General features: G+C 34.1%; 3 protein-coding genes across 5 annotated transcripts; 2 read left to right on the top strand and 1 right to left on the bottom strand.

Annotated features, from left to right (window-relative positions):
* The first annotated feature begins 16,494 nt into the window (after positions 1 to 16,494).
* Positions 16,495 to 37,170, top strand: LOC100935369 (cytochrome b-c1 complex subunit 2, mitochondrial). Its single transcript, XM_003761458.4, has 14 exons — positions 16,495 to 16,664; positions 19,946 to 20,029; positions 20,129 to 20,278; positions 22,526 to 22,590; positions 22,721 to 22,777; positions 22,895 to 23,019; positions 24,648 to 24,745; positions 28,535 to 28,592; positions 28,847 to 28,942; positions 30,344 to 30,543; positions 32,085 to 32,165; positions 33,604 to 33,680; positions 35,617 to 35,770; positions 36,899 to 37,170. Exons 1-14 carry the CDS (start codon positions 16,632 to 16,634, stop codon positions 36,986 to 36,988), a joined length of 1,368 nt encoding a protein of 455 aa, XP_003761506.1. The 5' UTR covers positions 16,495 to 16,631; the 3' UTR covers positions 36,989 to 37,170.
* A 986-nt stretch (positions 37,171 to 38,156) lies between these two features.
* PDZD9 (PDZ domain containing 9) lies at positions 38,157 to 52,607 on the bottom strand. 2 transcript variants are annotated; one of them, XM_023497427.2, is made up of 4 exons: positions 52,334 to 52,607; positions 50,695 to 50,871; positions 40,917 to 41,112; positions 38,157 to 39,268 (listed from the first exon to the last, which is right to left on the bottom strand). In XM_023497427.2, the coding sequence occupies exons 1-4, from the start codon at positions 52,401 to 52,403 to the stop codon at positions 38,866 to 38,868; spliced, it is 846 nt and encodes a 281-aa protein (XP_023353195.1). In that variant the 5' UTR covers positions 52,404 to 52,607; the 3' UTR covers positions 38,157 to 38,865. The 2 variants fall into 2 exon arrangements, with proteins under 2 accessions (XP_023353195.1, XP_031797968.1); XM_031942108.1 differs by having other exon boundaries at positions 40,917 to 41,025; positions 52,334 to 52,604.
* A 17,230-nt stretch (positions 52,608 to 69,837) lies between these two features.
* MOSMO (modulator of smoothened) lies at positions 69,838 to 138,843 on the top strand. Of its 2 annotated transcripts, XM_031942075.1 has the most exons (4): positions 69,838 to 69,956; positions 101,006 to 101,128; positions 134,858 to 135,070; positions 136,510 to 138,843. In XM_031942075.1, the coding sequence occupies exons 1-4, from the start codon at positions 69,851 to 69,853 to the stop codon at positions 136,692 to 136,694; spliced, it is 627 nt and encodes a 208-aa protein (XP_031797935.1). In that variant the 5' UTR covers positions 69,838 to 69,850; the 3' UTR covers positions 136,695 to 138,843. The 2 variants fall into 2 exon arrangements, with proteins under 2 accessions (XP_031797935.1, XP_031797940.1); XM_031942080.1 differs by lacking the exon at positions 101,006 to 101,128.
* Positions 138,844 to 144,179: the final 5,336 nt, after the last annotated feature.

Genomic DNA, 144,179 nt, shown 5'->3' with positions numbered 1-144,179 from the left:
AGTTATGAAAATTAAATTGGAAAAATAAAACTGAAATTAGAAAACTGAAACCTATAAGGATATCAAAGAATAATCAAGGGTGGAATTTATCTTCTCCCAAAAGAATGTAAGCTCCTTGAGAGCAAGGACTGACTTATGTAATCAGGGGTGCTGGCCTGAGATTTAAAAAGAATTGTGCTCTTTTGTCCTTAGTCCTCCTCTGTTAGCCTTCCTCTCTCCTCCCTGCCCCATCCCCACCCCCAGTTCTAGAATGGAAGCTTCTTTGAGGCAGGGACTAGCTATGTAATGAAGGGTGGAGATTCAGGTCCTATAACTTTGGTAACATCTAATTAATGAGGAATCTGGAGAGGGACTTTTGCTAAAGGATAGGAAATAAAATTCTGCCTTTGGAGTTCCAAAGGTATGTCTACTCACCTAGGCACCCATTCTTGCAGTGTATTTATGGGTCAGCCCACCCCAAGTATTTATGTAAAATAAATCTTTCCTGTATTCACCAGAGGAGTTCTTGGTAAAATATTTTGTTTGTTACATGTGCAAAATTAATTGAGGCATTTAACGAAAGATTCAAGAACACGAAAAGTAAATAAATGGAGTTGAATATCTTTGCTACAATGTGGAACCAGCTGATGTGTTTTATAACCTACAATATGAAATCATTCAGCACAAAGAGACGATGAGCTGAAAGCTAGGTACAACAACCTTGTTGCTAAGTTCGATTAACATTACAATGCTTGTAATGCTTGAGTTTGATAAACATTATATAAGCAGCGATGAATTTCCCTCTTTGAAGAGACATGCATTGAAAAATATATCTGTGTTCTGAACAACCGACTAAGGTGAGCAGTTCTTTTCAAAACGTTACCATTGCAAAACTTTTGCATTCCAGACTGATTGACACAAACATAGAAAAGCAGTTGTGAGTAGTAACATCATCAATACCAGTTAACAACACACGCCTCATCAAAGAGAAGCAGTACCAACCATCACGTAGGGATGTTAATTAAATGTTTGGCAAAATATAGTAAATTGATAACTTTGTGTAGCCCACAAATGATGTTATAAATTTCCAAATGACCCTTAGCAGGAAAAAGGTTCCTCACTCCTGTAATAGTAGAAACCGCCTTGAAGTTTTGGTTGCATGGGGAATACAGAGAAGAAAGAGAGAAACCAGATAATTATAGGGACAGTAAACTAGGGGGGAGGCAGGGAAGGATTTAGAGTAAACAGAGAATAGAGAAGGAAGAAATTGAGAGGAATTCTTTTTAGTATGCAATACAAAAAAAAAAAAAAAGGAATTTTAAAAATTAATGAACAGCACTAATTGAAGTAAAGGAGAGGAAGTGGAAATCTACTTGACTGAGAAAAAAGATGAAAGAATTCTATAACTAAATAAAAGCAGAGAAAACAACTGATAAGCAAAATCTCAAAGGAAAAGAAGTAACAAATCAGAGGAAGCAATCAGGGATAAAGAGATGAGAACCTGAAGAAACAAAATCACCTTTAAAAAGAAAAAAAAAAGAGGGAAAATAGACTAAGTAAAATAAATAAATAAAAGAACATAATGGGAATTGATAAAAATTGATTCCTGTGGCAAGCAGGCAAAAGGCTCTGAGAGAGATCAGTTTAGCTCCATGATCCCACCCTTTGAGGAGGTGGTCTAGTGTAAAATCCAAGTTATATCAAACTCCTGAGACCCATCCCCTGTAGAAATCCCAGTCATGCCCTTGAGGTTAAATTTTCTCTATAAAATTTATTTATGGGCCATCCCATGGCTGCTGCCCTCCTTTGGGTCAGCCCACCACTCTGCCTTGTGGCATCTTTGCCTTTTCCCCATACCCCTAACTACACTATGCTTTCCAACCTCATTTCTCCTCTTTACATCTAACTCTTTTAGGGTGCTAAGTCCCTTTCAGGATTTAGCCTGCAAGAAACTATATGATCACAACTACATAACACTTTCCACACAAAAAAAGTCGGATCTAATCAATTAGAAAAATATCAAGGGCTCTTGGGCAGGCCAAGCAAATATAATAAAAATGTCATTGCTACCTAAATTTATCTACTTATTTAGTGCCATATCAAACTCCCAAACAAAAGGTCAAGAATTTCAAGGGAATTAATGAAAAAAAATGCAAATGAAGCTATGCCAGACCTAAAACTATATTATAAAGCAGAGGTCATCAAAACCATTTGGTACTGGCTAAGAAATACAGTAGTCATTCAGTAGAATAAATTAGTTCACAGGACAAAATTGTCAATGACTATAGTAATCTAGTGTTTGACAAACGCAAAGATCTCAGCTTTTGGGATAAAAATTCAGTATTTAATAAAAACTGCTGGGAAAATTAGAAACTAGTATGCCAGAAACTAGGCATTGACAATAATAAACCTAACACCATATACCAAGATAAGGTTGAAATGGATTCATGATTTAAATATAAAGAGTGACATTATAAGCAAATTAGAAGAACATACTTTACCTCTCAGATCTGTGAAGAAGGAATTTGTGACCAAAGAAGAACTAGAGCTCATAGATAATTTTGATTATATTAAGTTAAAAAAGATTTTGTACAAACAAAACTAATACAGACAAGATTAGAAGGGAAGCAATAAATTGTGAAAACATTTTCACATTCAAGAGTTCTTATTCTTATTCAAGAGCCTTACTTCTAAATATTTAGAGAATTGATTCAAATTTATAAGAATTCATGCCATTCTCCAACTGATAAATGGTCAAAGGATATGAACAGACAATTTTCAGATGAAGAAATTGAAACCATTTCTAGTCATATGAAAAAGTGATTTAGAAATCACTATTGATCAAAGAAATATAAATTAAGAAAACTCTGAGGTACCACCACACACCTCTCAGATTGGCTAAGATGACAGGAAAAGATAATGACAAATGTTGGAGGGGATGTGGGGAAACTGGGACACTAATACACTGTTGGTGGAATTGTGTACTGATCCAACTATTCTGGAGAACAATTTGGAATTATGCTCAAAAAAATCATCAAACTGTGCATACCCTTTGATCCAGCAGTGTTTCTATTGGGCTTATATTTGTGCCTTATTCCAAATTCTCCCTCCCAGGTAATTATACCTACTTAAGTCTGTGCATAAGTTTGCAAGAATCTAAGATGTGCTTTCCTGTGCACTTACACTTGCTTAGTCTGTGCATAGTATACAGGAATTTATGTCATTCTGACCTGGCACTGTACTCTTATAAAAATCTGCCCACTGGTGGGGGGAAGCCAGGAAGTTTTGGGAACAGATATGATTGAAGCTGTTGGGAATGGAATTGCAGGAGTGATACATCAGACTGGTTAGGAGGAGAGAGTTTGAGAATGCTAAAATTTCTCCTTGATCCCATTATTCACATAGTCCCTTCAAACACTGATTAATTTATTTACTTTTTGTTTTCATTTTTATTTCCTTAGCAACTTTATGGTTAGAAAGCATATATGAGTAGGGTTAATAGTAATAAAGTACGCTCTTACATTCATTCTGGATCTTCAAGTGAAAACACCGGTGTCTGTTTTTCTTTCTTTCTCTCATTTTTTCATGGTCTCTATGAGAACCAGTGCTGTGGGTCTGTTACTGGCATCCCACAGTCTGGGCATTTCACAGACTGAGCATCCCACAGACTTATATTCCAAAGAGATCTTTAAGGAGGGAAAGAGACCCACATGTGCAAAAATGTTTGTAATAGCCCTCTTTGTAGTGGCAAGAAACTAGAAACTGAGTGGATGCCCATCAGTTGGAGATGAATAAGTTATGGTATAAGAATGTTATGGAATGTTATTGTTCTATGAGAAACAACCAACAGGATGATTTCAGAGAGGCTTGGAGAGACTTACATGAATTAATGCTGAGTGAAATGAGCAGAACCAGGAGATCATTGTATACAGCAACAAGATTATACAACGATCAATTCTGATGGACGTGGATCTTCTCAACAATGAGATGATTCAGACCAGTTCCAAATATCTTATGATGATGAGAGCCATCTACACCCAGAGAAGACTGTGGGAACTGAATGTGTATCACAACATAGCATTTTCACATTTTTTATTGTTTGCTTGCATTTTATTTTCTTTCTCATTTTTTTTTCCTTTTTGATCTGATTTTTCTTGTGCAACAAGATAATTGTATAAATATGTATGCATATATTGAATTTAATATACATATATTTTACCATGTTTAATATATATTGAATTACTTTCCATCTAGGAAAGGAGGGAGGGGAAATTGGAATACAAGGTTTTGCAATGGTCAATGTGAAAAATTATCCTTATATATGTTTTGAAAATAAAAAACTTCAATAATTAAAAAAAAAAAAGGATGCCAGCTAAGGGCATACCCCAACCTCTTAGGGTGCTTCCTTTCTACTAGATAATTGTGAGTTTCACTAAGAAACTTTTCTTTCATATGCTCTCCCAACTCTATTTCATATTTACCCTTCCCAAAGTCTATTGTATCCCTTCATTTTGTCTGTAACCTATTCCTCTAAATAAATCTACCTTTTGCCAAAGAGAATGGTTATTGTGAATTCTTCACATGACTGAACTCCAACTTTTTATGCCTGCCACCATTTGGTGACAACTCCCACACCATAGATCACTTCAAAAACATACATACCCAAAATAAAACTGGGAGAGGATGAGAAAAGAATTTACTATATAACAAGAAAATTAAAAAAAAACAAAACAGATAGTAAATCCAACCAATTGTATCCAATCTAATTACTACTTGGATAGTAAATCTGACAAGTTGTAACCAACCTTGACTGTAAATCTAACCAAAATAAACCTTGAAGGGAGGGGTAAAGAATGAATTACCAATATGAAGTTTGCTCCCTTGAAACACTGGGTGCGTCTCATCTATGAGTATACCACCTTCTCATGAGAATTCCTGAACAAAAGATTCTTCTCTCACTCTAATGAGCACTGGTTGTAACACTACTCCTGAAACAGCTTACAACTGGGGAAGCATCAGGCAGTGGGCAGGGACCCATCCTGAGCTTATCCCCAATCCTGCTGAGTTCCACAGAGTTCTTTGATAACAGTTCTAATGCCTAAACTAGGGAAAGAAAACACAGAAAAAACTAAGCCAATATATATTGGCCAACTGGTCAAACAGGTCAATATTGTTAATAAACACTGACTCACCAATTTGGAACTGTGCCCAAAGGACTATCAAACTGTGCATACCCTTTGATCCAGCAGTGTTTCTACTGGGCTTATATCCCAAAGAGATTTTAAAGAAGGGAGAGGGACCTGTATATACAAGAATGTTTGTGGCAGCCCTCTTTGTAGTAGCCAGAAACTGGAAACTGAACGGATGTCCATCAGTTGGAGAATGGCTGAGTAAATTGTGGTATATAAATGTTATGGGATATTATTGTTCTGTAATAAATGACCAGAAGGATGATTTCAGGGAGGCCTTGAGATTCTTAGATGAACTGATGCTGAGTGAAATGAGCAGAACAGGAGATCAATGAACATATGATGATCAAATCTGATGGATGTGGCTCTTCTCAACAGCAAGGTGATTCAGGTCAGTTTCAATGATCTTGTGATGGAGAGAACCATTTACACCCAGAGAGAGGACTGAAAACTGAGTGTGGATCACAACATAGTATTTTCACTTCTTCTGTTGTTATTTGCTTGAATTTTATTTTCTCTCTCATTTTTTTTCCTTTTTGATCTGATTTTTCTTGTGCAGCAAGGTAATTGTATAAATATATATGCTTATATTGGATTTACATATATTTTTACCACATTTAATATATATTGGATTATTTGTCATCTTGGGTAGGAGGTTGGGGGAAGTGGGGAAATTGGAACACAAGATTTTGCAAGGTCAATGTTGAAAAATTATCCTTGCATATGTTTTGAAAATAAAAAGCTTCAGTTAAAAAAAAAAGAAAAAGTAAACTGACTCACAATTTTAAGCAAAATTCTATCAAACTATTATTGATTTATCTAAGAAGTCAATCATTATGACCAATTAGGATTTATACTGGGAAGATAAGGATGATTCAACATTAGGGAAAAAATCAACATAATCACATTAAAGACAAAAATTTCTAAAACTACAGGATCATCTCAACAGATAAAGAAAAAGTCTTTGACAAAATAAAACAATCTTTTATGTTAAAAACTCTACAAAGTATAGGCATAAAGGAGACATTTTTTAATAGCATAAAAAGCATCTATTTAAAATTAAAAGCAAATGTCATATGCAATGAGGATATAATGAAACCTTTTCCAATATGCACATTATTGACACAAAAATTCCCAAATCTCCCCACTGTTATATGATACAGTTCTGGAGATATTAGCAATGGCAATAAGACAGGAAAAAGAAATCAAAGATAGGTAAAGAAAAGATAAAGTATCCCTGTTAGTTGATGTTATGATGATCTTGGAAGCTTGTAGAGAACCAGCAAAGATACTAGTTGAGACAATAGCGTCAATAAAATTGCAGGACCCCCCAAAATTCTTCAAATCAACAGAAGCCATAATAGAAAGGAAAATCTCATTCCAAATAACAACAAAATGTATAAAATATCTGGGAATTGACCCACAAAAGAGTATAGAAGACGTATGTAAATTAAATTACAAAGTATTCCTTAAAGAAAAAAAATTTTAAATAGGTAGAGGAATATTCAGTGCTTATGGCTAAGCTGTGTCAGTATAACAAAACTGACAATATTAAATAATTTATATTTCAATGCCATACCAAATTACCAAGGAGTTATTTAATAGAAGTTGATAAAATGATGCCAACATTAATGTAAAAAAACAAAGGGCTCAAATATCAAGGGAAATGATGAAAAGAAGTATCAACAAAAAGGAAATGGCACTTCCAGGCCTCAATCTCTATTATAAAGCTAGTCACCAAAATCACCTGGTATTGGTTTAAAAATAAAAAATAAATCACTGGAATAGACTAGAAAAGGGAGAATGTTTCTCAATAGAACTCAATAACTCAGTGTATTTTATAAAGAACAAAAAAAAAAAATTATCTGAGTCAGTCCTTATTTGATTTTTTAAAAACTTCCAAGAAAATTAGAAAGCATTCTGGAATAAATTAGATTTAAGCCAAAACTTTACATCATTTCCCACAATACATTCTTTTTTGTCCAGGTCAGATAGCTAATAAATGTCAAATATCTGAGGACAACTTTGAAGTCAGATCCTCCTGACTCCAGGGTCTATCCTCCAGCCACTGAATCACCTAGCTGCCTCAAATATATCCTTTGTAGACACATGATCTTCACATTAAAAATCATACTATTTCTTCATTTTTTCTCAATAGTATTTTATTTTTCCAAATACATGAAAAGATAGTTTTTAACATTCATTTCTGTAAGAAGATTTTGTGTTCCAAATTTTTTCTCCTTCTCTCTCCCATCATTACCTTTCCCAAGACAGCAAGCAATTTGATAAAGGTTAAACATGTACTATCCTTTTAAACATTTCCATATTTATCATGGTGTACAAGAAAAATCAAACCAAAAGGGGGGAAAAAAGGTGAAAATGTTATGTTTTGATCCACATTCAGTCTCCATAATTTTCTCTCTGGATACAGATGACATTTTCCATCCCAAGTGTATTGGAATTGTCCTGGATCACTGCTTTGCTGAGAAAAGCTAAATCTATCATAGTTGATCATCACATAATCTTGCTGTTACTATGTGCAATGTTCTCTTTACTTCATTTAACATGAGTTCATGTAAGTTTTTCCAGGTAAAAATCATACTATTAAAAAAAAATTGTGAGGGCAAGCTAGATGGTGCAGTGTATAGAGCATGGATAGTCAAGTCAGGAGGACCTGAGTTTAAATCTGGTCTCAGATACTTAACACTTCCTAGCTCTGTGACCCTGGGCAAGTCACTTAACCCCAATTGCCTCAGGAAAAAAAATTGGAGAGAAACAGATCATATGCCTCTCATACCTCTGATTACAGAGATGTATTTTTATCAAACAAGAGATAAAAGTAATTACAAAAAAAATAGATCTTGATAAAGGCTTGATTTCTAAAATATATAGAGAATTGACTCAAATTTATAATAGTTCAAGACATTCTCCAATTAATAAATGGCCAAAGGATATGAACAGGCAATTTTCAGATGAAGAAATTGAAACTATTTGTAGCCACATGAAAGGGTGTTCCAAATCACTATTGATCAGAGAAATGCAAATTAAGACAACTCTGAGATACCACTACACACCTGTCAGATTGGCTAAGATGACAGGAAAAGATAATGATAAATGTTGGAGGGGATGTGGGAAAACTGGGACGCTGATACATTATTGGTGGAATTGTGAATACATCCAGCCATTCTGGAGAGCAATTTGGAACTATGCTCAAAAAGTTATCATACTGTGCATACCCTTTGATCCAGCAGTGTTACTACTGGGCTTGTATCCCTAAGAAATCTTAAAGAAGGGAAAGGGACCTGTATGTGCAAGAATGTTTGTGGCAGCCCTCTTTGTAGTGGCCAGAAACTGGAAACTGAGTGGATGCCCATCAATTGGAGAATGGCTGAATAAATTGTGGTATATGAATGTTATGGAATATTATTGTTCTGTAAGAAATGACCGGCAGGATGAACACAGAGAGGCCTAGAGAGACTTACATGAACTGATGCTGAGTGAAAGAGCAGGACCAAGAGATCATTATACAAGATAACAGCAAGACTATATAACGATCACTTCTGATGGGCATGGCTCTCTTCAACAATGAGATGATTCAAACCAGCTCCATTTGTGCAGTGATGAAGTGAGCCATCTACACCCAGAGAGAGAACAGTGGGAACAATGTAGAATACAACATAGCATTCTCACTCTCTGTTATTACTTGCTTGCATTTTGCTTTCTCAGTTTTTCTTTTCCTTCCTTCTTGATCTGATTTTTCTTGTGAAGCAAGATAATTGTATAAATATGTATACATAATATTGGATTTAACATGTATTTCAACATATTTAACAAGTATTGGACTATCAGTCAGCTAGGGGAGGGAGTGGAAAGAAGGAGGGAAAAATTTGGAACAAAAGGTTATGCAAAAGTAATGTTGGAAAAATTACCCGTGCACATGCTTTGTAAATTTAAAAAAAATCTTTTAAATATTGTTTAAAAGTTAAGAAATTAAAATAAAATAAAATAGATCTTTGGCCATATGAAACTGAAAAACTTCTACCTAGATAATATAAATGATATTTATAGGATAGGATAAAAAGAAAAGTGATTGAATGGTGGAGGTGAGAGGAACATTTTGAATTAAATTTCTCAAAAAAAAAAATTGGTATAAAAGAAATATAAAAAATAACTAAATATAAAACTAATAGCTATTCCCCAGTAGATATATGATTAAAGAATATAAATAAACAGTTCTTAAAAGTAGTGTAAAGTATTCACAACCACATAAAAGAATACTCCAGATTACTAATAATAAAAAATGAAATGCAAATCAAACCTTAAAGTTTCACTTCACACCCTGAAAGTTGGCAAAAACCACTCAAAAAAAAAAAAATGGCATGACAGGTTGGAGGAGTTGTGGAATGATAAACACATTAATATATTATTGATTGAGCTGTGATACTGTACAACCATTTTGAAAAGCAATTTGGAATTATCCAAATAAAGTGACTAAAATATCCGTACTCTTTGAACCAGAGATTCAGTTTACTAGGGTTATACTCCAAAGAAGCCATTAATAAAAGAAAGTCCTCATCTATACCAAAATACCTGTAGCCACACTTTTTATCGTAGCTAAAAATTGAGGATGGGGAGAGTAAATGCCCAACTAGGGAATGGTTAAATAAATTGTAGTACACAAAATTAATAGAATATTACTCTGTATAAGAAATAATGAATGTAAAAAAAAAAGAAAAAGAAATAATGAATGTGATGAATACGGAGAAGAATGAAAGGATCTATGTGATCCTTTGCATCAGCAAAATGAAAGAAAAAGAGCCAAGAAAACAACATACCAAAAAGTCAAAAGTGAATTAAAAAAATTATATAGAATAGTATGAAGAGATATGTAAGGATACCTCCAATCCATTCTTTATGGAAATAGGAGTATACAAGGTAACAAATTGCACATATTTTCATACTTTTTCAATATATTGTTCAGGGGTGCTGAAATTTTTTTGTCTCTATGTTAGGAGGGGTAAGGGAAGGAATATTTGGATTGACTATGGCAATGTTAGAAACAGAAGCTATTAATAAAAACTTATTTTTAAAAATAAAGGGCTAGAATAGAATTTAGTAAGCATCAAGTCAATCTAAAAAAAACATGATTTGTAATCATGTTTATCAGACAAACCAAAAATAAAAATTTCACAACACAGAGATTAAAAAAAGGAAACTATATTATAGGAGAAGGAATTATAGGCAATATACCAGTATTAATATTAGGCTTATATGCTCCCACTGCCTTAGCATCTAAATTCAAAATAAAAAATATCTTAATTACAAGAAGATATAGACGATGATACAATAGTAGATAGGATATGTTAATATCCTTCTCAGTTTTCTTAACAATTAGTTCTCAAATAATGAATGTATCAAATAACAAATCATAGAAACAATAACTGTATAAAAGAAAATGATAGAGATGAAATAACATGCCAATTTTTCAGGGAGAAAATTATATCACTAAAAACATACGGTAACAAATAGAAAGATAGCATTAGTGAACTGAATATACATTATTTAAAAATTAGAAAATGCATAAAATAATTATGGAAGAGAAGACATTAAATTTTTTTTTAGTTTTGTCTTTATATTATTTTTTTTAATTATAGCTTTTTATATACAAAACATATGCATAGGTAATTTTTCAGTATTGACCTTTGCAAAAACTTCTGTTTCAACTTTTCCCCTTCTTCCCTCCACTCCCTCCCCTAGATGGCAGGTAGTCCCATACATGTTAAATATGCTAAATACAATATATGTATACATATTTATACAGTTATCTTGCTGCACAGGAAAGATTGGATTTAGAAAGAAGGTAAATAGCAGCAGCATGATTTTGGAAAGACCAGGAGAGATTTATGTGAACTGATGCTGAGTGAGATGAGCAGGACCAGGAGATCATTATATACTTCAACAACAATACTATATGATAATCAATTCTGATGGATATGGCCATCTCCAGCAAGGAGATGAATCAAATTAGTTCCAATAGAGCAATAATGAACTGAACCAGCTACACCAAGGGAAAGAACTCTGGATGATGACTAAAAACCATTACATAGAATTCCCAATCCCTCTATTTTTGTCTGCCTGCATTTTTTATTTCTTTCACAGGCTAATAGTACAATATTTCAGAGTCTGATTCTTTTTGTACAGCAAAATAACTGTTAGGACATGTATACTTATATTGTATTTAATTTATTCTTTAACATATTTAACATGTATTGGTCAACGTGCCATCTGGGGGAGGGGATGGGGGGGAGGAGGGGAAATATTGTAACAAAAGGTTTGGCAATTGTCAATGATGTAAAATTACCCATGCATATAACTTGCAAATAAAAAGCTATTTAAAAAAAAAAAAGAAAGAAAGAAGGTAAAAATAACCTGAGAAGAAAAACCAAAAATGCAAGCAAACAATAACAGAAAGAGTGGAAATGTTATGTTGTGGTCTATACTTATTTCCCAGTTTTCTTTCTCTGGGTGTTCCAATTGGAACTGATTTGGATCCTCTTATTGTTGAAGAGAGCCACATCCATTAGATTTGATCATCATATGCTAAGTGAAATGAGCAGAACCAGGAGATCATTATATATGTCAACAATAATACTGTATGAAGATGTATTCTGATGGAAGTGGATTTCTTTGACAAAGAGACCTAATTCAGTTTCAATTGATCAATGATGGACAGAAGCAGCTACACCCAAAGAAAGAACACTGGGAAATGAATGTAAACTGTTTGCATTTTTGTTTTTCTTCCTGGGTTATTTTTACCTTCTGAATCCAATTCTCCCTGTGCAACAAGAGAACTGTTTGGTTCTGCACACATATATTGTATCTAGGATATACTGCGACATATTTAACATATATAGAACTGCTTGCCATCTAGGGGAGGGGGTGGAGGGAGAGAGGAGAAAAATTGGAACAGAAGTAAGTGCAAGGGATAATGTTGTAAAAAATTACCCTGGCATGGGTTCTGTCAATAAAAAGTTATTATAATAAATTTTTAAAAAAGATTTGATCATCATATAGTATTGTTGTTGAAGTGTATAATGATTTCCTAGTTCTGTTCATTTCACTTAGCAATAGTTCGTGTATGGAAAACATTAAAGTTAAGGTAGAAATAGATAAATTGTAAATGAAAAGAACTTTATAAATACTAAAAGTTGATTCTTTGAAAAGACATCAAAATAGATAAACCTTTAGCAAACCTGATTAAAAAGAAGAGGGCAGACAATCAAATCAACAATAGGAAATGAAAAAGGTAAAATCACAACAGAATCAGGAAAAATAAAAACCTATGGTGTATAATTTTAGACTAACAAAACCATAACATTATCTCATTAACATTATTATTAAAAGATGTAGAAAAAGCCTTTGAATAAGATTAATACTCACTTATACTAATTAACAAAAACTTTACAAACCATAAGCAGACTTTTTAATATGCAAAGAACATTTAAAACCTATAGCAAAAATATATATACAATGAAAATACATTAGAAATTTTCCCAGTAAATATAGGAGTAAAGCAATAATGTTCACTCACCCCTCTAATAGTTTATATAATTCTAAAAATTCTAACAAAATCAGTAATATAGAAAAAGAAATTAAAGGCATAAAGATAAACAAAAAGGATATAAAACTATCTCTATGGAGACATGATGATTTACTTAAGAAATCCTAGGGAATTAGCAAAGATACTAATTGATACAATATAAATCCATAAAAATCAATAGCATTTCTACATGTTGATAGCAAAATCTAAAAAGAAGGAAAACGCTGTTCAGAATAACTACAGTATATAAACTATTTGGAAATCAATCTATGAAAATATACAAAATATTTGTATAAATTCAATTACGAAGTGCTCTTTAAAAAAATAAAGAACAATTTAGTTAGCTGGAAGAATATTTAGCAATTATTGGCCATGCTAATATGATAAAAATGACAATGCTACCAAAGTTATTTTTATAGCTATCTTAAACTATCAAAGAAATATTTTGTGGACTAAATGGATAAAATAATAACAAAATCCATTTAGAGGAACAAATTAACTAGAAGATAAAAATAATGAAAAGTGGTTGGGACAGAAGGAGAATAACACTTTCAGACTTCAAACTCTATTATAGTGCAGTAGAAACCACAATGATAATAATAATACAATAGCCACCAAATCATTTAGTACTCCTGAGAGAGATATGGACACACAGAGAGATAGAGACAGACAGAAAGAGAGAGCCAGAGAAAGAGAAACAGAGCAGAGACTTGATCAAAGGAATAGAATAGAAAAGGAAGAACCAAAAGAAATGGAATTCAATAGTCCAATAACAGTTCAATAAAACAGAAAACATAAATTCCTTAGGAAATAACTCCATACTTGATAAAAAGATTCTGAGAAAATGGGAAAGCAGTCTGGCAGAAATTAGGCTGAGACCAACATCACATAATATATTCCACAAAAAATTCAAAATGGAAATGGTTCTTTAATATTAAAGATCATATCAACAAAAATAAGAGAATTTTTTATGCCTTTTCTAGTTTTGGGTAAGAGATATGTCCTCAAAGAAATAAGTCATTGAGGCAAATATGCAAGATAAAAGATATTTTTTGAATACATGAAACTAAAAAGTTCTGTACAAACAATATTAATGAATCTAGGTTAAGATGTTTAAGTCTTAGACTAGGGGGGTGGGAGGGGAGGAATCCTTGTTTCAAATTTCAAAAATAAGGTTTGGTAGCCAAAACATAAAAACAAGTAATAGATTATTGTGGTCTGTGCTGTCTGTCTTAGTTGTATATGTATGTATATAAATTGTGCTATATCTTTTGACCTAACAATTCCTATATTGTTGTGCTATAAAATTGTGCATATCTTTTGACCTAACAATTCTACTAGTAAACATGAATCCCAAAAAAGATTTTTTTTAAAAAAGAGAAAAAGACCTATATGTATAAAAATAGTTATAACAGCTCTTTTCCCAAGGCAAAAATTGGAAATTGAGGAGATATCCATCAACTGGGGAATGACTGAATATTTTTTGGTATGCAATTGTGATGAAATATTGTTCTATAAGAAATGATGAGCAGGATGCTCTCTGAAAAACCTAGTAAGTCCTCCATGAATTCATGCAAAATGAAATGTACTGTCTACAAAGTAATAGCAATGTGGTGGGATGATCAGCTATGAAAGAGTACAATGATCCAAGACTACTCTGAAGGACTTGTGACAAAAAAATGTTATTCAAACCCAGAGAAAAAAATTGATTGTGTCTGAATACAGATTGAAACATAATTTTTTTTTTTTTTACTTTTTTTTCTTGAGGGGTTTTTTAGGGGAGAGAGGGAGAGATCTATGTTTTCTTTCACAATATGACTTTGATGGAAATCTTTTGCATAACTTCATACATGCCTTCTTAGTAGGAGTTGAGGAAAGGAGAATATCTGGAACTCAAAGTCTTAAAAACAAATGTGAAAAATGTTTTACATGTAACTGGGGGAAATAAAATATTAAATAAAAAACAGTTCTCAAAAAAGAATTGCAAGTTATTAATAACCATATGAAAGAATACTCCCCATCACCAATAATAAGAGAAATTAAAATATCATAACAGCTTTAACTTTTTACATCCCATGTAGCACATTAGCAAAGATGTCAAAAGATGATAATAGTCAATGTTTGAAGGAGCATGAGAATATTGACATATCAGTGAATTGTTGGTAGAGTTGTGATATAGATAGAAAGATAGATGGATATATATCTAAATATATATACATACATACATGAAGTTATGCAAAATGAATTTTTGAATTAGCTGAGTTCAAAAAATTAATAAAGGAAAATATATTCTTTAATCTGTACTGAGTCCATCAGTTTTCTAGGAAGTGAATAGCATTTTACTTCATTCGGAATTGTGGCAGATCATGGGACCAGGAATCAGTTATTAAGTCTTTCACAATTTATTATAGTATTATTGTGTCTGCTTACTTCATTTTGCACCATTTTATATAAATTGTCCCCTTTATCATTTCTTATAGTATAATAGTATTCCATCATATTCATACATATTAACTTGTTCAGCCTTTCCCTAGTTGATGGAAATCCATGTTTCTAAGTCTTTGCCACCACAAAAAGTCCTGCTATAAATATTTTTGTATACATGAATTGGATCCTTTTTCTTTGATTTTCTTGGGCTAAAGATCTAGTGGTGGTATTGCTGGGTCAAAGGATATACATACATACATATATGTATGTATGTATATGTGTGTGTATATATATGTGTATATATATATATATCCCTTTGATTGTAGTTCCAAATTGTTATTCAGAATAGTTGAACTCAGCTCCAACTCACAATTATTGTGTTTATTTTCCCACAATCCTTCCAACATTTGTCCCTTTCCTTTTCTGTCAATCAATGTGATAAGTATGAGGTGGTATCTCAGAGTTGTTTCAATTGTAGTTCTCTAATTATTAGTGTTCTAGAGCATTTTTATATTGTTATTGATAACTTTGATTTCTTTCTTTGAAAACTGCCTGTTCCTATCCCTTGACCGTTTATCAACTGGGAAATAGCTTTTATTCTTGTAAATTTGGCTCAATTCTCCATATATTTGAAAAATGACATTTTTTTTAATCAGAGAAACTCGCTGCAAAAATTTTTCCCTCCGTTTCCTATTTTTATTCTAATTTTGATTATTAAAGCACTTAAGGCTCTTCATAACCTGAACCCTTTCCACTTTTCCAGTTTTCCAACATTTGATTCCCCTCTAGATCTTCAATCCAAGTACACAGGCCTCCGTTACAATTCTTGAAAAGAGCGTCCACCTTCTATTTCTGCATCTGAAAGAACTCTCTTTCTTTTCTTCTGCCTTTTAGCTTCACTGGCTTCTACAGAATTTATACGTAAAAAGGCATTACGCAAGTTAAATTTAATCACATGCTTCCTCTCCTTCGCCTTGGAGATCATCCCACCCTCAATTAGTTACGTTAAAGTGGGCGGGGACTACGAGGGTGTGGCCCAGAGACTAAGGACCTGATTGGTGCTTGTGGCAAGAAAAGTCCAAAATGACCGTGGGGGAGGTCAGTAATACTGGTTGGCGCTTTTTCCATTCGAGAAGAGATAGGGAAATTGTCACTCTAGCTGAATGAACTTGGGGAAACAGGAAAGTGTTTTTTAATGAAAGATTTGAAATTTAGCGGCAGAGGCACCAAGGGATCAACATAAAAAAACAAAAGTCTCCCTCTGCCACATAGAGCGTGACTAAACCCCTCTTCCTCCCCCTTCCGGGGCTAAAAGCAGCCGAGAGCGCTCCGCGAAGAGAGGCTTCCCGCGAGGCATCCTGGGAAACCAAGGTCCTCCGCCACCATCTTGCTTTCTCTGAGCCCGGTCAGTACGGGGTCACCAGTGAGTCGGGGCCATGAAGCTGCTAACGGGCGCCGGATCCCTGTCGGTAAGCACGAAACCGGCTTGGCGGAGAGGATTACGGGCCTGTGGGGGAGGGGAATCGGTGGAGTCGCCTGGTCGGAGGCCTCTGCCCCGCTCCCTGTCTCTCCCCTTGTCCTTCAGTGAATCTTGCGGAAGGAGCGCGCAGCCTGGGCCGGGGGCCGGAACGACTTGGAGGAGCGGGGGGCGGGAACGACGGCGCTGCCCGCAGCGCGCTGGACAGAGTACGAGTTCCTTTCCTGACGGGCCGGGGGGGGGGGGGGGGGCCTGTGAAGGTCAAAGCTGTGACTCCCGGCTGGAACTCCGCTGCGGGGAGGGCGGGGCGAACCCCTGAAGGTGAAGGCCGGGCCTTGGAGGACACAGCCCCCTTAGGATGGAGTGTGGGCTTTGCACTTCCTCCTCTGCCCCCCCCCCCACCCCCCAACAGGATTGTCGGTTTTCCTTAAGGTTCAGAGTTCAGAGACTATGTCCGGATATAAAGTGTCCCTGGGTCCTCGGGCTGAGATTAAGTGCTTTGCCAAACCGCAACTTGCGGAGGCAATTTTGGAGTTAAATGACTTGGCCAGGGTCACACAGCTAGGACATGTTACATGTCTGAGGTCACATGTGAACTCGGGTCCTCCTGACTTAGGCCTGGGAGCTGCCCCCGTGGAAGCTTGTTTTTATAGGTAACTCCAATGATTGGAGAAATAAAGTGGCTTACATCTGAGGAAGAAGTAAAATTATGAATAGATAGAGAGTGGAGGGGGTCGGTGAAGGGGGACTACTGCAGAATATACCTCCTGGAAAGCTTGTGTGTCATCGGTGTGCGTAGCACTGCCCAGGCTTAGGTGAGCTACCCCAAAGAGATTTTGTGGGAAGAGGTGGGTAACTTGCAATCTGCATTTTGGCATCAAAGCTCCAAATATTGGAACTAAGCAAACAAACGAACAGGAAGTACATTTCTTGACACACAAAATGATAAGCATACAGATATAGCAATAGATAAGATTTTACTAAATATCCATTTGAGATAGGATTCCCTAGATGCTTATAAAATATTAGAACCATTTTTTAAATGGTTCCACCTTCAAAGATTCTTTTCTAATAGTACAGTCATATCTTTCATTTTCTTCGATTCAAAATTTCACATTCAGAAATTTCTCTCAATTTCCCATTCCTTCAAATCTATTAATGTCCCCTCAGCCTTAAATATTGACACCCTTCTATATTTTCCCCGTCCACCATCCTTTGGACACCTTTTACCTCTTCTACCTAACCTGGAACTTTAGATAACTTATTTCAATGATATTTTCTTTCTTTCTTTCTCCCCCCTCTCCCCCACTGAGGTAATTGGGGTTAAGTGACTTGCTCAGGGTCACACAGCCAGGAAGTGTTGTGTCTGAGGCCATATTTGAACTCAAGTCCTCCCGACTTCAGGGCTGGTGCTCTATCCACTATATCAACTAGCTGCCCCTTTTCAATGACATTTTCACTCAGAACTTAGCATCCCTAAGATACTTGACTTTATGCTGTACTTCTCTTTGCTCTCTGAAGGGAATTTCCATCATATACTTTCCCTGAAGCCCAAGTTGTGGAGGATTTCTGATAAAAGTAATAAAACCAGGAGCAGCTAGGTGGCTAAGTGGATAGAGCACCAGCCCTGAAGTCATGAGGACCTGAGTTCATATCTAGTCTCTGACACTTAGCACTTCCTGGCTGTGTGACCCTGGGCAAGTCACTTAACCCCAATTGCCTCAGCAAAAAAGAAAAAAAAAAAGTAATAAAACCATGCAGATTATTTCTAGTACAAATGAGTGCTATTTAAATGACATGTCTTCAGTGGAAAGAGTATTGGACTGGGAATCAGAATATTTAGTTTCCTCTTCAGGTTTTGTAGTTAACTTTGGTTTCGGCTGATCACTTCACCTCTTTGGGCCTTGGTTTGGTTGTCCAAAATGAGAGAACTGGAAAAGGACTCTTTAAGGTTCTTTCTGTGAAAAATATTTTTGTATGAATTTATCTTAAATTTTGTGGGCCTTTATGTTAGGGCCCACATTTTAGATCCTTTTACCCATCATTTATTCTCCATTAACAAATTTTGGCCAACCAAATAAAAATGTAACTGAAAAATGTTTAACAAAAATAAATTTGCTGTACTCTCTAGGTAATGTTAATCTGTGATTTTCTAAGTCAATATATTTTCTATAAGGATCCTTTGCTGTTTTTAGTTTTACACTCTTGCTTTAATGCATTCTCCAGATGAGTGCTGTTTTAAAAAATAAAAAACTTTTTCCATTATCCTTAAGTCCGCTTTACTTTCATAGAATGACTTTTTTGGGGTAGTTAGATATAGTCATATTTTAGACTTAAATCTTAGTCTTAAGAGATCTTAGACATCATCTAGCTTTGTGTCCTCATATTACAAATAAAGAAGTGAGAGACTGAGAGTTTGAAATGACTTGCCCAAAATCAAAGAGGAAATTGGTGATGAAGCCAATTTGACACAAGCCAATAAAAACATCTTTCTCTTGGGTTAGGATGATGACATTCAAATGACATTAATGTATATAAAACATTTTCTAAGCTTCAAAGCTCTAGAAATAACTAGTTAGTACTGTTATCCCAGTTATATTGTTCCTCCCTCTTGAGATATGAAATACCATTTACATCTCTGGTTCTTACATGTTGAATAATGTGAATGAATGAATGAGGCATTTATTAAGCACTGTACTAAGTAAGTGGGGACACAAATACAAAGTAAAACAATCCCAGTTCTCAGTGAACTCACATTTGAATGGAGGGAAACAGTGCATTTCAATTGCAAGTCTGGAATGGCAAGGTGCCATTATCCTTAGGTTGCAGAAAAGCAGATGATTAATCACTCCTCTCATGTCCTCTCCACTGATAAACACATTATGAGTTTTTGATACTGAACCATTTGACAGTTATCTAGTTCTTTGGTAGCAAGAACTTTCTTTTTTGGGTTTTCAGTAGCTACAGCTCTAGCACCTATAGGTTGCTGGCATACATTTCCATAGGATTTACTTCCCAAAATGATTGAGGGAATGGCAATAGTGGCAGATTTGGCAATAATTTAAGGACATACCCTGAGCTTTGTGAGCCATGGGATGATTTTTATGATCTGACATCTATATAAGTTCCCACATGTATTTCATTCTTGTGACCATTTGTAATTTTGATTTAACATCTTTATAAATCATAGTACTCGTGAATACAACCTAGGTCTTATGATGTTATAGAAACTACTATTCATGTGGGGAATATTTTTAAATCTTTTGTCTTTAGAGACGATTTTATTCACTCAAAGTTGCCCCAAGAATTAAATCTTCTGCAAAAGCTCCTGTACAACTCCATCCTGAGGAACTTGAAGTAAGTCTAACCAAATCTCTCACATGTTTTAAAAGAAAAGTTTTCATTACTTAGTTATAAGAAGACATTAATAACATCTCAGTTTTGTTTTGACTATAGGTAACAAAGTTACCAAATGGCTTAGTGATTGCCTCTATGGAAAACTATGCTCCAGCTTCAAGAATTGGTTTGTACATTAAAGCTGGTAGTAGATATGAAGATTCTACCAATTTTGGAGCCTCCCATTTACTCCGTCTTGCATCCAATTTGGTAAAGATCTTTTCTTTCAGTCTTACTTATTAGATTACACAAATATTTGCAAATATCCATATTTTCTAATTCTGTATTCTTGGCATTTTTATAGCAAAGTAATTTAAATATTCATGGACAAAAATAAAACTTAAATTTGAAGTAGTGGTGAATAGCTATTAAAAGAACATGTTTTTATATAGTTTAGTTTAGTAAGATGCATTAGGACTTTACACTAAAATTACAACTTTATTACAATTGTTACAGTTTGCAATTACAAATTATAATTAAATTTCACAAGTATAGATTAATTTTTATGTTTCAAAACAAAATTAACTTAATTATCTGCAAATTTTAAACTTAAGCAAACCATTTAGGTATATTAACACATTATGAAAAAAATCTAGTCCTGAAAAGAACTAAATATATCTAACCTTTAAAAAAAATCCTCAATCTTAGGTATAGTACACAAAATTTAGCATTAGGGTAAAGTCTATTCTAGATGAAAACAATGCTACATAAATTATCTAATGCCTGAATGTGACAAAACCAGAGAAATACATGAAAATGTTTTCTTTATTTTGAAATATGTTAGCCTGGATTATTAAAGAAAAATACAAGAAGCAGTGCAATTCATAGTACAGTAAGATTTTGGTCACTAAGGTAATTTATTAGTAAAGTAGCTTGTATCTTTCAAGGTAAGATTCTTCAACACAGTTTGAAGATTATCTTTGTTGGATTCACTCTGCTTACCTTGTTAACAATTTAACTGTTGAACTGCTGTTTTTGTTTTCTTCTGTAATATTCCCTAATAAATGCTCTTTCTTGGTTTCCCTGACCAGAGGAGCTAAAAGTAACCCTTCCTTCAAAATTTGGCCTGTTCAAAGAATAGGAATGTGGTATATTATTGCCTTGGACTCTTATTTGATTCCTTTCTTCAAGCTCAGCACTGTCTTTAGCAGCTCCCCTAAATACATTAAGAAAAGCTTGTTCTATTTTGAAATATAATTTAGATATTTTTTGCTTAGTTAAAACGAAAGAAGAAATACTTTAGAGCTTTTCTTCTTTGAAATTATTGGTTTGAATCAAATTATAACCACTTGGTGGCTTTTCAGAGAGAGTACCCAGCTCAACTTTTTCATAATGATACATGAGGTCAGCCCAAGTTGTTAAGTTTCTTGATATTTTCATGTTATGTGATTTTTTTTTTTTTTTTTTTTTTTTTTTTTTTTTTTTTTTTTTGTTTTTTTTTTTTTTTTTTTTTTGCCCAGAAGCATGGCCTCTTTTTATATGGTGAATTAGCACTTGATTACAGAATCAATTTTAATTGATTTAATTTACTTTTTCAAAACATCAGGTACCATTCATACCTGCCATATCTTACAAATGAGCCACTAAATAGTAACTTTATTTTTATAAATGATGTGTTTTTAATTTGGTCTTAGTCTTTACCATTTTTACTTCTCTGTTGCTAAATTTTTCTTTGACATTTAGTTTTTGTTAAACCCTGACCATTTTGGAACTGCTCCAATAAAATAAAATCTCAGAAAATGGTTAAAATGAGATAGAATTATAATCCCTCCTACCCACATTTTAGTAGTTTGTGATGCTTAAAAGATATAATAAATTTGAATTTTACAATGCATTAGAAAAAGTATTAGCTTTGAAATTTGAGGGCTCAAGTTCAAATTTCACCTTTACTATTTACCATCTATGTTTAACACAAGACAGGACTCTTAACCAATATGAACCCCATTATTCTCCTCTAAAATAAAATAGCTGTATTAAATAATCTCTGAGATCACTACAGTGTAAATGAAGGATCCTGTGATTCTGTAGGACAATTGTTGATTGCCCTTTGGAGTTGTTTTCATTTATTTCATTGTAATTAAGTTGTGTAAGTTGTTCTTTGGGTTATACTTTGTTCACTCTGCTTTACTTCATACGGGTGTTCCCATATAGCTTGGGATTCTTAAACTTATCATTCTTTCTAAGTCAATATTTCTTTATACTCACATGCCACAATTCATTAAACCATTTTTCCCAATTATTTATTTCTAACTTTCTTAAGAGTTCATTTTAGTTTTTGAGCTTGCTAACAGCCTTAGCTATATTTTAATTTGGATATTTGTTGCTATTCTAGTATCACTTTTGGTAAATTTGGTATTTCAAAATTATTGACAAAGATTTTTTCTCTCTCTCTCTCTCTCTCTCTCTCTCTTTTTTTTTTTTTTTTTTTTTTTTTTTTTTTTTTTTTTTTTGGTAAAGACTACCAAAGGAGCTTCTTCTTTTAAGATAACCCGAGGGACTGAAGCCGTTGGTGGTAAATTAAGGTATGTTAAGTAAAATGCATAGTTACTCATTGAAATTAAATAATTTTGGTTCCACAAGGTGGCCATATTACAGGGAAATTAATTTATTTTACTAATTCAAATCTCTGTCCTTAATGTATTTCTTCTTCAGTGTGACTAGTACAAGGGAAAACATGGCATATGCTGCAGAATGCCTCCGGGATGATGTGTAAGTATTAGATCATTTTATTTGCATCTAAAGTTGTGGCCCTTTTTGCAAGCTAGGCGTATTGGCATTGTCTTTTTTGGAATTATTGGCTCTAAATTTTGCCTCTCTCTTTCACAGTGATATTCTAATGGAGTTCCTGCTCAATGTCACCACAGCACCAGAATTTCGACGCTGGGAAGTAGCAGATCTTCAGTCACAACTAAAGATTGATAAAGCAGTTGCTTTTCAAAACCCCCAGATAGGTAAAGCATCTTGATAATTACATTTTATTGATGGTGCTGTTGAAGCTTAAAGATATTCTGACGGCTACTTAGGCCAAGCCTCTTGGGGTATCTCTCTATATGGTGGCTGGACCATAGGACCGGGAGGGGACCATGACAAGTACCCAAGATAAAAGCACACTTTTATCACTCTGACCTGACATAATCAGATTAGCCAACTGATTTACACTAACCAAATTGCACCAGAAACTGATTAAGAAACAGTGCCAACTTAATATTTACAGTAGAAAAGTAGAACTATTAGAGAATATATTCTGAAGTCGGTGGTAGCTAACATGTCTGATAGTCATTGACAGGCATTTTTTGCCAGTTGGAATATTTACTTATAAGCCAAACGAATGTTACATTGATGAATAAGATTTCATAGGCACCAAACCTTGTTTATGGTGTGCCCACTACATGTTCCTCTTGCTCTCAGTTCTTTCAGAGACTGTCAGTTATTTCTTTGGATTAATTTAAGTCATTCCCTATTTTATAAACACAGCGTCATTAGGAAATGAAAAAATTTCACAATAAACTCATCAAGGTTGGTGTGGAGGTTTTCCTGGGAAGCATTTTCCTTAGTCTCGGTTGAAATAAATAATTACTCCAATATCGCAGCCAGCTGGTAAAAATGCAAACATTTATTTCTCCTTCCAAATTTAGCCCGGTTAGTTGAGGCCTATCTCTCTGCCTGGCTCCAAGAGATCTTGGAGCTTTGTCCTTGGCTTCTGCCTCTGCTTTCTTCAGCCTCCAGTCAGCTCCGACTCAAGGCTTCTCAATCTCCAGTCTGTCCCAAGCTCCAAGAGCTCCCTCTATTTATGTGATCTCCCAAAGGTTAACTCCACCTTCTGGAGGGAGAGGGATTCTGGGTTATCTCCCAGAGTGCTCTCTGGTTCTAAGGGAGGTGTGAATTCAAATCTCATACTAGCCCTGAACTCTCCCAAAGGTGTGAACTCCATTGAGTTCTTAGATACTTATGAGCTCTCTAAAGGTGTGAACACAAGCATTGTTCAATCAGTTCCACTTAGTACCTAGTTTGAGTTCTGGCCCAAAACTCTTTCTAAGATTAAATTAACTCCAATGTCTTAACACTTTGTAAAGATTCCAACAGGTTGGCGTTGTTCTTTTTGCAGTGAATTAGTGATGGCAGTATTTTATGATGAAAGAATTAGAATTTAATGACAGTGATAAAACAGATGTAAAAGACATAAATAAAATATTCAATTCTTAAATAAATGGTTAGGCAGAGTCACAATTAGAAAGTCACAGAACTAGGGTCAGAATCAGATCTCTTGATTACTAGAAAGGGGTGGTCTTTCTAGTGTTGCAGTTCTAGAAACTATGATGGTAGTAAGTACAATACCAATATGCTGGAGAAGTTAGGTACTCTTGAAATATAAACTCCTAATAAGTGTGACATGTTTTCCAAAAAATTTTCTTAGCCGCAAGTAGAATTTTATATTTGCCAACAGGCATCTATACATTTCAAGATTTAATATCTAAGCAGAGTAGAAAATCAGAAGGCTAAATACTTCCTCATTTTTCTCACTTATTTACTATATTTTAATCTGCATTTTAGTGAATGTTTTTCCCCTTTCTCTTTGTAGGTGTGATTGAAAATCTGCATGCTGCAGCTTATCGAAATGCTCTTTCTAATTCCTTGTATTGTCCTGATTATAAGATTGGGAAAATTACTCCAGAAGAGGTACTGATGTAATATTTTATAATTATTATTGTTTTGATACTAAATATGGTATTTATCTTTTTCTGGTTTTAGAAAATTTTTCAAAATTAAGTTCTTAAACAAAGGCTTATGTAGAAAACCTATTTGGACTTTTATTTTTAAATTATATGCCCTAATGGCACTTCACTAGGAAATTGTTATACTTTAGAACTTATTACTATTCCTAGTTAGAGGAGTTAAATATTACAACGCTGTCTTCTCTGATGCTTCTTCCTAGACTTGTCATTTGGCAGGAGATAGATGGAAATTTTACAGAATCTCAAAAGTTGGAAGGGACTTCCATGGGCCATCTAGTCCAAACATTATCTTGTGAACAAGAATCTTTAAAACATCTAATAATTGGTTATTCATAGCTTGAAAACTGATACTGAGAAAATGTCAGGTCTAGTGAGTGGTACATGCCTGTGGTCCTTGTTGCCAAGGAGGCAGAGTCCAGCAGGTTGTTTATACTTAGGTGATCTGAACTTCAGTAGAACGAATGATGAGGTGTCTTCAATTTCAATACCAGTATAGAGAGTTAGGGGGAGAGAGGACCTGCCTCCAAATGCATGAACTGGCCCCATTTCAAAGCTTCTACCTCAATAATTAATGGGATTGTGCCTATTTCTAGACTGGAAAAGAAATGCTTCTAAGTTTTTAAAAAAGAGAGAGATAGCTGCTCTCTTCCAAACCAGCTCATTTCACATTTGGATAAATCATAATTTAAGAAGTCTTTAAGTTAGAGGCAGCATATTATGAAGTAGTCTGGGAACTGGCATGGATGCTGAAGCCTTAACAATATAATCCAGAAGATGAAGGCAGAGTCCAAATTATCAATGGGGAGAAGTTTGAAATAATATATTTTGGTATGTTGTACTCAAAGACTCTTAAGCTCACTTTAAGATCTTACCCTCTGCTAACATAGTTTTCCAGACCTGCAAAAGAAAGTATTAACATACAAATAATGGCTTTAAAATTTAGTTAACTAGAAATTAAATATTTATCCTTATTTCAGTCAACTAAAGAAAACAGGCCACATTTTTCCCTTTTGCTTACATTGGTTCAGGAAGTCCCATATTATTTGACAAGTAAGAGCTTGCTTTTGTAAGGTATTGTGCTTTGAAAAGGTCAAAAATAAAATTGGAAACCAGACCTTCCTTAAGAAATTTTCTAATTTTTTTTTTAACTGAGGCAATTGGGGTTAAGTGACTTGCCCAGGGTCACACAGCTAGTAAGTATTAAAGTGTCTGAGATTTGAATTCGGGTCCTCCTGACTTCAGGGTTGGTGCTCTATCCACTGTGCCACCTAGCTGCCCCAAGGAACTTATCTTCTAAGGGAGTAAACAACCTGTATATACAAAGTAAACGCAAGATAGTAGAAGGCAAAATTTTAGCACCTAGGAGAACAGTGAAAGACAAAAGGAGATGTTTAAAATGAGTCTTGAAGTAAGCCAGAAATTCTGACAAAGGTAGAAAGAGAAAGTGTGGGAAATGCCAGTACAAAGGCAATTTATTGAATAGAGAAAGTGACGTGATCAGCATGCACTGGAAGCTATGTGGAGAACAATTGGAGTTGGGAGAGACTTGGCACAGGGGGACAGTTTCATTAGTTGGGGTGAGATAATGAGGCCTGAAAGGCTGTCTGAGTGGAAAGAAGATCTAGATCAGAAATGCTATAAAAAAAGAAATAACAAGATTTTGCAACTGATCATGTATCTTGGGTAAGTGAAAATACAAAATTGAGTTCATACTTCCTAGAATGTAGATCTACATAGCTAAAAGGATGGTGAAGACTTCAGCAATAATAGGGAAGTTTGGATAATTATGGGTTTGTGAAATGAGCAGAGATAATGAGTTTTGTTTGGGATCCCAGTGAGACATTCAGTTCAAAATGTCTACTGGCCAGTCAAAATGCTGAATTGTAACTGAGGAGAGAAATGAGAGCTGTAAACTCTCTCTGTGTGTCGTCTCTATAGAGAAGACATTTGAACCTATGGGAGCCAATGAGATCACCAAGTGAGAGACTAGAGAGAAGGGAACAGGTTCCAGGGCAGGACCTTTGGTACTTAGAGTTAATGGGCATGACATAGACGTGGTCCTATAAAGAAGATGACAGGAAAAACAAAAAAGTAGACCATTGAAGCCCCAGGGACTAGAGAAAGAGGGGGTCACAGCTTGGATAAGTCAATAAGGATGAAGATTCCATTGCCTTTGAGTCGTTCTTCACATTTTTGATCCCTAAGACACAAGTATTATTTTCTGATGAGGGTAAGAAGGGAGGAGAAATGCTAACAATTGAGGGAGGTTAAGATAACAAATACTCCTACCAAATTGATTAAGAATACAATTACCACTTACTTTCTGTTCCCTAAAATATTGAAGAATGATTTACACATATATTATCTTTGACTTTTTTAAAAATGAGAAGATGGGCTTTTAAAAATGGTTTTTCCTTAAGAACATATCTTAATAGTCACATAATCCACAGAGCACATGTAAAAAATTGTCTTTAATCCTCAATAACACTGTGTTATTCTCTTCGAAGTTATAATATAGTTTTTGCTCTTTAAGGATGATTCTATTTTTAGACTATAAAAATCTGGAGGCAGACTTGCACAGTGGGTAGAAAGCTGGGATTTAGTCAAGAAGTCTTGGGGTTAAGTCTAACTTTTAACACTGACTTGTCACTTAACTTCCCAGTGCTCCACACAAGTATATATTGCAGAGCTAACACTATGATTGTAGAGAAATTGTATGACTTTTAGCTGTGTAAGTTGAAGTATGTTATTGAAAAAAGTCTCAGTATTTTGTAGTAATCTACTTTGTAACATAGATGCCAAATTGGGAGATATATAGAAGGAATTCTCAGAGGAGAAAGATTATTGAAGGTTCATATTAGGGAAGGCTTCAACTAAGAGGAAGCTTTCCAACCTTCCTTCCAAGCCATCCAAATGTATCAGAAAGAGAAAAACTAGTGGAATGTGTTTTGGAAGTTGATTTCAATACCACTTAAACAGAGACGATCTGTTAAATACCATTACAATAATATATCTGTTTAATGGTAATATTTCCGTTTGCCTAATCAGTGACCCAATTCTTTCAAACATAATGTGAATAAAATTTCAGTGCTTTTTAAGAAAAGTACCTAGTAGATTTGTAAAATGAGGGATTTGGACTAGATGATTTAAGATTTCTTCTAAAAGTCAGTTCTGCCATAATTCACCATATGTATTCCCATTCATGGTAAAAGATGGAGATTGAATTTGTAGATACAGACCAACCCACTTACTCCTACTTCATCAAAAGATATACAGTAAATACAGTAACACCACATTTGAGGTGTTAAATATGGTGTACACATAAAAATCCACATGTGAAACGGTAGCAAAACACAATTTTGTAGAGAATGTTTGCAAAATGTTTAGCACAATATTGTCCTGGTATGTAGCAGACTCTTATAAATCCTTATTCCCTTTCTTTTCCCCTTTTCTAGGATAAAACAGCATGACCTAAGAGTAGTAGTAGATTTTTGAAGTTTTGTGTATTTTGTGTATTCCTTTGGGACTTGGTTCATTTGGGTGCATTTTTCTATTTTGACTTTCTCACAGACAAAATCAAGCATAAGCAAACTCGAAATTTGCATTATGCTAAAATATTCATTGCATCTGAGCAAATTTGTATATTTAAAACTAGCATTAAAGCAGAATTAGCGCTATTTTTTGTTTCTAGTAATGTTAAAATAACCTAATTTATGTGTTGTTACTTTTTCAGCTTCACTACTATATACAGAACAATTTTACAAGTGCAAGAATGGCTCTGGTTGGACTTGGTAAGTTTTGGTTTAGCTGTCTTTGATTGCTTATCAATTTACATAAACCATAGTTGAGTATAGTCTGGGATTTAATTTGAATAATAGGTTACAGGTAAATGGTAGACCTTTAGTTTGTGGCCTCGTACAGTGATTACCTTTTGTTTAGTTTCTAATGACATTTTTTAAGTCAGAATCTGATGTTTAACTATATCAAAAGCTTATTTGGATTTCATTTTATAAGCTCCAGTTTTGTCTTGTATCTGTTACTGCAGGTATAAACCATAGCGTCCTGAAGCAAGTTGCTGAGCAGTTTCTGAACATGAGAGGTGGGCTTGGTATGTCTGGTTTAAAGGCCCGCTACCGTGGAGGTAGGTGATTTGTTTTTATTGAGGACATAAAATTGATCTCTTCTCATTCATGCACAGTCAGAGGAGAGAAGAGGGTTTATTTGAAAGATGACAAAAATGAAATGGATAGGCCTTGGCCAAAGCATGGAGGAAGGGTTGGGTCAGGGTAAGGAATCCTGGGTTACAAGCCTGAGAGAGTAGGAAGATAGTATTGCCCTCTGAAGGGGGATAAAGATTTAGGAGGATGCATAACTCTGTTTTGGACATATTACTTTAAGATGTCAATTAGACATCCATTTCAAGTTGTTTGAAAGATATTTGGATGTGTGAGATTGGAGGTCAGCAGTTTCAGGCAGGAAAGGTAGACTGGAGAATCATCAGTGTAGAGAAGGTTAAATTAAATAAGAGCTGATGAGATCACCAAGTAGCATTAGAGAGAAGAGGCAGGCCCCAGGACAGAACTCTGAGGGACACAGTCATTAAAGACTGATCTGGATGATTCAGCAAAGGAGAGGGGAAATGAGCAATCATATAGGTAGGGTGAGAACCATGAGAGTGGTATCCAAAAACTTCTTGAAAACAGTATCAAAAGGGAATGATTGACAATGTCAAAGGCCAAGAAGAATGAGGATTGAGAAAAGGCCATTGGATTTATGCATTAGCAGATCATTAGTAACGTTTCAAGTTTGAAGAGTGTTTTAGTGTAATGATAAGGTCGAGTGACAGTTACAGATGAAGGGAGTGGAGGCAGTTTTCAGAGATGGTTTTGTCAAAGAATAGTTTTTTCAAAAAAGTAACTACAGAAAACAGGATCAAATGTTTTTTGTTTTGTTTTCAAGGTAGAGGAGATGTGGGCATGCTTGTAAGCAGTAGGAAATGATACAACAGACAGTGAAAATAAGTGGAAAATACAGAGAGATCAATCTCTTGGAGGATATAGGATGGAATGAGATCCTTTGGACAAATAAAGGTTTAGCCTTGCCAAGAAGTAAAGCCTGTTCATGTGTTACTACAGGGATGAAGGAGAGAGGCATAAGGCATGTAAGTGATAGGTGAAGAAGAGGGAATCTCTGTAATTTTACTTATTACCCTCTTCCCTTCCCCCTCCCCCCCCCCTTTTTAAATACCAACTTCATCTTTAAAATAAGACCTATAATATCTTCAGATCGATACTTGGGAGTAATGATTGGGTTAGCTGTTTTGGAAGGGGGGAATTTGCCCCTATATTTGTCTCCAGTGGTCCAAATTGACATATAATTGGACAATACTGCAAGATGTTGTAGGTAAGGAGAAAGACCAATTAATTTTCTTAGTTTTCATTTGTTATTTGTGTGTAGCAGTGACTTAAGGGCAAAATTTGGATATAGTGAGAATTTAAAAACAAAAACAAAACTTAACCTTTTGTTTTCCCTCCAACCCCAGGTGAAATTCGAGAGGAAAATGGTGATAGTCTTGTCCATGCTGCCATTGTAGCTGAAGGGGCTACATTAGAAAGTGCGGAGAAAAATGCATTTAGCATCCTTCAGCATGTCCTTGGTGCAGGGCCTCGTGTTAAGAGGGGCAGCAATGTCAGCAGCCATCTACATCAGGCTGTAGCCAAGGAGACAAACCAGCCATTTGATGTTAGTATAAATATTCATTATCCTTATTTTATTTTCAAAGATTCAGTATTAAAATGTTGTAAGAAAAAGCTTGAAAAATTAAGATTTAAGACATCTTAGAGAATTTAAAAACTGACGAAATAATTATGCTTAATCTGATAATCCCCCCTCCTTTCATTTCTGATATAAAATCTGTTCCAGATACTCTAATGCAAAAGAAACAAAGAATACTTAGAACTGTCAGAATACAAACTGAATGCTAACCATTCACTTTTTAGATTTATCTTCCCTCTTGGGCTTCCCGCCCCCATCCCCCCCAATGACACTGCTTTGGATGGGGAATGTGTGGTTGCACGTATTGTTGATGTAGTTCACATTAGCTTTAAAGGTTGGGAGAAAACACTACCAAATGCTCTTTTTTCATTTCTTGATATTTGTCCTTTTTGTGTTAATGAAAAGTTATCGGCACCTAAATTCTGGTTCCCACACTTTTGTCTTATATATAAATGTTGTTTTTTCATAAGTGTATGTGTAAGTAGATAGGAACCCATATAGATGGTTGAAGGATCTGAGTAGGCTATTCTTAAAGGAAGAATGGTAGTAATCTGTTAACTTAATGTTTCAAATGATTAATAAGAGAAATTCAATTAAAACAACTCTGTAGTTTCAATTAATACCCATTAAACTAAGAAAGATAACAGAAAAGGAAATAACAGTTCTTGGAAGGTTGTAGAAGTGTACAGGCACACTCAGGCTCTGTTGATAAAACTTCTGGGAAAAAAATCCAACAGTTCTTGAAAGCAATCCTGCAAAATCATTAAATTCTGAATACCCTGTGATCTGGCACTCCTTTACTAGACTTATATTCTGAAGAGATCAATAAAGAAAAGATCCATGCATACAAAAATATAGCATCACTTTTTATGGTGCCAAAAAAGTAAAAACAGAGTAATTGCCTATTATCTGAGGCATGGCTGAAGAAATTACAGTATGTGAACTAATACAATATTATTATGTCATCAGAAATAATGAAAGAGGAAAACATTCAGAAACTTTGAAGGTTCTATTATGAACTGCTGAAGAATGAAGTAAGCATAATCAGAACAGTTTATATGACTACAACAATGTGACTTAAGACTGATAAAAACTTTAAACTTAAGACAAGACTAAAAGATGAATGCAATGATCAATCATCACTACAAGAGTATTATTGAATTATACTTCCCATCTTTTCAAAGAATTAATACAGAATGAGACATCCAATGGGTAGATTTGTCTTTCATGATTATATTTGTTTTAGACAAGGACAAGGGGAAGGAAAGAGGGTTAATGAAGGAAAAAAAATAATCAAAAAGAAGCTCAGAAGGGAACATAGTATTGGGACTACATGTGAAATTAAAAATACTTTTTGAAAAATTGTATTATCTCACTATGTAGGAGATGAAATGTTTTGCTTATAAAAGAAGACACTAGGCTTTGGCTGTCATTAGGAAGAATAGCTCTTCCCCATATTCTATTTTGATCTGTATCACTGTGTTTAGTACATCTGATTTGTTTTTTAGGTTTCAGCCTTTAATGCAAATTACTCTGATTCTGGACTTTTTGGAATTTATACTATATCTCAGGCTGACGTTGCTGCAGATGTAAGTTACCCACCCCCACCCTGAATTATTTTTAATTAAAATAAATGTTTGAATACTGTAGTTAATCACATTTAAATTTTGCAGATTGAATGATTATGATAATAGCAGCTAGCATTTATAGAGTACTTTTAAAGTTTGCAAAGAACTTTACATTTGTTAATTTGATGCCCACCCTGTGAAGTGGGTGCTATTATCATTTTAAGGAGAAAACAGCTGAGAAAAGTTTTCTTATGATTATACAGCTGGTATTGTCTGAGGCAGGATTTTAATTCCATCTTCTTGACTCCAGCCAAGTCCAGCATTTTATCCATTTCCCCACCTAATTGCCTGGTCAAGAAAAGGGTAATCTTCCTTTATCAACCATATAAGTAATTGCTTTAAAAAAAAAAAAGAAAAAGAAAAAAAAAAGATTTAACATCCTGTGGTACATTATGAGACCACCTTCCATGTGGACACTGAAAGAAAAATTTAGAGGGTTGAAGAAAAGATAACCTGCTATATTAATCTACCAACTATAATCTTTGAAATCACATTGTTCCATTTTATGAGTGGAATATGTGAGAATGTCAGATATCTTGCTGAAATCAAAATAGATTATATTTGTAAAATTCCCCATATCTACCAGCAACCTAGTGACCCTATAAAAATTAAATCAATAAAAACTGAATAAAGGTCTATACAAAATTAGATTCAAGCTCTGAGAAGCTAGTATTTAATTTTTACAATGACTTTATGGTGTCAGTACTAAGTATTTTTCATGGAGTCTATATCCAAACATTTCTTACAATGGGACCTTGGAGTCCCAACAAGATTAAATTTTTTAGACAGCCCCAATTGCTAAAAAGCTCAGAAATCACTTCCACCATTTCTTTTTTTATGCCATGTCTATATCTCCGACATGACACCTTTGAAAGCAATTTATTATAATAATTTGGGGTCTTTTCTCCTATTGTTGAATCTCTAATTGCTTCAGCCATTCTTGTTGATTTCCAAACCTTTTCACTGCCTCCATCCCTTTATTGTACTTTAATTTATCATTTGCTTACCTCAAAATGTGTTTAGAACTGAGCACAAAGATTTGATCCAAATAAGATAAAGTTGAGTGAGACTTTGTGTCCCTTGCCTTAAATCATTGAATGAGACATAAAAGGAACAGTTAAACACAGAAGAAAAATCCGGAGCATTATGATATACCTGAAGCCAACCCCTTATTCTTTCCTCCATTATGTGTCCTTGCTGTTTTCTAAGATTCTCCTATGACAGGAGAAAGCCAGTGTATTAAGATATGAAGACTATAGCATGGTCCAGTGGAAGGTTTGAAGCTAGTTTAAAGTATAATTTTCTGGCCAAAGTTACATGGTCATCTAGAAGTCCAATACAGTTGAACTTTGACAAAATGGTACTGAAAGTTTCTGATTAAATTTACTTTTTTGTGTAGGTTATCAAGGCTGCTTACAGTCAGGTAAAAGCAATAGCTCAGGGCAACCTTCCTGAAGCAGATATCACAGCAGCTAAGTAAGTATATAAGTAAGTCTTAATGCTTTTGCTCTCTAGATGAGGAAAACCTTTGCTTCATAAAATATGCCAGTTGTGTTTAAGGAATCAATTCAGTCTTTTCCTTCCTTTTCCAAACAATTGACTCTCTTGCATATGTTGTTTCTTTTCCCAGTTTTTCTTCTTCCTCTCATATATGATTTTTAAAGGCCTTTATTAGCGCTTCCAAGAAGGCTCTTTGAACTTGAGACATTCATTTCACCCTTCAAGATTTTATATGTGGGCATTTTGTCCTCTTCAGACTTGATATTTTGGTCTTCCCTGTCACTCTGGTAGCTTTCTGTGGTTAAACTCTTTCCTGTTTCTTATTTTTTCTTTCTTTCTTCTAAAGTTGATCCCTGCTCCTGGCTATAGGGGGCTCTGTCCCAAGTTTCTTGTGCAGTTTTGAGCCTTGGCTTTGAGCAAAGGACCCCTTGTGTTTAGTATCTTTGCTCTCAGCGGGGAGGTAGTTGACCTAATTCTATCTGTTGTTACCCGGTTTCCTGAGCATTCAATTTGCCTTCTGTGCTGGGAGGTTCTGTTACTGAGCCAGAATCAAGGTTGCTGATCTCCCGTGATTAAGACCCAGTGAAAGCATTGGCTTCCCAGACACTTTCTGAGCTGGATTGAGTACCCATTTCATCTTAGTAAGACTGACCTTTCTTGAAGTCCTTCCAATCTTGAGCTAGAGAATAGTTTTATTCCATCTCTGTCTAGGCTTTCATTCTAGACTGTTCAGAGGCTTGATTTTATGTTGGTTTTTGAGGGAAACTGGGAAAGCTAGAGCCGCTTCCTGGCTTTACTCTTGTCACCTTGGTTCTGCCTGTTTGTTTTTTTCAAAATAATTTTAGTGTTGTACAACCCTTTATAAGTTATGGCAGAACACAAAAAACTCGTAACCAGTTTTGAAACATGGTCATTTTTCAAAATATTTGAATGCATTTTGATATGTTTAAGTCTTCCTGTAGCAAGTAAAACAATAAATGTAATCATTACTTTGGGGGGAGGGGAGAATTACATAACTTTTTAGTAAGATTACTATAAGTAAAATTGCATTTTAACTGTTTTGAGAGAACTACATCTAGTACATGTTATATATTCTATTAGTGGTGATGAGAAGTTAGATACTAGGAAATTGTCTGCCAATTCTTTCCTTGATGTATGAGGTGTAGTGCCCTGGGTTGGTACCTGAAATAGTATGTGTCCAAACATTAAGACCTTTTTCAACTGCATCTTAGACCTCCAGATTCTTCACCCTTCTAATTTCCTACTTGACTTAATATAACTGGTACATTCGAGACATTTTATGCTCTGGCCCTCAATTGAACATATATCCAATATGCAGTTACAGTAACAACTTAAAAAAGGTCAAATGTTGAACTAAAGAAATATTTTGTGTTTATTTCATTATTAGTGTTCTGTGAATCATAAATGTTGTAACTAGAGACTTTTTGATCCCGCTGCCTCACTCTGAAAAAACCACCAATACATTGGGTGCCATCTGTTAGAACAAAAAAAAAAAAAAATCATAAAATCTTAAGGACCTCCATTTGTATTCATCCATATCTGAAGTAGAATTTTTACAACCTACTTGACAGTTACACCTGACCTTTACTCTTGAAAACTTCCACTGGGGGGATAAAAGGGGGAACCACAAAAAAATAGAGTTTTATATGCAGTTTAAAAGTTGTAAATGGGTCTAGGCAAATGTCATAGAATAGTTTTTGTGATGTTAGTAAACTACTAGATTTTGTGTACAGTAGTTTTCAAAAATTAATAAGTCATAGTGGTCCTTTTTTAAGATTTTGAAGGCCTTATGCATACATACAATTACAGGAGTATTTTGCAATAAACTTTAATGTTTATGTGTTGAAAATTTGTAACTTAAATATTTCATAATGAACATTTTCTTGCCCAGAAACAAACTAAAAGCTGAATATTTGATGTCAATCGAGTCTTCAGAGGGATATCTGGATGAAATTGGGTCCCAGGCTCTGATAACTGGTTCATATGTCACACCATCAAGTGTCCTCCAAACAATTGACTCTGTGGCTACTGCTGATGTTGTAGCAGTAAGTAAAATAAATCACTTTATTATGCTAGAAGCATTCATGATTTTACACACAAGTATGGTTTACCTTTCTCACACATATATACTTTACTGGTATATTTTCAGCTAACCTCATTTACATATTGCACCTATAGCTTTCTTGTTAAATAGTTGCTCGTACAACCAATATTAAGAGTTTGGATGTCTTTTGATCTAATCATCTATATTCAGACTATAGTGGGGGCAGAGTATAAAACCTAAATTTGATTCACTTTAAAATCTTGAACACATTAGCATGCTCACAGATACTCTTGTGTATGACTCAATTTTAGGGATTTGCTATTTACATTCTCTGTTCCATATTGTATCTCTTCTCCTGACATAGTTGTTAAGAAAAAGAATAACCCCACAGGTACTGTCACCACCTTTTTTCCTCAAAACCCAGTTTTACTTAGTAATTTCTTTGCAATACAAGAGTAGGTCTATACCTTATAAATATATATATTTCCCTAAAATACCAAATTCCTTTGCTTCTAAAAATGGCATTTAAATATTTGTCCATTTTCATGGTACTTAAATGAAATAATTTCATTTATTTCCAAGTGGAATACAACCCTAAATGCGCACATTACTTGACAAAAATATCCTATGTTTCTCTCACTCCTACACACAAGGTAGGTGGCACAGTGCCGAGTCTGGATTCAGGAAGACAAGTTCAAATTTAGCCTTAAGACAACTTGATAGCTGTTCTTATCCTCATTTTTTTTTTTTTTTTTTTTAATCTTTACCATATAATAATGACATTTGTAAAGCACTTAGCACAGTGCTTGGCAATAGCAGGGGCTATATAAATTTTAGCTGTTGTATATTATAGTAGTAGTGGCATGATTGTTTTCTATATCCTTCTTAACAGAGTTCAAGTGCCAGTTATCTAGGTTTTGTTTTTTGTTTGTTTCTGAGGCAATTGGGGTTACGTGACTTGCCTAGGGTTCCCAATCCTTAAAGCCCATTGTTATAAGGTTGTTACAGAGAAAAGTGATGATCTGCATTGAAGCTCTCTACACTAATAAAATTTCATTTCCACTCTTAGAGCAACATAATATGTTTCAAATAATGATGTATGTTTTATTATTCCTGTCAACTTTTTCAGGCTGCAAAGAAATTTGTTTCTGGCAAGAAGTCAATGGCAGCAAGTGGAAATCTAGTCAATACACCCTTCCTTGATGAGTTAGAAAAATGAAGCACCTATATGGAAGAAAACAAAAAACTTTCTCAACAAAACCCAAGCAGGATAGCATTTGGTGAATGAAATTCTATCAGGACTTACTAACACTATTCATCTTTTTATTTATAAATGGTAAAACAAATACAGACGAATTCCACCTGGTCTAATGTAAAGTCAATAAAACATTTTATTTAAAATGCTTTTGTTAATTTTTTCCTAAATTTTTCTTAGTCTGTTATAAATATTTTTAAAATATCTATTTTAGCGTATGTTAAAGATGGGGTAACCTGGGAGGGATAGTTATTTTTTTTCTTGTAAATAATTTTTCATAAAGATCACTCAGGTTTCAGACTATTAGATGTTTTCATAGAAACAAAAATAGATCAGTGGAACAGTTTATTAGATAAGCAGAAAACAGGGACAAAATTTTTTTTTTTTAAAAGGCAGTACTCTTCTTAAATTCATTGTGAACCCAAGAATATAAATTACTGTTGAAAGGACTGCTAAGAAAACTAGAAAGCAATATGAAAGGAATTAAGATAGGTTACCCCATAAAAAGGTTTGAGACCTTGGGGATCAGGGGAGGGTATCTTTAAAATCAAAACAAAGATGAAATAAATCAAAAGCAAATCTGACTACATAATATTTTGAATTTTTTACATAAAATCAATCCAAAATACAGAAATTACACAAATAAAATGACCCAAGCTTATGAAGTTTTCCCCCAAAAGTACAAACCATAAATTACAATATTCGAAATAAGAAAAGTATGTTAAAAATTGTTTCTCTTCATACTATACAGACTGGCAAAGGTGAAAAGATTGATAATAAAATAGGTACAATCTTATAACACTTGAAGCTGTGAAGTGACTAGGTTGGTAAGAAGTACTATTCCCCAAAACCTAAGGATTATGAGAACAAAAGATCTTTTGCGGTATCAAAGAACTGGAAACAAACTTAGTGTTACAGAATGGCTAAAAAACTGGAATACAAATGTGCAGTAAAAAAGTGAGAAAATCAAATAAAATGTATATGTGTGTGTGTGTGTGTAAAGAAAAAGTAAAACCAACAAAATTTTACTAAAAAAGTGAAGCTTCCAGAAATAAGAAATGAAAGCCCTATTACTTGGCTCAGAATATTTAATTTGTTGTCAGATATGATCACTATCTTTTTTCAAAATAAATGTAGAGAAGGGGTGGAAAATAATTGAAAACTTTAGGTAGGGCTAACAGGATAGTTGATTTAGTATTTCAGAACTGTTATTAGATCAATGATTTTTAAGCAATTTATACAAATAGTTACCACATAAAATTAAGTGACTGGATTTCTCCTTTCATAGTAGGTATATTTGCATAAATTTAATATAATCCTGTTTTCTCTAAGCAATTCAGGTTATTGATTCACCTTCAATTTTCCCTTCACTGGGGCTCTCCTCTGAAGTTGTAATCTATAAACCAATACTTAAATACAGTAGATCACATAATCTGAGAAGCCCTTTAAAAGTATTAACTTTCTAATTAAATGATCATCTATATTTTTGTATATACTGACTTGAATCAAAATCTATTCCTTTTACCTTAAGGGAAGATCAATATTATGACTTCTTCATAGTTGATTCTGCCCATCTCACGGAATCATATGCATTCTCTCCAGAAAGGAGTCAAAGTACATAGGGTGTTCTGGATTTTAATGCTCTTCTGGGAATGGAGTTACAAAGCTAGTTATGGTTATATTTTGACATTACCTAAAAAAGATTAAGGCTTCTGGATTACAACTACTTCTATACATTCAATTGGGAAGAATGCATCCTTTTGTAAAATATGAGTGCTAAAATTAAATAGCATGTCAAAGGCGTGGAAAATTAAACTTTCAATCTAGAATTAGGTCAGTTCCTATGCTGTAAAATGTTGGTCCTTTTCCTGTTGAGCATAGGCACAGTCTTCAAGCCAAAATGCATCTGATGTAGAAGAGGAAGAAGAAGAAATGTCACTATCTTGTTTTACCATTGTCCAATATGGGGAAGGTGCTCTAAAGTCTTTTGGAACATCCGCCTTCTTCTCATCCAAATCCTTATGAATCATAACATCACATCCAATGTCTTCTCCTACAGTAAACATATGGTTCTTTTTTTTATATCCATGCCATTCAGTAGAGATTGATGAGAGCTTCTTTATAGGATGACGGCGAAATGATTGTGGTGATCTATAGTACTTAAATCGTTTATCTAAGTCTACATCTTCATCATCTTCACTACTCGAGAAAGATGTATCTTTTTCTTCATATTTCCTTGATGTGCTAAAATAGAATAAGTAATGAAATGGATTGTATGATTTATGAATTGTTTTATAATCTGCACTAATCTCCCTTTAAAATTTTTAAAATAATCTTTGATCTTTTCCATTTCTAGACTTTCCTTTAAAATACTTTGCACTATTAATAAAAACTATGTTAAAATCAAACCCAGGTTATTGCTGAGTAATAATAGGAATTATTATACTTTATTGTTTTTTACTGCATCCAGTTTAGTTTCTACAAGACTGAAGTCCACAACAGCTTACACATTTCTCACTTCCTCTAACTTGTATAGACACTAAGTAAAGGTGAAATATCACAAAGCAACTATGTACTAGGGATTCAAATAAAGTGGTTATAAGCACTTTCAAAATGCAAGAGAATTCTATTTATAGTAATGATAGAATGTCATTTTTCCTTTTCACATCCACTACTTTATGGAATTAAGATTCAGTCTTGTGTTTCTAATACATTGCTTCATGCTTTTCCCACTTTCCACTAAGGGTCCTCTTGCAGTTCACTTAATTATCTCAATTTTTTTTTCCTAATGACCTTCAACAACTTTTCTGTAGTTTGTCTTTATTGGTTTTCCCTTCATTTGAAGGATAGTTTTATGCTGTCTGTCACCTCATTGACATTTGTACCTCCCAATGCATACACACACACTCCCCTTCTCTCTCACACACACAGCCTGTAATTGATTACCCATCTTTAACTACATATAGTTCTGCTACAACTCACATGGATAAACATATATTTGTGAAAAATAAACTCCAGTGTGTTGTGTTTCCAAACTATAATACAATATGCTGCCATGCTGACATTTCATGAAATTACTATGATCACTAATCAGATCATTGCCAACTTGATTTTTTATTCTGCTTGATAAATTTACCAGCTTTCAACTATGCAAATGGAACAAAATTGTTCTTACTTATAGCTGTCTTTCTGACAGCTGAGTTTAAATCAATAACCCACCTTATAGAAAACTCGAAGGATTTTAGAACCTACAATTGTTCCACTCATCCTATCCTCTCCAGTCAAATGTTCAAATGATTACAAGGGGCTAAATTAATGACCATTTCTCATTAATAAAATGTGCACTTGTTTAGCCTTATTACACAAACAGCATCACATAAGGAAAGCACACTGTCCTTGGAAATCAAGAGACCTGAGTCCACATCTCAACTCCAAAACCCTCAATGTGGACTACAGGCTCTTAACCTTTCTGACCCTTGGTTCCCTTCCCTGTAAAAAGAAGGAGATATAGTCTGTCAAATAGATAGGAAAAGAGTTCCATAAGTTTTAAAGCACTATGGAGTTGTGCCTGACTGCCACATTTAACAGTAACAAAGTAGGCAGAACTAGAGAAAATTAGAAAAAAAGAGTCTTTGATTAGTGAAATTAGGGAAGTACTTGAATCTGTTGTGAGGAAAATACATTTTCCAATATGTAATCTTTCATACCAGAATAATTTTAGAAATGTGTCTCAAAACTTAATCCTAATTATCAACAATATCCTTTCTACTCATCTGATCCACTCTAGTTTTAAATATGGATCATATTTTATCTACATAAATATTTTTCACCATATGATAAATTTATACCAAAAAAGAAAAGCTTAAAAAAAAAAAAAAAAAACCCTACTTACTTAGCTATTACTATGGCAGGCTTAGTCTCAGGGATTAAGTCATCTATATTTTGCCATTCTGGTGGTATATCAATAAAATCTCGGTAAACTCTAATTTGGAGTATTGCACCTATGGGGATATGATGCAAAAGCTGTAAAAATTCCCGAAGTGTATATCCTAATACATTTGAATGGCCAATCGAAATCAAAACATCACCTGGGGAAAAAAAAGGTGGAAAAAATTAACAATTTAGTTAATAGTTAAAACATTCTAAATCATTTTGGAATCCTACCATTACCTCTGGTTATTACCCTGTATCTTTCCTCCATTTCATAGCCAAAATCCTAGAAATTGCTGTAACTCTTAATCGTCTCCACTTCTCATATCATTTTTAAACCCTTAGCAATGTGGCTTCTGACCTTTGTTACTTAACTGAAATCACTTTTAAAGTTATTAATAATCCTTTCAAATACATTTTTAATTCTTAACTTAAGTAAAATGGACATTTCCATATACACAATAGTGCAGGAAACGAGGATTGTATATGAAGTTGCAAATATTTCATGTAAAGCTTTTCTTTTAAAATATATAATAAATTCAACACGTAACTTTCAAAGCTGTTTTGCTTATCTATAATTCTTTCTTGACTTTATACTATCCTGCGCATTTTAAAAATGTTTCAATGACCTTTTCTTCTGTCAGTCAGTCTCTCTTGTCTCTCAGGAGGAAATTGTCTAGGCCCTCTCTCCTCATCCCAGTCTACCCCAGCTAGGGAAAAAAGAAAAAGAAAAAGAAAACCCTTGCAACATGCAGTCGAGCAAAAACAAATTTTCCCACCAACTTTGGTCATATTAGAAAATGTATTTTTTTATGCTGATTGAGTTCATCATCACTCTCTCAAGATGTGGATAGCATTTCATAATTGATCCACTGTAATATTGGTTGGATTCTAATTCTTAAGCCTTTTAGAAATGTTTGTCTTTACAATGTTGTCACTGTTCAGTTTACATCAATTCATATATGTCTTCCTATATTTCTCTGAGAATGTTCCCTTTTTCATGTCTTATGACATAATAATATTACTTGCAGAATTAAGTGATGGATTTTTTTTTCTTAATCCTCGTTCTTTTAAACCTCTCTATAGCATCTGACATTACTGACCAGCCTCTTTTCAATTTTCAAGGCACTGCTTCTCTTGGTTCTCCTATCTGTTCTTTTTTTTAGTTTTCTTTGTAGGATTTTCACATCCCACCCTCCACACCTAATGCTCTGTCCTGGGCCTCTTCTCTCTATTTTTTCTCTCCAGTCACTCCAATCGCTCTAATCCGTCTAACTCTACAGCATAAGTCAGACCATGTCACAATCTTTTTAAAAACTCCAGTGATTCCCTATTGTCTCTAAGATCAAAGAAAAACCCTTCTTTTGGCACTTAGGGAAACACAACCTGTTTCTAAGCTATCTTTCCTGGCTTATTATGTTAATTCTTTTCGTGTGTAATAAGGAATAGTCTATCTGACTTTCTTGCTCTTCCTAATAACATCCCAGCTCCTGTGTTTCCATGACATTGTTGAAAATGCTTCTTCTATGTCTGGGATGTACTCCCTCTTCACTTCTGATTCTTAGAATCATTCAAATCTTAGCTCAAGTGCCACTTCATCCATGAGACTTTTCCTGATCCTTCAGCTTCTGGTACTTCCACATCAAAATAATGCTGTATATATTTTGTAAATAATTATAAATGTGTGTGTATTCTTATTTCTGATAGTAGTAAGCTCCTTACAGGACTTTAATTTTGTCTTTGCATCTCTAGTGCCTAGTATATGCTCAGCATATAGTAAAGTGTTTAACAAATGTATGTTGATTTGTTGATTTACTTGTATAAGAAAAGCATTCATTACATTAAACCAAGACCAATCTTAAAATATTTCAAAATCGTAAGTATTATTAAGTGTTCAGAAGTATATGTTAGTGACATACTTGAAATGCTTCCTAGGTCACAGATGTATGGAAGGTAAATGTATTCCAGTACTCTTAATTAATAATCAGAACTCTTAAAATTAAATTAAATTTTTTCAAACTAAATATTTAGACTCCTAAGTATGATCCATTTACATGAAACCATAACTTAACTATGGTTAAATATGACATATTTGCTATCAATTATACCATTTTCTGATTATATCATTTTTGTACAGTCAGAAGTAATCTTGTGGAATTTGTTTTGTTTGACTTTGCATATCTGTTATAAGGTTTTGTTTTGTTTTTCCCCCAATGGAAGGGATGGAAAGAACAGAAAATGGATTTTTGTTAATTGAGACTAAACTGTATTAAAAATTAGAAGTTAATCTTTTTCTGAAATCCCACAGCTCTTTGTAACTAGTAAACCCTAAGAAAGAGGAGAAAAAAAAGCACTAGATATGGAATCAAAACCTAATTTGAAATCATGTTTTACCTCTTACCTTGGGTAAAATAATTTGACTTCTGTGACTCAGTTTATTCCTCTGTAAAATTGTACAGTGCTGACTATAGTTACTCAGGTGATCTTTAAAATCCTAAGATCTACAGTACTTTGTAGAAGATGTATATCATATATAATATATAATAATTTTCTGTTAAATAAATTAATGTCCTTGTAAAAATATTAAATAATTCTCTTATTATAAGACAGTGAAAGAATAAGCAAGGTGATTTTTAATAATAACTCACATTTATATAATATTTTACCATTTATAGAGCAATTTTTGCAATAACCCCAAAGTACAAAAATAGCATGAATCATGCAAACAGAAATAAAAAACACACATATCCTACTTCTGAAAAGAACAGATTCGCCTCTGTCCCAAGATGATTTTATAACTTTATGAGGTAACTCTATAACAGATAATAAATCAGTAGATCTAAAATATCTTAAATACTTTTTTCTTAGGAAGACAACTGAAGACTAATATTACAAAGGAAAGATTGGTAAGAATCATCTAAATTTATGTTAAGATGTTGAATCCAAACTTATTCTAAAAAGACAATCAAGAAAAATCTTCATACTCTATCCCTATCTCAGATACTCCCAGTGCTCTAAGGAGTAAATACTTAGAAAGATGGAGTTAAATACAAGCCCAAAACACATTCAATACATTAATGGTGAAAAGATATAAACAAAACAATTCTCAAAAGAACTTCAAACTCTGAATAATCATAAAAAAGGCTGTTCCAAACCATTAAAAATAACAGAAATTCAGATTAAAATAATTCTGGTTTCACATGATACTAAGCAAATTGGCAAAAATGAAAAATGATAGCAATAGTTGGATTCCTCTAAGGGCTATAGGAAAATGAGCACACTAATATAAAATTGTTACTGGAGCTATGAATTTGAACAATCATTTTGTAAAGTAATTTGGAATTAGCTAAAAAAAATTGAGTAAAATGTCCATAACATCTGATCCAGAAATGTCCCTTTTAAGTATATATTCTTCAAAGAATCCATAAGCAGGAAGAAAGTTTTCATTTATTATGACAATATTCATAGCAACACTTTTTGTGAATTCAAAGAACTCAAAACAAAGTGAATGCCTGTCAACTAAAAGAAGCTTAACTATGGTTGCAGGAATATAAATAAATATTATTATGCCATGAGAAACAACAAATGTGAGGACTTCAGAGAAACTTATGTGATAGGGAATACAATGAACAGAATCAGGAAAGCAATATACGTAACTACAGCAATGTAAAGAACAATAAAACAACTGCAATAATGTAAACAGAAAGAAAAAAATCTATAAATTACAAATCCAAAGATTTGCTCTACTCTACAGAATAGATGAGAAATATCCTTGTTGTGGCCAAAGAATATTGCACTCAGGGGGACAGCTAGGCAGTGCAGTGGATAGAGCACCAATCCTGAAGTCAGGAGGACCTGTGTTCAAATGAGATCTGATACTTAATGCTTCCTAGCTGTGTGACCCTGGGCAAGTCACTTAACCCTAATTGCCTCAGCAAAAAAAAAATATTGCACCTGTTGTCAGATGTGGCTAATCAATATGTTGGTTTAGCTAAACTGTTGGAAGATAAGGGAATTTAAATCTTTGTTACAACTTTGTTAAAACTTGCTGGTGATATGGGAATAGCAAGGTACATTCAGAAATCTGTAATGTAAACATGTGTGTGTGTGTGTGTGTGTGTGTGTGTGTGTGTGTACACATACACATAGATAGATAGATTTTTTTGGGTGGGGGTGAAACAATTGGGATTAAGTGACTTGCCCAGGGTCACACAGCTAGAAAATGTTAAGTGTCTAAGGTGAGATTTGAACTCAGGTCCTCTTGACCTGAAAAACTGTGTAAACACAATTTTTAAAAATTAAGTGAAAAGGAAAAAAAAGATGAAACCTTCCATTTTAGACCTACAAGTGGTTTGGATGATATTCAGAATTATATAAGGGCTACACTAAACTATCTTGAGGTTGTATTTTCTAAGATATTCAGCTACCAAAAGCCTGACTCAGTTAAAAGGTAACATATACTATTAATTCCTGGTAGTATAATTTAGTGAGAAGAGTTAATGATTTATTTATCAAATGTTAAATAGGAAATTTATAACTGAAAGTCATGTCCAGGATACTGTTTGTAAAAATTGAAACGTTATTTAGTAGAAGTAGAAAAAAGAAAATAAACAATTTAATTCCCTGGATTACTGAATATGAATTTATGTGGTATACAGATGTAATTAAGATAGAAGAAAACGCTGAATACTGCCCTTCATAAACACAGATTTAATATTCAGCATACAATTTTTCTGTTTTAATGAACTATAGGACCCAATTATAACAACCATCTTATAGAAAGCCCTATCATTACCAAAGGGCATAGATTTTATTTTTACTCTGTATAGTAGCACAGGACTGCATCTGGGGAACTGCATATTCCTTTCAATGCCAAGCTTTCCTGAAAGAAAATCTCAGTCTTTTTTTTTTTTTAAAGTACGAGTGATGTGGTATATTACAATATGGTATCATTTGATAACACAATCTCAGAGGAATCAAAATTGTGGGACACTTAGAAGCAATGAAGAGAACCATGATGGACAAAAATGAGCATCAATAAACAAAACAACAAACAAGGGATCGAATATACAAAAGATATCATCCAAGAGATGTCTGACACTTACAAGATAATGAGTCCCCAACAAACATTAGGAACGTCCTTGAGGTATTTATAGGATGAAATGGCCAAGAATTGGCAAGAGTGCCATTACAAAGAGGAGATAACAGATCCAACCAAACAAAAGAGCAGCAGCTGGCAAGGAACTTACATTCTTCAGGGCATTTTAATTGATTAAAACTTCTGTTAGAGTTTATTATTAAAGCTCAACAGTACGTGACAAGTTCTAAAAATGAATAATAATAATTAACAGGAATTTCTTGCAGTAAATTAATCCAGATTAACAGTAATTAATCAGAACCAATGACAATAAGCCATAACTATAAAAAATTAGATGCTCAGAAATAAGAAACAAGTTTCTGATGCTAAGAAATGATAGATTTTGAGGGCTTTGGGGCTTTAGACCAAAAGCTACCAGACATAAAATCTGGAAACTCAACAACAGTTTTTGAGAACCAAAATACTATGCCAGGTGCTGAGATCTTGGAGCTATTTATTGGCACTGAGAATTTATTGATCCTGGGAAGAATAAAACAAAGATACACTTCAAAACCTACTGGCTGAAAGTAATATACCTGGTTTATCATAAAGAGGTTTGGGCCACTGAACTTCTTTTTTCAAGGATAACTTTAAACTGTGAAATCACTGACTGAAATTGGATTGATACTATCAGTTTTGTTCTTAGTTTCCATTTTACATTAACAAATACATAGCTTTCTAGGCCTAGACAATTAGGTTGTGGAGGGTGCCTTCTGAAAGCTTTTGTTTTGCCATATGGTCAAGAGCAAGAAATCAAGTTCTGACTAGGGTTATCGTTAGCTATATAGCAGGGGTGGCATATTTCTAATTTTTACCTGAAACTTTTTAAAGCACACTAAACTGGGAAGATGGACATAGTTATAGGCTAGCAATCTCTTCTACTTTGGAAATAAATGCAGGTATCAAAGCACACTTCTGCTGTTTCTGACTGTGAAAGCACTGAGGCTGACCAGTGACAGTTGTTCTTCCCTGTGCAGAAGCTCCAGGTTTGCAAGCTACTTTTCTACACCCTCCTGTACCTTTTAGAACAGAAGCCTCTCCATAATTATAGAGCACAGCATATCTGCTCATTTGCTGCACTTGGCAACACACTTTTTACTTCCTAATTGCATCCAGTTCAACTGTCAATTAAATTTTCTCTACATTCCCTCAGGAAATGAACTGAGATTTATCCTAAGGAATACTATGGGGTTTTTTTTTGCATAATTGATTCTACTTTTCTACCAGACTGCTGTGCAGAATTCTGTGAACACATTTGTGAAAAGGGCTGTATTGTTTTGTAAGTTTGAATTACATAAATAACTTCTTTGTAGTGATCTCTAAGTAGAAACTGACATTCCATATCTATTTCTTTTGCTGCTTACTAAAACAGGTCTCATTTTTCTAAACATCAATTAATTATTCCCAAAAGCAAAGATTAGGAATGAGAAAACAACTTGAAGAATTAAATAAAATAGAATTTGTCATCAAAAACAAACAAACAAAAAAACAAATACATAGCCCCATACCATCCTATGTGGATACTCAATGTCAACACCAAGATTTTCAGACTAAAAATGCACAAGAGGCCTGCAGACTACCACAGAGAATTAGATCCAGCAATCTAGTTTGAACATATAGCCCAAAGCTCAGTTCTCTTTTTCTTTAATAAATCCAATTGCAGATTACCTTAATAAAGTAAGCTGGGTTTATTTACAAAATTATCAATTCTGTATTTAATTCACTTAGCCTCTTATTTTTATAGAAAAACTTGCTTACAACAATATATATGTCTAGGGAAAGATCCTATTACACATGAACTAAGAAACTGGGTCTTTTTTACTTCATTCACCAATATCACTCAACATTTTATCTGTTTCTAATTCTTTTACTCTTCTCAAGTCACCACTTATAGTATGATACTCTTCTGCTAAAGAATCTAAAATCGTTCCCCATTTCTTAGAAGACAAAGTCTTAACTCATAATAATAATAATAATAATTTCTATAATTCAATTGCAGTCTATTTCATTCAGGTCAATCACCCTCCTAACAGAAGAAATATAACACACACACACACACACACACACACACACACACAATTTTTTTGCAACATGGATCCTTAGGGCAGTTTGGTAAAGTACATAGACTCCTTGGAAGAATAGTTTTAAATGCATAAAAATACAAAAAATTATAAAGGAAACCAAAAACGCTGAAACATGTTGTCAAAAATTTTTGAAACGATTATTTTATTCCTGTTTTAAATAATCATTTATTAGAGAGATCCAGGTTTTTCCCCCTCTATTTCTTCATTCAAATTTCCTTTCAAGGAAATCTCTGACCTTGCCTAAAAACTGACTACATCTTTTCTAGGTGGAGCCATTGTCTCACCCCAATAGAAAAATCTGACAAAGAAAATCTAATCTGTATAAAATCCAGTTAATTGTGTTCTAGTCAGAGATGTCCCCATGAACATCACCCAGCTCTTTTTTAGAATAGGTCCACCACATATTATAGTATTCATTCTTCTCAATAATTCTTAACCAATCAGAGTTGCGTGCCAGGAGTTAGGAACACCCACTCTTCTAAGCAACATGATTCATCTTTGGTAATTCAGAATGGGACTGACCCCTTTTATTAATTTTCCACTAACAATAATTAATAAAAATTATTAATTACACAAAACTATGTCTCTCAAATTTTGTATATGTTACATTGCTAAGACTTGATTGTAACTACATTTCTTAAATCCATTTTTTCTATTCAAACTACAACCACTGCACTTTTAGATTCCTTTCAGTGGCCAACTGCAACAGACTCCTATTTATCTCCCTGAATTTAACCTCTCTCTTCTTTAATATCTTTCCCACACAGTTGCTAAATTGATAATCCTAAGGCAAAGATCCAACCATGTCATTTTTCAGAATGAGTCCCTAATGACTCCAGAATAATACTCCAGCTAATCAATTTTTTCAAATTATACATTATTTTAGATAAATATGCTAGTTGTTACCTGTAAATAACATTCCCTGTCTTGTCTCTTTGCTTTTGCACAAGTTGAGTCCATGATAAATGTTCTTCCTAATCTCAACTTCTTGGAAATCTTGCCCTTCAAGGCTCAACTCACATGTTTAACCAATAAAAGTCTTTTTCTGATTTCACTCAGTTTTTAATGTTCTCCCAAAATGTTTATTTTGTATACAAATAGTCTTTAGTTATCTATGTGTAAGTTAAATTCCCCAGTAGAATGTAAGATCCTCAAAGATAAAAGCTGTCTCATTTTTGTCTTTGTGCTTATAGCATCTAATTTGTTGGCAAATGATTTTCTAATTTCTTTTCTAATCTCTGATTGCTCATCACCAATTGCCTTCTGGAAATGTCAAAGTGGATGTCATCTTAAACTTAACATGTCAAAAAAACAAATTTATCTTTCTCCATAACCCAACTTCTTCATTTTTGTTGAGGGTGGTAATATCCTTCCAGTCACCTAGACTCAAAAAAACTAAGAGTATATACTCATCTTCTCACTCTCTCACAGCTGATGAAATCTATTGTCTATATCACATCTTTATGTCCCCCTCTCAACATACGTAGCCACTACCCTGTAGTTCAGACTCATCACTTCATCCCTGGATTATTGCAATAGTTTTCTAATTGATTTCCTTGCCTCAAGTCTCTCCCCATTTTAATCCAACCAGCACTCAAAGTGAAGGATGCCAAAATAATTTTCCTAAAGCACAAAGTTGGCCACATAGCACCCACACAAAACCATACTCGGTAAACTCTAGTGGCTCCTTATTGCCATTAGGATCAAATATAAATTCCTCTGGCCTTTAAAGCTCATAATACATGCCATATGTACCCTGACCCTTTCTACTTTTCATCCCTTCATACATTCTGTGACATAACACCCCCCCATAATAACCAGCACAGCATTCCCACCTTCCACCCCCAACACTAGAATTCTATAACCTCTTTAAGCTATCTTTACTTCCTTCAAACCTTAGCTGAAATCTTCCACAGGAGTTTTTCCCAATCCTGGGCCACTACCACTTTCCCCTCTAAAACTGCTTCTCATCTATTCTGTATATACTTAACTATTTACAAGTAGTCCCCTTATTCTGTATTGCCAGTGCTTAACATACTGTCACATAGTAAGCCCTCAGTATAAATATCTTTGCATTGAATAATTGCTCACTTATATCAATTATTAGTCAAAACTTGATTATCTGCAATTTGGGATTTGATAATTTACCGTTCTGTATTAGTTCTAATTACTGTAGCTGTATAAATGTTGTCTCTTTAATAAGATTTTAATTTCTTTAAAGGCAGAGGCAGTCTTACATTCCATTACTAGCTTCCACAATAGGCCTCCAATAAATACTTGCTGAATTTAATTCAAAATATTTCCTTCATTTTCTAAAGAGAAAACTTTTACTGGCATAGAATCAGACCAATCAGGAAAAAGAACAATTAGTCAACTGAGAAGACTTTCACTTATTAAAATGAACACACAACAGCTAGCATTTGGAATGGAATAAATGTAAATTCTAAATGGATTAAATAAATTAATCTACATAAATTAATCTAGATTAATCCATAAACTCTAGGTATCCAATTGATCACCTGGCTTTAATCTTCCATCCTTGGCAGCAGTTCCTTTCTCCACAAGGTTGGCTATCTGGAGGTAGGGCCCATGTTGGAAAATAATTAATCCTAGTCCTTGAGCTCTCATTTTAAGAGAAGTCTTGATGGTTGTGCTCAAAGTGTGTTGTGAAGGGTTTATCAGAGGTGGAAACACCCCTTTAAACAAAAAGAAAGATAGTATTAATCTAATATTTATTTTCTACAGAAATAAATTTAATAATATCATTTTGAGAATTAAAGAATTTTTTTTTAATTATTCAATCCATTAAGTACTTTCCCAGGGAAATGTTTTTTGACAGTAATTGTTTTTAGGTCATGAGGTCATGGGGTAATTCTCTTTCCAGTATTTCACAAATAATTTTTTTTAAAGAAAATTTATATAAATTGCTATTTTTAGACCCTTCTCTAATTCAAAATATCTTATTTTGGAAGTCAAAAAATAGACGTTTTAGTTTCTCCAGCTCCACCTCCTTTAAATTCCATTAGGGCTTTGCCAGTCTAGCAACCTTTCCCATAAAGTTGGAGAAAGAGAGTTGGTCCAAGATTAATATATTTATACCCCTTCATCTATCTAATTTTACTTTCATCATCAAAGCTTTGTGAGTGCCTCAGTTACTTGCTGTCTAGAAAGAGGAAGAAAAATTTGGAACACAAAATTTTGTAAGGCCTAATATTGAAAACTATCTTTGCATGTATTTTGAAAAATAAAAATCTGTGTGTTTTTTTTTTTTTTTCTTTAAATAAGTGCCTTAGTCTCTGGGAGAAAATACTTACGTCTAATCAGCAATTCACCATGTTCTTTCCCAGAAATCTCTGAGAAAACAGTGGTCACCAAAGAGGGCAAAGGAATTTCCATAAAATTCAAGAAATCAGGACGATGAAAATCCATTATTTAATATTTTATGAGTGATATGAGTTATGATTTAATATTTTATAAGTGAAAAAAATATTAAATTATATATGATAAATCATAATGTATAACTCTCATATACACATACAAGAGCTCATACAGGGGTCACAAACCACGGTTTAAGAAGCTGGGTTCTAACCTATCATTTCCAATAAGGTCCCTTTTATTGCTAATGCCGTCTCTAATGAGACCTCTATTTATCTAATACATATTCTATACATAAGTTATTTGCCTCTTGTCGCCTCCATTGAAATGTGAGCTCCTGCCCGTCAGGACAGGAATTGTTTCCTCTTTATAACCAGTACTTAATACAGTGCCTGGCATATAGTAACGGCATAATCAACGTTTGTTTAAACAAACTTCTTCTTTTTTTTTAAACAAACGGTGCAAATAAGTGACTGTTCCAAGGCCACGAAGCCGGTTAATGGCAGAGGACTCACTCAAGACACTTGAGCTGGTTACCTTGGCTCGAAGCTCGCAGAGAGCATTAGCCGGGCATTTCTGTATTGGCATCCCTTTGTGTGCCCTCCCCCCACAGGGGGGAGTTAGGAGGGAGCTGGGGTCAAATACGGTCTCTGAGACAGCTCCGTCACCCCTGGGCAAGTCGCTCAGCGGCTGAGCTTCACAGACCCCTTATCCATAACCCTTATCGAGGGCTGCCCCCGAGAGCTGCCAGCGGGGATTCAAGGCTTCCAGCACCTGCCTTACCAGCGGACGCTATGTTGTCTTCCTCCAACGCTCTGCGCCGGAGGTCCACATCCCCTGGCGGGGGGTCCATGGCTGGCGGAGTGGGAGGAGGAAGAACGGGGAAGGCGGAGACCAGACGACTTACGAGCGCCACCCCCACAACAGAGGCAATTCCCTCGGAGGCGGTCCCACCCCCACCGCTCCCCCGAGGGAGACAAGGCGCACCTCCACCTCCCACCCAGTTTCGAACGCCAAAGGATCTCTAGTTCCAGAAGATCATGGAGCGTGCGTCAACGAGGCGGGCGCTGAGGGATCCAGCCCGCCGGGCCAAGCCGGGTCGCCAGGGGGAGCTGCGCACCCGCATTGACGTTCTCTAAATGCCGGCGAAGACAGCGTACACAGCCTGGGGAGCGTACTGGGGAATTTGCTTGAGGAGTGGGAAGGAAGTTTGTGAAGGAAGTACAAGATAAGGATATAAAGGGGTTAGTTTAGAGGAGAAGGGATGGTAAGTAAGATACCCTAACCTGAATATTTAAATCTATTTTGCCCTTCCACTGTAAGTACTTGTGGGGCAGGGATCATATTTTTGCTTTTCTTTGTATGCCCAGGGCTTAGCACAGCGCCTTATACATAGCAAACAATAAACGCTCGCTGTTGTTTTAGAAAAGAATTGGATGTGAAGGCTTTTGTTGGGGAAATGATGCATCAGTTTGGAACTATGCTCAAAAAGTTATCAAACTGTGCATACCCTTTGATCCAGCAGTGTTACTACTGGGCTTATATCCCAAAGAAATTAAAGAAGGGAAAGGGACTGTATGTGCACGAATGTTTGTGGCAGCCCTTTTTGTAGTGGCTAAAAACTGGAAACTGAATGGATGCCCATCAGTTGGAGAATGGCTGAATAAATTGTGGTATATGAATGTTATGGAATATTATTGTTCTATAAGAAATGACCAACAGGATGAATACAGAGAGGCTTGGAGAGACTTACATGAACTGATGCTGAGTGAAACGAGCAGGACCAGGAGATCATTATATACTTCAACAATGATACTGTATGATGACCAGTTCTGATGGACCAGGCCATCCTCAGCAATGAGATCAACCAAATCATTTCCAATGGAGCAGTAATGAACTGAACCAGCTACGCCCAGAGAAAGAACTCTGGGTGATGACTAAAAACCATTACATTGAATTCCCAATCCCTATATTTATGCACACATGCATTTTTGATTTCCTTTACAAGCTAATTGTACAATATTTCAGAGTCTGGTTCTTTTTGTACAGCAAAATAACTGTTTGGGCATGTAAAAAAAAAAAAAAGGAAATGATGCATCTCTGAGAATGAAGCAAAATAAATGGGCTTCATTTAATTACAATAATCAATTACATATCAATAATCAATAACAATAAATCAATTATAATAATTATTATTAGGGAGAAATAATATTCTGATTAGACATAAAGTACTCCTCTTCACACTGCAGTAGTCCCCTGAGGAAAGCTGTCAAATCTTCCATCTGCTTAAGTAAGGTTTATTGATTATTATTTATTATTATTTGGTCTTGCCAAAAGATGACTACTGGATTTCCTCTATACATAGAAATCCCTCAATAAAGGATTTCAGAAACTGAGCAAGTTTTTCTACCAAAAGTCATTTTATTGATCTCACCACTTAAATTAATTCTTTAAACTTCAAAACTATTCCTCAAGTAATGATGTACTTCTTTAAAGATAAGAACTACAATATAAAATATGCATTAATTTTAGGATTGTCACTTAAAAACTTCACTCCTCCACTGAGCTTTTTCTCTAATCTAAAAGTAATAAAGGTAAGCACTACTTCAACAAAGAAGAGTTTTATTGGAATAAGTTTAAATTTTCCAAATCTCAGAAACAGAAGTCTTAGATCTGTATTATCAACACACAAGAAACAAAATATGAAAATGAGTATTCTCTAGCCAAATACAAAAAGTGAACCAAAAAGTATTAAGGAAAGGAAATATGATTTTTAAAAATGTTAATAATCATCATTTTTAATAACCAAAAGCCAATCAGCTTAAGTATAATAGAATTCTACCTCCACTTCCCACGTGATTCCAGTTTTTTGTTTGTAATATTAACATTTTGAAATACCACCTAGGTTCTCATTGTAGAACCAATTAAATTTCAATAAACTATCTACTATTAAATGTTCATTAAAATATTTATTTTTCTATATGTTCTATTTAAAATGTTAATCTCTTGGTTTGATTACATCTTGAAATCTCTTTAAATCAATCCATGTGTTAATACAATATGATTTCTGCAGTCAACTCTGAACTCCCAAAGATGTTACTTCATTTTCCTTTCTATGCAAAACAATAAACATACCTTGGAGGGATGAATTTCCTGTATCTCTTCAGCAGTAAGAAGACAAAAAGAACAAATAGAAAATTGCAGGATATTAACAGAGAAGAATCTATCTATAGATTAGGGAAAAGTTCATAACCAAACAAGAGATAGAGAGGTTCACAGGTGGAAAAATGAATGAGAATGATTATATAAACTTTAATACAAGTTTTTGCACAAACAAAAATAATGCACCCAAAAAGCTATTTCCTTTTTTTTGTTTTACATTAGAAATGGAATAACTTTATTGTCACAACCATCCTATCAATCTTACATTAAAATAATGATTAATTTAAATCTCCCTTTTCTTCACAGACTTACTCTACAAAATGACTTACTGTCATTTTGCTACCATTAAATCATCCTCATAATCTTCCAAAGATAATTTCTTTTCTTTTCTTTTTTTCAAGTAAGATATTTATTTATTTTTAAAACTCAAAAAGATATTTCTTAATTGGTAAATGATCAAGCATACTGTTTTCAGAGAAAAGAATCCAAGTTACCATTGGCCTTATTTTTTAAATGCTTTAAGTCACTAATAGAGAAATTCAAATTAAAACAACTCTGAGATAAAACCTTCCACTTGTCAGGTTAGCTAACGTGACAAAAAAAGAAAAATGACAAATGCTGGGGCAGCTGAAAAAAAGGGGCCCACAAATGCACTCCCAGTGGAACTGTGAAGTAATCCAACCATTTTGGAAAGCAATTTGGAACTATGTCTCAAAAGCTATTAAAATTATTAGATTGTGCATATCTTTTGCACAATACTATTACTCAGTCTATACACCAAAGAGATCAAAGAAAAGAAAAAGACTCATATGTACAACAATTTTTATAGCAGCTCTTTTTTTGTGGTGACAAACAATTGAAAATTGAAGGGATGACTATTAACTGGGATGACTGAACAAGTCTATGAATAGATATAATACTACTGTGCAATAAGAAATGAAGGCTGGTTTCAAAAAAAAAAAAACCTGGAAAGATTTGTATGAACTGATCCAAGGTGAAATGAGCAGAACCAGAACAATTTCTTTAAAGATAGCAATATTTTAAATAATTTAAATAATCAGCTTTGAAAGATTTAGTCACTCTGATCAACACAGTGACCAACTACAGTTCCTAAGGGCTCATGATGAAGCACATTATCTACTTCCACATAAAAAAGTGGTGCACTTGGAGTCCAAATTGAAGCATATTTTTTCTCTTTCCTTTTTTTCCTCCCAACATAGCTAATGTAAGAGTTTGTTTTGTATACATATTTGTAATAGTTGTTTTTTTTTTCTTAATGGTTGAAGTGTAGGAAAGAGAATTAGCAACTGAAAGTAAAATTGAAACTTACAAAAGATAGCAGATAGCTGTTCAGTCATTTCTCAGTCATGTCCACCTTTTTTTGATCCCATTTGGGGTTTTCTTGGCAAAGACAGTAAGTAGAGTAGTTTGCCATTTCTTTTTCCAGCTCATTTTTCAGATGAGGAAACTGAGACAAACAGGATTGTGTGATTTGCCCAGGGTTAGGGTTATATAAAGTGTCTGAAGCTAGATTTGAATTCAAGAAGATAAGTTTTCCTGTCCTCTGACCCAGCACTCTATGTACTTCGACACCTATAACAATTTACTAGAAAGTTACTAGAAACACTGAGGAGTAATTTGCTCTTTATCACATTGCTAGTATGAAACTGCTAGTTTCACAATCAGAACTTGTACCCAAGTTTTTTTTTTTACTACAAAATTTACTATCTGCTACCCCAAAATATCTCCATTTCTTTTATTATTTTTATTACTTTAAAATTAAGGCCAAAAATATCCTTCCTTTTTTGGCGCTTCACCCTGATTTCTCCAATATAGTCAAGAGGTGGACTCTGCTGGCTTTGTTTACTGCTGAGACCTCTGATACTTCCTCTCCTAAACTTGCCAGTTTTCCATGGGCATCCCAACCAAAGTGCTCTTGTCTAAAATCAGGAATACACAAAAGAAACAGATACCATGTGCTCGTAGACATATATTGCTCAAGTGAAGAAATAAACAGCTGCCTTTCCCTTAACATGTAGTACTACAAGGAAAGAAACTCAGAAATGGGTAGTTCTAACCTTCTGTATGCAAACTCAGTTCTGTTTAGAAACTAAGAGTCATCAGTTTTTGTGATTTCTTAGTCAATTAGAATACTTTTCATCATCACCTAGACTAGGCCTTCAGTCATGTATAGCTGGAAAAAAAATCTGCCAAATTTCCACTTGTTGGATTGGAACCAAATAGGGAATATCTGCAAATGCTCTATAAAACCCACCAGAAAGGGCAAATCCAATCATGCTCTATTCCTGTACCTTACTGGGTTGTTACAAGGAGCAAAAGAAATGATAAAAGGTGTCCAAGAAATCTTAATGTAGTTTGCTTTAAAACTATATTAAGACTTTTGTGATACATGTATGTGCTAAATGCTTAATAAGCCTTAAAGAGATATATAAATGTTAGTTATGATTATTATTTCCTATAACTTCCACCAAAGTAATTACATAATTAAAGCAGCAGAGACATACTTCATGAAAAGTAGGGGGAAAAGAACTAGCATTTAGTAAGCATCTATTATGTACCAAGCACTATACTATGCAATTTACAAATACTATTTCATTTGATTCTCAGGACAACTGTATGAGTTAAGTGCTATCATTATTCCCCTTCCCTCTTTATTAAATTGAGACTGAAGTAGACAAGAGGTTAAATGAATTGTCAAGGACCATCCAACCAGGAAAGTCAGGTTTGAATTCAGGTCTTCCTGACTCCTGGTCCAGTTCTTTAGCTATTTCCCACACCACCTTTTAAAGTCACATTCATTTGTGAGGGTGGCAAAAAGAAATTGATGAATGGATGAACAAATTATGGTGTATGAAAACAATGGCATATCATTGCTTCAGAAGAAATGACAAAAGAGATAGTGTCATAAGAACTTAGAAAGGTTTGTGTAATAAAGGATCTCCTACAAAAAGTTGGATCTAAGACTGTGGGAACTGAATGTGGATCACAACTCTTTGTTGTTTGCTTGTATTTTGTTTTCTTTCTCATTTTTTTCCTTCTTGATCTGATTTTTCTTGTGCAGCATGATAACTATGGAAATATATATAGAAGAATTGTACATGTTTAACATATATTGAATTACTTGCTGTCTAGGAAAGGGGGTGGAGAGAAGGGAAGAAAAAAATTTTAAAGGAAAAAATTATGAAGGTTTTGCAAGGGTGAATGTTGAAAATTATCCATGCATATGTTTTGAAAATAAAAAGCTTTAATAAAAAAATAATGAAAGGCAGGAGAAGATGATGGGAGAGAATGAGATGGATAAATAGCATAATAGAAGTAAGATGAACTTGGAATGGCTTTGGGAAAGAGTGATGGATAGAAGGCCTTGGCATGCTAGTCCATGGGGATATGAAGAATCAGATTGAATGACCCTCTGGACCTCAATTCCCTATTTGTGCAGCCAGATAAGGTTTAGCTGACCAGGGTATGTGATTACCTGAATATAAATAAACATACCAACCCTTATCTATTGGCTCTTTTCCTTGTTAGTCTCTTGTCTACAAAATCTAAGGTATATAAGGTATAGATATTTCATAAAGTCTCTCTAGTAAGCTCACCCTCACATCAGTCTGAGTTGAGAAACATTTTTCCCTTTTGTGTTTTCCCTTCTCAGTCTCAGATTTGATTGGCTTGACTAAAATCACCATATATGGCTTTATGCTTTAACTATTTTCAAAGAGCACAAGATTAAACATAACACAAAATAAAGTAAGTCTCTACTCTCTTCTTCAACAAGTTGATGTTTTGAAGTTTTTCTCTCAAGGAAACTATAAAAGTATAAATTTTTTTCAATGGTGGCAATAGGTAGTTAGAGAGAATAATGAATTTTTTTTTTATTTAATAGCCTTTTATTTACAAGTTATATGCATGGGTAACTTTACAGCATTAACAATTGCCAAACCTCTTGTTCCAATTTTTCACCTCTTACCTCCCACCTCCTCCCCCAGATGGCAGGATAACCAGTAGATGTTAAATATGAATAATGAATTTTATGAAGGAGTCAGTCAGTAGTTGAATGTCTTACACTCACTACCAGGTCACATGACCAACAAAATGGAGGAGTGAATATTTCTCCAATCCTCAAACCTCTCTAAAATCGGCATAATATGTAAGAGATAAAGCAATTTCATTGTTTCCATCATCTAGGATACCAAATACCCAAACAAGCTGAAACTCGATGAATTAACAACAGAGTAGGCTAATGCCTAACCCCTGATATACTCATTCAGCATCCCCTTCCTTTCTTCTCTGAGCAGGCTGCACAAGCTGACCCACATATATTCTAGATCTATTGAATTGGGAATGCAGATACACAGAAGCAGAGGACAACGGGGACAGCAATAACATTCAAAGTAAGAAAATCAAGTTGATATGGTCTTCATTTTTGTAATTGATTCTACTCTGTTAATATCACATTTTGTAATCTGCCTAATTCATGTTTCTTTGTCTCCTGAATTTAAGTTCATAAGTTTAGCTTTCCTGTCTAGTTAATTAAGCTTAAAATGCAACATTTCTGCTAATCACTGTTCTATTCTTGTGTTAAGGAAATCTATTATTTTTGAAGGACACGGGTATATATCAGAGAGTCTGGTCTGCTATCTCTGAAACACTGGCCCACCTTCAAGAAAGTCTAATCATTATTAATGTGATGTTAACTAGTCATGCAAATGTATACCACCAAGATCTTCATAATGGCAAGAGAGAAGAAGGGGTTTAGCTAGCCCTGAATTTCAGAGTCTATTTAATCATGTTATTTTCCCATCTATGTTGCTGCCTTCTAGCTTTTGTATGCTCCTTCTTTTGTTTGTCAAAATGTTTTGTCTGCCCTCATCTGAGATATGTTGGCTTGGAAGAAGCTAAAGATCCCTTTTACTGGTAATTGCTAGCCTTATCAATGAAGTGAACATGCTTGGAAAAGTGTACTTCAGTTTACCTTGTTTCACTTGTACCAAAAGCATGATGTCCATACAAGGAAAATTTTAATCTCAAAAACAAGATATATATAGAGACAACTTCAGAATTATAGGACTTCTAGAAGAATCCAATAAGTCAAAAAAACTCAATACCATAATGCAAGAAATATCAGAAAACTCAGTAGTACATCTGAACACAGAAATCCATAGGTTACCTCCAGAAAAATTCCTATACTACAAACTTTAAGTCAGATACTAGTTAAATTTAACTATTCTATTGACAAACAAAAAAATTCTGCAACCAACCAAAAGGAAGACCATCAAATATAAAGGAAAAGAAATTAAAATAACACAAGATTATTCTACACTTACCAAAAACCAGAGGATCAGCAACTTAAACTCTTGGTCCTGTAGCAAAGCAGACCAGTGGAGCAGCCACCAGACCCCAGCACAGGCAGCAAATTGCCAGCCTGGGAAACCAAGAAATAAATGAGACTAGGTCAGACTACCCTCAGTGCTGTGAGCAAGTCAACAATAGAAGGAGCCCCTGTACTCAATGCCAAAGCTCAAAGATGCATGAGAAGCTTGGGACAGCAGCCCTTATGCCCCAAGAGTAGAGCTAGACTTTAAAAGCATGAAATAAAGGAAAAGGAGGAGGAGAAGAAGATGAGGAAAAAGAGGAGGAGGAGGAGAAGAAGAACAAAAAACAATGAGCAAGAAACAAAATAGAACCATTATCATAGAAAGCTACTATGGTGATATAAGACCAAAACATCAGTTCAGAGGAGGTATTTTGCAAAATACCTATATGCAAAACATCAAAGTGGAATAGGAATTGGTCTTAAACCCGAAGAGCTCATAAAGGATTTTAAAAATGAAATGAGAGAGGTAAGAAAAAAAAAAAATGGGAAAAGAAACGGGTTATATGAGTCACCAATTTGGAAAAGGAAGGACAAAAATTGACTGATGAAAACAATTCCTTAAAAAATATAGGCCAATCCTCAGCAATGAGATCAATCAAATCATTTCCAATGGAGCAGTAATGAACTGAACCAGCTATGCCCAGAGAAAGAATTCTGGGAGATGACTAAAAACCATTACATTGAATTCCCAATCTCTATATTTATGCCCACCTGCATTTTTGATTTCCTTCACAAGCTAATTGTACAATATTTCAGAGTCTGATTCTTTTTGTACAGCAAAATAACGGTTTGATCATGTATACTTATTGTGTATCTAATTTATATTTTAATATATTTAACATCTACTGGTCATCCTGCCATCTGGGGGAGAGGATGGGGGGGCAAGAGGTGAAAAATTGGAACAAGAGGTTTGGCAATTGTCAATGCTGTAAAGTTACCCATACATATAACCTGTAAATAAAAGGCTATTAAATAAAAAATAAAAAAAAACAAAAAAATAAAAAATATAGGCCAAGTGAAAAAAAACTCCACCAAAGAAAACAAAATCTTTTAAAAATAGAATTAATCAAATTGAAAAGGAGATTCAAAAGGCAACTGAAGAAAATCATACATTAAAAACTATAACTGAGTAAATGGAAGGTAACGACTCTATGAGACATTAACCATCAAACAAAATTTGAAAAATGAAAAAAATAGAAGAAAATGTAAAATATCTCATTGGAATCGTAGCTAAAATGAAAATTAGGAATTAATTTCTCTAACAAATCTAATTGAAATGGATAAATATTTACAGAAATATAAATTGCCCAGATTAACAGAAGAGAAAATAAAATTCTTAACTCCATTTTAGAAAAAGAAATTGAACACACCATCAATGAACTCCCTAAGAAAAATTATTTCCAGTACTATTTCCCATTTGGGAAAATAGGCAAAGAAATAGTCCTGCTAAATTCCTTTTATGACACAAATATGGTGCTAATTTTTAAACTAGGAAGAGCCAAAACAGAGAAAGAAAATGAACAACTTTAGTAAAGTTGCAGAATGTAAAAGAAACCCATATAAATCATTATCATTTCTATGTTACCAACAAATCCCCACAACAAGAGATAGAGAAATTCCATTTAAAATAACTATAGATAAAATAAAATATTTGAGTGTCTGTCTGCCAAGAGAAACCAGGAAGTATAATAAACACAATCACAAAACACTATTCACACAAATAAAGTCAAATTTAAATAATTGGGAAAATATCAACTGCACATGGATAGTTGCATTAATATAATAAAAATAACAATTCTATCTAAATTAGTCTACTTATTCAGTGCTATAACAACCAATCTGCCAAAAATTTATTTTAGAGAACTAGAAAAATAATAAATAACAAATAACAAATTTCATCTGGAAAAAGAAAAGGTCAAGAATATCAAGGGAAATAGTGAAAAAAAAAAATGCTAAGTACAGTGGCCTAGCAGTACCAGATCTAAAACTATTATAAAGCAGCAGTCATCAAAACTATCTGGTATTGACTAAGAAATAGATTGGTGGGTCAGCAGAATAGATTAGATACCCAAGATGTAATAATCAATGACAATAGTATCTAGTGTTTGAGAAACCCAAAGGACTCTAGCTTCTGGAAAAGAATTTAGTATTTGACAAAAATTTCTGGGAACACTGGAAAACAGTATGTCAGAAACTCAGAACATGCCTATTTCTCATACTCCATACCAAGATAAAGTTGAAATGGGTACATAATTACTTGTAAAGGACAATACTATAAGCAAATTAAGAGAGCAAGGGATAGTTTACCTGTCAGATCTTTGCAAAAGGGAGGAATTTATGACCAAAGAAAAACTAGAGAACATTATGAAATACAAAAGGGATAATTTTGATTAAAAAATTAAAACATTTTTGCACATAGAAAACCAATGGGGGCAACTAGGTGGCGTAGTGGATTGAGCACCAGCCCTAAAGTCAGGAGGACCTGGGTTCAAATTTGAACTCAGACACTTTGAGGTAAAATAACTAACAACAAAGCATTGGAGGGAAATCCCAACTTGGAAAAAAAAGAAAGACAAATAGAGGAAAATAAAAACCTAATTCTCATAAGTAAAATGTCAGTGGATTTTAGGCAATAAAATGAAAAAAAAAAGTGATAGAGTGGATAAAAGACAAACCTCATACTATGTTGATTACAAGAAACACATTTTAAAAACAAAAACATATACAATAAAAAAGAGATTCTGAGGGAAAAAAAAAATGACTATACATCAAGTGAATCCAAAAGAACAGGAATTACATCCAACAAAGGGAAAAAATATTCAGAGCACAAAAAAGGAAAAAAAATAAGGGAATAATTTTACGTTGAAAAGAGCCGTGGATAACAACCATTGTCAACATTAAACTTAATATGCTTCAAGTGTCTTAGCATTTAAAGTCATAAAACAGACATAAACTGAGCTACAATAATACATAATAAATAGTACAAAAGTAACAGGAGATTTCAATGTCCTTTTTAGTTTTTGCTGTCTAACAGAAAGATAAACAAAAGGAAAAAAATAGAAATAAATTGCTGATAAAATCAGAGCTATAAGATTTAGGATTTTTTTTATTTTTATTATAGCTTTTTATTTATAAAACATATGCATGGGTAATTTTTCAACACTGACCCTTGCAAATTTTCCAAATTTTCCCCTCCTTCCCCCTCCCACCTCCCCTAGATGGCAGGTATTCCAATACACATTCCAATACACACAAAATAGATGTTAAATCCTACATATGTGTGTGTGTGTGTGTATATATATATATATATATACAGTTATCTTGCTGCACAAGAAAAATCAGATCTAGAAAGGAAAAAAAAAAAACCTGAGAAGGAAAACAAAAATGCAAGCAAACAACAGGAATAGTGAGAATGCTAAGTTGTGGTCCACACTCAATTGCCACAATCCTCTCCCTGGATTTAGATGGTTTTCTTCGTTACTGAACAATTGGAACTGGTCTGAATCAATTTATTGTTGAAGGGAGCCACATCCATCAGAATTGATCATCATAAAATCTTGTTGTTACCATATATAATGATCCTGTAAAATGTAAAAATGTTTTCCCAGTTTATTGTTTCCCTTCTAATCTTGCCTGCATTAGTTTTGTTTGTACAAAAGCTTTTCAATTTGATATAATCAAAATTTTCTATTTTGTGATCAATAATGATCTTTTGTTCTTCTTTGGTCACAAATTCCTTCCTCCTCCGCAAGTCTGAGAGGTTAAACTAGCCTATGTTCTTCTAATTTATTTATAATATCATTCTTTATGCCTAGATCATGAACCCTTTTTGATCTTATCTTGGTATACGTTGTTAAGTATGGGTTAATGCCTAGTTTCTGCCATACTAGTTTCCAATTTTCCCAGTAGTTTTTGTCAAATAGTAAATATTTATCCCAAAAGCTGGGGTCTTTGGGTTTGTCAAACACTAGATTGCTATAGTTATTGAGTATTTTGTCCTGTGAATCTAACCTATTCCACTGATCAACTAGTCTATTTCTTAGCCAGTACCGATGACTCTGCTTTATAATATAATTTTAGATCTGGTACAGCTAGGCCACCTTCATTAGATTTTTTTTTTCATTAGTTCCCTTGAAATTCTTGACCTTTTGTTCTTCCAGATGGATTTTTTTTTTTTTCTAGGTCAGTAAAATAGTTTCTTGGGAATTTGATTGGTATAGCACTAAATAAACAGATTAGTTTAGGTAGTATTGTCATCTTTATTATATTTGCTTGACCTATCCAGAAGCATTTGATATTTTTCCAGTTTGTTTAGATCTGACTATTTGTGTGGAAAGTGTTTTGTAGTTTTGCTCATATAGTCCTGACTTTCCCTTGGCAGATAAGATTCCCAAATATTTTATTCTATCAACATTATTTTTTTATTAAATAGCTTTTAATTTACAAGCTATATGCATGGGCAATTTTTCAGCATTGACAGTTGCAAATCCTTTTGTTCCAACTTTTTCCCTCCTCCCCACCTTCTCCCCCAGATGGCAGGTTGACCAATACATGTTAAATATGTTAAAGTATAAGTCAAATACAATATATGTATACATGTCCATACAGTTATTTTGCTGTATAAAAAGAATCGGACTTTGAAATAGTGTACAATAAGCTTGTGAAGGAAATAAAAAATGCAAGTGGACAAAAATAGAGGGATTGGGAATTCTGGTTCATAATCATTTCCCAGAGTTCTTTCGCTGGGTATAACTGGTTCAAGTCATTACTGCTCTATTGGAACTGATTTGGTTCATCTCACTGTTAAAGAGGGCCACATCCATCAGAATTGATCATCATATAGTACTGTTGTTGAAGTATATAATGATCTCTTGGTCCTGCTCATTTCACTCAGCATCAGTTCATGTAAGTCACTCCAGGCCTTTCTGAAATCATCCTGCTAGTCATTTCTTACAGAACAATAATGTTCCATAATATTCATATGCCACAATTTATTTAGCCATTCTCCAATTAATGGGCATCCACTCAGTTTCTAGTTTCTAGCCACTACAAAAAGGGCTGCCACAAACATTCGTGCACATACAGGTCCCTTTCCCTTCTTTAAAATCTCTTTGGGATATAAGCCCAGTAGTAACACTGCTGGGTCAAAGGATATGCACAGTTTGATAACTTTATGAGCATAGTTCCAAATCACTCTCCAGAATGGTTGGATGTATTCACAATTCCACCAACAATGTATCAGTTCAACAGTTATTTTAAATGTAATTTCTCTTAGTAGCTCTTGCTGTTGGATTTTGTTAGTGATGTATAAAAATGCTGATGATTTTATTTTTTAAATGGGAGTATCTCAGTACCACATAGAACTTTTACAAATATTAAGGGCACAGAGATAGTATAAATAAATGTACAAAGACAAAAATGATAAATTCATCCTTTGCAGACATATCAAAATTAGCACTTGGTTTAGGGGTCACAAATGAAAAATACATACCCAAATGGAGACTTAGTGAATTCACAAATAATTGAATCAAAGAACAAATCATTGTGAAATAATTATGTGAAAGAAAATGGTAAAATGATGAAATAACATACCAAAATTACTGGGATGAAGCTAAATATTATTATAAACATTATTGTTGTTATTCAGTTTTTCATTTATATCCGACATGATCTCAAATATTATAGTGTCCATGGAGTTTTCTAGCAAAGATACTAGAGTGGTGGGCTATTTTCTTCTCTAGGGGATCAAGACAGAGCTTAATTGACTTGTCCAAGGTCATATAGCTAATTCTTGTTTAGCCAGGGGTTAAATTTGGACTCAGATCTTCCTGACTCCAGGGTCAGCAATCTCTCCAATGAACTATCAAACATGTTAACAAAATAAAAAGAGATGATTAATAAAACTAAATGTGCAATTTTAAAAATTAGAAATGTAATGGTTGGCCAAGTAAAGTGAGTTTCCTCCATGGTAAACTAGAGTGAGCAGTTATAGACTAGACTCCAGGCTTCTGACCATAGTTTGCTTTAGTCACTGGGATACACTCAGCTCTTTCTGTCTCCATGAACTTTCTACCATGCCATTAAGTCTCTGTGTTTTCTAACATAAGGGTCACATATAGTCCTCTGATTCTTTGCTAGCTGGATAGGAGAAATGTAGGGGACCACTGCAGTTTTTCCCTCTTGATCTTGTGTATTCTCAACTTCTTAGTCACATAACTTCTTGGTGGAAGAAAATTTCTCAAAAAAACCCCAAAAAACCCCAGATAATTAGGGAACTTTGGGTAATGCCAGTGGTAACAAGATTTCCACCTCACCAAATTTTTAGGCAGTGTTGTTGAGGGACTGGGAGTAGAATAAGAAGATCTTATGTTATGTTAAATACTAAGAGGGATTACCTAGTATCTACTTTGGTTTATCCTGAAATTCCTTCCTTTTCTTAGTCCAGATTCACATGTATAATCATCATAAAACACCTCTCATTTATAGTATGGTGTTACAAGTTTTATACCTTTTTATGTGCCTTCTCTTTTCTCCGAAGTACCCTAGAGCAGTAATTCTTAAATTTTTATTCTTAGTATTTTTATACGATTAAAATTAGTGAGGGTCTGTCCAAAGAGTTTTTGTTTATATGGGTTATATTTATAGGTATTTATCATTGGAAATAAAAACTAATTTTGAGACACTCTGAAAGTGTTTCAGAGAATATCCTCTTGCCTCCCAATTTTCTGGACCATACTTTGAGAACTACTGCCCTAGAGCATTCTTCCTCTCTTGCCCTAAGAAGTCTCCTGGTTCATCTCCTCTCTGAATAAAAAGAGCTAGACTTATTATCCTTATATCAATCATGATTAAAATTTGACCAAAAGCATCTTAACTATAAAATTGTACAAGTTTAGAGCTGAAAATGGCTTTAAAAATTATCTTATCCAACCTCACCACCACCACTATGCAGTTTTACTTGGGAAGAAAGAGAAATGAAGTATTGTTCATCATCACATAGTTAGTGATGGAGTCAGGACTAGAACTATCCTTGATTTCCAGCCAATGCACTTGTCACTACTTAGATTTCCCTACTATCTTCTGTTTGGCTTTTAAAACCTCAATTCCAGTATATTTTTTGTCTTATCTTTATGTCTCCTCCATAGACAGAAAGGGCTACAGAATCAGGGCTACCAGAATTTGGGATGAGTCTGGATCATGAACTTTTAATCATTTAAGATCAAGGACTGAATCATTATGCTCTACTCACCAGGAACATTAAGAATGTTGCTCATAGGGGTCCCATCAACTAATTATAATTACTAATTATATGATTCATTAATCAGTTTAATCATTATTAATTACTATTGAAGGATATGAAGATGATTAATGTGGGGTTTTTAGTTCTATTTGGTTGAGCTTTCCTTCACTGCTTTGCAATAGAGGATATAAGAATTTTCAAACTCCAAAATTCAACAATGTTTTACATTTTTATCCATGTGTCACAACCAGAGCTCCTGGAATATTTGTATGATCTAGTACAAATTTCTTAGTGAAAGAGAAGTCATTATATAACTTTGAAAAATAAAAGCAGTAGCAATCTGATTTGATTATGATCTGATCTCTTTCCTCCTAATTAATACTGATACTCAAATAATCTATGTATCTCTTGAATGGATGATTTCTGAAAAAGTGTAGGATCTGTTGGATTTGAACCACATTACATTCCATATCCCATCTCTGTTCATTTGTACTAATAAACTCTGTCTACCCTCCCTTCTCATCTCTATCTCTTAGAATCTATAATTTTCATCAGAGCTCATCTCAAGTATTACTTTCTATATGATCAACCTTTCTGGTACTTCCTCCTCCAGTTGGTGTCTTCCATCCAAAACCACCTATTCTGTATATATCTAGATAGGTAGATATACACATGTATATATCCATAGTTTCTTGAGTAGAAGGACCCATGAGGACAAAGGCATATGAGCTCCTCCTTAAAGGCAGAGACTGTTTTTGCTTCTTTGAACCCCCCGTTTAGCACAGTATTTGATACATAATGTCTAGCAAATTATTTTTGATGATCATGCTAACTTTTTTTAATAGCATTAATCCTTGATTTCACTGACACACATTTCCTTCAAACAAAAGACCAGCCACTGTTCTGCAATTTATAGTCAGTCCTAGAGAGTTGCTTGTAACATTGAGGGATTAAATGACTTGTCCAGGGTCAATGATCAAGAAGCCAGTATGGGTCAGAGGTGGAACTTGAACCCCAGTCTTTCTGACCTCTCCAATTCTTTGCTGTAACCTCCAACCATTGTAGAAAAATCCTAGTGAAAAATAGGAAACAGCATGTGCCAAGCAAGTCAAACCACTGCCCCACTTTGACCACCACCATCTAGCCTCAGAATGCCATGGAGATAGCCCAGGACTCCATCCAATAACCCTGAGAATAGTAAAGTTTTCAGGCCAGTCCCTGCAGCTATAATCCTTGTGACAATGCAGAATAACAGCTGTACTTGCAAGGACTAGAGCCACAGCTACGGAAGAGAAGACATGTTACCAAAATCTTTAGCTCTTTCAAATGGTTTAATTTGAGAAATAGATAGGATTTTACCAATGGCAACGACACTGAAGAAGCAGCATAACTACCAGGTTCTCCATTGCCCCCGAAGGATCACGGGGCCCCTCCATCCTACTTGCAGCTTTAACTTTGCAGGTTTTGTCTTCCTCATTAGCCCGAGAGCTTTTTGGGAGCAAGGACAAATTTTCTGTTTGAACCCCAAGCGCTTTGCATATAGTAAGAGCTTAATAAACGCTAGTTTTGTTTCATACAATCTGAAGATCCTAATCCATTTGTTATGAGGAAAAGTTCCAATAACCCTTGGAAACTTTTTAACGTAAATAAATGCCTGCTCATTAATACGTTCAGAATATATTCTCCAGGGGGTTCTTTAACAGAACAGCTTATTTTAAAACTAAAAACTCAAGAATTTAAAGCTTTAATTCTTTGTACCCAGCATTTGCTCCTAACGTACTCAGCAGGTCTCCAAGATATCTTAAAACGCTCAGCTGGTCCTTCAGAAAGTAGGGAAACGGTCTCCGTTTCTAGTTAATCAAGGCGGGGTGGAGGTGGAGCATTCTAAGCCCTGGCTCTGACCTTCGACTGGACAAAATTTCGGGGCTTGGGCCACTTTAGCTCCACCACTGTGAGAAGGGGCGGGCGAGGCTGGTGACAGAAAGGGAGGGAAGATGGGTCCCCTTGCCTCCCTCCCTGACGGCCCCTCCACAGCGGAGACCAAGATCCGAGTCGGCCAGCCCAGCCCCTAGGGATGCTCCCCGGCCCAGAGAAGAAGGAGGTACGCGGCAGGGAGCAGAAGCAACTTAAGCACCAGGGAGGTGGGCTCGGCTCCCTCCCCCAAAGCCAACCCAGAGCACGCAGGTCCCGCTTCCGGGTCAGGGGCAGGCGGGCCAAGAAGTTCCGGGGCGGGCTGCGGTTCCGGCGCTGTGCGGGCCCCGCCGCGGATGCTGGGTCCGGGCGAGCGGCGCTAGGGGGGGTGGGGGAAGGAGGAGGAGACGGGGGCGGGCTCGAGGAGGCGGCAGCGCGGGAGGCGGCCCCCGGCGGGCGGCGGCGGCGGCGGCGGCGGCAGCGGCGGCGGCAACAGCAGCGGCGGCGGCGGCGGCGGCGGCCCATGGGGCGGGTGGCGTGAGGCCTCGGCGAGTCCCGGGGCCGGGGAGGGGTGGGGGAGGGGGACGGGGAGATGGATAAACTGACCATCATCTCAGGATGTCTCTTTTTGGCCGCGGATATCTTCGCCATTGCCAGCATCGCCAACCCCGACTGGATCAACACCGGGGAGTCCGCCGGTGAGCGGGCAGGGGGCGGGGCAGCGGGCCGGGCCGGGCCGGGGTGCGGGGAGTGCGGAGGGGAGAGGCGCGGGGCCGAGGAGGAGAGTGAGGAACGGAGGAGACGCGGGGCTGAGAAGAGGGAGATGCTGGGGCTGGAGGGGATAATGAGGAGGGTGGGTCCTGGCCTGAGAAGGGCCGAGATCCGAAGGGAGCCCGAGGCTGAGCATGAGAACGGGGAGAAGCCCTCCGGGCTGCGGAGAGAAGTGAGGGGAGGGGGTGATCTGGCCACTAAGCCGGGCCGGGGGGGACTACGAAGCCAGCGCTGGAGCTGCGGGGAGACGCGGGCTGAGGGGGACGCGGAGGGAGGCATCTGGGGAAGAGAGGGAGAGGATGCCAGGGCTCGGGGAGAGACCAGGACGGACATTTAACGGCAGAACCTTAGGCGCGGGGCGGGGAGGGAGGAAAGAGGTACAAAGAACCAGAAAAAGTAGAAAGTAATTGGATATCGAAGGGAAAGGGGGTGGGGGGGTGGGACAACTAGAGAAACATATAAACAGGTCTTGGGGTTTCTAATGAGGGATCCTGGAGAAAGGAAATCCTGGCGTCTGGGGAATGGGAAGGAACTTTGTAAATGAAATGTAACCGGAGGATGTGAAGGGGATCGAGGGAGGAGGGGAGATGGACAAGGTGCCCTTACCTGAACATTGAAATGTTTTGCCCTTCAGTGCAGAAATGGTAGTAGTACAGGTTAAATGCCCAGAGAGGTGTGAGAGCTGGCCTTCAGAGAGCTGACAAGTCCCAAAACTATGGAGGTCCAGAATTGATGGTTTCTGCTGGAGTGAAAGGGGGCTAGGAATGCTTGATATTGTCCTGGGTATGGTGGCGTATCATAACTCTTGGAGCTGTTTCTGCTTCTGACCAGCTTTTAAATTACATGTAGATTCAGATTCTTCCTCTGAAGAGTGTTGCTTATTTTCTAGCTCCAGAAGTTGTAGTAATAAATCTCATGAGGCATTTTCCATTCTGATATATCACAAAATAGAAGCCCTATTAGTACTTTAAAAATTAAAGAACACATTAGAATCTTAAGGGTTCCCAGTAACAGCAAAGCCTGCTAGAGATTGCAAGGCGCTAAGCGAACAGTAGGTAGTCTCTGAAGGGTGTGTGTCTCAGGTGATTCTGCACTTTCAGTGTTTTCTATCTCACAATTTGTGTGTGTTGTTGAGGATAGATTTCTGGAGAATATTCATTTTGTTTAGTTAATATAAAGAACAGAAGACCTAACTAAGATGGTTTTAATTTATGAGCTCACTTTAAAATTGTCTCATCAGTAGAGGTTATGGGGGATGGTGAAATGTTAATCTCTAAAAATGATTTGTAAACATAAATGACTGCTTTGTCAAACTTGTGAAGTACTTCTTAGTGTTCAGCAATATTTTTAGTTCAAAAAATGGCAGCAGCAAGGACATTTATTGCTTCCTTGGCAATATTCTATACCACTACCATTGTTTGCCTTCCATTGGACCATGTAACTAAAAATTGTGTTATCAGATGTTTTTCTTATTGTAGTACAGTGTTAGGATCCTGTTGGCTTTATGGCTTTATTAAAACTCTTAATTGCAAAATGTATGAAGAAAGTATTTTAAGTATTTTGAAACTCAAACATAATAATTATCATTGTCTTTTATTCCTGAAAATGTTTCCAGTGTATAGTTGCCCCTACAAAGACTAGCTTACAGTCTGTTTTTCTCTTCTTTCTTTCTTAAGTCTTAAGTCTTTCTTTCTTAAGACTCTTGTCCCTGGTTTGGTATTGCTTATGGGACCTTTTGCTCTTTTTAGAACATGTACTGGCTTATTAAGCCCCCCAGAGGTATGTATAGCAAAAGAAAGTTGTAAGGATAATTGGGAGAAAAGTTCTAGACACATAGAATATAGTCAACATCATGCAGTTTGCAGTTACAGGCATTAGAATCCCAGTTTTGGAAATAAAGCCTTATCAAAAAATTATGTTCTCAGAAAGACAAACTGGTGGCTTATAAAAAGAATCTGTATATCTCTAAAGGCACTAGCCTCTGTAGTTCCATAGGTATCATTGAGTGGTTAAAAGTGAAATTGAAATTCTTGGTACTCATTTTTGGAAGTAAGGGACTAACAGGGAAAATAAACCTAAAATTAGTGTAGGCCAAGACTATAGATATTGAACCCATGGTTTTATTAGTATAGGCCAGTATCCTTCTTTAAGACTTTATAAAATTATTGAAGAACCCTGCCCCAAAGAGCCTTTCTTAATATGAGTTATGCCTATTGATATTTATTGTATTAGAAATGAAAATGACTTAGTATTATTTTGAAAATGGTTTTGACCTCACAGTCTTCCTGCAAGGGACTCCCCAGGAGTTTCTGGGTCACATTTTGAGAACCGCTGGAGAGTTGAACCACATTTTGATTTTCCACTGAAAAGTTTCCTATACCAGTGCAACTTGTCAAAATTTAAGATACTTAGAGACTTAGAGACTATCTAGAGATTAAGTGACTTTTCCAGAGTGTCGTTATGAGGCAGATAAATTTGTAATTCTCAATCAGTTATTCAAGGGCAATACTGCCATGGCTATGTGTTTGCTACAATAGTTAAATTGAGTCAAGCAACTGGGGTTTAAAACATCATGGAAAGACAGGTAGGTAAAACTTCCTAAAATTTAGATTTATGGGCTATTATTGTAATAATGTGAACTTCTCATAGACTTATCTCTGTAGGTTTTATATGTTTGTTCTGTTTGTCTTCTTAATGCTGTAGAGATACAGGAATCATTCCTCCAAGCTGTGTTTATTGTTTTGCTTAGAAAGGAAAATGAAGTAACATCTTTGGGAATATAGAGTTGAATCATATTGTATTAATTATATGGATTTATTTAAAGAGATTTCAAGGTGTAATCAAACCAAGAAATTAACATTTTAAATAGTATATGTGGAAAAATAAACATTTTTAATGAACATTTAATAATAGATAGCTTAATGAAATTTAATTGGTAGTACAATGAAAAGCTAGGTGGGATTATAAAATTTTAATATTACAAACAAAAAGCTGAGATCACATGGGAGATGAGGGTGATAACATTAAGGAATTCCACTAAATCTGGTTAGTTTTTGGTTACTAGCATTGATTACTGATTGATTATTAACATTTTAAGAATCACATTTCTTTTCCATCATTCTTTTTGTTTTACTTTTTATATCTGACTAGAGAGTAGCCATTTTTGCATTTTTGTTTTTTATGTGCTAATACAAATCTGAGACTTCTAGGATTTGGAGAGAAAATTTAAACTTATTCCAATAAAACTCTTCTTTGTTGAAGTAATGTTTACCTTTATTATTTTCAGATTAGGGAAAAAACTTTGAGTGGAAGAGGGAAGTTTTAGGTGCCAATCCTAAAATTATTCTATCCCTTACTTTATATTGTAATTCTTTTCATCTTTAAAGAAGCACATCATTAGTTGAGGAATAGTTTTGAAGTTTAAAGAATTAATTTTTATAAGTGATGAGCTCAGTAAAATGGCTTTTGGTAGAAAAACTTGTCAGTTTCCAAAGGGCGCCTTTATTGAAGGATTTCTATGCACAAAGGAAATCCAGTAGCCATCATTTTATCATCTTCCTTAAGCAGATGGGATCTCCTCAGGGAGATTTGACAGCTTTCCCCAGGGAACTACTGCAGTGTTAAGAAGAGTTCTTTATGTCTAGTCAAAATTTTTTTCCCTAATAATTGAAGCCCATTTATTTTTGCTTCATTCTCAGAAATTCATTATCATTTTCCCAACAAAATCCTTCACATCAAATTCTTTCCTAAAATAACAGCAAGCATTTATTAAGTGTTTGTCTTGTAAGACATTGTGCTAAGCCCTAGGCATACAAAGAAAAGCAAAAATGTGATCCCTGCCCCAGAGGTACTCACAGTTGAAGGGCAAAATATCTTTAAGTATTCAGGTCTGGGCATCTTACCTAGCTTCTCTTCTCCTCTTAATCCCTTTATATTCTTCTGTTGTATTTCCTTCCCAACCTCAGACCCTAGAATTAATTCTCTATAGCTTACTCACTGAGCAGAGTCCTATTTCAGATCTCCAGAATATATTTTGTTTGCATTTAATAAATTGGCAGTAATCTTAGAGGTAAGATGGAAGCAATTGGGAGTCTGAAAAGGTCTGCCAAAGGTGGAATTTGAACTGATGTTTTGAGGAAAACTAGAAGGCTAATAGGAAGAAGAGTATTCTAGTCATAGGAATAGCTGATGAAAAGTCATAGACGCAGGAAATGGGATGCTGTATGTGTGCCCCTGTAGCTAGGTCTTAGAGTATGTTGAAGAAAATATGGGAAGATAGGAAGGGGTAAGGTTGTCAAGAGCTTTAAAAGCTGAATAGAGGATTTTATATTTGAACCTGAAGGTAACAGAAAGCTACTAGATTTTGGGTAGAAAAAGTAATATGTCAGACCTGCACTTTAGAAAAATGACTTTTGACAGCTGGGTAGAGGAAGAACTGGAGTTGGGGAATGCAAGTGGAGGCAGTTGGAGATGGCTTTTGAAATGAGTTTAGCTACAGAAGGGAAGGGAAATATAGGACAATTGTTAAGGGAGAGATGGTAAGGATCAAAGGAAGGATTTTTTTTAAGAGGTTAAGTGGTATTTAAGTGTGTTTTCAGGCAATAGGAAAGCAACCCAATAAACAGGGAAAGATTGAAGATTAGTATCACAGTTGGAATGAAGGAGTAATCTTCTGGAGGAGACAGAATGAAATGATATGAAGGGGGTATAAGGAGCGATTTGCCTTTGAAAGGGAGTGTGCTACTTCTTCGTGATGCAGGATGAAGTGACTGATGATAGGTGGTTGGTGATGTGAGATCGGACAGGAAAGATAAATCTCCATAGAGATGATAATTGAATCAATGGGAGCTGATGATATTACCAAGTAAGAGTAGAGATAAAGGGAAAAAAGAAAAAGTTAATGTATTTGACTTGTTTGTAACTTAATACTTTATAATCCTTTTCATATTTTAAAAAATATCACAGTCTAATTTAGTAATCATTTATTTAAGCAGACAAGGAAGAGTTACTTTTTTTTTCCTTCAAAATTTGAGGTCTGCTGGATAGTGTGTGTGTATAAGAGGGAGGGGGACTTAAGTGTCATTGCCAGTTGTACTTCCCTCTTAGGAATCCTGGAACACTTCAAGGTCTAATGGTAGAACTCAGTTAAGTGGTTGGATATTCCTACTGTAAGCATTCAATAAGAAATTAAGTTGCAGTAATTTAAAACCTGATAGATTTAACTGACCAGAAGTAGTAGAGAATATAGAAATCTGTGTACCCTGAAATAACAAAAATCTTTAAGGAAGCATACTTTGATGTTTTAAGGAATGTTGACAGTAAAAAGGGATGGGAGCAAGAGGCATAGTGTTGTAAGAAGACCTATGATTTTATTTTCTTACTGGGATAGAGGTAAGAGAGGTAGCAGGACAACTGTTGAGCTGCATGTGCAGTGAGTTGTAGAAGAGGAGCCTTGGGAACTTACTTTATCAGACATAAATAACAAATGGAGATTGATGAAAAGAAGGAAAGGCAGGAAAATAAGTGCTATAGAATTATGTCTCTGGATTCATAAAACTGAAGCTATTTATTGAGACATTTGATTCATCAGCTTTTTAAACAACCCTCTCAAAACTTAATTGTGAAAATAAATGTGGTCAGGGAATTCTTAGGCTCATCTTGGAAGCTTTGGCCTGCATTGTCCATTTCACTTCAAAATAGTATTTTTTTTTTTTAATTCTTATTCTTAATGTAGATTTTCTTCAAAAGAAAAATAGTTGATTTCAACTGGTTATATCAAAGTGTTTCCATTTTGAGCAGAGTTTTCTTGAGTCTAAAACCCAGTAGGGTTCAATCTGAGACCAGAGACTGCATTTTTAGAAGTATTTTAGTGCTTATTGAGACACGTGCAAATATAAAAAATGAAAAATGACCAATGTTTATACTTAGCGGAGCAGATAAAAGAGGTTTTCAAGGCAGGAAGGCTGCTTTTAAATTCATGAAACTGAAGGGGTTTTTTGTAAGGCTTTTTAGCTGACTTTTTTTGTAGGTTGAATTTACCCTATTTTTAGTCATTCTAAGTTTTTCAAGTGGATATGGATATTAAAACAGGATGTTCACTAGAGGTCATTTAACTTAGAAATTTTTTTTAATTGACAATTTAAAAATTTTTCTAGTTAGCAAGAATTAAAGAGTAGATTTGACTAATAATAGGTAATTTGAAAATGTTCTCCAGTCCGAAAATCAGATTTAGAATGAGCAAAATATGTATTTCCTCATGGAAATCTGACCAAGTAATGTAACTATTTGGAGTTCCAGTTTAAAGGATAAGAACTCTTCTGGTTGTCATTAGGGTAATGTAGCTATTCTAATAAGACAGCTTCTGAAAATGAATTTTTATCCATTTCATGGCTTTATTTCAGTGCATAGTTACATTGTAGGCCATATTATAAAATCTCATGCATATTACTTAGGCAACTAATGAAATGTTGATGTTTGTTTAATTGTTATTGTTAGAGTCTAAATTGAAGCTTAATCAGACAGCTTAAATGGGTAATTTTTCACACAGTGACCTTGTTTTATACCTTTCCTCCAAGTAGCCCAAAAGATAAGACTAAGAAGTGATGGGATTGATTGTATATAGCTGGTAAGTTTCATATTTACATATTTAATTATTTGTTGTGGTTTATGTTACATCTTTTCCCCTCTGGTTGTTGAGTGTTATTTTGTCAAATTTTGGTGGCATTCAGATTTTTCCAAGTATTTGGTATCTCTCTGATAAATAATTGTTTTACAAAATCTATCCTGATTAGTAACGTGTAACAGATCTTGATTTCAAAAGGTAAAATTTAAATGGACCTTAGTCTTATTCCTTGTTATGGGGGTTGGAGAGGCTGTCTGGTTGTTACCGGAGTAGAAGTATTATTACCAGAAAAGAATGGACATGTGCAAAGGGCATATCTAAAAACCATTAAAGATCAAATTCTTGAGCATCTTAGAGACCAATCTTTTACCCTGTATTGTGTAGTCAGTCAAATAGCTGTTATTAAATACTTATTATATGCCAACTCCTGTGCTAAGTACTAGGAATTCTAAAATAGGCAAAAAGCAGTCCTTGCTTTCTTCAAGATCTAGGTCTTTCTTGGAGAGACAAATATGCAAACACCTATGTACAAATAAGATACATAAAAGATAAATTTGGATGTATTCTTACAATGAAGATACTAAGGTTGAAGAAGACTGAGAAAAGCTGTTTGCAGAAAGTTAAACTTTAGCTGAGACCTTAAGGAAGCACAAAAGTAGAACTAAGGACAGAGAATTCTAGGCATGGGACAGCCCAGTGAAAATTCTCAGCCCAGAGATGGAGTGAGAAACGGCAAGGAGGCCGTTACAATTAAAGTGCAAAGTACACAAGAGTATGGTGAGCAGGAATCAGGTTATAAAGGACTTTGAAAATCAAAGAGAAAATTTTATCTTTGATCCTAGACATAATGGGAGCTTATTGGAGTTTATAAAGTGGTGATGATCAAGCCTGTGCTCAAGGAAAATCAATTTGACAACAGAGTAGATAGTTGGAAGTGAGGAAAGAGTTGAGGCAGTGGAAATAATCATCATCCTGTTGATGGTTGTAATATCGGCAAAGGAGGCATATAGACATTAGAAAGATTAAAACCAGACTTGACAACTGATTGGATTTGAGGAATAAGTGAGAGTGAGGAGTTAAGAATGACACCTAGGTTGAGAGCTTTTGTGCCTGAGGCAATAGTGGTACCAATCACAGAAATAGGGAAATTAAGATTGGAAAGATGAGGACAAAGGTAATGAATTTAATTTTGGACGTGTTGATTTTAAGGTGAATACAGAGACATTCTAATCTAGAAGTCTATTAGGTAGTTGGAGATGTGAAACTATGTTGGGAGAAAGTTTAGAACTGGATAAATAGATCTGAGAATTATTTGCATAGAGATGATAGTTTAAACCATGAGAACAGATGAGATCACCAATATAAAGAAAAAGAAGTCCCAAGACAGAGTTGTGGAGGATGCCCACAGTTATCAGGTGTGCTGGATTAGGATCCAACATAGAAAGGTATTCTCATTAGGTTTGCAGATGACACAAAGTTGAGAGAGATAGGTACCATAGTGGAGTAATTTCCAAAAGAATCTTGACAGGGTAGAGTAGTGGCAAATTCAAATTGAAACTTGGTACCAACTAGGGATAACATTTATCCCTAGTTGCAATAATCCTTATTGCAGGCCAGGTATTGATTTAAAAAGTCAGTTATTAGTTGTATCTATATTTTATTTGTCAGCATTCATTGTATTTTTATTTATTTTGTAAAATACTTCCCAGTTACTTTTTATTCTATTTGGGGTCACTCTCAGGAATATTGTGGAATGCACGTGGCCATATTTGATGCCTTTGGGCTAAAATTTTGAATTAGATTGGATCGAATCTAATAAAGTGAAATTTAGTAGGAATAAGTATAGTCTTATGCTTGGATACAAAAACATCAACTTTACAAGCATAAGATGAAAAAGATAAGATAGAAATTGTTCTAAAAAAGATCTAGAGGTTTTTAGTGGACTGCAAGCAACAATATGAGTCATATATGTTATGTAGTGGTCAAAAAAGCTAATGAAATCTTGGGCTATATTAAGAAAGGCATAGCTTCCAGAAATAAACAGATGTTAGTCCCATTATATTCTGCTCTTGTCAGACTTCATCTGAAATATTTATGTTCAGTAAGCATAGTACACTAGGCACTATAGTTTAAAGAGAACATCCATAAACTATAGCATTCCCAGAGGAGAGCAACTGGGATGGTAAGGGACCTTGAGCATGTGATATATAAGGACTGATCAAAGTAATTAACTTGAAGATAACTCAAGGAGGACCTATCCCCAATTTGAAGGATTGTTTTATAGGAGATGGATTAAACTTGTTCAGAACCAAGAGCAATGAGTAGAAATTACAAAGGAGTAAATTTAGGCTTGATAATAGAAAAATTTAGCAAAATTTGAATTGCTCAAAAGAGAAGTAGGCTTCTACAGAAGGTTGTGGGTTTCTCTTCTTTGGGAAGTCTGCATGCATGGACTGGATAACCATTTGTCAAGTAGAATATGATAGATATTCTTTTGTGTATAAGTTTATGACTATATGGCTGCTGAAGTTTTTTCCATCTCTTAATTATGTGATTTTTGTAAGGATCTGCATTGAAAATGGTCTGTATATGAATTTAAAATCACAAGTTTTAGCAATTATATGTCCATAGAAACTTCTCTGTGTATTCTCTTGTAAATTGCAGGGAAAGAATTGAAGCAAAGAATTGAACCAATATTGTGGCATGATTAAGTAGAATTTACCTCTTTGCTATAAAATTTAAAGAAATAAGAATATCTTTATATTGACCTTATGTAAAAATAATAGTAGTTGACATTTATATAATGCTTTAAGACTTTTTTTTTTAATGAAAATTCACAGAATAGTTTATCATTATAATTCACTTTTGAAATAAACTGATATTTCCTTGGATCACTACTAAATTATATTTTATATATACAATGTATATATGTTTATATATGTATATAAAAATATATAGAGAGGAGAAAGAGGAATCACAAGAGGGGTTCAGTTTTATTCTAGCTTTGCTATAAATAAAAGGTCACATTTGACTTTGCCACACTTGCTACTGTATATAGTGAGCAGAATGACAGCTGTTGAATTTTAATATGAAGCTGTTCAACTCTGGACCATGACCTATCTTTAGAGAATGAATAAGTAGAAACTCAGTGGTTAAAGCAAAAAATGTGAGAGAAAGGCATTTCATGAGACTTTGCCATTTCTAATGTAATCACAGCTGAGTCATTCACCTGGAGCATTAGATCAAGTTTCAGCCTAAGTAATAGAAGAATCCAGGTGTAGAAGGACTATGTCCAAATCAGTTTTTGTTGTATGTAACTGCCTTTTTAAAAAAAAATTATTAATTAATTTTTTTGTTACTTCCCAAGGATCTCCAAGGTCCTCTTGTTTTATTTTGCCAATGGCATAATTTTATTTATAATAACTTTTTTTTTTGTTTTGCTAAAAGTAACCTTTACTAAAAAGAGCTAGTAAAGGTAACTGTAGATCCTGCAATCCCACTTTTTCCTCAGTACAGAACAACAAATTTTTAACTTCTTGCAAATTCTATTCTCTCCCCTCTATTGCCATCAGTTAGCAATCTGTCTTTGAAGTTCACTCCATCCAATTGTATTACTCAATCTAGATTCTAATGATAGTAATCTAATGGTCATTTTTCTTCTTTTCTCAAAGAGTTCTGTGCCTACCTCCTAGTCTTACTTTCCATTTTCCCCAGTACCTCCTTGTATATACATGTTAATGTTCCCTGAAAGTAGCCTGCCTGTTTCTCAGTCTCATTAATCCCCATGGTCTTTTCTATTCTACCACATTTACATACAGAGATATAGAAATGATTTAATCTTTCATCTCTACATTATACACAAGTATTCCTCTTTCATGTTGAGAATTCTGAAATTCCTTTATCTGATCATAATATTCTATAATTCCATCTCTATCTGTGTCATCCCTTCTCCTTTCGTTCATCTTCCCTTTCACCCTCTTATCTTCTCCCAGGCTATTACATACATTGCTGTAGCAATAGTGATTTTTTTTTTCTCTTCTTATTCTCAACATTAAAGCTGACCAGTTTAACACTGCATTCAAGTTCCTTGCCACCTTGTACTATCACCACTCACACTTTGCCTAATTTCAAATCTGGATTACTTTCACCATCACTTTCTCTACTCCCACTTAATGAGGTATGCTGAAGAAAGCCAACTGTACTGAAAATATTACAGATTGATGTTATCCTATCTTAACTCTCCTCTTACTCAGTCCTTTTACTCTTCCCTAATTGATTTTGTAATTTTTTTTCAAATCTATAAAGACTGTTCTATATTCTCTATTCCTTCCTAAAACCTTCCTTCCACTCTTGCTTTCCATTTTCTTAGAGGACTTTCGACTCATTTTTTACTGAAAAATAAATTCTATTCTTCTTTTTATACATTTCATAACTATCTGCCATTATTATGCCCTGTCCTCTTTTTTTACTAAAATATCTGATAAAGAGACTATTCTTCTTGATCCTTTTCTACATTTCATAACTATCTGCCATTATTATGCCCTGTCCTCTTTTTTTACTAAAATGTCTGATAAAGAGACAGCCCTTTTTTCTTATCCAAATCTGCCCCATGTCTTCCTATCTACTATGACAGATTTTCTACATAATCATAATATTTGTAAAGTGCTTAGCACAGTTCCTGGTGTACAATAGGTACTTAATAAATGTTTTTGCCTTCCCTTTTCCTTCTTCTCCCTTTTATGGATTCCTTCCCTGATGCTACCAAGATGTTCCTTGTTCTTTAAAAAAACAACAACATTGCATCCTTACCTTTCTCCCTCAAATTATTGTCCTACATTTTTCCTCCAGAAACCAGAGCCAGACTTTTAGAAAAATCTGTCTACAGTCATTGCTTGACTTTACTCATTTTTCATTTCTCAATCCTTTGCAATCTGGCTTCTGAATTACATCTGAGCACCCAGATGCTCTCTTGAAGGTTAGTAGTGATTTCTTAATTGCCAGCTTTAATAGCCTTTCCCCCAGCCTCATTGTTATTCTTTGCAACATTTGATAAATTATTTCCTTTCCTGTGTTTCAGCCAGGCTACCTTTTTGGCTCTTCTTCACTCATGAGATTCCATCTCACATCTTTATATCTTTGCACAAGCCTGTCTTCACACCTAAAATGCAATCCTTCCTTATTTCTTCCTCTTAGAAACCCTGCTTTCCTTCAGAGTTCAGCATAAATGCCATCTTCTGTGCAAAAACTTTCTTAATTTCCTCCAAGTTCTCCCTCCCTCAAGGAAAATTACATTGTATCAGATATATATATATATATATATATATATATATATATATATATATATATATTTTTTTTTTTTTTTTTTTTTTTTTATAGTTGACAAGCCTATCAGGTAATGGATAAGAGAGGTAGCCCAGAATCAAAAGACTTTTTTGCTCCACCTCTGACACATTCTGACTGATCTTTTGGGGAGCTCACTAAAACTTTCAGCACTAGAGGCACCTCTTTAAGGCATTATCGACATGTGACCCTGAGATTTGTAAATTTTTTTTTATTTTATTTTTAACCTCTTGATAACAATTTTAAAAGTTTCCTTTATAAATCTATGTATTTTATTTTATACATGTAAAACGTATACTGAGAAGGAATTCATGACAGATTCACCAGACTGTTGAAGGGATGTGTGGTATAGAAAAGAGGTTAAGAAATTTTGTTCTGAGGCTAGAAGTTACAAAGAAAGTGGTGATCTGCCTTCATGAAGAGAATTTACTTTATTAATGAAATCACAAATCCAGTCTCTTTCCATATATATATATATATATATATATATATATATATATGTATGTATGTACATGTCACCTCTCCTGTCTTTATGTCCATGCACCCATCATCATAATACCTTACACATGGTAAGTAGATGCTCAATAAATTCATTAATTCTTATATCCATCCACAAAAATAGAGAACTTAATATGTTCAGGCACTGTGCTGGTTCCTTAGAGAATTACAACAGGGTAACATTTGTATAGTTTTATAGTTATACATAAATTTAAAAAATGAATCACATTGGATGGTTAGAGAAAGCTTCCTGGAACCAGATGGAAGGAGCCCTTAAAGGGTGAATAGGATTGAAATAGAGAAGAGGAAAACATTCCATTGAACAGTGAATCACCCATGTAAAGGTCTGAGAGGTAAGCAAATACCAGATAGGTTCAGGAGACAAGTGAATAGATCATTTTGGCTGGAGAAGAAGATTCATGTAGGGGAATATTATATGATAATACTGAAAAAGATAATTTGAATTAAATTGTGTTAGGCTGAATTTGGACTTTATCCTGTAGGCAATGGGGAGTCATAAGCAGCTTTTTATTTATTTTTATTTTTAATTATAACTTTTTATTGACAGAACATATGCATGGGTAATTTTTACAACATTGTCCTTTGCACTGACTTATGTTCCAACTTTTCCCTTTCTTCCCTCTACCCCTCCCCTAGATGGCAGGCAGTCTTATACATGTTAGAGTATATCCTAAATGCAATATATGTGTGCAGATCCATACAGTTCTCTTGTTGCACAAGAAAAATTGGATTCAGAAGGTAAAAATAACCTGGGAAGAAAAACAAAAATGCAAGTAGTCCACATTCATTTCCCAGTGTTCCTTCTCTGGGTGTAGCTGATTCTATCCATCATTGAATTAGATCTTTTCCTTGTCAAAGATATCCACTTCCATCAAAATACATCCTCATACAATATTGTTGTTGAAGTATATAATGATCTCCTGGTTCTGCTCATTTCACTCAGCATCAGTTCATGTAGGTCTCTCCAAGCCTCTCTGTATTCATCCTGCTGGTCATTTCTTACAGAACAATAATATTCCATAATATTCATATACCACAATTTACCCAACCATTCTCCAATTGATGGGCATCCATTCATTTTCCAATTTCTAGCCACTGCAAAAAGGGCTGCCACAAATATTTTGGCACATACAGGTCCCTTTCCCTTCTTTAATATCTCTTTAGGATATAAGCCCAGTAGTAACACTGCTAGATCAAAGGGTATGCATAGTTTGATAACTTTTTGAGCATAATTCCAAATTGCTTGGAATCTGTTCACAACTCCACCAACAATGCATCAGTGTCCCAGTTTTCCCGCATCCCCTCCAGTATTCGTCACTATCTTTTCTTGTCATCTTAGCCAATTTGACAGATGTCAGGTGTGTAGTGGTATCTCAGAGTCATTGACAGCTTTTTAATAGTAGATTTATATAAATGAAGTGATATTCATAGGAAGGTGTTATTTAAATTAGAGACAGGGAAACTATTAGGCCATCCTAATAATTTTCTACCAAGTACTGTGCTAGAAATATGGAACTAAGTAACTAAATAATCTCTACTGTCAGGAATTTTACATTCTTTAAGAAAAAGAAAGACTCCAAGATTTTGAGCTTCAGTGAATAATTATATTAACAGAGATAAGAAAGGAGATCCTGCTTGAGGTAAAAAAATTATGCGAATGCCTTTAATGATGTGCTTGAGGTAACTTTATGATGTAACAGTGAAAATAGATCAGGACTCAGTCAAGACTGAAGAGGATTTGGAAGTCATAATAATATGACAGGTAATAGTTAAAGTAATGAAAAAGTGGTAAGATATTTTGTCTTATTTCATTTTGGTAAGTGAGACTATACCATAATCCAATTTTGTTATTCTGAAGCAAACATTGGCAAAATTCAGTTTTGGTTTTTGCTGTCATGGAGAAAGGAAAAAAGATATTGTGAAGACGGAGTATAAGAAGTATTATAAAGAATTGAAGAGCTATCCAAATGAAGTACATTATTTTGTTCCAAAAGTTTTAGTCCTTTTCTTGGAGTTTATTTGACCATGGAAACAGTAGAAAATTTTTTTGTTTCTAAAAAATAAGACCACTTAAAAAAAATTTAACAGGCATTTATTTTCTCTCCCTCCTATCTGAAGTGGGAAAAAAAAAGAAAAAGAAAATTCATATCCATGAAAACAAATATACTTTGTTAAGAAAAAAAATTTCACTTTGGTCATGTCCAAAAATTTATGTCTTATAGTCTGTTGCCTAAACAGTGTTAAAAATTTTACCTAGCCCAGAAAAGTCTATTTAATAGCTTGAGAGTTAGTTGTAACATTGTATATTTGCAATCAAAATGCATATATTATATAATTCAAATATCCTATTAAAAAGCTATAAGGAAGATGCCAATAAGTTCAAGATATATTACAACTAAGATATTAAACTCTATACTGTCATTTTAAAGTAGATGAAATGTATACTTCATTGTGTAGTTGTGTTTTTGTTTTCTAAATAAAAAAGAATAAATTTAAGGATTGGAGACATGAATCTTATTTAAAACACTTTGTGAGCCTGGCTGTATGAAAAGGTAAACTGCTTATGAAACTTTTTTTTTTTTTTTTTTTTAGATTTTTAGATTATATATTCACATTCAGTTTTCACTTATTTCCATGAGTCATGTTGAGAGAAAAAAAAATCAGAACAAAAGGGAAAAACCACAAGAAAACAATTCAGAAGGAAAAAAAAAAAACAAGTGAAAATAGTATACTTTGATCTGCATTCAGTCTCCATAGTTCTCTTTCTGTATACAGATGGCATTTTCCACCCAAAATTTATTGGAATTGACTTGTATCACTGAATTGCTGAGAAGAAACAAGTCTATTATAGTTGATCATCACACAATCTTGCTGTATAATGTTTTCCTGGTTTTGCTTGCTTCACTCAGCATCAATTCATGTAAAGTTTTCTAGGTTTTCTAAAATCAGTTTATTCATTTTTCCTTATAGAACAATAATATTCCATTATTTTCATATACCATAGCTTTCAGCCATTCCCCAATTTTTCATCCACTCATTTTCCAATTCTTTGCCATCACAAAAAGAGCTACTACAAACTTTCTGTACATGTGAGTCCTTTTCCCTTTTTTATGATTTCTTTGAGATAAAAACTCAGTGGTGGCACTGCTGGGTCAAAGGGTATGCATAGTTTTATAGTCCTTTGGGTATAGTTCCAAATTTTTTTTTATGACACTTAAGACTTGTTCCTATTTTAAATAGATTTGTTCTTATTTAGACTATAATGTTTCAGAAAATAAACTTGTTTGCTGGAATGTTGATTGAATAAGAGCCCTTTGTGGGATAATACAATTCATTGTATTGGCATTTCTAGCATCTGCTAGAAAGGTAGGGAGGTGGACTTAATCCATTTGCTTCAGAGTGACAATCAGCCTAATGACATAAGGGGCTTGCATGAAAAAAACCACTCCATATTTTTCTCTTATTGTAACTATCTTCCTACTTTGTTCAAGAACTCTGATAAGAGAATATTTGTATTTAATAGTTTTCTTTAGAAATTAGCATTGCTTTAGTACTAGATATGTTCATGAACTCTCTGAAATAGATCCTCCAACAAGTGGTTACATGCTAGAAGTACAGAAACCCATTGCTAAGTTTCTACTGAACTAGAACAAAATTTTTTCATACTTATCTCTAATGTTAGACCCCAAATTTTTTTCTTTGCTTCTTTGTGGGATGGTAGCAAGAATGGTGAACAGTAAAAAGTCACAAAATGGTCTTTTAAAAAATGTTTTAATTCTTCCATTTCTTCTCATTTTTACATTGTTAGCAATTGTCCTTGAGTTGTTAAGAGAAAACATTTTTTAAATTGTTTTTTCCTTAAGTTTCCCATGTGTACTCAGTACTTTAGCCTTTCATCCTGAATTTATGTGTGAACAGACAGAAAATCATGCTGATTAGGATTTTAGCTTTGCTACAGATTTCAAAATAATGACCTTATTTTGACTGTTCATCAGTTTAGAAGAGTATTTTAAGATTTTATTGATTTTGGTAGAGCCCAGCAATGTTTTATCTGCTTAAGTGATATCATGTGGGTCAAGCTTGGGGGGAGGAGGGGAAGGGCTGTTACCTTCATGCCTTAAAAGTTATCGTTGTACACTAAGATTTATTTTGCTATTTTCCAGTCTCTGGAGACAACTATTGGCAAAAAATGAGGATGCTTAATTTTGGTAATAATTTCCAGGAATTAACAACTATTATTGTTATATAACTTTCTTTTGTGATTTTCACTCTTGGATATTTACTTGAATCATTTACATTAGTTCCATGCCAGTTAGTATTTGTTATTTGAACTAGGATTTGAACAAATATGATGTTTGCTTTGAAAGAGATATCTGGGCCCTTTTTCTTTATCTGTAAAACTTAGCATATTGGATGTCTTCTGAGTTCTCTCCCAAAATCTAAAATTTTATGACTCAGTGAAATTTGCTTAAAGAAAAAAGAATTTTTCCCCTGTGGACATAATCTTAAAATAAAAGCTGTTTTGGACAGAAGAGGGAGAGATGTGACTCCTAGATAAAATAAATTACATTTGACTAAGCAGTTCTCTTAAAATTTTATATTTAAAGCACAAAAACTTCATTTTAAAGCAACCACTGTAATACTTGAAATGGTGACAGCAGGATATAAAGTAGCTATAACAAGCAATAGGAGCAGTAAAGAGTAATCTAATAATGTGTCTAAGACAACTATGGGAGCACCAGAATCTACAAGTTCAAAGGTTTCAAAGGATATTATTCTTTAGTGTAAATTAATGCATTGTTCTGTTTAAAATGAGCTAAGTTGGGGCAGCTAGATAGTGGAGTAGATAGAATGTTGGCCCTGGAGTCAGGAGGATGTGAGTTCAAATCTGGCCTCAGACATTGATTCCTAGCTGTGTGACCCTAAGCAAGTCACTTTACCCCATTGTCTCTTAAAATGAGGTTAATTTTTGTTGTTTGATTTGCTGTGCTGCCAAGAAGTCTAAATTTACAGGGACTATACTCCCAGGGAATCCCCAACTATTTTTCTGTCTACTAGAATATCAAGGCCAATTGGCCTTTTCACATTCTTAGACTGGGTGTTTTCTGGTTTAAAGACTTTGTTAGGGGTTAAGTGTCAAATTTAAGATTGATCACTCTGTTTTTTAAAAATAGTATTTTATTTTTCCAAATACATGCCAAGATTGTTTTTTAACATTTTACCTTTAAAAACATTGTATTCCAAATTTTTCTCCCTCTCTGCCCTCCTTTCCCCTCCCCAAGACAGCAAGCAATATGTTAAAACATGCAATTCTTCTAAACATATTTCCATATTCCTCATGCTGTGCAAAAAAAAAAAAAAAAATCAAAAGGGAAAAAACACGAAAGGAAAGAAAACAAACTAACAGCAACAAGGGTGAAAATACTATGTTTTGATCAACATTCAATCTCCATAGTTCCCTCTGTGTATGATGGCTCTTTTCATTATAAGTCTATTGGAATTGGCTTGAATCACCTCATTGTTGAGAAGAGCCAAAATCCATCACAGTTGATTATCACATAATCTTTTTGTTACTGTGTACTGTGTTCTCTTGGTTCTGCTCACTTCACTAAACATCAGTTGATGGAAGTCTTTCCAGGCTTTTCTGAAATCAGCCTGTTCATCATTTCTTATAGAACAATACTATTCCATTATATTCATATAATGTAACTTAACTTATCCAGCTATTCCCCAACTGATGGGCATCCACTCAATTTTCAATTCCTTACTACTACATAAAGGACTACTACAAACAATTTTTGCACATGTGGATCCCTTTCCCTTTTTTATGATCTTTTTGGGATACAAACCCAGTAGTGGTTCAGAAAGTATGTACAGTTTGAATAGCCCTTTGAGCATAGTTTCAAATTGCTCTCCAGAAAGGATGGATCATTTCACAACTCTACCAATGATGCATTAGTGTTCCAGTTTTCTCACATCCCCTCCAACATTCTCCATTATCTTTTCCTGTCATCTTAGCTGATCTGAGAGGTGTGAAGTGGTAGTCAGAGTTGTCTTTAATTTGCATTTCTCTAATCAATAGTGGTTTAGAGCATTTTTATATATGACTAGAAATAACTTTAATTTCTTCATCTGAAAATTGTTCATATCCTTTAACCAACCCATCTTTTCACCTTTCTCTTCCTTTATTCTAATGAATGAATAAATGAGAAATTGGCACTTGTGAAAAAAGTTATTGACTCCTGTGAAAGTATGTACATAAGGAAATTGATTTTATACAAATATGTACTGCACTTCATAATACATGGATTTTTTAAAAATGAAATTGTCCAAATTTTATCAACATCATATATCAATCAATTAAAATTTTCTAAGGTTTTTTCACCTAATAGGAAAGTAAATTAAGTTCTAAAAATCTCACTTATTGCTCATAACAATTAAAACAATTTGGTCTTATTATAAAAGAAGGACTAAAGTTGAATTTTTCACTTTTCACACAACAGCATTTATTTCATATTCTTGAATGTGTTTAATTACCTTAATAATTAGGCTTATGTTTAAGTTATTATTATGTATTTAAGTCTAAAGGTAGTTAACTGAACCTAGAAGTTGAGCCAAATTTTTAATAAATAACTTTAGAGGAATGCATATAGTATTCATGGTATCTCATGGCCTTTTTAAAATTTAGAGTGTCATACTGTGGTTTAAGGAGATATAGGAGGAAATATTGAAAAAGTGTAACATTCATTCTTGAATTGTTGGGTCTGGACTTTATCATATGAAGTGATTGGAAGGAGGAGTATAAGTATATAAACACATAAGTATATAAAGTTTTATTTATGGATCATTATTTTAAAAGTCAAAGGAAAAATATGATGAAAAAACACAATAACCAAGTTTTTATGTCTTTTGAAAAAGAAATGACTATCAATGGGGACATTGTAAATGATTAAACCCATGTAGCAGTGAGTTTTTATTGAGAACAAATGGTGGGAAATGTGTACAGGAATTTAATCATATCATTTTCAAGGTAAGCTGCTTTATAGAATAAATCTCTGAAGAAAATTTTAAAAGCAGTGAGATACTTGGATAAATATGAGAATCTCGTAAAAGGAGTTGAATAAGAGAATTCTATAGTTTTATTTTCCCCAGATATATTGTGTAGCTTAAGAATGTAACTTAACATTTTAAAATGAAGAAATTAGCAAGTGTGCCTAAATCCATGAAGTCTTCAGTAGTAATTGTAAATGTTTAATTTGATAAATTGTATTCTATTGTTGCTGTTGTTCAGTCACGTTGAACTCTCCATGGCCCCTTTTAGGTTTTCTTGGAGTAGTTACTAAAGTAATTTCCTTCTCCAGCTCATTTCACAAAAATGTAAACTGAGGCAGATCAAGTTAAGTGACTTGCCCAAGGTTAGACACACAGTTTCTGAGGTTAAATTTGAACTCAGGTCTTTCTGCCTCTACTCCACTGGTCACTCCACTGAACCACTTAGCTACTTATAAAGGAAATGGAGTAGAAAAATATAATCAGAGAGGTGTATGAGCAGGAAAGAGAGAATGACACTTACATTGCAAGACTGAAAGATAATTAGAGGATATCCTTCACAACTTCCATTGTTTTCTGCACTATGTCAAGAAATCTCTAGAGAAGCCCTTAGCACATTTATTTGGTGATTCTCCTGTGGAGGAATGAATTGTGGAAGAGTACAAAGAGGAGTTACAGAAGATTATGTGCATTGCATTCTGTCATTAGAGGGAATGTCCATAACTGTGATAAGATCACAGATCTCCCTGAGTATTGACCTGTGCCTTTTTCTTAGTTGAGTCCATCCATTTGAAGCTATGGTTCTTCCATTGAGAAAGTTCCCAACACATAAAACCATTATCATCACACAGCAACTCACATTTAGATAGCTTCTGATAGAGCTTTAAGTTTTACCAAATGATTTCCTCACAACTATGGGATATAATACGTGTAATCCTTAACAGAAAAGGAAACTGAAACTTGCAACATTGAGACTTTTCTATGATAAAACAAGTAGCAAGCATCTGAATTGGAATTTAATTCCAAGTCTACTTATTTCAAGTGAATGATCAGCATTTACTGCACCATAAACACTATTATATTCAATTGTTCAAAATAGCAAAAAGATAAAATAGTTGTTCTTAAAAAGAATAATCATAGTTTAACAGTAAGCCTAATGTCTGCTATACTATTTCAGTAAATCAAAGTCCAATGTTTCAGATTTGTAAGTTGCTTTTAACTGTATGATTATATAATTAATATAGATATTTCTCAGTTAGATGTCAGAATTTTTCTAGTTATTTACAGTGTTGAAGTTGTTTTTTTCAGCCCTATCCTGAATGCTTGAAAAGATACATAAAGTTAGAGAGGAATGATTTTAACAGATTTCTGAAATATATAGAAGTTCCTGACCATCTTTAAATGTATCACAAAATTTTAAGATTTGGAAGGAATTTTAGATATCTAATCTATAATCCATACTTGAATACAAATGCCCAGGACAACATGTCTGACAAGTGATCATCCAATTTTTGTTTGAATATCTATAATTAGGGAGGACCTACCACTTTCTGGGGAGTTCATTCCATTTTTGGATTAATTTTAATTATGTGAAAAGTTTTCCTTATAATCTTTTAGCAATTTGCAATTTCCATTCATTATTCCTACTAACTCACTGAAACCAAGCAAAATAAATATCATTATTTCTTTTGTAGAATTCTAATGAGTGGCATTTTCTTTTTTTGATGAATATCTTTATATTGATATTATTGTAATCTTCCAAACATTGTTACCATTGACATTTCAGCAACATCCATATTTTGAGAATTGGAAAAGGCTGCTTATGTGAACTCCCAAAATTGTCACCAGCTCTAAATAATCTTGAAAGAGCTTGTCTTTATGGTTATTATATACACATAAATATATATACACACAAACATACACACATTCTGTTAGGTATGTGCATGTATATATGAATATGATTCATTAAATAAAATATTGTTTCCTATAGTTCTTTCTCATTTTGGTTTCCATTTGTAGCCTTCTGTTCTTGTCATTTAAATAGGAAGAAAAAAAGATCTTGGCATCATAGCATTTTAAAGTTAAAAGGAATCTTAGAAATCTGTTACAGATAAGGAAAGTGAGCCCCAGAAAAGTGTCTTTGCTTAAGGTCACACAGCTTGTTGCTAACAGAACCAGAGCTAGAAACCAGCTCTTACTTCCTGTCTCCCTTTAATGCATGTTATTAGTAATTTTGCAGGCAATATATTTGGAGTGAAATTCTTTCTTTTTGCCCTTTTTATTTCACCTCTCTTTTAGGTATATCCTATTGTGAAAATGTGCTTTCTGTAATTAATTGATAGAACTTTATACATATATATCTATTAATCAAAAGTAGAATATTTAAGATTAAGAGTTTTTTAACAAGATATTGAAAGTGGATATTAAAATCATAAACTACTAAGTAGCTTCACTAAAAATAATCTACAGGTATATCTGATTTTTGAAAAATTAGTCTATTCTGAAAAAAAAAGTTTTCTCATGTGGTTAATTCCTCTAATGAGAGAGATGATGACCTATTCACATCTTCCCATCTTGCAAAACTCTTGTTTGTGTCCTCTGGCAAATCTTTCATAGGGAATCCACAGTGTGCTTACACCTTGATGTCTTAACATTGTATAAAATACCATAGAACATCCAGTCTGTCACTCTTTTCTTCCTTTATTTTTCATGACTGACTACCTCCTTTTCCAGTCATATATCTCTAATGAAATCCTTTAAAATGTTACTCTTATATATTATGTTGCAGCCTGATCATATTTCCTTATTTACTGCTCTTTGTAATATTCCATGATTCACAGATATATAGAATCATCAGAAAAAAATTGATGCTAAAACAAATAGATCTTTATTTCAGGGAGAAGTTGACATATTAAAATAATATTAAAATACATTATCAAAGACAATCTAGGATACTTTCTTCCTAGTCAGTTCATTGTCTATCTGCAATTGTTAAAAGATGTGTGCTATCAGACCAATTCTATGGGTCATCCATTTATACTTTTCACACAGTCTTCATTCACATGGTTTTTCCTGGATATATTGCCTGGACTTTTGAACAATTTTGAATTTAATTTGGGAATCTATGCAGTGCCTGAGGTTTGATGCAGTCAGTGTCAATGTACAATGACAATTGCAAATGTGAGCATCTGGAAGACTTCACCATTTAAAGGGAATCTTCCTGTTTTGACTTTCCTTCCAAGTTTGGTGACAAATGCTTTTGCATAGCATATAGCTCCCAGTTTTATGTTTTATTTGATATTGATCATCAGAATGTTATCCAAATATCTTTGCTATTGAGTTCTTTATAGAATAACTTTACCTCTTTGTTCTCCCCTAGAGATATTTTTGTGTAAACTGCAATGATTTTCATGATTGTCTTTGTATAAGTACTTATCTCAAAATGACCAAATATCTCTTTGCAATGTTTTATTGCCTTTGATTTCTTATTGTCTTATTGCCTATTGGTCCTTTATTTGTTTTCCCAAGGAGAACCTGTTAAGCATATATCCATTTAACCATAACTTCATTTTGTTTCTGATGTTATTTACGATGAGAATGTCAAAACTGATATGTTTCATTTCTTACAGTTACAATTAGAAAATTGTAGCAGTTGTATATATTTTCCTTGTTTCTGTTTGCTTTGTTTTGCATCACTTCAAAATCTTCCCAAAATTCTCTCTGAATTCTTCATATTTGTTATTTCTAATGATGCAATGATATTCCATTACATTAATGTACTATAATTTATTCAGCTCTTCTCCTTAAAGTAATACTTTATCTTTTCTCCACTGGTTGCAAATAAAGTCCTGATTCCAATTTGATATTCAGGGATATGAATATCAGTGCTTTTTTATAGACATAAATTGTAACTAAACCTGTCATTTATTACTTTTTGTTTTTCTGCCAGTAGCTTAGATTTGTATTGGCTATCTCTATCCTTGTAGCAAGATAGACAAGTAGTACTTATAGATAGAATTTGAATTAGTTAAACCATAATAAGGCATAACATAGCCTGGAAAGAGGCCTCTATTACAGTGCTTATCTTCAGTTGTGGGTAGGGAAGACAATGAAAACAACAATACTTAGACTCTGACATTATAGTCATTAACTAGGTGTACTGCTAGATTAACTGGAAGTGGTGCTGGAGAAAACAAAAAATAGGAAAAATAGCTGTTCTAGATTAAGTACATACAGAAAAGATCTATGCTAGAGATATAGAAACTTGAAAGTGTTACAGAATTGACACTCATTATGTCTGAAGGAGGAAAAGATACCAAAACTATCGAAAAATCTTGGACCTTATTTTTACAAAAAAATGCAGTGAAGGGAATATAAATAACCACTGTCTACCTACTTTTCTTCCTACATAGGAATAATCTACTCACATACTGAAGACACTATGGATTCTTAATGACATAGAAGGAAACCCATACCTCTGCAATACCATAACCAGTGGAAAGATACAGAAAATTTAAGGTTCAGCATTTCATTCATTAGAGTAAAATGCTGCCTTAAAGATTTGCCTCCAATGTCAAAAGTACACAAAATCCCTTGAATAAAACAGGAATATTGCTTGCCAAAGATGTTACTACTGTCATAAAGAAGATTCAGCTCGAAGTTCAAATCCACAACCATTTCCTCATAGATGGTATAATTTCCCAGATGCTCCCATTTACAAATAAGATTGTGCTGATTGCATTAAGCCCCACTACATTGAAAAATAAGATCTAGAATCATCTAATAGTCTGGTCTAACTAAATATATAGGAGAACCATAGTGGCATGGAAAATCTGTATAGCATGTCCATCTGTCCATTTCTTGAACAGTGTTAGTTTGTTGGACTGATTGTACAAAGAATTTTGGGGTAAGAGAGTTGACTGGTTTACTTTTGGGGAAATCGCAAAGTTTTTCTTGACCCTAGCTTCCAGGTTATGATCCTTGTTATTAGAAGAAATATCCATATTGGTAAGATGAGTCCATGTTAGTATCATGTGAAAGCAGAGCTAATTCTAAATAAACTAATTCTGTTTTTATTTTATTTTTTATTATGAACTTGACAAATATCCATATTAAAAAGAAAACAAAAAAAAGGTTTGCCCATGAAACCATGAATCTTTTATGTACAGCTCATTTTTAAAAGTATATATTAGATTTAGCATGGCAATATCCACACTACCCTATTTGTCTGTGTTCCCTTTGACTTCCTTCTCTCTTCTGTGTATATTTAAAATCTTTTTATTAATGCTGCTTTTAAAAAATGTTTCCTTCATACTATTCCTACCTACTTTCTATGTCCTCTTCCAGAATCCTATCCCCTTTAACAAATAAGTATGATCAAGAAAAATGAGGTGTCACATTGGCCACATCTGAAAATATGTGGCTCATTCTGTACCTCTGGTCAATCTTTTTTGCTAAGAGATGCAGAGCATGATTCTTCATTAATCCTTAGTTATTATTCGTTGCATTATTCAGAATTCTTAAGTCTTTGAAAGTTGTTTTCCTTTCCTTTCCTCATTGTCATTTTATAAGTTCTCTTTGATTCTACTCATTTTATTATGTGTCTTCACAGATTCTTCTGAATCTGTTTTCTGATTTCTAATGGCAAAATAATCACAAGGCTAACATTTATATATCATCTTGAGATTTGCAATGTGCTATTACTCTTAACAGGCATCTGGCATAGGGCCTACTGTCTTCCCCATTGTATGAATGAAGAAACTAAAGCTAAAAGAATTGATATGTACAGGATTATATGACTAAGTGTCTAAAAAGAAATTTGAACTTGGATCTTCCCGACACCTAAGTCTGGCACACTATCCGCTCACTACATCAACTGTACCATAATTTGTTAAGCTTTTCCCAATTAATATACACCCATTTTGTTTGCAATTCTTTGCCAAACTATTAAAATGTGCTACTGTAAATATTTTCATACACATATATACTTTTCCTTTGCTTTTGAGCTTTTGGAGATATATACCTATGAGTGGTATTGTTGGATCAAAGGTTATAAACATAGATGGATAACTTTTTGCATAGAATTGCTTTCCAGAATGGTTGGACTATTTCACAGTTCAAGAGTATTTATGAATAATTATCACATACCCTCTTGAAAAATTGCTATTCCCCCTCCCAGTCCTTTTTTTGCCATATTTGCAAATTTGATGGATCTGAAGTAGAATTTCAAGATTTTTTAGTTTGCTTTTCTTGTGGTTGTTAGTAGCTCGAATATCCTTTTTAGAATTCTTTGATTATACCCTTTGATCACTGAACTGTACAGAAGTAGGACCAAAATTTGGAAGTTATAGGGAATCAAATTTATGCTTAGTTAGATGACTGATTCTTCCCAACTAGTTTTTCTGATTCCATGGAAATGAGCTATGAGACTAGTCTTAAATAAAATGATACTTTTGTCCAAAGTTTGGTTCTCCACCATTTTAAAAAATATTTCATTTTATTTTTTTTAATTAGCAAACATTTATTCTCATTTCCCCAATTTAAAATAAAAAACAAACAAGCTTTTACAAATCAAACTAAATTCCTACATTGTCTGTGTCTAAAAAAATGTGTCTCATTCAGTATTTGGAATCCATTACATCTCCAACAGGAGATAGAGGGTTTAGTTCATCATTAGCTCTCTGGAATCATGGTTGATCATTGCATATGTCAGAGTCCATAATTCTATCAAAATCATTTTTTTATAGTGTTGTTATTTTACTGTTTCCTGGTTTTGTTCACTTGACTGTATTCATAAGTCTTCCCAGGTTTCTCCAAAACCATCTTTTTTACAGTTACAGTAATATTCTGTTACATTTGTATGCCATGATTTGTTTGTCCATCCCCTAATTGATTGACATATCCTTAATTTCCAGCGTTTGGTTTTGTTTGGTTTTTTTTTTTTTTTTTTTTTTTGCCGCTACAAACAAAAAAAGAGCTTCTATAAATACTTTTATATTCGTGTGCCCTTTTCCTCTTGGATCTGTTTGCTTCTATTCTTGATTTTGCCTCTGCTCGGTTTATAGGGAAAAGGCTAAGGGTGGCAATATAAAGGAAGAAGAGGTGACAGTGCCCAAAGGAATAGAGAGGAAGAATCAAGGGAATGTGAATTAAAAAAAAAAAAAAAAAAAAAACAGGAGGGTTTAGTAGGTAGATTGTGAGAGAACAAAGGAAAAACCTCCTAGGAAAGCTAAAAAGGGCTCAAGGCTCATTGGGGCTTCTTGGATGATCCCTATTCTTTAGGATGATAATGAAGTAGAATTTTAGAATTGATGTACCTCAATATTAGTCTGTAACCTTTTCACTGGAAGTGTAGATTAAATGGAATTATCTTTTAATGGAAAAGCTTAAGAGCTCAGAAGTCATAAGACCAATAATAGGGAATTAGATTTTGTTGAGTTGCCAAGTCTCAGGTTAGAGTTTTTTTAACAGCCCACTATACACACACACACACACACACACACAAACCTATATATGCATGTATATATACACACATTTGTATATGTGTGTGCATATATTTATATTCCTTCTTTTAGCTTTGCATTTATTTTGATCTTTACTATAACAAGTTTGTAGTATATACACAGGGCAATTAATTTAGGAATAATCCCCACATCTATAAGAAATTATTTTTTACCTGTTTAAAACTGTTGCTGAATTATTTCAGTTGTTTCCAATTCTCTGTGACCACATTTGGACTTTTCTAGTCAAAAGTACTGGAGGTTTACTATTTCCTTATCTAGCTCATTTTACAGATAAGGAACCTGAGGTAAACAGGGTTAAGTGACTTGCTCTGGGTTGTTCAACTAGTAAGTGTCTGAGGCCAGATGAAAAAAGTTATAGAGATAAGAAATGGAATGTTTTGTTCCAAAAATAACCAGAAATCCAATATTACTGGATCAAAGAGTTGGGGAATTAGGCTATAAAGGAATCTGAATACTAAACAATATTTTGTATTTGTTCTTGGAGGTAATAGGGAGTTACTGGAGTTTATTAAAAAGGGGTGAGATATAATCAAACCTGTACTTTTAAGAAAATCACTTTAGTGGCTGAATAAAAGTTGGATTGGACTGGGGAGAGATTTGAAGGCCAGCAGACACACCAAGAAACTATTACAATTTAAGGCATGAGATGATGAAGGCCTACACTAGAGTGGTGACAATAACAAAAGAGAAAGAGGCATGTTCAAGCAATGTTGCAAAGTTGATATTGATAAGCTTTAGCAGCAGTTTGGATATGGGGTGGGAGGGTGAGAGTCAGGAATAAAGCTTGATTCCTAGTTTTCAAGCTTGAGAAACTTTCAAAGATAGAATTGCCCTCTACAGTAGGAGGGAGGGGAGGGATAAGTTTAGAGGGGAAAATAATGAGTTCTGTTTTGGATATGTTGAATTTAATTTGTCTACTGGGCATTCAGTTCCAAATCTCTGAAAAGCAGTTGGAGATGCTAGATTGGAATCAAAGGCTTGGAGAAAGATAGATAAATTTGAGAATCATCATAGAGATGGTAATTAAATCCATGGAGTTGATGAGATCACTACATGAAGCAGTATTAGAAGTAAAAGAGAAGAGGGCTTAGGAGAAAACTTGAGGGACCCCTGCACTTAGAAGGTAGGATTTGGATAAAGATTCAACAAAGAGGACAGAAGCAGCAGAAGTAGTCAAGATAACACAAGAACCATGTTCTGAAAACCTATAGAGAAGAGCATATCAAGAAAGAGTTGATTGGGAGAAGATTTTGGGAAGATGGTAGAATAGGTTGGTAGATTTCAAGCTCTTCCCCACAAATAGAACAAATTTGCACCACAGAGCTAACATAGACTGGTAAAAAATCAAGAAGACTTGAGGCAGAACAGGTTCCTTAAGGTACAACCCATGAAGATCTGAAGAAAGCCCTCAGGAGGGCTAGCTCAGCAGAAACAAGTGGGGAGCCCTGGGGCTAGCTGAGTGAGGCTAAAGCCTCACCAGGAACTACAGAAATTTTCACCTCCCAGACAGTTTAAGGAGTTAGGGATCTAAGTTTGGGAAAACTAAGGAAACCTTGGTTGATTAGGAATGCCAAGCCCAGCTGTGCTGCAGACACTTGGCACTGGGCAAGAAGAAGCCAGCATACTTGGTAAATGCAGAGGCAGTGGGGCAGGGTCACTGCTGGCTGCTAGCACTTGCAGGAGGGTGGAGTTTTCGGTTTAGAGTTCTAGGTCAGAAAAAGCTAGAAGTACCATCTCCCAATTTTCTATCTAAAGAGTAACATGAAATGGCTCCCTGTCCAGAGAAAATTTATAGAAGATTGAGAATTGAGAAATGGTCATTGGATTTGGCAAGTAAGAAATCATTAATGATTTTGGAGAGAAAAATTTCGGTGGAATAATAAGACTGGAAGCCAGATTGTAAGGAGTTAAGAAAAGAGAAAGTGGAGATGGTCCTTTTGGCCTTTTAACCACACAGGGCAGAGAAGGTATAAGACAATAATCATCAGAGATGTAAGGATTGAATGAAGGTTTGGTTTTTTTGTTTTTCTTTTTTCCAGAGTTGGGGAGACATGGATAGGTTCATAGGCAGTAGGAGATGAACCAGTAAGAAGGGAGAGGGGGCAATCTGTTGGCAGAGTGAGATAGAATGAGATAGCTTGAGAAAGTAAAAGGGTTAGCCTAAAAACTATCAATTGTAGAATGGTGCTGATCTTTATTAGGAGAGGTAGTTTCTCATAATAAAATATATGGGTGAAGTCAGAGGTCTAATTAGAAACAAAGTCAAAGAAATTAATTATAAAGAAATAATTCTAAGCCATAATTATCCTGTTTGTTCTCTATGATTCTTCCCTATGCATTAAATATTTGTCATTTGTTTATGAGAAATTTAGAACTAAGTTCATGAAAGAAACTAGGCAGCTCATATATTGAAACAAATTCTAATTTGCAAGTTACTGTTTTGAATGTAGTCCAAGTGTTGGTGATAGATCAGTAATGTTTATATTTATTGGCTTTTTCTGTCTTTAATAAAGGCTAGCATCTGGCCCTGTGAAGTCATTGATAAAGGAGGAAATTCTCTCTACTAATATAGTTTGGTATCTCCCATACAGTGACTTGCCAAAGGTTACATAACCAATATCCATCAGAGGTGGGCTTAAATTCAATTTTTTCTGCCTTCAAGGCCATCTCCTATCCCATACTACATTCTTATCAAACAAATTGCAATGACTAGCAGCTATTGTTCAGGTGGCTTGTAATTTAACACACAAATGGACATGGAAGCTGTTTAAAAGCTCTTTTGCTTCTAAATATGGATCTTTTTATTTTTCACTGAGGTATTTTTAACAAGCCTTTGGCTAGGAGAAAAACCATCTTTTCATCAGAGACAAGAGTAAAGGAGAGATTGAAGAATAATATTATTAAGTGCTTTTGAGGTATAGAATTCCAATAAGAACTAAGTTTTTTTGTTTTTGTTTTTTTAATGAGGGAGAAGAGGGAATTCAAGACTAATAAATTGTTTTCTGGAACTTAGTATTAATAAAGTGTTTTCTTAGTAAAGTGTGAGGTGAATTCTTCTATAAAGGTATGTTTCAGAATGTTATCCTAGGAGCCTTGAAGAGAGAAGAGGTTTTGGATAGATGCTGTGTAAAGTGTTAAATGGTCAAGGAAAAGTAAAAGGATTGCTAGCAGTGTAAACCAAGTTGTTGAGTTTAGATAATGTACTAGTGGACCTAGTCAATGTAGTTGTGTGACTTAAGGTTTTGGATGCAGTTAGAGCTTGTCTTTTTCAGAAAGAAAGAAGAAAAAGGACTAAATACCTTAGTTTGTAATTTTTCTAAAAATTACAAAAGGAAATAGTTCTGATGCCTGTGAAACAATATTTTTAGTAAATTGAATGTCACTAGTTTATGTAAAGTTGCCTTTTAGAGGAACAAATAATTATTGATAAAGGGCTATCCTTAGAGAACCCTAAGAATTTGCTGATAATCCAGGTATGGATTAGTCCATAGCGAAATACTTGTTTTCACACTACAATCACATAAAATGATTATTTTAAAATTAAATTTTGTTCAATATGTCAGATATGTTTGTTTTAGTATATCAGAGCAAGGAGAGGGAGAATTATACATGTTTCATTCATGAAAGACAACTGGGAAAATTCCCATATCACTTTTAATATATCAATCATCTAGTTAGTGTTGCAAGTTTTCCAAACTACATATAAGATGAAAGTGCCTTGTTGGTCAAATAGTTTAATTGGCACCAGGTTTTCTGAGAAAACTGAACTCTCTTGTGATTAATAAGCTGCATTCAATGACAAATGATGATAGACTTGGGTCTTTTTAAGCTCACCTTTTTTAGTTCATACATTGAATGCTTTTATTATTTTTAAGAGATTCTTATTTAATACCCTTAGTGCTTTTTTCTGCCCAACTCACAGCAGGTAGCATTTTCATTTCACATCCATCTACCCTGGAAATCTTGGAACATCTTGACATCTGCCCTGCTGCTGCTCTTCCCTTCCCATCTGGAACAGCATCATTTTCTGGACCAGAGACCATGGGTGAGTTAATCCTTCCCAGGTTGAGTTAATCCACTCATCTTTGGAACTCCACTCTGGCTCTGAGCTTTTGGCTATTAAATGCCAATTCACCCAAACCACTATATATCTAGCTGGCCCCAGACCATGTTTTACATCCATCTACACTGGACATCTTGTAATATCTTGCTCTCTGTCCTGTTGTCACTTATATAATCTACTCCCTTCCCCATCACCTCTTACTTAGAGAACAGTAATCAAATAAATACTAGTATTGCTTCTGGAAAGGGAATGGTTCCATTCATCATTCCTGTGACTTCCCAAACAAAAACTCGCTTCCTTGACCATCACTTACCTTATATGGTTGTCTCCTTTTTTTAGAATGTAAGCTCCTTCAGGGAAGAAACTGTCATACTTCTTTTATTTGTTATTCTAGAATGTAAAACAGTTTGTGGCATATAGCAGATGCTTAATAAATGTTTTTTTAAATTCATTCATTTGTTCACTCATTCATTTACTTATATCAGACAAGAATTATACAGTTGAATATTCATTTCACCAAAGTATTTTTGCAGTCCCTGTTTTTGACAATGTAGAAGGGAAACAATCATTTCCATTAGTTGAACACATTTTGTTTATTCCCAAGACTATTCACATTATCTTTTTTCTTCTTTGCTTTTTAATAGAATAGTTAGAAGTCTTTTATCATTTAATTAAAAATGTCCAAATTGTCAAAGACATTTATCTTTAGTAAGAAGTGAATTCATTCCTTTGTAAAGAAAATTTTTCTTATTACAACTGTTATACAGAAATCAGTCTTCTCTTACTAATGATTAAAGCTTTATTTTTTAACTAGAAAGAGAAAAGAAGAAATAAACATTTAAAAGGTAGAAAATAGGTCTACGATGATGCTTTCAAAAGAACTTCTAAAAATCTTGTTTTACTCTGACATATCTGGGAAGTAAAAGATATTGACACTTTTCATAGAAGCAGTAAATGAGATATAGATTCTGACAGAGTAGGATAATCCATTCTCTTTGCTCAGTGACCAGTGCCTGTACTTCTGACCATCCACAAAATCACTGAATATGGCTTCATTTTCTGTTTAGTTTGTTAATTTATTCCTTTTAATTTTCAGCCTTAGAAAAGCTACGTTTTGTTTCTTAGAATATTCTGGAATGCTTGGTTTCAAATTTGGTTGTTTTGATCATTTAATTTTTTGTTTGTTTCAAAGCAAATTTGTGTTTTCCAACAATAGAAAAAAGGGTTGTTGTTTTTAAAATCTTTGTCTTTTCATACCAGTGTAATTTCAAATAGTTGACAGGGTCTGTCTTAGATTTGGTTTTATTATAACATAAAAATTAACTTCTTTTCCCCCTAAAAATGGGATCAATTGATTGGCATTGACTCCTACATAAAGCCTTTTCTGTGTTCTCCCTGTAGGTTCCCAGCCCTAATTATTCCCATTTTTACATTTTTGTAATTATATTATTTTGTATTCATTTTTTGTTTATGAGTTTATTTTATTGCCTTTAGTAGATTGCATTACCATTGGACATAATCATAATTCTGTAGGATTTCACTAAAATTGTTATTGTTCAGCCATTTCAGTCCAGTTCTTTGTGATCCTGTTTGGGGTTTTCTTAGCAAAGATACTAGAGTGATTTGCCATTTCCATCCTCAATTCATTTTCCAAATGAAAAAACTAAGGCAAATAGGGTTAAATGACTTGCCCAGGGAACATAGCTAGTAAATGTCTGAGGTCAAATTTGAACTCAAGAAAATGAGTCTTCCATACTTTAGGACCTAAACTCTTATTTATTGTACCATTAAAATGCACCAGAATTGCTTTGGGGTTTTTTATTTTTTGTTTTTGGTGACTTCGGGTTGTTTTGAAATTCTTCATTATTTTTATAAAGTAATTCTTTCTCTTACCTTTTACAAATGAGCCATTTATGGAATTTACTTGTCATTGGATCATTTACAAGTGTGTTATATTTTTAATTATTTTAGATATTTATATATTTATTTATTTATATATTTAAATTATATTTTTAATTAAGAGGATTTTTTTCAGGATAAGACATTTAAATGAGTTGAGAAATTGAGCTAGATGGTGAATGTAAGTCTAAGTTCAGAATAAAGGTCTCATTTGCTACCTTTTTTATGGCATGCCATGTGAGGATCATTTGAAGGAACAGGAGATATTTAACCTAGAAAAGAGAAAAATAAGGAGTTGTCAGATAATTGTCATTTGAAGGAATTTAACATGGAAGAATGATTAGATTTATTCTACTTGGCCCCAGAGGCCAGAATTAGGAATAATGGGTATAAGTTAACAAAAAATGAATTGGGCTTGATCTAGGAAAAACTTTCTAACAGAAAAAAAATTTAAAAAAACTTTTACAGAGGTAAAAGTGGAATGGTAGGGGTTTATCCTTTACTACAGCACTTAATGGAGAAATGGTATGACCACTTGTTGGGTATGATGTAGGAGGATATTCTTACTGATTCTTACTGATAGGTTAAACTAGATTGTCTTCTTGGTCAGCTCTTAGATTTTGTGATTATGTGAAATAGTTGTGGGCTTCTTTTTAGTAGTTCTGTCTGAATAGAATTAAGAAAGCTGATAAACTCTTAGCAATTTTTTATTGTTAACATTGAAGAATACCTCAAAGTTGAGGTTATAGAAAAATAAAACCATTTTAAAGCCCTGAATATTAGAGCCTCCTTAACTAAGGCTCTGCTTTGTATTGTCCAGAGTCATGGATCTTGAGCTTTTTCCTCTTCCATTAAGTATTCACAGAAAATAAACCTAAAGGATAATCCCACTCCTCTTCCTTAAGTTTCATTATAGATAGAAAAATTATTTGAGTTGCTCAGTCTTATTGAAGCGCCAGGTACTTTGGTAATTGCAGTGAAGGATTAGCCAAAGCTAAGGCATATCCTAACTAACTGGATTTTCTTCCTTTTCTTCATTTCCATCTTTCTTTCTTCCCTCTTTATTTTAATTTCCTCCCTCATTTTATCTGACATCCTTTTTTCTTTTTCTTTTTTTTAATATCAATTCTTATCAGTCTTCTTTTAAATTTCTTTAAAAGGATATAATATTTATTGAGGCTTTCACAAAGCAAAATCACATTCCATATTGGGGAAATAATGATAAATATTTTTATAAACACTTCATTATCCTGTTTGTCTTTTGTTTTGTTTTGTTTTGTTTTTTTAGCACATTATTATATAGTTTCGTGGGAGGGGAAAAAAAACAACTGAAGTGGCTCAAAACCCAGACCCCATCTTGATTTTGCCATTAATTTGCCCTTATGACACTTTCTCTGGACCTCAGTTTCTTCAATCTATAAAATAAAGATTGGACAAGATAATCTTTATGGTCATTTATAGTTCTATAATTCTGAGGCTTATTCTTGATTTTAATAATAAAAAATTGGCCTTTTAGACAATTTTTCAGTACTTAGATCTGAAAACTCCTTTCTTTCTCTCTTTCATCCAGCCTATAATATATTTACCATATTCTGTGTTTCTGGGAGTTTGGTTACTCCAAGCTTGCTATGAGTTAACAATGTAATATTATAAACAAGAAAAAACTAAACAATCTTAAATTTCCATTGGACCAGAACCAGGAAGGTAGTAGTCCCACTATATAGTCATATATCTGGAATATTGTGGTCAGTTAAGGCCACCACATTTCAAGAAAGAGACAAATATACTCAAGAGTATTCAAGAGACATCAACTAATAAGGCTAAGGGCTTCGTGTTTGTGCCATTTGATCATTTGAAAGTGCTAAAAGACAGTCTGAAAAAGGAAAAACAGAGGAAGACTTGATAGTGGCTTTCAAATATTTAAAGGGTTGTCACACAGAAGGATTAGATTTGTTTTGCTTAAATTCAGAGAGAAGAACTGAGCAATGATTAGAAGTAGGAAAGTGACCAATTTAAACTTGATATTAAAAAAAAAACCATCTTTCTGACAATTAGAGATAAACATGAGAGGAAATTCCTTGATTCTTGAGGGAGAGAAAGAAGTGAATTATCCCTCACTATAATAAATTTAGCTGAATATTTGGCATGTGGCTGTGATTATTCATATCTAGAGTGCTCTTGATGACTCCTGAGATTCCTTAAACTCAGATTAATAAGTTTTCTTTTTTTCCTTTCCTGCTGCACCCATCTTGACCTAGGCCTCATGCATTTTCATTTTCTTTACTAGATTCTTCTTTCCTGCTTTTCAATCAAGCTGCTATCTCTCCAATCTTAAAAAGTGTTCCTTTGATCCTTCTATAATATCCATTAATTCCTCTGTAGCTCTCAATAACTTCCAAGTTTTTCAGAAAGTGTTGTCTATCCAAAATCTCTAGTTTTTCACTATTCCTTCTCCAATTCCTTTCATGTTGGCTTCTGTCTTACCACTTGACTGAAGCTGTGCTCCTAAAGGACACCAGTGACTTCCTAATCCCCATATCCCAGTGGCCTTATTTTATTTAGTTCCTTATCCTTTTTATCCTCTTAGCATTTGCTATTAACATTTCTCCCCTTTTTAATACTTTTCTCCCTTGATTTCAAAGATAAACTATACTTCTTGTCCTCTTATCTTTTTACTGCTCCTTCTCTCTCTTTCTCTAGCCTTTCATATTCTTCCTGTCCTTTTAAGCTTTCTTTATTCTTCATTTGCCTTGACAGTTTGATTTACTCCCTGAGCTTCACTTAACACTTTTATTCAGCCAACTTACCTTGTATTTGAAAACAGTTTTATTTAAAGAATTTGAACCTGTTTTAGCTGGGTGGTACAATGGATAAAGTGCAAGACTTGGATGTGTAAAAAAGATTAAGTTCAATTCTTACCTCAAATACTTAGTTGTGTGGTCCTGAATAAATTGCTTAACCTCTTCCGGCTTTAGTTACATCATCCATAAATGATAGTAATCATAACACCCGTCTTAAAGGTTTTTTGTGAAGATCAGATGAAATAGCATATAAAGCAATTACAAACCTTTAAAGTGCTCTTTTAATACTAGGTATTATTATTAACTATTATTTTACTTGACTAAACTTAAGAAATAAGTTAAAAATAAGTAAAAAGTCCTAGAAAATGGATCGGAGAATTCTAGATTTTTAGATTTAGCTAGAACTATAGAAGCAATTAAATCCACTCCTCTCATTTTACAGATAAAGAGACTGAGATGGAAAGAGGCTAAATAACTTGTCCAGGATCATACAGTTAGTATCTAAGGTAGTAGTTGAACTCAGGTCTTTTGACCCAAGTCTACTTGTTCTTTCACTGTCATGCTAATGTTTTTTTCTTAAAGAAAAGTATAAGTGAAGGAATTTATCATTAACATAGTTATATGATTCAATAGAGTGGAATCCTGTCAAAGAGCTGCTACTGAATTGACAAGAAGAAGTAATTTATATAGTTTACAAGAACCATAAATCTGGTATATACAAGCGGGGAGAGATGGAATTCAATCACTATGTAAGTACCTACTATGTGGTAGGAATGGTCTTATATGCTGGGAATTTTGTCCAAGGAGCTTAAATTCTAACCGGAGAGAAAACAGCGACATACCTAAATATATGCACAATAGCTATAAACAGAATAAAAACAAAATATTTGACTGCAGTGTATTTTAAAAGGGATAACATAAACAGTTGCAGGGTATAGGAAAGATTTCATATAGAAGGTGGTACTTGAGCTGAATCTTAAAAGGGAAAAGGAATGCAATTTTTTGAGGTGGAAGTAAGAAGGCCTTCTTACTTAAATGCAGGACAGCAAGTTACAAAGACATCCTGGAGATAGGATATAGGGCATCACTTGTGAGGAAAAAAGATGTCAATGTGGCTGCATCTCAGAGTTCAGTAAGAGGAGTAATGTCTACTGATGCTGGAAAAAAATGTAAAGGATTTAAAAGCTAAACAGAGTTTGTAGTTTATCCTAAAAGCAATAGGAATCCCCTGGGCCTGAATGACAACATCAGATACATGCTTAAGAGAAATCCCAGCATTGTGGAGAGTGAATTTAAATTGGAAGAGAATTGAGGAAGTAAGACTAGTTGGAGAAGTATTCTTCTAAGAGGCTAGTATCATGAAAGCCCAGAAAGGAGAGAATAACCAGGAGAAGACTGTGGTCAGCAGTGTTAAAAGCAGTTAATAGGTTGAAAACCATAAGGAATAAAAAAGACTCTCAGATTTGGCAATTTAGAAGTCATTGGGAACTTCTTTTTTTTTTTTTTTTTCCATTGGGAACTTCTAAGAGAGGAGTCAGTTGGAAGCCAGATTACAAAGAATTAAAAAGTGAGTGAATGGAAAGAAAGTTGTGGCAGTGAGCACAGACAACTTTTTTAGGAGTTGAGAAAGGACAGTGTAGGACAAAAATTTGAGGGGATTGTAGGAAATAGTGACTTCCCTTAAAATAATAGTTTTAAGAGGGGTGGTGGCAAGCCAGGGAGCTGGACTGGGGCTGGTCTCGACTGAGAGAAAGACTATCATTGTGAGCCTGGGGAAAAGAAGGAGTTTGGGATGATAGCAAGGAGTTTTGAGCTAGAGAGAATGGAAGAAGAGAGAACTCATATGGAATGATTTCAATTTTCTCAATAAAGAAAGAAACAAGGTCCCCATTTTGGAGGCAAAGAGTGGAGAAGGAAATAAACAGAGTTTATGGAAGACTTCAGAAAATGAGCTTTTGAAAAGCTGCTGTGAGAAATTAACCAATAGTTTGGCTCTGATCTGAGATACTAGAACCTTTGTGATATCCTGAGTAATTTATATATTGTGATTTGCTTTTAAGCTGATGATGGTTTCATGTTTTCTAAAAATATGCATATCAGAGAACCTCAGCATTGGAGGGTATTGCAGAAGTGACCTAACCCAATCTCAACTAAGAATCCTTGGTACTACTCCCCAGCAAGTAATTACCTAGAACCTACTTGAAGATCTCTAGTAAGAGGTAACCCACTTATCTCCCAAAGCATTCTATTTATCTCCCAGAGCATTCCATTCAATGTTTGAATAAATTTTCCTTGCACAGCCAAAATCTACCTTCCTAAAACTTAGTTTTGTGCTTTGGAATCAAGGAGAATAAGACTATTAATCAGGCAATGTTTTATTTTATATATAACATACATAATATATATTTTTTTATTTTATTTTATTTTCATGACCATAGTCTCTTCCTCCTACCAGCATCTCCCCATTGAAAAAACAAAAACAATAAAATATATTACAATTATATATAATCAAGCAAAACAAATTCCCCAAATTGACCAAAGCACATATTTATTAAGTGCCTCTTGAATTCCAGCTAAGCACTGGAAATGCAAATTCAAAATGCTATCCTTGGCAGAAGGAATTTAAATTCTATCTGGGGAAATCCCATGTCCAGATAAAGATGAGTACAAAAAAATGCACATACACAATAAGCATTTGTAGTATGTAATGGAGTATGAAGTATGTAAATGGAGGGTGGAGTGACAGTGGTCATAAGCGCTCAGGAAAGACTTAATATAGGAGGTGGTTCAGGGCTAGGAATAGAGAAGTTATGACTTAGGGGCCTCAGACAGTTAGTAGCCCTGGAATCTTAACTTCTGTTTGCTTCAGTTTCCTCAGTTGTAAAATGGGAATAGCAACACTCCCTAAAACTGTTGGAAGAATCAATTGAAATCATATTTGAAAAGCACTTAGCACAATGTCTGACATATAGTAAGTGCCATTCAATGCAAGCTATTGTGATTATTTTTATAGCACTGGAATTTATCTTTAACGAGAGATAGGAGATTCTAAGGGGCAGAAGTGAAAAAAGTTCATTCCAGACATGTGAAACAGACAACCTATGTAAAAGTACAGGTGCATGCAGATGAGAGGGAATGCTATGTGTACCATACTCAAAGCAAGGGTGCCAGTTGGGCAGAAAAGGAAAGTGTATATCAAAGAGCAGGGTGTAATAACCTGGAGAGATTAGAAATGGTTTTAAATGCCAAACTGAAGAGTTGTATTTTATCTAAGAGGCAATAGGAACTTTTTGAAAAGGCCTGTTACAGGGCTAGATCTGTACTTTAGGATATCACTTTGTTATTGAGACAGAAAGACCATTTGGACTATTGCAATAGTCCTGCAACAAAAGTGATGAGGGCCTGTGAGTAGAAAAAAAAGAGACTGATACAAGAGATGTTTAGGTAGAATCAATAAAATCAATCATCTGGATATATTGTATTATAGAATGAAGAGTTGAGGATGATATCAAGGTTGGGAACTTGGGGTAACTGGAAGTATAAATAAATAGGGGAACTTTGAAATAAGAGTAGATTTAGGGATTGCTTGGAGAATGAGTTGAATTTTATACAGCTTAAGTTTATAATACTTAGGAGACATTTGTGGGAAATATCCATGAGATAGTTGGTAAGGGAGGGATTGGAATTCAGTAAAGTCTAATCCTTCCATTTGACAACCTTTAAACAGATAACTGTAAATTATCTCTGTAAATCCCTGCAAATCTCTTCTCCAGTTTAAATATCTCTATTTCTTTCATTTGATCCTCAAATAGCATGAGCTTTAGTCATCTCATTTTACAGATGAGGAAATTGAGTCCCAAAGGGAGTAAGCAAACTGCCTAATATTACACAGGTAAGAAAGTTGCAGAATGAGGATGTGAGCCTAGATCCTTTAATTCCAAATTCAGCTTTAATGCACGCCCCTCCCTCCACCCCCGCCCACTGTACTGTGTATTTGAGCTCCATCTACTTTCAATCTCCAGGTGCTTAGTACCATTATATAATGCCTTTTGGCTGGCCAGAGCTTCCCATCTCACTCAGATCATTTATTCCAGAAATGTACCATGATCCAAAACTACCCTTTCTTTCTTCTCAATTTTCTTTTCTTCCCAATTAACATTCCCAGTCCCTAATACTAGACATTAACAGAACATAGAATTGAATAAAAAGGTTTGAGGCCAAATTTTATTTATACCGCTTGGTACTGCAATGCTTCTCCTAATATTCTCCCAGTTATACAACATGCCTGTGATGTATGGAACATTCCAGAGGAATCAAAATGACAAAGAGTAATGGGAAAAACACTTCTTGATAGCTTTAAGTAGGCTTCAGTACATTACTGACCAAAATATAGGAAAGAAATGGCATAGAAAATAACATAATAAGGAGGTATACAAGTCATATATTAAAGGTAAAAAGCATCAAGTAATTTATAAGGATAAATGTTATTTTAGTATGCCCCTGTGAATCCAAAAGGGAGCCTCCAGCACATTGAATTAACTTTTTATGGAAAATTTATGGAAAGACACATGTAAAGATGAAAAGCAGTGTGAGGGACTTCACACTGGAATCTGGAATGAGCAAGAAATGTTTATTTTCTCTTCCCTCCTGATTCTTGTATCCCCCTAGCATACATAGCAGGATCATCTGTTTACATGGGTTGTGATTATAAAATATCTACTTCACAATAGTCACAAGATACCCTTTTAAGTCTGCTTAATCTTATAGAATTAATAATGGAGATAGCCTTAACTGGTCCTTCTAGTATTTCTATTCAGTTTTCCTCTATGTTCCCTTTGACTTTCTTATGCCCTTCTCATAGTGAACCATGAAAGTGGAATAGTCACGTGATGTATGCCCTCTCAAGAAATTTTTTTCCCCCTTAACCATCCATTTTCCTGCCAGCTAAATCTTTACCTGTTTTTTGTTTTCTATTTGAATACAACACCTGGCTCTTGACTCTTTCCTGAGCAAAAGCTTAGCTAGGCATAGTGAAAAATAAATGTTACATTTAATTATGTTCATAGAAGCCATCTCATATCCATCAAAAGAGACTTTTTCCTGATACTGCTTAAGGAGATTGATTCATTTTTACCTATCACTACTTTTTGCTTTATATGCTTACTTTAGAACCATCATGCAACTTCACTCTTAAGTTGATGATAAAAGACTGATTACTTGATTGAATTAATTTGCACCAAGTTATCTTATATTTTGGAATAGCAGATTTCAGGGAATTTACAGAAAGGATAGATAGGCTATTATGACCTAAAACTCAAAAGGAAAAGTGAAGCCAGGAATGATGTAAGGTCTAAAGAATGACATTCAATTGATATAGGTCTGATAAGGAAAAAAGATAAAGAAACAGTGTAAAGAATGTCTGGTTACCTGTTAAGAACTGAAAGGGACCTTTAAAGATATCTAGTTCAACCCCTTTGTTTTATATATAAACAAATTGAAGCTTAAAGAAATTAAATGACTTGCCTAAATTCACAAAGATAGCTAGTAGCAGAACCAAGATTCAACCCCCCCCCATCCAAAAAAAAAAAAAAGACTTCTGACTTTATTGCTCATGTACTTTTTTTTACTTGTCAGTAAATTGGGTAGTTGTTTTTTCTTTAAAAAGATGGAAGCAAAGGCAGATAATGAAGTATAACTACAAGAGTAGCAAAGAACAGACATTTTAAAAGTGCTAAATTTCAGTAAAATCAGAGTCTTATAATGAATGCTAAACTAAACTAAAAAGAAGTTATTAAGATTTTTTTAGAGACAAAAAGGAACAAAATAAACTGCTTTGGAGTGGATAGGATGATAGTAATAAACAACAGAAAGAAGGCAACTCTATTTTGCTATTTTTTTTTTCTTTAAATGATAACAACCTTTAGCCTGGGAAATAATATCAGGAATTATTAATGGAGAACTGAGACCAAGAATAAATGAGGAGATAGTAAAAGAGCATTAGGTCCCTTGAATGAGTTCAACCCATCAGACCCAAATGAATTTTTTCATAATATACTGAAAGAACTAATATATCTGACTGCTGAGCAACTCTCACTTTTGAAAGTGTGAATGAAATGTCATAACACTAGAATAAAGGCATGTTACCCTGATTTTCAAAAGAAGGAAGAGGGTAATCTCCAGAACATAGGCTTATGAGCTTGACTTCAATTCATTACAAAATTCTGAAATACATTATTTATTATTTTATTTTAAACCCTGGCTTTAAGGAGTTTAAAAAAATTTTTTTTATAAAGCTTATTTTCAAAACATGTATGGATGATTTGATAACATTGACCCTTGCATAGCCTTGTGTTTCAGATTTTCTCCTCCTCCCCACTTCCCTAGATGGCAAGCAATCCAATATATATTAAATCCAACATGTATAAACTTATTTATACAGTTCTCTTGCTGCACACAAAAAAAAATTAGATCAAAAAAAGCAAGTGAGAGAAAACAAAATGCAAACAAACAACAAAAAGAGTAAGAATGTTATGTTGTGATCCACATTCAGTTCCTACAGACCTCTCTTTGGGTGTAGATGGCTCTCTTTATCACAAGATCATTGGAACTGGTATCAATCATCTTATTGTTGGAAAGAGTCACATTCATCAGAATTGATCGTCTTATAATATTGATGTTGCTTGTACAGTGATCTGGTTCTGCTCATTTCACTTAGCATCAGTTCATGTAAGTCTCTCCAGGCCTTTCTAAAATCATCCTCCTGATCATGAAATATATTATTTAAAGGATAGTTTGTGGGCTATTAGAAAAGAAAAATAGCTATCACTAATAATAATAGCTTACCATTTATTTAGAGCACTTACTATAGGCTGGGCACTGTGCTAAATACTTTAAACATTTTACAAGCAAATAATATTATAACAATAACCCTGGAAGGCAGATGCTATTATTATCCCTATTTTACAAATAAAGAAACTGAGGCAAATGGGTTAAGATCTGAGTTTTAGTGAAGTGTTTGTGGCTGAATTTGAACTCAGATTTTCTTGACTGCCAAGTTTGGGGCTCTCTCCATTGCACCCTATCATGGCTTAAGAAGATGGCATGCTGTCAAAAACATGTCATACTAGACTAACTCATTTTTTTTTTTTTAACTATTTGTTTAGCCTGTCAGATCAGGAAAATGCTGTAGACAGAATATATCTGATTGTGATCAGTCTTTCAATGCTCTTGTCTGAAAAAGATGAAATATAGGTTAAGTGGTAGAGTGACTGAACCCAAGGAAAAGTGTAAATAGTTTACTGTCAAGGAAAGTTTGTAATCTAATATATTAGAGAGTTATCAATCCTTGTTGTTGTACTATTCAATATTTTTATTAGTCACTTACATAATAAAATTTATCAAGTTTTCTAGTAACAAAACTTGATTGTTTTGAACAGGATTATTCATAAGAACATAGATTTAAAGTTGGAAAGAACTTTAGAGGTTAACATAATGGGTAATCTTGAAACTCTTGACAACTAGAATGATCGGCCTCATCTAGTAAGGATGAAATTTAATATGGTTAAATCTAAAGTTGTATACTTTAGTGGGTTTTTTTTTAATCACCTTTTCAAATATGTGAATTATAGAATTTTAATGAATTACAAGCTCAATATGAATGAACAACTTGACACTAAATTCAACTCAATAGACAAGAAATTTGAGAATATGAGAAATTTAGGAAAAATGGTAAGACTTGTATGAATAGATACAAAGCAAAGTAATCAGAACTAAATCAGTATTTGTAATGTCTGTAACATTGTAAGCCAGAACAACATTTAAAAGACTAAATCTGTGATTCAGTTTTAAGCTTATCATCAAGCATATCTTTTCTCAGGAAGTGTCAGGATACATAGACACAAAATGTAGTATATACTGTCAGACTCTCTCTTGATCTTAATGAAATGTTATTGGAAGGTTTTTTGATTTGTTTTAAATATGGCTTTAATGGGATAAGAAGAAATAAAGACTAGTATAAAATCAAAGACAACAATAAAACTTTATACCAGAGGCTTTTGCCAGCCAACCCTGAATCTATCATACTTTTTGTCTTGCCTTAACCTAAGTCTACTTAATAAGCTTTTTTGGCAATGATTTAAAGTGCTACAAAGTGGGGTTTTTTTTGTTTGTTTGTTTGTTTGTTTGTTTTTTTTTGGTGGAACTAACAGCATGTAAAGTATTAAACAACCGAAGTTTTTTGTTTAATATATATATTTTATTTAACCCCAGTTATATATATATAACTTTTTTAACATTTGTTTTTAAAACTTGAGTTCTACATTCCCTCCCTTCCTCTTCCTACTCTCCCATTGAAAAGGTACATGGGAAATTAAGCAAAATATTTCCATTGAAGTCATGTTATTAAGAAAACATAGATCTCCCCACCCCACCCCATCCAAAAAAACTCAAGAAAATAAAAGTTTTAAAAAAGTATGCCTTAGTCTGTATTTAGACACAAACAGGTATTTTTGTTTTGGGGTTTTTTTTCCCCTTCTGGGTATGGATAGCATTTTTCCATAAGTCCTTCGACATAGTCTTAGATCCTTATATTGCTGAGAATAGTGAAGTCACTCGCAGTTGATCGTCCCACAACTTTGCCATTACTATGTATATAGTACATTTCATTTTGTTCACGTAGGACTTTCCAGGTTTTTCTGGTAGCATCCTGCTCTGATTCCGTCATATCATGTACCACAATTTATTCAGCCATTCCCAATTAATGGGCATCCCCTCAATTTCTAGTACTTTGCCCTGAGAAAAGAATCATTATAAATATTTTTGTACATATAGGTTCTTTCCTTTTTAAAAAAAAAATTTCTTTGGGAATTCATGGCTAATAGTAGTATTGTGAGGTCAAAGGATGTGCATGATTTTATGCCCCTGTGTGTATAGTTCATATCTTTTGATAATTTATCAGTTGGGGATTGACTCTTATTTTTTGTTATAAATTTGATTCAGTTCCCTATACATTTGATAAATGAGGCCTTCATCAGAGAAACTTGGCTTTAAAAATCTTTTCATAATTACTGTGAGAACTATATTTTCCCCATTTATTCTGCTTTCTCTTTCCTTTCATTCTTTCTCTCCTCAGGAGTATTATGCTTCTAATCAATCCCTCTTTATATCTTTCTCTTCTCTCCCCCCTTTTGTATATTTTTTAAAAATCCAAACCCAGCACACTTCCCAATTGATGGGCACCTATTTCTTTTCTAATTCTCCTGCAGTTAGAGACTTAGGATTTTGTTTTTGTTTGTTTGTTTGTTTGTTTGTTTGTTTTTGCTCATTTCTTAATACATAGAAGAAAAACTATGGAATAGAATTGCAGGTCAAAATTTAGAAAAGAATAATTCTACAACTAATAATCCTGGCTAAAAAGAATAGAATGTAGCTTATAACATTAATTTGTTGTCAGTAGATATTTTGGGAAGAAAAAAAAGAATGGCAGAAATAGCACTCAAAAATTCAATGATTCATCAGAAATATTAGGAAAAAATCAAGTAAGAAAAATTGAAATGCCATATTTTACTATTAAAACCAACATGAAAAATAGGATTTAGAGAAAGAATCTAAGATTCATTGGTATCCCAGAAAGGAAATGGAAAATCTAAATACTGTATTAAGAAATTAAAAGAAAATTGTTCAGAAATATTGGAACGATATGACAAAGAACAAATTGATAGAATCTATAAATCACCAAAGAGAATTTTTCCAGATTTAACATGCCCAGAAATGAGTTTTCCAAACTGTAGAGCTTCTAGAGAAAAGGAAAAATGTTATCTGTGGCTAGTATCTGACTGCCTGGCATAAGGGATAGAAAGTTAGCCTCAGTGGAAAGTATACTTAAGATTCAACTCATTTCTCTTGATAGAAACTGTGTAATTCATCCTGGGCAAGTCACTTAATCAACAAATCTATCATTGTTTTTTGTTTTTTTTCTCTTTCATTTGACCCTATAGTAAAATGATAGATTTGATCACAAAATGGAGAGCAATGGTAGAATGGATTAAAAAGCAAAACAAAGTGAAGAGTAGAGTAGAAGGTATTATGCTTCAGCAAAATCCAAAAAAGGAAGAGTAGCAATCATGATTTCAGACAAGGTGATATCACTAATGGATAATAGATGTAAAAACAATGGGAGCAAAGAAGTTACTGCCTATATTAAAAAATTCTTCATAACAACAAGGTTGGATTTATTTCAGGAACAAATACAGTAAATAATACTAATCATGAAAAATTTACATAAATAGAAACAAAAAGCCTTCAGCATAATACAGCTCTTATACTTAAAACCCTATAAAGCATAGAAAGAAAATGACCATTCCTCAAAAATGAACAAAAAGTATATTTAAGAACAAGAAAAGGTTTGCATTGTTTTATAATGGAGAACTAATATAACCTTCTCCAGTGAGATCAGAGATAAAGTAAAGGTACCTTATGGGGTCCTGTTACCAAAATGTAGCACTACAAATGCTAGTGATTGCAATAAGACAGAAAAAAAAAAAAATTGAGAGAACAAGCTTAGGCACAAAGAAGACAAAATCATTTATTTATTTATTTATTTTTGGTGAGGCAGTTGGGTTAAGTGACTCGTCCAAGGTCACACAGCTAGGAAATGTTAAGTGTCTGAGGCCAAATTTCAGTTCAGGTCCTTCTGCCCCCAGTGTTGGTGCTGTATCCACTGAGCCATCCAGCTGCTTCCAAAATTAGTTCTTTTTTTTTTTTTTTCTTAAATTATAGCTTTTTATTTACAAGTTATAAAATGGGTAATTTTACAACACTGACAATTGCCAAATCTTTTGTTCTAATTTTTTCCCTCCTTCCCCCCATTCCCTCCCCCAGATGGCAGGTTGGTCAGTACATGTTAATTATATTAAAGTATAAATTAAATACCACATAAGTATACATGTCCAAACAGTTATTTTGCTGTACAAAAAGAATTAGACTTTGAAATAGTGTACTAGTAGCCTGTGAAGGAAATCAAAAATGCAGGCGGGCAAAAATATGGGGATTGGGAATTCAATGTAATGGTTCATAGTCATCTCCCATAGTTCTTTCACTGGGTGTAGCTGGTTCAGTTCATTACTGCTCTATTGGAACTGATTTGGTTCATCTCATTGTTGAAGAGTGTCACATCCATCAGAATTGATCATCATATAGTATTGTTGTTGAAGTATATAATGATCTCCTGGTCCTGCTCACAAAATTATTTCTTTATAGACATCGTGCTTTGCTTAGAGAAATCCAGTCAATATTTTTTAAAAATGAAAATAATAGTAAACTTGAACAGTAAACTGAAATTTAATAAAATCAGGTTAAGTCCACAGAAAGCACCCTATCTTTAGACTACTAACAAAATCGAGGAGAAAGAGGTAAAAGAAAATTTCATTTAACTACAAAATATCTGAATTTAATTCACTGTTATATACTAATGACTTACATAAATCCAAAATACTCTTTTCAGAAAGAAAGGAAGACTTAACAGTTAACTGTTCATTCATTGTAAATGGCTGGTCCACAGCAATATGATAAAAATAATATACTATTTCAGACCACCAAGAAGATATTTTATAGTATTTACTATACTACTTTGTAGTACTAGCAGAATAGCATCAGAATTAATTTGGAGAAATAAGAATTCAAAAATGCCATGGGAAATGATGAAAAAAATTTTTAAATGGAAGGAATCTTATAAGAAGTAGTCATCAAAACTAGTACTAATTAAGACATTAAAAAGTAGATCAGTAGAACAAAATAGAAACAAACAAAACTTCATTCTGGTCAGAACACCTGGAATACTATCATCAAGTCACCAAATTTAAGAAGAACATTGATAATCTGGAGAACAGTCTGGTGAAAAGACTCTAAGAGACCATGTTTTATAACAATCAATTAAAGTGACATTTAGTTTGGAGAAGAGAAGATTTATGCACCTCTGACAGGTGCCTTTAAATATGTATGGGAAGGCTTATCTTATGGAAGAGGAATTAAATTTGTTCACTTGGTTCTAGAGCGCAAAACTAGTGAGTGAATATTGTCGGAAGATTTAAGTTTTACGTAAGGCAAATAAAGCATTTATTTACATGTATTATATTTATATTATAAACATTATATTTATTATATATAAATATATTTATAATATGTATTTACATGTTTTATATTTATCACATTTATATATATATTATATACATATTTACATATATTGGGCTCTATGCTAAGAGCTAGGGATACAAATACCAATAAGAATGTTTCAAAGAGCTTGTGTTGTAATGTTTAAAGACAACAAAGGATATAAATAGAAAAATAGCATGATGTATAAATGTCCAGAAACTGGTCTACACCTTTGGTTTCATTCAGGATAAAGTGAAAGCTCACCTACCAAAGCTTGGAATCCAAGTTGTGAAAATTGGTATGGGCAGATTGAAGCAGAGATATTGATTTGATGGCAGAAGTAGAAGTAGCATAGTATAGAGGTGGTTGGGAAGTAAGAAACAATTTTCTAACAATTGTTACTTTCTAAAAGTAGAAAGGGCTGCCTTGAGACTAGTAGGTTTCCCTTAAAGTTCTACAAGCCAAGGTTACATAGTTTCTTCTTATAGAGGTGGAGGAGATTCTAATTTTGGCTTGTTCCTTTTCAACATCAGGATTATCTGATTCTTATCTGTGTATCTTTGTTCTCTATTGATGCAGATCATGCATCAGTATTTTACTTAAAGCAATTCTGGTTCATATTCCTCTTCAGATCCATAGGTTTTTCCATGGATGCACATATCCCAAACCTTGGAGAATTATTTTAGTTTGTTTTTACTTTTGAAGTTTGAGGATTTTTGTTTATTTTTTACATTTTATCCCTTTTCGTATATGATTGGCCTACTTCCTTTTTTCTGTCATTCATTTCTCTAGTGGTATCTTTTGTCTATCAGTCAACCATCATTGATAGGGCACTTAATTGTGTCACTGTGCTAAGCATTGAGGATACAAGGGGAAAAAAACAAACAAACAAACCCTGTCCTCAAAAGAACTCACATTTTAATGGGTTGAAAAGGTATACAAATCACTATATAATACAAGATGTAATTGAAAGATAATCTTACACTGAGGGCATTGGCTTGGAATTGATGGGATGCCTTCTGTAGATGAGGACAGCAAGTAGGTCAGTATATCTAGATTGTAGAGGGCATGGAGGTGAGTAAAGAAAAAATATGGAAAGGAGGAGGCCAGATTGTGAATGACTTAAAATGCCAAAGGATTTTATATTTGATCCCAGAGGTAATAGTAAACTACTATTTATTGAATAGGTAGTTAACATGGTTAGCCTTGTACTTTAAGAAAACTACTTAGGCATCTAACTTGTGGTTAATTGGAGTGGAAGCAACTTTAGGCAGAGAGACAAATTAGAAGTCAATTGCAATAATCCAGATGATGAGACTGTAAACTAGGGTAGTAGTTTGAGTAAAGAGAAGAGGACTTGCGGACCAGAGATGTTATGAAAATAGAAATGACAACTTAGCAATAGATTGGATGTGTAGACTGAATTGAACAAGAGATTATGGATGATATCAAGTTGTAAACCTAGGTAACCAGAAAGATACTCAGGCCCTTGACAGTAATGAGAAGGTTGGGATGCGGGGAGAGTATGGGGGGGCAAAGATAATAAGTTCTGTTTTGTTAGACATGTTGAGTTTGAGATCCCTATAGGACATGTAGTTCAAGATGTTCAAGAGGCAGTTGGTGATAACAAGGTTAGAGCTCAGTAGAGAGAACAGAGTTGTAAGATCTGGGAATTACCTATATTGGGGAGATAATATCCATATCCATGGGAGCTTACAAAACTACCAAATGATAGAAGAAAAAGAGAAGAGAGCCTAGGACAAGGCCATTTCATATTGGTTATGATAGGAAATGTGTGGCAGCTTGTATCTACCCTGTGTGTCTGCATTTTTCTTATATCACCACAAACTTTGATTCCTCACAGGTTGCAATATTCCAAGTTTCACAACCATGATGTGTCACCAAAATAACATTTATTTTTTAAAAGATGGTCTTTTTGAATCAAATCAATACATCTAGCATAAGAAGAAGGAAAAATCTTCATCCCAAGTATGTTTAATGTAGTGTTCTCTTCTTTTTTATAATATATGATCGTTTTCTCTGGGAGCAGGTTTCTTGGGGAGGTTTTCTGGAGGCAGCCTTAGTTTCAGTTTAAAGTAATAATCACTTCAAATGCAGCCAGCTGATAAAATCCAAACATTTATTTTCTCCTTCCAAGTCTTGTCTCTTTGCTTGGGCCTGGTTAGCTTTCTTAGAAGCCTCTTTCCCTCCTTGATTCCAAGAACTCTTGTTGCTAGTCCTTTGTTTCTAGCTCTGCCTCTAGCTCAACTCCGACTCCTGGCAATGTTCTGAACTGACTCTGATTCACTGAAGTTCTTTTTATGCTCTGTGTAAAAAGTTGACTCCTCCTCCAGAGTGGGATTATGGGAGGTGTGAATTCACAAAGTTACAAAGTTAACTTTGTGTATCTCCCATACTTGTGAACTCCAATGTGTGAGCTCTAATGTGTAAACTCTTAAAAGTGCAAATCCTAAGCACACAAGCATTGTTTTCATCAACTCTAATAAGTTAACACCTTGTTTCAAGTTCTGGTCCATAACAGTTTAAGATTCTAATATCCAGGATATATTAGGGGTGTTTGTGTGTGTGTGTGTGAAGTAAGAGAATGTGATCACACAGTTATAAAAAGAGCAGTTACAAACTCTTAACAGCAATATAAATGATTGATCCAGATCAGTAATTTTTTTAAATTTGTATTTATTTATTTTACAAAGCCATATGCATGGGTAATTTTCCAACACTGACCCTTGCAAAACCTTTTGTTCCAGATTTTCTCCTTCTTCCCCCTACCCCTTCCCCTAGTTGGCAGATAGTCCAGTATATGTTAAATATGTTGAAATACATGTTAAATCCAATCAGATCACTAATTTAAGAGAAATCCAAAACAAAACAGTTCTGACATTTCACTCAACAAATCAGCAAAACTGACAAAAGATAGAAATTGGAGAGGCTTCAGAAAGACAAATTCATTAATTTGCTATAAGTTGAACTGCAAATCAGTCTAATCATTCTAAAAGTCATTGATGTTAGGAAGAAAATAGTTAATTGGGGAAAAAAACCTTTACAAGAAGTTTCTCTGTTAATGGCTTAATACTCAAGATACATAAAGAAACTAAGGGGGTTCCTATTAATTCGAGAATGACTGAACAAATTATATCATGTGAAAGTATTTCCATAAGAAATAGCAAAAGGGATGATATCACAAGATAACCAGAAGATTTGTATAACTGCATATAGAAAGAATTGAGTAGAACACAGCAATTTATATGATAGCAACATTGTCAAGAAAAGAACTAAGAAAGACTTAAGAATCTAATCAATACAATGACAAACCATAGTCCCAGAAGACCCAGAAGAAGATACTATTGTATGCTTTCCATCTCTCAACAGAGATGACGAACAGGTACCGAAAAAGACTTTTTGGACATGGCCAGTAAGAGGATTTGTTTTGACTGAATGCTTGAAGCATTAAGAATGAAGAAAAAAGAGAATCACCAAAGAATTTTTTTTTTTAATGTACAGAAGAGAACAGAAAAAATAAGATATAGAAATCAGCTTTGGAAACAATATGTTAACTTTATCTTAGACTTGAAAAGCAAACTTTGTAATACAGTGTTAGCTATATGTGTGAACCTTTCTATTCTTTGTTTTTGAAAATATTCATTTGTTTTTTGTCAGATTCAAGATAAAAAAAATACACAGAGGGAGCAGCATAAAGGCAATTTTAACTGCTTCTAATAAGGAATCTGAGTTTTTATGAATGTTAAAAATTATATAAGCTTCTTTAAGAAATTCAGCTACAGAAATATCTCTGTTTAATGACCCTCTGATTATTAAATTCAAGTTGAACATAAAGCAACGATATATTTGCTTGCCAATGACATAGAGAATATCTTGGATCAAGAAATAGACTGGAAAAATGAGCATATAGCAGAAAAATAGAACATTATTATGATGACAGGAAAGATAAAAGCACAATCTGGCAAGACAACAAAGCCAAAACTGCTACATGCAAAGACAAAAAAAAAATATGAATTGATCTCAGGCCATTGTTTTGATTTTACTGTTTTTCGCTGTTTATGATTCATTAATGTTCATAGTTTTCCATCATATTCCTCTAGAGTGGTTTTTTTAAAAAATATTTTTAATCTTTTTTAAATTCCTCAAAAGATATAAATAACAATATAATAATAATATTAAATAATAATATTTTAAAAATTACTTACATTTCTCAATATGCTCTTCTCCTCTGTCCATTCATTATAAAAAGAAGGCCTGGAAGCAAAGTCCCATGTTTCTTTAAATTTATCATATCCAAGTACAGTAATATCTCATTCCATTCATGTACTATAACTTGTTTAACCATGGTACAATAATGGACATTGATTTCACTTCCAGTTATTTCCTCTTGTTTAAAAAGAAAAGTGCTACTATCAATATTTTTGTATAAATGAGATCTTTCTTTTTAATACTAATTTCCTTGAAGCACGTGTTTAGTAGTGTGATCCTTGATTCAAAAAAATGTGACCATTTTAATCACTTTATTTGTATGATTCTAAATTGCTTTCCAGAATGGTTGGATCAATTAACTAACATCCACTAACAAACAATGTTTTGTATTTTTCCACAACCTTTCCTAGATATAAAGTAAAACCTCAAACTAGGTTTTGATGTCCATTTCTTTATAATTTTCAGTTCTTAGTCTGAAGACAGTTTGTATTCTTTGCCTTTCAATTGGGGAATTACTTTTGCACTTAAGTATTTGTGTTAGTTCCTATATATCTTGGATATCAGACCGCTTATAAGAAATATTTGGTGCAGAGATTTTTTTTTTTTTCCTACAGGACTGCTTCCCTTCTTAAGTTTCTGTACAAAAACTTCAATTTTCTGTAATTGAAATTACATATTTTATATTTTTTGATTGCTTCTATCTTTGGCCAAGAAGTTATCCCACCCTCACTCCCAACCACTGCTGTGAAAAGTACTTCATCCGATTACTTTCTAATGCCTTTTTTTTAAAATGATTGACCTTTAATATTCATGTTTGATAATCATTTTGAGCCTGTAGTGTTCTAAAAAGTAATTGGTATTCTAAACTAATAGTGTTCTTGGCTGTCATCTCAATCTAATAGGAAAATCAAAGGTTTATTGATTAAGGCAGTTTCTTAGGCTTTTTAGATTCTGATGATGGTGGCTTAGTTTAAAGCAGAAGTGTCAAATTCAAATAAAAATGGACCACTGACAAGTTGTATATAAATTTAGAAAACCACAAATGAACATATCTGTGCTCTACTGTATTTTTACTTACTTTGTTGAATATCAATCATATTTTAATCTGGTTTCAGCTCTAGGTAGGCCAATCTGTATTTTTGACACCACTCCTGTAAATATTATGTAAATTCCAAAATGTTATAAATTTAATTCTCCAGGATCACAGAACTAGGAAGTGGCAGAATTAAGATTTTAACCCAGTCTACTCATTCTGAGACCAGCATTCTTTCCACTAAATCATACTGATAATCTAAGATTCAATAAAGATGGTTTTAATGCTTAATCTTAGCAATAACTCTTGCCTATATACTATTTCCCTTACCCACCCAGAGCTTAACTAATTTCTTTCTTTCTTTTTTTTTTTAAATAGCTTTTTATTTTACAAGTTACATGGATGGGTAATTTTACAACATTGACAATTGCCAAACCTTTTGTTTCAATTTTTCCTCTCCTTCCCCTTACCCCCTCCCCTAGATGGCAGAATGATCAATACATGTTAAATATTTAACTAATTTCTTAACTCAGAAATTACTTCTTAACTCAATTTTTAACTAAGAAATTGCAAGTCTTTTCCAAAAAGAAATTTATTTAAGGATTTAAATATTATATCTATTTTCTCATCTGATCCTCACATCTATAGGATAATGGGAAAAAATTGACTTTTGAAGAGATGATCTGATTTGCCCAAACTAAGATTTCCTATTTCTGATCCCAGTGTTTTTTTTTTAAGTACAAAATAAAATAATGTTATCCATTCCCTCATGTTTAAACTTGGTCTTGTCCAGGTTCAGAAGTTTATCCTCTTAATTTTTCAGGAACTGATCATCTAATCCCTATTTAATGGATAGCATTCTATTCCCCTACATTTTGGTCATCTCTCCCTTAGAACCAGACAATTAACAAGTATTTATCAATTGCCTGCTATGTGACAAGCACTGTGCCAGGTGCTAGAGACAGACAGACAGACAGATAGACAGACTGACATAAGAATTAAATAATCCCTACTTACAAGCTTATACTACATATCTAAGTATATACAGAATAAATACAAAGTAATTAAATGCAAGATACATTTTTCAAATTCAGTGGCTTTTTCTCAAATTTTTATTTTCCTCTATTTTTCTGCAGTTTTTGACACTATTGATCACCCTCTTATTTCTTTCGTCTCTCAAGATTTTTAGAACCATTGTTTCCTGCCTATCAAACTGTTTCTTCATTATATGATTTAATTATAGCATCCAAATATTTGCATTAAGGAAAGTGAAAAAAGAAATAAGAAAATGAGAGATTGAAAAGAGACCTCTTTTGAATGAAAAACTAAATATTTGAACAAAAAAATTGATTCCATTTTAAACAGTAAAAAGATAATTCCTGTTGTTCATATATCAAAGTTGAACAAAATGAAGAAATCCAGATTTGCAGTTAAGAATTAATGTTAAGCTTTTGTGTCTACTTTGAGGATTCTTAGAATTTGTCTAATAATAAAATCAGAATTTTATACTCCTCAGATTCTTTTGCTGGATCCTCATCCAGATTGTGTCATCTTAATTGCAGATAACTCCACATGATTTTGTTCAGGGGCCTCTTTTCTTCTCCCTTTATACTACTTTACTTGGTACGATCAGCTTCCATTGATTTAATTATCATCTTTAAACTGATCAAATCTATCCTGCTATTTCAGGTTCAAAATCTTGGCATTATCTCCTCCCTCTTCCTCAATCCATAAATCTAATCAATTACTAAATCCTGCCATTCTACTGCCACATTTTTCTCATTAGATCCATTGTTTCCATTTATACAGCTCCTACTTTAGTTCAGGTCCTCTTCACCTCTTTCAACTATTGCAATAACCTCTTAATTGGTTTCTTTAGTTCAAGTCTGTTATCAATCCAATCCATCATATTCACTACTCCACTACATTTTGCTGAAGTCCAATCTCACATTTCCAACTGCTTTTCAGACATCTCAAATTGTCTTACAGTAGATATTTTTAACTGAACATGTCCAAAACAGAATTCATCTATCCTACTAAATACTTCTTCATCCTTTGTTACTTCTAAAGAGTAAAGCTTCTTAAATGGTGGCTCATAATCACACTTGGGATCACGTGACTGAATGTAGGGGTTGTGAAATTATGATTTATTGTAAGTGACTTGTATACTTATATTATATACTTATATACCCAGAGTCACATAAAAATTTCTCTAGCAAAAAGGTTGAGAGTGGAAATAGTTTAAGAAGCCCAGCTCTAGAAGGTACCACCATCCTTCCAGTCTTTCAAGCTCACAACCTAGGAGTCATCCTTATTGCCTCTTGCCCCATCTCTTTCCAACATCTCTTCAGTAGGCACCCTTCTCTCCCCTGATACTTTGACCACCCTGGTGGTGATTCTTACCTCACACTTGGACTGTTACAATAGCCTACTGATGAGTCTGCCTGTCTCAATTTTTTCCCTACTTTAATTGGTCCTTTATTCAGCTGCCAAAGCGATTTCCCCCGAAACTCATACCCAAATATATCACCACCTTCCCTAGGTTAAATAAAATCCAGTGGCTCATTATCACCTTTGGGGTTTAATAAAAAATCTTGTTTGTTGTTCAAAGCCTTTCATAACTCCCATCTCAATCCTATCTTTACATTGTTCTAATACCTTATTCCCTGAGACATACTCTTTGATCCAGTGGTAATGACTTCCTTGCTGTTCCATAAACAAAATATTCTTAGCTTTGGGCATTTTCTCTGTTTTCCATGCCCAGAATGCCCCCCCTCTTCATTTCTACTTAATGGATTCCTTGGAAATCCCAGCTAAAAATGCCTTTCCCAACCCTTCTTAATTCTAATTAATTCTCTTATGTCCTATTTATCGTGTATATAGCTTGTTTCTGCATATTTGCTTGTTTGTTGTCCCCTCTTCTCACTCCCCCATTAAATTATGGACTATATGTGGATCAGACTTGTCTTTTGCCTCTTTTTATGTCCCTAGCACTTAGCACAGTGTTTAGCACATAGTAGGTGCTTAATTTTTTGTTTGAGTAATTGACAAGAAGTATCATGTAGAAGTTAATGCTTTAGCTGCACCTTGAAGGGATAGGATTCTGAGGCAGATGAAAAGGGCAGTGCAAAGGTACAGAGAGATAAGAAATGTTGAGTTATGTAAAAGGAAAATAGAGAAGGCCAGTATGTCTAGATCTTAGAGGCAATGCGATTGGAGAATAATATTTGATGTGGTTAGAAAGAAAGCTTGGAGGCAGGTTTTAAAAGTCTTTAAAATCTTAAGAAATGTTTTATCTCAAAGTCACCAGGACTGTTGGCTTTGATTGAGTAGCATAATGACATGCTGAAATCTGCCCTTGAGTAAAATTATTTTGGGAGTGTTGAACATGATGGACTGAATTGATAAGAGACTTGAGCCAGAGAGACCAATTAAGAGGTTATTGCAATAATTTAGAGATGAGGTAGACCTGAATTAAGGTAGTAGTGTGTAAGTAGAGAGGATGGGTCTGATGAGAAGAGTGAGGCAGTAGAATGCCAGGATTTGGCAACTGACTAGATTTGTGGAGGGAGGAAGGAGTAGAGGATAATGCCAAAGTTTTGAACCCAAGAGTCTGGAGAAATGATGGTGTCTTCATAAGAAGTGGGGAAGTTTGGAGGAGGATAGGACTTGAGGTGAAAGATGAGTTCAGTTTTAAATATAATGATTTTGAGATGTCATTACAGGGCGCAGTTTGAAATGTTTAATAGGAAATTGATGATATGTTACTAAATGTCAGTAGAGAGACTAAGATTGGTCATATAGATCTTTAAGTCATCTGCCTGATTTTACATAACATATTTATGCCCCTGGGAGATGATGAGGTTACTGAGAGTGTATAGCAAGAGAAGGGATCTGAGGGCCTTGAACCGAGCCTTGGAAAACACTTAGGAGATATAATATGTGCCTACAGAGGAGACTGAGGAACAGTCAAAAAGGAGAAGGGCAGCAAAGAATAGTAGTTCTACCTCAGGCTGTGGATAGGCAATAGACCTGTGATTACTGACATCGAGACCTCACAAGTGAGGAAATTCCCTGTATCACTGCAATTTTCCCTCTCCCATTGCCTTTTTTTGGGTTGTTATGCGAACCAAGATCCTCTAGCTAGGTTTCTTCATGAGACCATTGCTAACCACAAACAATATCACAAGTCCTTGAGACACGCATTGCAACTGGATGTATAAGAAAAAGAGAAAGGCATATGCACATGGAAATAAGCACACAGAAACTCCTTAGCAGTACAGGGAAAATCTTGGGTATTTAAGTTACAGGGGAAAGGGGAAGTATGAAATAAAGGGGAAAAAAACTAATTTTTTCCTGAAGTGGGGGAGAAAAGTGTTGGCAAAAGCAGCAGTCTTTTCCCTTGGGAACTGGTAGACCATGAAGATAAGATGATCTGCTTATCTACAAGGGTCCCAACTACACAAAATAGTTTCTCAATCTGGTGCAGACTGAATGACATCTGTCTTAATTCCCAAGGACACACACAGGGAGTCCAGCATGAGATAGAAACAGCAAATTATTTCAGCTGGGGGAAGGGAGCATTTCATCCATGACAAAGTCAGGGCCTCCAGCAATATTCTAGCTTCAGTATGTCTGAAAAATATGGCAATTCAAGAGGACAAATTCAGGGAATCCCTTAACACTATGCTGTCTCTCTATTTAGGTTAAGCAAGAAATTGTAAGAGAGAAAACTTAGCTAGTCAATATCTCCTCTATACTAGCAATATGGTGCTAAATTTCTAAAATCTGGTACCTATATATAAAAGGAAGTTTCTAAACTATCAAGAAATTTATCTTTGCCATTCAATTCCTGTCATGGGTCTGTAACCGTACAATACCTAATCAAAGAAGGAAGGCTTTTCAAATGGGAGGAGTTAGTTGGCTGCCAAATTTCTATAATTCAGGAATCTTTCTCTGAAGAAGTTTCCCTTGTTTAAACATATCTTCTCAATTAAATGTCCCAGATGTCTAAAATGTCACTCATTCCTTTATTTTAAAGCAATGTCCCTTAATTAAATACATACACTTTCTGGGGAAGACAACATATTAAGCCATTAACAGTCACTAATACCATTGAAATCAATGAGCCTTTCCCTTTTGAGCAATCAGATATCTGAGAACAGTTTTGGATTGAGAGAGAGAGAGTTGGAGACAATGAGGTGGCACAGTAGATAGAACATTGGCCCTGGAGTCAGGAGGACCAGAGTTCAAATGTGAGCACAGACTGTTGATACTTTCTAGCTGTGTGACCCTGGGCAAGTCTCTTAACTCTTATTGCCTCAGCAAAGAGAGAGTGAGAGTTGGAGAGCATGAGGAGACTGTGCTAGAGAGAACCCTAGATAGCATAAAGTTTGTCACACAGAATGACACGTTCTAGAGGAGAGCACATTTAATTCAGTGTGATTTTTAAATTTAGCTTGTTTTCCATTCACCAAGAATTTATTAAGGGCTTCCCATGGGCCCAGTGCTGTGGGAAACTCTTAGAGAGTAGGGGAGATATAAGGAAAAGTAGAAGATGGATGATTCAGTACCTATCCCAGTGTTTACAATCTCGTGAAGGTTAAGCCTCATAAGCTTAGAATAACTAGAGAAGATAACATAAAACAAAATAGAGTATAATCAAGTACAAAACTGCATAGCATGATCTGTATGCAGGAATTTAGAGAAAGAGCAAGTCAGGTAATTGTTCTGACTAAGATGGGTTATCTACTGATGGACTTTTGTTCTTTTAAGTACTTGAATATAACAATACTCAGATATTCCATTCAATTCAGCAGATATTTATTGAATACCTTTTGTTTGTGATATATATTAAAAACCTGCGTGTATGACCTAATTTATGTAACAGTACATGTGACTGTAATTTAACAGGTACCAAGGAGGTAATAATGTGATAGTGATAGTGAAAAGCACAATGTAGTACAAATATGAACACTTACCAGTTCTGCCTTCACATCCTTGGCCTTTAGTTTCCTAAGCATTAAAATAAAGGACTTGATCTGAGTTATCTGTATCTATCATTCAGCTCTGTGATTCCAAGCTACAAATTGAGTTGTTCTAAGGCAACACCCATGAAATAATGTTAACAAACCATCTGCTTTCACCAGATATAAAATGTATCTTAAGAGGTTCTTTTTCATTGAAATTGATATATTTTACTAATTGTCATATCTCTATATAACAGTACATAATAAATATAAACAATAAATACTTGGAGATTCATTTTACTAGTTACTTTACATTTTCTTCTTACTAATCAACATTAGGTTCCTTTCCTTCAAAATGCAGGTGTTGAATTGTTTTATCTTGATTTTTAGTAATCAAATTCAGTATACACAGAGGCACTACTGTTCCATGAGAGACAAAAAGATTCTTTTACTTAGTTTGTTGAAGGTATGTCTATAATTTTGATGAAGAACTTTTCCCCAAGTGTGTACATAATGCTTTATATTAGATTGAATTCTAGCTAAAAAAGGAAAGCAAAGTAAGTCAGTCTTCAAGGACTTTAACCATATACACGGAAAGGTAAATTAGACTAGAGCAATAATATATCCTGCATTAGAGAAAAGGAGAAATGTTTCATATACTTTTATCTAACTATGTGCTTTCAGAAATATATTTGAGAAGTGAGAGTATATTTGATTTGTGACAATGCGGAATGAATTATTCTATGGAAAAATCTTCAAAATAAAATCTGAAGGCAATTACAAATGGAAATTTTTTTCTATCAGATTAAATTCTCCAAACTAAGCATGTATGGCTCCTTCAAGCAGTATTAATAATAAGGACTTAAGGCCTTTGCTATTCTTATCGCCCTCTTTTGGACACTCTCCCAAGCTTATCAAATCTTTTAAACTGTGGCACTCTTAACTGAACACAATACTTCTGACAAGGACAAAGGAGAGTAGAACTATCACCTTCTTCTTCCTGGAAGTTAGATCTCTCTTATTATAAGACTCAGGAGTGTGTGGTCTTGTTTAATACAACACAAGATTTTTTTTTTTTTTTTTTTGGCATATCACTTTTGGTTCAAATTGAGCTTGGAGCTGACTAAAATTTCTATATCTATTCAAAAACAGCTGCTTACTGTGCTTTTGCTCATCTTATATTTGTGAAATTGCTTGTTTTTATAATCTGTGTGAGACTTTGCTTTTACAATCCTTATTGGATTTTAGCCCAGTGCTCAAGCTTATCGTCTTTTGATCCTGGTTCTGTCATCCATTGTATTAACTAACTCTTCCAACTTTCTGTCATTTGCAAATTTGATAAGAATAGTTTCCCTTTGTATCTTCAGAATATCATTCATCTTTTTTTACTTTACTTATATCCTATCTTTACTCTTAACTCTTTAAAACTGACTTTCTCAGAATTCCAAATGTATGTCAGATTATGCCAAGATTTTCTTGCCTTCTTTTATTGCAAATTCTAGGATGTAATGATCACTTCCTCAGAATTCCATTTCCAATCCACAAGCCAATTCTTTCCTGTTAAGAAGAACTAAATCCAATATAGAATTTTTCCTTGTTGGTTCTTTCACCTTCTGAAGGATGAAATTATTACTAAGGTAAATCAGGAAACTATTAGCAACTTTGCTTTGGGCATAGAAAAAGTTCTAGAAGAATTATGAATACTGGAGGACCAATAACACTACTCTATCACACCTCTAAGCAAGATTTATGGTCTGTTTCCTAAATTTCTCCTATTTCAAAATGTCCTTTCTGTCCAGGTGGTACAGTATATTTCAGTGACAAAATCATTTTTATTTCACATTCAAGTACTCTCTGTCATCCTTAGTTTCTCTGGTTCCCAAATTTTTTACAGGAATATGCTTTCTTCATGTATACTGTCTCACCTTTACTATCCTTTACCTATCCAGTTTCATCAAAGTAAGATTTACACAGTCAGAACCATGGCTTAGTCATGAGCTTCATCCCACCAAGGCTCAGTGAAAACTATTATATCAAATTTGCCTTCTTGTGTTAGGACTTCTAGTACCTGTTATCTTTTACCTAAACTCAGGGCATTTGTATGTAAACTTTTGAGGTCATGGGTTTTGCTGCCAACCTTTTTTTTTTTTTTTCCCTCCTAAGGATTTTTGAGTATTTTGATCACTATTCTTTCTTCTTTGTGGCAGCTTTGTATAATATCTGACTTGGGAGTTATACATGAGCAGTCTTTTCGCTCCCTCATCTTTTTAGTATAAAGTGCTTTTGATTAATTAAATCAGCTGTAATCAGAATTCATCAGACTATATTTTACTGTTGTATTTGGGGAATTTTTTTTAAAGATGATATTTTGTAAGTCTTTTCTATGGTCTTTTTTCACAGCCTTTCATATAACAATCTGCTTTCATATATAGAATAGTGACTACAGAAGTTAACTTGTTGTTTGAGGCCTTCCTTTGCTCAGTGGTCAGGAGAGCAGTTTCCTGTTCTCAGTTTTTGAGTACTGCTGTGAATGTCTTCTTTATTTTCAAAAGTACAAGAAAATGCTTTGTCATCATAAGTTAATAGTTTTGTAGGAGTCTCTCCCCTTCATGTTTTCTCTTCAAGAAAATGTTGAGAGTAGGGGGAATGGTGGCAGGAGAATAATTTAAGGACAGTTATATGTTCATTGTTATCTTTTCTTCTCTAGTTTTCCAATTTGTTTCAAATAATTATAGCAAGATTTTAAAGATTATTAGAGGTCCAGGAAATTTTAACTTAATTATTTCACTTTGACATATATGGCTAGAGTCAGGCATAAGGTTACTGTGGAAGTCAGCATACATTCTTTCCCTCTTGTGTGTATGTATATCTTAGTCTTAGCTCAAAAAAAAAAAAAAAATCCTACATTTAAATTCCTTTCTTCTGTGCAAAGATCACCATATAAACCCAAGTGTGGGCTCATTTTAGTGCTGTAATGTCTGAATTTAATTTCTCTCTATATTCTCTGATAACTGTAATTAAAAGAGCTAGGGTCATATGTAGTTAGCACTTGAAAAAAATTTTCCAAGATTCTAGAACCATTTGAGACTATAATCTACTTCTTCCTTCATTTACTCTCAATTTCATTCTTGTTTCTAAAAATACTTTACTAGCAAAACCAAGGTGCTAAAAAACCCACAATATTGTCACAACCTCCTCCTCCACTGCCAGTCCATCACATATCAGGAGCACACTGAATGCACAATTTTTTTTCTTAAGGAAGTCACTTGTTAATGACAGGCATCTTTATCTTACTGAGTAAAAATATAAATAGGACAAATGAAAATCATGATCTTAGGTCAACGGGTTCTTTTCTGGAAAGAAATCTTTCCAATGAAAAAGTAACAGGAATCTGTTGTTTTTAAATAGATTCCCCAGGCATTTATTTTCTTAGGTAACTTTTGTTCCAAGTGTTGTTTGAAACAAATAGGAGTAACACTTTCTTCCATAGTTCTTAATGGTGAATGAAGTGTTAATGTTTTTTTTTTTTAATTTTTAATAGCTTTTTATTTACAAGTTATATGCATGGGTAATTTTACAGCATTGACAATTGCCAAACCTTTTGTCCAATTTTTCTTCTCCTTCCCCCCCACCCCCTCCCCTAGATGGCAGGATGATCAATACATGTTAAATATGTTAAAGTATAAATTAAATACAAAATAATTATGCATTTCCAAACCATTATTTTGCTGTACAAAAAGAATTGAACTCTGAAATATTGTACAATTAGCCTGTGAAGGAAATCAAAAATGCAGGCGGGCAAAAATATAGGGATTGGGAATTCAATGTAATGGTTCTTAGTCATCTCCCAGAGTTCTTTCACTGGGTGTAGCTGCTTCCATTACTGCTCCATTGGAACTGATTTGGTTCATCTCATTGCTGAGGATGGCCAGGTCCATCAGAATTGATCATCATATAGTATTGTTGTTGAAGTATATAATGATCTCCTGGTCTTGCTCGTTTCACTCAGCATCAGTTCGTGTAAGTCTCTCTAGGCCTTTCTGAAATCATCCTGCTGGTCATTTCTTACAGAACAATAATATTCCATAATATTCATATACCACAATTTACCCAACCATTCTCCAATTGATGGGCATCCACTTAGTTTCCAGTTTCTGGCCACTACAAAGAGGGCTGCCACAAACATTCTTGCACATACAGGTCCCTTTCCCTTCTTTAAGATCTCTTTGGGATATAAGCCCAGTGATGAGTGTTATTGTTTTTTAAATGCATATCAAACCTCTAACCTCTGAGTCTGAGGTTCTGTGAGTAAATTCTTAAACTGTACTCAATCTTTTCTTCAAACCTGATCTTTGGAGTTTCTCTTACTATTAATGGCAGTGCCATTCTTCCACTCACCTGAGGTTTAGAATGAGTCATCTTTCCCCTCCTTTAAGTCCCATATCAAAATAGTTGCCAGTAATTTTGATTCTACTTCCATGAACTCCAGCATAGAACATCTCTTTTTCATTCATTACCAATACTACTAGCCAAGATCCTCATTACATCTCATTTAAACCATTGAAATGTCCCTATAGTCAGTCTTTTCTAACTCTTCACTCCTTCACACTGTTGCCGTATTAACCTTCATTAATGCATATATTTACTCACAATTTGTCATAGATCCTTGCTGGCTCCTTAATCTAGTTCCAGACATCATTCTTGTAATCAAGACCCTTTACTTTTTGGCTGCAGCCTGCCTTGCCTTATTGCATGCTATTTTTTCCCTATGTATCCTGTGATCTAGCCAAATTTACATTCCATGAACATATCCAAAGTTTTCCCTCTTTCATAGGTTGTAGAATGGAATTTTTTGTCTTTCTTTCTAATGCTGCTTACAACTGAGTACTTGTGTACACCTCTTTCATATATTTATATTTTTTGTGTTGTAGTTATGTTCTTAGCTTATTCACATCCTATTTATCTATTAGAATGGAAACATTAAAGTAAAGTTCTCTTATTGATCACCTTCAGTATCTTGTAAATTGCAGACACTTATTAAATCTTTGTTGAGTAAAGGAGAAATCAGAGTGTTGGTGTGAAACTATTTTAATGATAAAAAGGAAACAATACTTTCTAATAACCACTAATTGTTAAGACTTAAATATTTTCTTCATATACTTTTCACTGCTAGCGCTGTAATGGTTTTCTGACAAGCCATGCCTAGTGACTTTCAGATTGTGGATATAGTATTTTTATTATGTTTTAAGATTACTGAATTTACAAAATGGGAAACAGTCTCTTCTAGCATATTTGCAAGAGTTTAGTGGGAAAGTTTATGTAGTGTCTTAATCTGCTTAACTTTGACAATGTAGTTTTTCCTAATATTTAGTCATTTGTAAAACTTTCATTAGAAAGTATTTACTGCATGTGTTAAACAAACCTCATTGTAGTGGAATTAAATGTTCTGGATTGACCTCGTTTCCAGCTTTCCTCAAATTTAGAGTTTACTATCTCTAAATAGCATTTTGTGAAGCAGAGTTGCTTTAACCCTGTGACTTAACAAATTAAGTATAGCTCAGTTTGTTTTTGGGGGGAGGACAAGTACCTCAACAGCCCCATAAATATTTCCCCACATTTTGCTTCTTTCTAGGAGCACTCACTGTGGGCCTTGTACGGCAGTGTCAAACGATCCATGGACGTGACAGGACATGTATCCCTCCCCGGCTTCCCCCTGAATGGGTTACCACGTTATTTTTCATCATCATGGGAATCATTTCATTGACTGTCACATGTGGCTTGCTGGTGGCTTCCCATTGGCGAAGAGAAGCTACAAAATATGCGCGTTGGATAGCATTCACTGGAAGTAAGTAATCTGTGTTTGCCAAACTTGTCAAGAAAACAGACATGTTTTTATGAACAAAAATAAAGGCAAGTAATCTGTCTTTCCTGAACCTCAAAGAACTCAAATGTGTTTGGCATAACCATTATGTGGTCAATTGTGTGTGATAGGCACTATATCAAAAGAGAATTAGGTAAGACATGCAGTCTCTCCCAAATCAGACCTTTTATTTAAGGATTAGTATTTCAAAAACTTTGACTTTTTTTTTTCAAAAAAACTTCTGTTTTCTTAATTATTTAATGAATTTGTTTCTCATTTTGTTATGACATTTATTTTCTTTAGAATATTGTTTAAGGTGAAAAGTAACTATTTGGACAATGATTTAGCTATCTCTTAGTTGCTAAATTCCCCAGGACATATAGGCAGTGGTGAATCTTTGTTTTTCCTACTTTCTGTGTCAGTATAGTGAAATATCTTCCAGGTATTTTTGTCTGAATGAGCGCAGCAGGCTTTTATCTCTAATTTAGTTTATATCAGAATAAAAGAAATATTCAGTATATACAAGTGGAGCTGAAAGCTCATCCATATGGGTGTTCCCTCCAGTGATACATACTGCAACCTAGTTCTGCTTGCCCATCTCATGCAACTCTTGCAGTATACATTCACCACAGAGCTTTCACACAGTGTGCTAGGTCATTCCTTGTGTTCTGCTGACATTACACATAATGCCAGTGAAGCACACAGCCAGCCTTTCTTCTTCTCCTCTTCCTCCTCCTCCTTTTTGTCTAATACAGTTCTTTGATAACATCCTTTATTCCACTTCTTTGCCATTTCTGGTTTGTACTATGTTTCAGCTTGCTCATATTGACCATGTGCCTCTTTTATCTTTAAGGTGATTTTTACTTTCACTTCTTCAGAGACTGCAATGTTCCATGACTTGTAACCATACAAAACATAGGAAGAATATTGATATTTGAAAGGAAGTAATAAAAAATCCAAATAGTCTTTTTAATGTTGTAATAAATAACACCAAATTTTTATGTTATACTTTATCTTTGGATCTATACTTCATAAGTGAGCATCCATTCAGAGCATCCTAACCAATGAATTAGTTAGAATTGTTCTGTAGAATAAAGTATACTTAGCAAATGTCATAAAAAAACTTTTACAGTTTAGATGTTGAAGATAGGAATAACACTATGTTAAAGGTTATATAACCATGTTATATAAATCTTTTACTCTTTATAGTTATGGTCAAAGTACTGAGTGTATTCAAATCAATGTGTAATAGTAAACCACCCTAAACAGGATGTTTATTTACTCTTGATGTTGTTAATAATATCTCTGGCACATTTCCCCACCTCTTTATTAAATTTAACAAATTTCGTACATGTGTGTTTGCCAAATTGTCATTGTTTTTCAAATCACCAAACTAATATCTGGTTTTTTGGTTTGTTTTACAGTGATCCTTTTCTGTATGGCTGCCCTAATATTTCCAATAGGATTTTACATCAATGAAGTTGGAGGTCAACCTTATAAACTGCCCAACAATACAGTAGTTGGGTCTTCATATGTACTATTTGTCTTATCAATTTTCTTTACAATAGTGGGACTTCTATTTGCTGGCAAAGTTTGTTTACCTGGCTGATGAATGTCTAAACTGCTTGACTTCTTTTTTGGGAAAGATGGAGGGTGGGGAAGACGAAGGCAAGGCATCTGAGCAGTCCTGTTCGCAGGAGGATGCTTAGATGAAGCTGTCTGTTACTGAAAAGAGAAATGTGTTGACTCGTTCTCACTATGCACTTTGGATTAAAATGGAGAGCCTTTTCCATAACCAAATACAGACAACATTGACTAAATCTCCTGAGCATATTCAGGCAGTCAGGTCTGCACTGTGATAGCAACCTAGTGAAGAAGAATGCTTTATATTGAAAAGCATATGGCCCTAAATGACTGTACCGTTCCGTTTTTGTCTGATTAATTTTTTAAGTATTTATGAACTAATGGTGGACCAGATGGTTGCAAGAAAAGTTCAAGTGAGGCTGGCCTCACTTCCTAAGATATTAGTGTACAAAACTCCCTTGTAATAAGATAAACCTTTGGCCCCCAAATGAATTGCTGTTGCATTACTGCACCAAGAAGCCAATAGATCAAAATGTGTTTGCTAAAATATGTGTTGAAAAAAAATCCTTAAATTTCCCACTCTCTGTGTTTAAAAAAAATTTAACAAGAAAAATTAAGAAATATGTTCTTTTGGGGCTGGGGGGAATCTTCCTTATATTTATATACATATATAATATATATATATATATATTGCTGATGCAGTATACAGTGTGTGTATGTGTGTATATATACATATATATATGTGTATGTATATATGTCTATATACATATATATACCTACACAATTCCTGGAAGAGAACTTGGAATGCTTTGCTAGCAAAACACTGTGGTGTGCAAACCTAGAACTCAATAGAAAAAGCCATTTCTCTGAAGGCTGCAGTGTGGAGAGAGTCTTCAGTTTACCTCATTCTTTGTAGCAGCCCTTGATTTTAACAGGTTTTTGTAATAGGTACAAATAATCCCATACTTTTCTAGGTGCAATTTTAAGTTAAGCTAAAGATTCTTTGTATGGTTAATTTATTTGTATATGAGGGTAAAAAGCAAGATCATGTCATACTTCAAACCCAAATTTGGGAAATCTGACACTATTTAAATTATTATCAGCTGTTGTCTGTTGTACAGAGATTCTTTTTTCTACTTGCTTTGTAACATGAATAATGAATTGATCTAGGTTTAAGCACAGCAATTCTACATAAATACAAAGCTCACTAGTGAATATAGGCAGCAGTATTTTGGTCATTTACTAATACTAACTTCATACTTCCATAAAAAATGAGCTTATATTGTTCCATCTCTAAGCATTATTAATTCATCTCCATCAAAAACCTGAGCAATACCTTTTTATTTTCTATGCCTTGTTTGCTAAAAGCTAACATTTTAAAATGTGCATTTACTTTAAAGGTTGTCTAAACTCACAACTTAAGTTTCTTCCTAAAAGAGACACTTCAGCTAACCTTAAGCCACAAATAGTTATGTCTCTCTTTCCTTCATTCCCTTCATTTCTCACTTCCCTCAGTTCACTTTCCCCTTGAAATTAATACACTATAGATATTTTCCTCTTTGTAGTGGATCGGGGCATTTTTTTGGCAGTAGAGTCAAGTCTTTGATCTTTATAGTGAAATGGCAAACCAAATATACCTGTCAAAAGAATTACAAGCCTAAATTGTAATTGCAGAGAGTTTTCTAGAAAGCCACATTGTATTTTGAAGTATACATGGAGTTATGTGATGGAAATGGGGCCTGGAAGGTAAAGGGGTGGCTCCCTTGTCAGATAAGAAAACAGAAACTCTAATGTAGTTCATATATACCTGTTCACCATTCATATACCTCCACTGTTAATTGACAAATATTTTAGTGTTAAAATAAATCCCCAGTATATCAGCTCGCTTTGGTTTTGAGAATTCTTGGAGTATTATATCTGTGGAATATTTTCCAAATGTTAAACAGTGATTTTTTTTTTTCCATCACTTTAACAAAAATTCTAAGAGGAAAAAACTTTTTTCTAAAGTATTATGTCTATCCAATTATAAAAATACTACTAGACATGTTCTCTGGATGTTTGATTGCTGGGTCGTTATGCCAATTGAGATTTGGTTGGTCCTCAAATAAAATGGGTCACTTTGAAGTGAAGCTTTGGATATAACCGTTATACCACTGAATAAAGTGTTAGCAAAGTATGGTTCAAATTAATTTATGATATGACTAAGAGCTTTTCTTCTTCCAAAAGATCAATCTTATTGTAAATAGTTTAACAAATATTTTAACTGGATCATGGGCATGGGGAGAGAGAGTTTCTCAGCTGCTAAGAATTTCCCCACTTGTTTACTTCCTTCACTTACAATGGTATTATGTGTAAAATGACAAGTCTTAGGATTTTGTTTAGTATCTGTTCTCAAAACCATCAAAATGTCTCTAATTTCATCATCATCTTGGAAAATATCCAGTGTGTGAATGACCAATGTGTTGGAAACATCCACTGGCCAGACCCACTGGCTATTAAACCCAGGAGCAAAGCAACCCCAACTTCATCTAGTAGTATGTGAAGTCGAATCTTTGGACTTTGGTCCAAACATGGAAATGAAACCATTTACATAAAGAAATCTATAAATCCTGTAAGTGAAAAAAATAGACAACTATTTGCAGTTGCCTTTAATAAGGTCACTATATTAAGTACTATATAGTACAGTATTAATTTATAGCAGAAAATCATATCTTATAAACTGTATATAAAACACTGTTTATGGTGCAATCATTTGTCAAACTTTTGTCTGTTTGTTTTTAAAGTTGTGTACATTTTTTCATACCTAAGAGCGTCACTGTAAAATCTGCTGAAAACTATTTATAGGTTTTATTTGCACATGGTTTAATTAGTTTTAAACTCTAGGAAGTTCCTATTGAACGCATCTAGATATCTGTAAACATTTAAAATCTTTAATTCATTAAAAACAATTATTTCAGTATGGTTCTTTCCAAAGGTAATCCATGTTCTATGTTTTTAATATGTTTATGTAATTTTCTTGACTCCACCTTTTTCTGTTTTGTTTTGTTTTGTTTTTGAAGGACAGCTCTTATCTTACCATTCTAGATGACCAAAACACCTAACTAATTTTCACTCTTTTACCCAAAGGTTTGATGTCCCAATTTGACATTCTGTGAATAAATTCTTTTGTATGTTATGTTAAATGGAAATCCTGGTATCAAGGATAATCTGATTTGGTAGATAGACCCTGGAAAAAAGTGGTGAATGTGCTTTAGCTTTCAGGAAGCTATCTCAGTTTTATCTTACAGCGTGGACTTTCTCAGAATACCACATGTATAATTTGTTTTTCTTTGTTAAAAAGATTCTTTGGTCATAAGTTTTTATGACTGTCATAACTGTTTTTCCAGAACCTAAGTTTGCCCCCTCCCCTATTAAAATATAAATATAAAAAAATACACACACACACACACACACACACACACATACATATATATATATATATATATATATATACATATATATGTATATGTGTATATAGAGATTTTTTAAAAATACCATCACAGTTTAAAACAAAGCTGTCCTAGAAATTTTGAAGGATAAATATATGAAGGAAAAAAAAATGTCTGAATGGGTAGTATTCCCTACAAAAGAGTCCATGGTTGTTATCACCTCAAGAGATTTTAAAGTTTGTGCTCAAAGTCTGTATATTATCCCAAACTTTATTAAGGATTGTTTTTTTAATTGGTTATAACATTTTTCAATTAATAATCTCAAAACAAATTGTTAATACAAGCTGTATAAAATGAACATAATTTTCTTCACTTGTATTTTTGTTATCGAGCAAGTTTATCAAAATAAATTGTCTACTAAACAAACTAAAACTGATTCAATTGATTTGAATTAATCTAAAGCATAATAAATTCTTTTCCAACTCTTAATTTTAACTCTAATTAATCTTTACATTGCAAAAGTGCTGCTTTTAAATGTATTTTAGAATTCTGCATTCTAATCCACTTGCTACATTTTATGAGCTTATGTCATTCGTGTTCACTGTTTTGATTGTTAATTATATATTTCTCTCTATCATGACTTTGTACTTTTTCCTTTCTTTGTCCCATACTTCCTTTACAAAGGTAAAAGAAGGGAGAAAGAATTAATCTGATCAACACTAGCAGTCTGTAATCAAAGTGGTCTGTCCCTAACCTTCTTTCTGTCCCTTATTTTTTCACTAATCCCAGATCCTATTACTTTTATTTTATCTCTTTTTATTCCTCTTTCTTGAGCAATTCTTTAAAGGTAATTTATCTTGCTTGTAATTGCTCCTTTCTGATTCTACCCTCCCTTCAATATGCTTCTATCTCCTTTTACTATTATTGCATATTTTCTTGTTGAGTTTAATGTATTTCTACATTAAACTTACATGTATGTTCAACCATTCTTTGCTCAGTTCATATTTTATTTTATATGTTCTTCTCATATACCCCATTATTTGATATAGTAATCCTCTGTCTGCTTCTTTCTTCCTCTCTTTTCTTCCTGTCTTAAAACCAAAGAGAACAAAACCACATCTAGGCCTTGTACTTATTTTCTTACTTCCCCTTTCTGTGCTCCTTGAAGGTAATGGGAGGAATTATCTCTTCTCCTCTCATTAGAGAGGGTAGTTAGGCCGCACACTAGATAGAGTATTGTGCCTGAAGTCAGAAAGACCTTAATTTGAATCCATCCTCAGACCCTTAGTAGCTGTGACATTGAGCAAATCACTTAACTCAGTTTGCCTCAGTTTCCTCATCTGTAAAATGGAGAAGAAAATGGTCATCCACTCCAAGTATCTTTTTCAGGATCACAAAAAGTTAGACACAATTAAAACAACTGAACAACACTAAAGTATTTTCTAATTACACACACACACACACACACATAAAATACATCTATGTACCTTTCAAGGTTTCTGTTGTTACCTTTGGTTCTACTCAGCTATGATTATTCCATCAGGAAAATTTGAAAGTTTCTTCCTATTTACCTCTTCCCCTGAAGAATTATGCTTTTTGCAACTTAAGTTGTTCTTATTGTAAGCCTTTTGCTTTTGCCTTTTAGAAGATTGCATTTTGAAATGTTTCTTCTCATTTATAGTGGTTGAAACATAATCTTGTACAATCCTGGCTGTGGGTCCTTGAATTCTGACCTTATATACTTGCAGTTATTTTTTTTTTTTTTACTTGAAAGTTGAATTTTTCTCTTTTTATTTGCAAAACATATTGCATAGGTCATTTTTCATTATTGACCCTTGCAAAACCTTGTGTTCCAAATTTTCCCTTTCTTCCCCCCCCCATGGTTGACAGGTAATCCAATACATGTTAAATATATTAAAATATTTGTTAAATCCAATATATGTATATATATTTATAGTTATCTTGCTGCACAAGAAAAATCAGATCAAGAAGAAAAAAAACAAAACAAAATGCAAACAAACAGCAACAGAAAGAGTGAAAATGCTATGTTGTGGTCCACACTCAGCTCCCATGGTCCTTTCTCTGGGTGCAGATGGCTCTCTTCATCACAACATCATTGGAACTGATCTGAATTATCTCATTGTTGGAAAGAGGCACGTCCATCAGAATTGATCATCGTATAATTTTGTTGCCATGTACAATGATCTCCTGGTTCTGCTCATTTCACTTAGCAAAAGCTTTGAATTTTTAATATGAAATTCCTAGGTGTTTTCAGTTTGGAGTTTTATTTTTGCTTTCTCTTTTGGGTCTACTAGATCTGGGCAGTTTTATTGATTTCTTGATATACAATGGCCTGGTTTTCTGTTTAGTCTTGGTTTTCAGATAATCAAATGATTCTTATATTATCTTTCCTCAATCCAGACTTTTTCCAGATCACTCATTTTTAATACTTTAATTTTTTTCCAGCCTTTTGACTTGGCTCTCATACATTGTGTTGTCTCATAGAGTCATTAGTTCATCATAAAGAACATTATCATGTTCCATTCTGTTTTTCAAGGAGTTTATTATTTGGGTAAGGTTTTCTCTCTCTTATGCTATGCTATTATTATTATTTCATTTTTTTCCTCTCAGACTCTCATTTCATTTATGTTTATTTCTTGCTCTATTTCTCCCAGGCATTCTTGGAATCCTTGTGACCAAGTCATCTTTTTTTTTTTTTTTTTTTTTTTTTTTTTTTGAAGCTCTGCTTTTAGTTGTTGAGCCAAGTAGATCTTGTTATGAGTGCAGTTGCCTCTCGAGTATGGATGCCACAGCTGTACTGTAAGGCGGCTGGTATGAGGTCCCAAATGCTGTCTCTATCTCAGCTTGCTGACAGTCCTCTGAAGGCTCTGGCCTATGCTAGTTTCCTTTGCTGTAGCCCTCCCAGACGCCATGAGTTGGTGGACATTCTGGACTTAGGTCTACACTCCTGCACAACCATTGCAAGACTCTTCATACAGCCACTGATTTGGCCCTGCTATGGCATTAAGTACTCTACAGAGGGCTCTATCTCCCTGCATAGTAACTCACAGGGACTGAGTCTGTCCCTTGCTTCTGTTCTAATGTATTTTGTATCTAGCTTCTGGCCCTTATTAGAAGTTATACTGGCTTATAAGACCTCTGTCCAAAGCCCCAATTTCCTTTAGGCAGGACCATTTGGGCAAGGTTGCTGGTATTTCTGATGTAGTCCATCCCCCATCCTCCACTTTCTTCCTCTTTCACCAGATTTTTAATTGGCTTTCTGTTTGTTTGGTTTTTTTCTTATTTTTTTTTCTAATGATTCTATTGATCATTTTATTTAGAGTAGATAGAAGAGCTTCTATTTCTCTGGTTTTCTCTATTACTGGTGTTTCTGAAGTCCTTTTCAGATATCAATCAGATGGGGCTTGAGTGAGAAAGATTTCTCTGGTCTCTCATGTCCCCCTTTTGACTGGAATTCTACTGATTTGAAATGAGCTTTGGTTTTAGAATTTGTTTTCTTCTGAAAACATTTCTCACAGGCGCACACACACACACACACCATACATCTATATACCTTTCAAGGTTTCTATTGCTGCCTAAGTTTCTACTTACTTATGCTCACTTATTTCATCAGGAAAATTTGAAAGGTCTGGACTGAGGCAAGATAATATAAAAATCATTTGATTCTCTGAAAACCAAGACCAAACACAAAATCAGGCCATCATATGTCAAGAAATCAATAAAAGAAAACTGCCCAGATTTAGTAGACCCAAAAGAGAAAGTGAGAATCTGCTAATCATCTCTTGAAGGAAACTCCAAACTGAAAACATAGGAATGTCATATACAAAATCCAAAGCTTTCAAGTCAAAGAAAAAGAAAACTGCAAGTACAGAAAGTCAGAATTCAAGTACCTTATCCAAGTACTTTAGATTTAGCATTGAAACAATTGACTTTAAAGGCAAAAATGTTGATTTTTAAAATCCTCTTACTTTGGCTATCTATTAACCAATTTTTTTTGTGAAGGTGACTGAGGATATGGATTCCCGTCTTAGTTTCAGAAATTGATTTCTTGGTCTCAGTAA

The sequence above is a fragment of the Sarcophilus harrisii genome, chromosome 1, assembly GCF_902635505.1.
Source record: "Sarcophilus harrisii chromosome 1, mSarHar1.11, whole genome shotgun sequence".
Classification (NCBI taxonomy): Eukaryota; Metazoa; Chordata; class Mammalia; order Dasyuromorphia; family Dasyuridae; genus Sarcophilus; species Sarcophilus harrisii.
This window is presented reverse-complemented; position numbering and strand designations above follow the sequence as displayed.

Bases quoted from the DNA above. Each gene is read 5' to 3' on its own strand.
- LOC100935369 (XM_003761458.4), top strand. From the start codon at position 16,632: ATGAAGCTGCTAACGGGCGCCGGATCCCTGTCG. The intron at 20,279-22,525 runs GTAAAGATCTTT...TTTTTGGTAAAG, and splicing joins TCCGTCTTGCATCCAATTTG to ACTACCAAAGGAGCTTCTTC. The intron at 24,746-28,534 runs GTACTGATGTAA...TTACTTTTTCAG, and splicing joins GGAAAATTACTCCAGAAGAG to CTTCACTACTATATACAGAA.
- PDZD9 (XM_023497427.2), bottom strand. From the start codon at position 52,403: ATGGACCCCCCGCCAGGGGATGTGGACCTCCGGCGCAGAGCGTTGGAG. The intron at 50,872-52,333 runs GTAAGGCAGGTG...TTTTGTTTAAAG, and splicing joins AGACAACATAGCGTCCGCTG to GGGTGTTTCCACCTCTGATA. The intron at 39,269-40,916 runs GTAAGTAGGGTT...ATTCTATTTTAG, and splicing joins CCTGCCATAGTAATAGCTAA to CACATCAAGGAAATATGAAG.
- MOSMO (XM_031942075.1), top strand. From the start codon at position 69,851: ATGGATAAACTGACCATCATCTCAGGATGTCTCTTTTTGGCCGCGGAT. The intron at 101,129-134,857 runs GTGAGTTAATCC...GCTTCTTTCTAG, and splicing joins TTCTGGACCAGAGACCATGG to GAGCACTCACTGTGGGCCTT. The intron at 135,071-136,509 runs GTAAGTAATCTG...TTTGTTTTACAG, and splicing joins TTGGATAGCATTCACTGGAA to TGATCCTTTTCTGTATGGCT.